The following is a 113,446-nucleotide window of genomic DNA, read 5'->3' on the forward strand; positions in this document are numbered from 1 at the left end:
GTGGTTAGGACTCGGTGCTTTCACCGCCATGGCCCCAGATTAAGTCCCTGGTGGGGGAACTAAGATCGCACAAGCCACATGGCTGGCCAATAAAAAAAAAAGTCTGATGCTCTACCGACTGAGCTATCCAGGCATTCTCCCAACGTGTATTTTTAAGCTGGGCAGAAATGACAAGGAAGCACTTTAGAAGAGGGTTTGGTAAAGGCCAGCGTCTGGAACCCGCTGTCCTTCCTGCTCATCTGGTTCCCCAGGCCCCTCGGTCATCACTTGCCATCACTCCTCTATCCCATCCATTTCTGCCCTGGATATCTTCAGAGGCGGTGCGGGCCCTGTGCACAGTTCTTCAAACCTGAGGCCTAGGAGATGCTAAGGCAGTGGTTCTCAAACTGTCGTCTTTTGTTTTTAGGCCACAGCATGCGGCTTGCGGGATCTTAGTTCCCCCACTAGGGATCGAAGCCGGGCCCCCTGCAGTGGAAGCACAGAGTCCTAACCACTGGACCACCAGGGAATTCCCCCTCAAACTGTTTTTAGAATGTAAAACAGATGAAATGGAAGTTGTTTGGGTTACAGAAGAGCAGTGAGCTGCAGCCGTGCCCAGAAGACCTTCGCCTTCCTTGCTGGTTGGCTTCTGAGGCCCTCAGCTGGCGCCCTGGGACAGCGTTGGAGCCTCGGGCACAGGAGGCACACCGACGGCCACTGGCCCCTCAGGAGGGCTGGCTAGAACAGCTCTGACCCTGAGACCTGGGCCACACGAGTCATCGGCTTTTGAGAAGGGACTCTCAGCCTGTGCCCAGGCAGCATCCCAGCCCCCCACACCATGCCAGCTGTACTTTCTCGTTTGTTTTCCTGGGATATCGACTGCAGCCCAGAGAGGAGACCAAGAAGAAGCATGAGAGCCCCAGCGAGGGCCCCCCCTCCTCTCTGCCCTGAACCTGAAGGCGGCTGCTTCCTTCCAGCCTGCACCCTGGAGGAGGCAGCCTGCTCAGATGTCCAGGCCACACCTCCTGAGCTCTCCCTGCAGCAAACCAGCCCCATCAGAGGGGAGCTGGGAACGTGGTGGATGACCACAGCCGCCAGGAGGAAGTGGACTGGAAGAGTTCTTCACTTCTCCAAAGTTATGCTTACTGGTGGCTTTCGGAGTCTGTATAAAGTGGGGGTGGGAGTGGGGTGAAGACCGTACCAGCCAGGAATGAATCCCAGCTTTGTTACTGACCACTAGTAGCCATGTGACACTGACAGGTCATTTCAATGTTCTGATCCTCACTCTCCATGCTAAAGTGGAGGCAAAAATTAAGCAACTCCTACTGTTGTCACAGGGACCAAATGTCATCTTGCAATGGGGTTTCCAAATCTTAGAATTGGCATGCCACCTGCATGATTTTGGCCATATCTTCATGCCAGTTTTACTATTACTTACCTAATTATCCCCCCAATTGGTTTGCCTTTTAAACATGTCCTGAAGAGATACTGCTCATGAAATTGGGTTTGTTTCACATGTTATATTTTCCTACTCTACCTTAAAATAAGTAGACAATGATTAAAATTTAAAACGTTCCTGTGTGTACCACAGTCGGGTAATGGATGCAGAGCGGTGGCCCTGCTCTCTGCTAACGAACCACCAGCAGTCCCCCTCCCCCACCCTCTCCCCAGAGTCTCCCATTTAACTTCATGGCTTTGTTTGTAGGGAAGTGAAGGAGAACCCAAATCTCTGTGATGATAGGTATTTTAACTCCTTCCCTGTGTTGTTGCAGACACTCAATTGGCCTGAGCAGTGGCTAGGATTGTACAGCCCTTACCTTTGGGTGTGGAAGGAGGACAGATCTGTCAGAAGCAGGATCCCTGCAGCGAAGGCTGTGTCTGTGCTTGCCCTCAGCTGCTCTCAGAAGTGGTCTGTTCTCCACTGAGGCAGGCCAGGTCAGGGGAGCTTTTTGGTGGTGGTGGTGGTGTCCATGCTGCTTTTTGGGCATAACAACAATAGGCTCTCCAGAATGTAAGCCAGAGCCTGGACTTGAGCCACATTTTAGGTGGAATGTGGTTGAATAGTCAGGTTTTTTTTGTTTGTTTTTGTTTTTGTTTTGCGGTACGCGGGCCTCTCACTGTTGTGGCCTCTCCCGTTGCAGAGCACAGGCTCTGGACGCGCAGGCTCAGCAGCCATGGCTCACGGGCCTAGCCGCTCCGCAGCATGTGGGGTCTTCCCGGACCGGGGCATGAACCCGTATCCCCTGCATCGGCAGGCAGACTTTCAGCCACTGCGCCACTAAGGAAGCCCGAATAGTCAGTTTTAACGGCAAGCCTCTGCATTGATCAGAGTTCAGTTAGAGGAAACAAGCCATTCTACCAATTTTAATCAGAAAGGGATTTAATCCAGGGCGTTAGATGCTTACAAAGTCATTGGAGGGCCTCAAGGAATGTCTCTGAGTGGGCCTTCAAGAATGCAGCCAGAACAACACAGCAGAACTGGCCTACCAGGGGAGCTGCAGCCTCTCCCACAATCAGGAAAAGGGGGCGTCACTGGAGGTATGTTCCAGATATAAGGGAGCCTCTGCCATGGCTGCAACTCTCTCAGTCTCTTAGTTCACACAAAGCTGAATTGCTGGGCTTCCCTGGTGGTGCAGTGGCTAAGAACCCACCTGCCAGTGCAGGGGACACAGGTTCGAGCCCTGGTCTGGGAAGATCCCACATGCCACAGAGCAACGAAGCCCATGCGCCACAACTACTGAGCCTGTGCTCTAGAGCCCGCCAGCCACAACTACTGAGCCTGTGTGCCACAACTACTGAAGCCTGCGTGCCTAGAGCCCATGCTCTGCAACATGGGAAGCCACTGCAATGAGAAGCCCACGCACTGCAACGAAGAGTAGCCCCCGCTCACCACAACTAGAGGAAGCCCACGTGCAGCAACAAAGACCCAACACAGCTAAAAATAAAATGAATAAAATAAATTTATTTTTTTTAAAAAGCTGAATTGCTGCTGAAACACAGTGTTTCCCTGGCTGTGCTAGCCAGCAGTAGCAACCGGAGAAGCGAAAAGATAGCCATGACCTCACTCCTAGCTGCATCAGTGCACTTAACTGGTGGAGCTAACTCATCCAGAATTCTAGCTGCAAGGAAGACGGGGAAATGTAGTTTTCAGGTTTCTGGCCTCAGCCTGTGAAGGCACGTGAGGAAGTTGAAATGGATGATGAGAGCCAGTTCACATACCACCACAGTCGGACAAGTGATGCGCCTTCCCCTCCAAGACCTGGGCCCAGCATCATCTCTAGCCACCATCCACCCTGTGTTCAGTTGAGTTGCTGGGGTGCCTCCAGCGTTCAGTGCCTTTGCTCAAGATTTTCCCATTGTCAGGAAGGCTCTTTCTTGTTTTTTTCTGGATGAATTTGGATTTCCTCTTCTTAGAAGCTTTCTCTTTCCTCCTGGGAGAAGTTTGGTTCTCGGCTTCTATAGCTTTTTGTGTTTTCCTTCTGTAATGATTTATTTACATGTTTGTCTCCCACACCAGACCTGGTAGGCAGAGACTAGGTCTCACCTGTCTTTGTTAAAACAGCTGAGCAAGGTCTGGGCCAATTCCTTTTAGCTCTTGGCATATAAAAAGAAGAAGACTGAAACAGGGTAGTACATTTTCTGGTACAGTGTAAAGTTTCAGTTTACCAGCCTAATGCTTTTAACATAAAAATGATGATGCAGTATAACTGGGGCGTTTTTAAAATAAGTACAGAAAAGGGCTTCCCAGGTGGCGCAGTGGTTGAGAGTCCGCCTGCCGATGCAGGGGACACGGGTTCGTGCCCTGGTCCAGGAAGATCCCACATGCCGCGGAGTGGCTGGGTCCGTGAGCCATGGCTGCTGAGCCTGCGCGTCCGGAGCCTGTGCTCCGCAACGGGAGAGGCCACAACAGTGAGAGCCCCGCGTACTGCAAAAAAAAAAAAAAAAAAAAAGTACAGAAAAAAATTAAATAGATAAATCTGTAGAACATAAAAAGTATTAATTCATTTTTAAAAGGTATTGGAAACTGTAGGAGAGAATGCTAATTTTGCCCCAAATCAGTTCTCTACTTTTCATGTTATCATGACCCTCAATTTTTAGCTGGATATATGGTCAGCCAGATCAAATGCTACATTTCCCAGATTCCCTTGCAGCTATGTGAGCCATATGATTAAGCCTGGGCTATGGGGTGTGGGACCAAGTGCTCTGTGCACTTCAGGTCCCCTGAAAGGGAAGAGGCCTTTTCCAGTAGGCAGTCAGCCACATTGGGCCATGCAGACCCAGGCACCCCAGGGACAGTTGAGCAACAGTATGTATATTTGAAGCCTGGCTCCTTGATACTGCAAAGCTGGGCTATTAATAGATGAGAAAGAAACCTGTTAAGTACACAAGTGTTCTGGTTCTATTCGAGCAGCTGAAAGTACATCCTGATTATTCCTGGTTTGCAACTATGCAGTTATATGATGAGCACCACTGTCTTGCAGATATGACTTAATCTGTACACAGTGTACACAGCATTAAAATCCTAAATGTAGTACCTGTTTGTGAATGTGTGGTGCAGGTGTGTTCTTCCTGAGTCCCTGCAATAGGGAGTTGGGCCCAGAAAAGACATTTACTGTGTAAAACAATTAATGATCTAGGAGGTCATATGTGTTTTTTACTCTGTCTCAGGTGTTCTTTTGGCAAGGTAGCCTGTTCCCAGCTTTAAAGGAGTTTCAGCAAGATATAGAAAGCTTATTTCATGGAGATGTTCATCACTGTGAAATACTGGAAATGAAGTAATAATAAATCGACATGGGAGGGATTAAAGAAATATTCATTTAGTCAAAGGAAAATTGCAGGCATTAAAATAATGACAATTATGTGTCAAGTATAATATGCTTTGAAGTTATGCTAAATCAAAGAAGATTATAAAATAAGGTTCAAACTGGGAATCCACCTGTGTCAAGAAGTGTGTACACAAAAAGAACAAAAAAGTCCTGATCACCTACTGTGTGCTAGGCCTCCTGCTGAGTCTTAAGGATACACAAATTAATAAAACATGGTCCTAGGCTTCCTTAGTGGTCCAGTGGTTAAGACTCTGCACTTCCACTGCAGGGCACAAGTTCAGTCCCTGATCAGGGAACTAAGATCCCACATGCCATGCAGCCAAAACAAAAAAAACATATGGTCCTATTATGGCTCTCTGTTATGATACCTGCACCCAGTGATGTGCAGTTAAATGCTTAAAAGCTGCCTGTCATTTGTGGGTGGGGGAAAATATTTTGTAATTTTGCCAGTTTCTGTGGTGTAAGCGTTTCCACCATGGCTGATTTCAAGCTACCAATGGAACTTTACTGAAGGAGGGAATTGGGAAGAGATGTACACAAGTGGCTCTTCAGAGTCAGCACAAGCTGGTTCCTGCATGTCCCTGGAGCCTTCCACCACCTAATGTCTACCAGTCAGGAGATGGCTGTTAAATAAACAATAACGTATTCATAGAATGGAATACTAATCAGTCATGAGAAGATCATACTTTGGAATAATTAGTCATATGTGAAAAATGTCAAGGTTTATTTTCAAGTTTCAACACAAGCAGCTGTGAGTGAAAATGACGGTGTGAGTGAAAATGGCAGTGTGAGGATTACAAAAATTGCTTCCTCCATAAAGTCAACCAGAAGATTGGCAAAAATTGTCAGAATCAACTTTTTGAGAAGTGTGGAAACTAGCCAAGGTCTTGAAACAAGCTGGAAAGCACTTATTCAAGAATAAGGGTGAACACTACAGATTCAGTGCAATGCCTTTCAAATTACCAATGGCATTTTTTACAGAACTAGAAGAAAAAATCTTAAAATTTGTATGGAGACACAAAAGACCCAGAATAGCCAAAGCAGTCTTGAGGGAAAAAAACGGTGCTGGAAGAGTCAGACTCCCTGACTTCAGACTATACTACAAAGCTACAGTAATCAAGACAATATGGTCCTGCCTCAGAAACAGAAATATAGATCAGTGGAACAGGATAGAAAGCTCAGAGATAAACCCACGCACCTATGGTCAACTAATCTATGACAAAGGAGGCAAGGGTATACAATGGAGAAAAGACAGTCTCTTCAATAAGTGGTGCTGGGAAAACTGGACAGCTACATGTAAAAGAATGAAATTAGAACACTCCCTAACACCATATACAAAAATAAACTCATAGTGCTTAGAGACCTAAATGTAAGACTGGACACCATAAAACTCTTAGAGGAAAACATAGGAAAAACACTCTATGACATAAATGACAGCAAGATCTTTTTTGATCCACCTCCTAGATTAATGGAAATAAAAACAAAAATGAGACGTAATGAAACTTAAAAGCTTTTGCACAGCAAAGGAAACTACAAACAATACGAAAAGACAACCCTCAGAATGGGAGAAAATATTTGCAAACGAATCAACGGACAAAGGATTAATCTCCAAAATATATAAACAGCTCATGCAGCTCAATCTTAAAAAAAAAAAAAACCGAAACAAAAAATGGGCAGAAGACCTGAGTAGACATTTCTCCAAAGAAGACATACAGATGGCCAAGAAGCACATGAAAAGCTGCTCAACACCACTAATTATTAGAGAAATGCAAATCAAAACTACAATGAGGTGTATCACCTCACACCAGTTAGAATGGGCATCATCAGAAAATCTACAAACAACAAATGCTGGAGAGGGTGTGGAGAAAAGGGAACCCTCTTGCACTGTTGGTGGCAATGTAAATTGATACAGCCACTATGGAGAACCGTATGTAGGTTCCTTAAAAAACTAAAAATAGAATTACCATATGACCCAGCAATCCCACTACTGGGCATATACGCAGAGAAAACCATAATTCAAAAAGACACGTGGGGCTTCCCTGTTGGCGCAGTGGTTGAGAATCTGCCTGCCAATGCAGGGGACACGGGTTCGAGCCCTGGTCTGGGAAGATCCCACATGCCGTGGAGCAACTAAGCCCGTGTGCCACAACTACTGAGCCTGCGCGTCTGGAGCTTGTGCTCCGCAACGAGAGGCCACGACAGTGAGAGGCCCGCACACCACGATGAAGAGTGGCCCCCGCTCGCCGCAACTGGAGAAAGCCCTTGCACAGAAACGAAGACTCAACACAGCCAAAAATGAATAAAAATTAAGAAAAAAATACAACATACTGAGATTAAAAAAAAAAAGACACATGCACCCCAATGTTCATTGCAGCACTATTTACAATAAATAGCCAGGTCACGGAAGCAACCTAAATGCCCATCGACAGACGAATGGTTAAAGAAGATGTGGTACATATACACAGCCATAAAAAAGAACAAAATTGGGTTATTTTTAGAGACTTGGATGGATCTAGATCTGTCATACAGAGTGAAGTAAGTCAGAAAGAGAAAAACAAATATCATATATTAACGCTTATATGTGGAACCTAGAAAAATGATACAGATGAGCTGGTTTGCAGGACAGAAATAGAGGCACAGATGTAGAGAACAAACGTATGGACACCCAGGGGGAAAGTGGCGGGCAGGTGGTGGTGGGATGAATTGGGAGATTGGGATTGACATGTTTACACTGATATGTATAAAATGGGTAACTAATAAGAACCTGCTGTATAAAAAAATAAATAAAATTCAAAAAAAAAAAAGGGTGAGCAGTGAGCATTATGACATTTTAACTGGCCCTAAACTCATCCTCTGTTCTCCAGGTCCACAGTAGCCTTTAGAAATAACAGCCTGCATTTCTGGTGCCGCATGGCAGCTACCAGAGGAAGAAGAGTGGAGCTAGAACTCATTAAAGACATGTTCTCAAATGGATGCCATTATTTGATCAGTCTGGTGGTTCCCTGGAAGCCCTCAGTTGCAAGGCTACCTTGGAGCTCACTCAGTGTGAACAGTCTTCTCTCTAGAGGACATTTTTAAAAGAACAATTACAGGCAAGTTTTTTTAACTATGTGATTGTTAGAGGCAACAGATAAGAGTTGGGTCAAACAGTAGACCTGAAAAAAAAAAACCTTTAAAGTTTAGGGAATAGAGTTCCATAAGGGCTTTGGAAGCTTTGACGCATTCCGGGAAGTCTGGATGGTCGTGCACACATGTGGGTCTGTGTGCCCAGGGATGTGCGCTTGCTCAGAAAAGAACTGAGAAAACCCTAAGCTCTCACCTTTGTTGACCTTGAAGCATTGCCCACTCAGGAAATGAAGTCTAAGGTGGAGTTGTAAACTGCCCGTCTGCACCCTGAAAGCCTGTCCTAGCCACACTCACAGCCCCTTGGCAAAGAATGGGAGATTTATTTGTTCCAGGCATTTAAAGAAATCTCTGTCCTATCATTAGCTGACCATTAACTGAATAGAAACTTCAGTGACCTTATGTGACAAAGAATACAGACACTATAGAATTAGCTCAGGGTAGTTACTTAACTACTACGACAAGCAGTAATGACAACAGACCTTGGGGACGGAGAAAATCATATTTCTAGAGCTGTACATTCAGTTATTTAAAATGTCCAGTTTTACCAAAAATTATGAGAACACTTCCCAACTCATTTTCTGAAGTCAGAATTACCCTGACACCAAAACCACACAAAGACATCACAAGAAAAGAAAACTACCGGCCAGTATGTTTTGTGATCGTAGATACAGAAGTCCTGAACAAAATACTAGCAAACTGAATCCAGTAGCATCTAAAAAGGATACACCATTACCAACTGGGATTTATCTCAGGATTCAAAGCTGGTTGAACATATGAAAATCAATTAATGTAATATACCATATTAATTGAACAAAATGGAAAAAAAACACATGAGCATCTCAGTAGATGTAGAAAAAGCATTTGACAAAATCCAATACTCTATGATTTTTAAAAAACACTTAACAAAATAAGAACAGAAGAGAACTTCCTCAAATGGATAAAGGGCATCTAAGAAAAATCCATGGCTACCATCATATTTAATGGTGAAAGAATAAGAAGTTTTCCCTGAGATTAGGAATAAGACAAGGATGTCTGCTTTCATTACTTCCTTTCAGCATTGTTCTGGAAGTTCTTGCCAGGGCATTTAGGCAAGAAAATGACATAAAAGGCATTCAGATTGGAAAGAAAGATGACATGATCTTACATATAGAAACTCTTAAGGAATAAATACACAACACACAGTGCTAATAAACAAGCTTAGCAAGGTTACTAGATACAAGATAAATATACAAAAAAGTTCCACATCTGTGCACTAGCAATGAAGAATCTTAAAATGAAATTAAAATACCATTTGTAATAGATTGAAAAGGATAAAATACTTAGGAATAAATTTAGCAAAAATGCAAGATTTATACACTGAAAAGTTCAAGACATTGTTGAAAGAAATAAAGAAGATCTAAATAAATGGAAACACACCTTGCATTCATAGATTGGAAGACATAATATTGTTAAGATGGTAATCCACTCCAAACTGATGTATAGATACAATGCAATTTGTATCAAAACTCAACTGCCTTTTTTTTTTTTTTTTTTTTTTTTGGCAGACACTGACAAGCTGATCCTAATCTCTTGGAAATGCAAGGGACCCAGAAAAGTCAAAACAACCTTGGAAAATAAGGACAAAGTTGGAGGACCTCACACTCCCCAATTTCAGAACGACTTCATAGTAACAGTAATCCAGACAATGTGGTAGTGGCATCAGGATAGACATGTGGATTAACGGAACCGATTAGAGAGTCCAGAAATAAACCCATACATCTACAGGCAATTGATTTCAGTTAGGGTGACAAGCTCATTTAATGGGATCAGAATATTCTTTTCAACAAATGGTACTGGGACCACTGCAAAAGAATGAAGTTGGATCCCTAACGATACCATATACAGAAGTTAACTCAAATTGATCAAAGGCCCAAATGTAACCGCTAAAACTGTAAAACTTTTAGAAGAAAATGTGGGCATTCCCTGGCAGTCCTGTGGTTGGGACTCCACGCTTTCACTGCTGAGGGCCCAGGTTCAGTCCCTGGTCGGGTGGCTGGGATCCTGCAAGCTTCGTGGCCAAGAAAACAAGAAAACGTAGATGTAAATATTTACAACCTTAGAGTACACAATGGTTTCTTAGCTATGACATCTAAACCGCAAGCGACCAAGGAAAAAAATTAATGGGACTTCAAATTTTAAAACTTTCATGTGTCAAAGAACACTGTCAAGAAAGTGAAAAAATCCACAGAATGGAAGAAAATATTTGCAAATTATATATCTGCTAAGGATGTATTACCCAGAATATATAAAAAACACAATAATAAGACAACCCAATTGAAAAATGGACAAAGGATTTGAATGGACGTTTCTCCAGAGAAGGTATACAGAAGTTCAATAAGCACATGAAAATATACAAACTTCATTAGTCAGTAGGAAAACGCAAATCGAATCCACAATGAGAAACCACTTCACACCCACTAGGATGACTACAGGAAGAGAAAAATGGGCAATGACAAGCGTTGTCCAGGATGTCAGGAAATCAGAACTCTCACCCACTGCCGGTGGGAATGTAAAATGATTGGAAAGTACTTTGGCAGTTCCTCAAAAAGTGATACGTAGAGTTACCGTATGACCAGCCAGGTTTATACGCAAGAGAGTTGAAAACATAGGTTCACAAAAATGTGTACGTGAGTATTAATAGCAGCATGATTCCTAGTAGCCAAAAAAGAGAACAAATGTCCATCAGCTGATGAATGGATAAACAAAATGTGTCTCTCCATACAGTGGAATCTTTCTTGGCCATAGAGAGGAATGAGCACTGACGACACACTACAACACGGAAGAACCTTGAAAACGTTAGTGCTCAGAAGCCAAAACACAAGGCCTCATATATATGCAACTCATATGTATCCATATATGTAATATCCAAATACTGCATATATGCATTTATGTGCAGTGTTCCGAATAGGCAAACCCATAGAGACAAACAGTAGGTCACTGGCCTCCTGGGCTGGGAGAGAGGGAATGGGGAGTGGCTACGAATGGCATGGAGTTTCTTTACGGGGTGAAAATGCCCTGGAGTAAGTGGTGCTATTTCCACAACCCTGTGGATATACTAAAACCCACTGAGTTGTACACTTTAAAATTGGTGAATGGCAAGTTCTGTGGAATATGAACTATATCTCAAATAAACAACAAGTAGGTTACAAAATAATGTTTCATCTAAGTGGTAGGAAGGCAGCCTCTAAAATGACCCCCAGTGATTTTCATCCCCTTGTGTATCCCTTGGTCTTTGGTGCGGGCCAGATTTAGGGACTCATAGCAAACAACACAGCAGAAGTGGTGGAATGTCGCTTTTGATACTAAGTTCTAAAAAGATGGATGGAGCCTGTCCATCACCCTTCCTCTCACACGCATCCCTCGCTCTGGGGAAGTGGCTCCAGGCCCCGAGCAGCTCTGTGGAGCTCCCGGGTGGGGAGGAACTGCTGTCTCAGACAAGCCATTGCAGACCTACGCCTGCCAACAGCCGCAAGAGTCAGCATCCAGGTGGGTCCTTCCCCCGTCAAGCCTCGAGATGACTTCAGCCAGCACGTCGACTGCAGCCACGTTAGCCCTGGATTCCCGACCCTCGAAACCATGAGATAATAAAGGCTTGTCGTTTTCAGCTGCTAAGTTTTAAGGTGACTTGGATATTTTCTGAAGGTAACTACTGCAGTGTGTTATGTCAAACATAGACAAAAGACACAAATGACGTATATCACGTATTGTTTTACCAGTTGTCTCTAGGTGGGATGATTGTTGGTGCCTCATTTCCTATTCACAGATGCCTGATTTTTCTAAAATGTTCATTAATGAACATATGTTGTTTACATGATCAGAGAGAAAGTGAAAGTGATAGCTGATTTCAGGATGCTTAGGAACCATTTGGTGACATAAGTGCCTTTGGTATAACATTAGGTAGAATAGGCAGTATAAAAATGGTCCATAGGGAATTTCCTGGCAGTCCAGTGGTTATAACTCCGTGCTCTCATTGCCAACGGCCTGGGTTCCATCCCTGGTCGGGGAACTAAAATCTCAGAAGCCACGCGGTGCAGCCAAAAAAAAAAAAAAAAAAAGTCTGTATACTGATATTATTGCATAAAAATTCCATCTGCATCTGGACAAAGCCTGGAAAGGAAAACTCAAAACAGTTAGTTCTTTGGAGTCTCTGTTTTGAGTATCAAATTAATTGTTATCACGATGTTTAATTATTGAGTTCCATTCAGGGGAAACATTGAAAGTAAAGAAAGATCCCTGAGGCAGAGTGGAGGCCAGGCCCCAGTAGGAGGGTGGAATCGTGGTGCGTGCTGTATGGGATGCAAGGTCAGGCGTTGGAATGGAACAAAGGGTGAACCCAGGAGAGGAATAGGACACCAGATGGGTGGATCCTGGTGCCTGGTTTAATGAAAGGGCAGAGAGAGAGATGATCCAGATAACTGTCCCACACTTGAGATACCTCCAGAGAGCACGGAGAAGGGAAATGAGGCTACTCTCTCAGCATTATTAATAACAGCCTTCCCCCACTATCCGAAAGTAAAGCGTTCCTAGGAAACCTTTCATAAGCCAAATGGCATAAAGCGAAGGAGCAGTTACCTTAGGACACATCTTGCTCACAGATGCACAGAATAAATCTGGGTAAGATGCTTGCAGACACAGTTTAAAGCTTGTGGTGGCTTGACGCGGAGCTGCTGAGTGTGGCTCCTGGGGGAAGGGGCTTGGCGGGGCTGCTCCTGCTGCTGAGAGCGTGCGCTGCCTCTGTGACAGCTTGCGGCAGAACACACGATGAACACTACTTCTGCTTTTCGCCTTTGATCGTAAAAGTGAGAATCCTCTTTAGAGATCTTCTGGTTAGTGAAAACAGGTAGTAACGTAGGTCTTTCGTAAAAGCGAAGGGGCATAAAGCGAACTTCCAAAAAGTGGGGAATACCTGCATTAGGTTATTTTGAAAGCTTGACGTAACAGTTTGTGTTCTGTTTGCCTTGTTTCTGCCAAGAATGGAATATGGTCCTGGCCTTTTAAGTTGCTCACTAGTGCAGTCAGTGGGAGTGGAATGTCTAAACGGTGTGATAGTAGTCATTAATATTCAAATACTGTCCAGATAGTCAATGCTGTTCATTAATACTCAGATTATCCTCCTTTCAGGGTCATAGTAAGATCATGCTTCCCTGCCTCATGGAAGTTGTTGTGACCAGGTGACAGGCTTTGTCTAAGGAAACATGAATGGAGGCATCATGTTTTACATGTGGGCAGGGGCCTTGAAGAGGCAGAGCAGGAGTTTCCACATTTGCGCCCTGGAACAAACACAGCAGCGGCTGGTCTGCAGTGGTGGAGGCTGGCGCCATCGGCCCGCGTTCCTGAGTGAGGACGAAATTAAAAAACAGTCTGGTGGTGGATACACAGACCTACACAGGGGATTCAGTTACGTAGCACATAGCATGCACGCGCATGGGCGCGCGCGCACACACACACACACGCGCAGAAAGGAGTACAAGACTGAGGAGCGCTGAATACGACCAATGTCCGTGTCCTCCGCTGAAGAGCTATAGCTTTGCAAAAATGCCACCCTTGGGGGACATTCAGTAAAGTGCTCAAGCCATCTCTCTGCATTATTTCCTACACCTACATGTGGATCCACAATTAGCTCCAAAAGAGAAAAGTGACAAAATTATTCCTTTTCCGGTTATTTTCCAATCTTTCTGAATACCTCAAGGAGAAATTCTAAGTATGATAGCAGTGCGTATGTTGCATTTCTCTGACACTTGCAAATGCACATTTTGAACAAAGAAAGAGCAGGCTTCCTTCAGCAGACAATATCTAGTTATAATTCAATAATGCTTATTTTCATTATGCTTCTTTTGCCAGTTATTTTCTATATATATCAAGAGAGACTCGTTATCCCCTTATGATGGTGATATAAAGCTTTTCTTAAAAAAAGTTAAAAAAATTTCTAAGTCAACTCCCTTTCCATAAATAGCAGTATTGATGGCATGGGAAGATGGTTTGCAAACAATGGAATTTGAGGGAACACAGACCCCCTGGGAAAAAAATGTAAAATTTAAAAAAAAATTAGTGTTAATTGGTTGAAGAATCTCAATGTCTTGTAATATAAGTATGAAATATGCTCTGGGTAGCAGATTTCTCAATGACATTAAAAATTTTTGAAGTGTAACATACATAGGAAAAAGCATTCAAATAATAAGTAAGTGTATAACTCAGTAAAATTCTCCCCAAGTGGAGTATAAATGCCATGCAATTCCAGTCTATATTCTAGCAGAATTTTTTGGGGTAGAAATTGACAAGTTGATTCTAAAGTTTACATGGAAATGCAAAAGGTCAACGATAGCCAAGGCCATCCAGGAGAGGAGGAAGGAAGTTGGAGGGCTCTCACTGCCAGATGTCAGGATCTATAATGTAAGTATAGTGATTAGTCTAGTGTGGTACTGGCATAAAGATGGGTAAACAGATCATGGAACAGGACGGTCTAGAAATAGACCCGTAAATACCCAGTCATCCGATTTATGGCAAAGGTGACACTGGAGAGCAGTGGGGAATGGGCCATCTTGTGAACAGATCTTTCAGGTCCCAGCTGCTCCGTGAGCACTGCCATCTCTGTGGGGCCTGCATCCCGCACAGGCCGTGTGTGAGTTTTCCGCAGAGCCTTTTGGGGCCGTCCCACAGCTCAGGTCGGTGATGAGGGAGGGCTGACTCAGGTTTGAACTCTTCCTGCCCCTCTGGCTCATCCTCTTCAGGTGCCCCGTCCCTGGCCAGCCCTCCTGGCTGCGGAGCCGGTGAGAGAGCTGTGGTCTCCGGCCTCCACGTTGGCCCCCGTGATTCTTCCCGCCGGGGTTCACGTCCTTCCGTGGTCCCCTCTCCCACCGAATGGGAGCTGACCTGTGTGACCAGCTGAGTTCTGTGGAGGTGATGACAGGACTTCAGAGGCTCGGTCCTATCCGACGTTACAGCGTCTACCTCAGTCCTTCAGATCGTTTTCTCAGGGGGAAGCCAGCTGCCGTGTTGTGTGGACACAAACAGCCCTATGGAAATAAGCTTATTGGTCAGCACCAGTCGGCCAGCGTGTGAGCGAGCCCCAGGCAGGCCTTCAGATCGTCTTTCACGGCTCTCAGCTGAGGCCCCAGACAGCACGGAGTAGAGATAAGTCATGCACATGACCTTCAGTCTGACCTCCTGGCCCACAGGGATCATGAGATAAGAAATGACCCCAAGTTTATGGCCCTCAGGTTTGGGAGTGTTTAGTTTTGTAGTAGTAGATCACTGATACAGAGGCTCAAGCCTGCTGCCCTTTGGACCAACCCCTTGACTCGGAAAGGCCTGCCTAGTGGCTTTACCCACGCAGGTTTGCAGGCAGCCGCCCTGCAGCCTCCTCTTTGAGCCCCTCTCCTGTCCCTGCCGGGAAGGCAGAGGGCAGGATCCACACATCTGCTGCCCACGACGCAGAGGTTCCCTTGGGGAATGAGATGCCAGTCCATCCTGCTTCCCCCACCCCAGCTTTACACCTCACCTTGGCAACGGCGGGGGAGGGGGAGCCCAGTACTGTGGGCTCAGCGGCCCTGTGACTGCAAGAATTCCCTCTGTCCCCTCTGCCCACGATTCTGCTGCTGCTGCTTGTGTGGGTAGGGGAGGAGGGGAGCCGTCGTGGCGGGGCCAGTCCTGCCGCTTCTCTGTGCCTGTGCGCCCCGTCTCAGCCGATGTCCTAGTCATCCGAAGTGTCAGATCCTCCATGCTCTTTGCCCTCAATTTTGTATCTTGGCTGTCAATACGAGGAAAACAGGAAAAGGCCCTGTTGACATCTGGATCAAAGGCATTCACGACCCACCACGACCCAGTCTTTGTGCGTGAGTTTCCTTACTGCTCCTGCTTCCTTCCCTTGAACTCTGTTCTCCAGGAACACTAAGCCGTCAGCAATTTCTGGAATGAGTTATGTCACGCGCTCTCTTTTCTCTAAACGTTCGCACCCAGCTATCCCTCCCAAGCAGTCGCCTTCCTCTTGGCCCAGCAGGTTCTTAATCATCCTTCATGAGTCACCGCAGCACCTCCGGCTCTGGGAAGCCCTCCTTGACTACTCTGTCTCCCAGGCTACTTCAGGTGTTTCTCCTGGGCCGCCCTCGCTCCTTCACTTCCTGTACCCAGCGATCACCACGCTGTATCGGTGGCAGAGGCAGACAGCTCCCCAGCGAGGTTTGCTCTCCCTCTTCTGGAGTACACAGCTGTTGCCTCACCTGGGCCCCTGTTTCGTAGGTCCTCATGCATCCAGGTGTGCAGCATGACTAGCTCTTACCAAAGTAAGACGAGCAGAGGTGGCATGTGTCCCTTGCACACCCAGGCATCAAGAAGAAGATGTACCATCTCCACGAAGTTCTACCCCTGCTACCAGCTCTATCTAGACGATGGCAAGCCCCTTGGGAATGGTGTGGCCACAGGGGAGAACGAGCCCGGTCCCCACGTCAGTGTGTGGAGGAAAGCCACCTGCTTCTGTTTTGTTTGAGATCTGACTCATTTGGAGGCCTATTTGTTATAGCAGGTAGGGTTGCCTTCTGTAACACAGTACCGTGACGGTGTGTTTACCAATATATTCTTTTTTTAAAAAATCTTATTTATTTATTTATCTTTGGCTGCGATGGGTCTTCATTGCTGCGTGTGGGCTTTCTCTAGTTGCAGAGAGCCAGGGCTACTCTTTGTTGCAGTACGAGGGCTTCTCATTGCAGTGGCTTCTCTTGTTGCGGAGCACGGGCTCTAGGCGCGCGGACTTCAGTAGTTGTGACACGCAGGCTCAGCAGTTGTGGCTCGTGGGCTCTAGAGCGCAGGCTCAGTAGTTGTGGTGCATGGGCTTAGTTGCTCCACGGCGTGTGGGATCTTCCCGGACCGGGGCTCAAACCCGTGTCCCCTGCGTTGGCAGGCGGATTCTTAACCAGTGCACCACCAGGGAAGTCCCTACTAATATATTCTTGATGAACTAGCCTTAAAGGAAAGGGGGGAATTCTTTATGTGAAAGGAGAGGATTAGGGGGATGGGAGAGCAATGAATTTGTCAGTCATTCAGTGAATATTCGCTGAGTATCTATCATGTCCCAGGCACTGTTCCAGGCGTTGAAATCACAGCATCAAACCAGCTAGACAAGGTCCCTGCTCTCAGGAAGGGGGAATTCTAGGAGGAGGGAGAATTTCCCCATAAGACAAGGAAACGAATAATTACAGGGGATCCTTGCTCATTGAGGTGCTTTGGAGACAATGTAACAACGTAACAAGGTTATATTGACCCGTGAGGGCCTCCCTGTAGTGTCATTTGAGTTCAGTGGTAAGAAGGATCCAACCCGGAGAAGATGTTGGAAACGGGGGCAGGGGGACTGTCTGGGCCAGGGGAGCTGGATGGGCAGTGGCAGGGGCAAGCTCAGTGTATCTGGGAGCCGGAAGAAGCTGGTGCGGCAGAAGCGGCCTGATCCCAGGAGACAGGGAGGCCGGGGGCCGGGGTCACTCGCCACCCACTGCCCTGCTTTGTTTCTGTTCCCCACACTTATCACCATGTAATATACCGTAATATTTTATTTCTTTATTTGGTTGAGCCGGTTCTTAGTTGCGGCCAGCGGGCTCCTTAGTTGTGGCATGCGAACTCTTAGTTGTGCCATGCATGTGGGATCTAGTTCCCTGACCAGGGATCGAACTTGGGCCCCCTGCATTGGGAGCACAGAGTCTTAGCCACTGGACCACCAGGGAAGTGCCTAATATACTATATATTTTGCTTATTTACATGGTGAAATTCTGTGTCTGCCACTAGAATATAGGTTACATGAAGGCAGGGATTTTTGTCTGTTTTGTTCTCTGCTGTCTCTCCAGTGCCCGCCACGCAGTAAGTGCTCAAGCTACGTTTGTTGAATGAATAAATAGATGAAAGATACAAAGGCCAGATGACGTAGGGCCTTGAAGGCCGTTCCGGGGGGATGGAAGGTGCACACGGGGGGCCCGTGTTGGTCAGGTGAAGGCAGGACGAGACACCCACAGCTTGTCAGGATGGAGCCGCAGGAGGGCTTCAGTGCACAGCATAGGAAGAACGACGGGTGGAGGCGGGCGCCCCCCGTCCCCACAGTGCTTGTTAATCTGAAGCACAGAGTCTGAAAGAGTCAGGTGCAGTGACCCCGAGAAGGGGCACCCGCAGAGACGCGGCCCATGGGAGAGAACGTGGGAGGGCCACAGCTGCTGAGGGCGCAGCGCCTGCCTCCCAGCCCGTTGACTTGGGGTAGTGGGGCAGCTCTCCAGCAGTGGTTGCACTGACCCCTTGCCTCTGGCCTGGCCACCTCGCCCCTCCTAAGGTCGTTGACGTGCTCGTCCATCCTGGGCTGTGAGTGGGGTGGAAGTTGTCATCCTCGTGCCACAGAAGAGGAAACTGAGGCTGAGTTGTCACCAGGGCTCTTTTGGATGCAAGTGACAAACATCTACTTGAACTGCCTTGTCTTACCTCAGCTCCCCGGAAAACAGAGCCTGAGGCCTGGCTTCACGGGCTGCTGCTTTATGCCGGGCTCAGGACCTGGCAAACCAGGCGGGGAGCGGGAGGGAAGTGCGAGGTGAGTGTTATGCTGGCATGATGCTCAGCAAGGACCGCCGCCAGGTTGACACAGGACGCCGCCACGTGGGAATTCCGATGAACACAAACGATGTTCTAGTACCAGTATTTTTATTTGCTAATTCTGACGAACTTATTCGCACACGCGGTCCCCAGGAAGGCCGTTAGGAACAGCCACTGGGGAAGGTGGGAAGGTGAAAGCGGACTCTCCTCTCAGCTCCTCACTTCCGGCGTCCGTCCTGTTGGCCAGTTTCCCAGTGGGGATGCCCACGACCTACGTTTCTGGGCTGCGGCTACTAGGGGAGCCGAGGCCTCTGAGCTTCCAGGCAGGTAGGACCTGGGCCCTGCAGCTGCTCGGCTCCATGGAGACCAGCCCCAGAGCGGCTGGGGCTCCCCAGTAAGCACGTGGCAGAGGCTGGGGGGCAGGGAGGACTCGGGCATCTCTGGATGAAGTGTCCCTGGTTGTGTCCCTCTGACGCGTCCCTGCCGCCCCACTTTAGCTCTGCCGCACGCGGGCTCTGCTCTCCAGGTGACGGGAAGCCCCCAGCAAGTCTAGGCATGGCTGACTCTTTCTCCTGGGAAAAAGGTCTTCTTTCTCCCAACAGGTCTGCTCCCTCCACCCCCCAAAAAAGACTGTGATGCTCTGGAGCTGCTCGAGTGCCCGTCCGTGAAAGGGTCACTGTGGGCAGAGGGCTGCAGTGCAGCTTTGTGGGCAGGAAGGCTCTGGAAAGCAGCCTGTGGCTAGTTGTCGGAGGAGCAGGGTCTAGGGTGATGTGTGGTTGTCTTTTTGTGGGCGTTCGACACACATACAGCCCACTGGCACCTCCTGGAGCTCAGGGACTTGGGCTGGTTCATCTCTGTGTCCCTGTGGTCAACCTGGAAGCTGTGCTGTGCGGCATGTGGGATCTTAGTACCGTGACCAGGGATCAAACCCACACCCCCTGCAGTGGAAGTGCAGAGTCCTAATCACTGGACCTCCAGGGAAGTCCCTAATTACATTTTTTAAAAAATATGTATTTATTTTTGGCTGTGTTGCGTCTTCGTTGCTGCGCATGGGCTTTCTCTAGTTGCGGGGAGCGGGGGCTACTCTTCATTGTGGTGCGCGGGCTTCTCATTGCGGTGGCTTCTCTTGTTGCGGAGCACGGGCTCTAGGCACGCGGGCTTCAGTAGTTGTGGCTCTTGGGCTCTAGAGCACAGGCTCAGTAGTTGTGGCAGTCCCTAATTACTTTTGAATGAATGGATGAGTGATCACATCTTAAACAAAAGTGCCTGAAGCCACCACCCAGAAACCGACATGTAACTCTGGTCTCCCCCACATGTGATGGAGCACCTTGGAAGTCACTTTCACGTGTGAGTCCCACAGTGACCCAGAGAGGCGGGCTCATCAACACCATTTCAGAACGAGGACACTGGGGCCCAGGGAGCTCAGGAGAGTACCTCAAAGGCACAGGGCTCCGGCTGAGTGCTGGGCTCAGGGTGGAGGACCACCCAGCCTAACTCCTGGGCTAGTGAAAACTGCCAGGGGTGGAACCCTTGAGCCAAACCATCTGTGTTTGAATAGAAAATCTCAGAGAACTTTATCAATCATGCAAAGCTGCACCACATAGAAAAATTCAACATTTGACCCTGCGTTGAATTGGTCAGACATGTACCCAGCGGGTGCTGGGCCATTGAGGCAGGCCAGGGCAGGTGCTGGTCCCCAGGCTGGACGAGGAGGGAATGAATCAGCAGACATCAAGCAAGCAGTATCCTGGGGCTGCGGCGGGCCTGGACGGGCCATGGGTTGCCGTGGGAACAGGGGAAGGGCCGCAGTGAAGCAGCCTGTGAAGGGAGACACACCTCACACATAGACACGCACACGCTCTGCTTCAGACCCTCCCCGGACTTCTCCTCACACGCAACACACATGTCAAAGGCCTTCCCACCACCCATGAGATCCTGCGTGAGCCAGCTCTGCCCGTCTCCCCACCCCCTCTCTTCCCTCTCTCCCTTCCTCATTCTGCCCAACCACACTTGAACAGGACACGTTGTCTCTGCACAAAGCTATTGCCTCTGCTGTTCCCTTGTCCCGTAACACCTTCTGCTCAGGTAATCTCAGCAGGGTCGCTCCATCTTGTCAACAGGTCTCTCTGCTCAAATGTCACCTCCTTAGGGAGCCTTTCTCACCACCTGTGTCGAATATCACCTCTCCTCCAACTTCCCTCACTGTCCGAGAAGCCCATCTTATCGCCTGCATCCCATTTATCACTCTGTGGATTTCTTTTTTTAATCTAAATATTTTTTAATTAGAAAATATTTATTTATTTATTTGGCTGCACCGGGTCTTAGTTGCGGCACGCAGCATCTTCGTTGCCGTGTGCAGGATCTTCAGTTGCGGCGTGCGGGGATCTAGTCCCCTGACCAGGGATCGATCGAATGTGGGCTCCCTGCATTGGGAGCGCAGAGTCTTAACCACTGGACCACCAGGGAAGTCCCTAATTTAAATATTTGGTAGTTAATACAGTCCCATAGTTAAAACTTAAAGATAATATAGGGACTTCCCTGGTGGCGCAGTGGTTAAGAATCCGCCTGCCAATGCAGGGGATATGGGTTCGAGCCCTGGTCCGGGAAGATCCCACATGCTGTGGAGCAAGTAAGCCCGTGAGCCACAACTACTGAGCCTGCGCTCTAGAGCCCGTGCTCCGCAACAAGAGAAGCCACCGCAATGAGAAGCCTGCACACCGCAACGAAGAGTAGCTCCCGCTCACCACAACTAGAGAAAGACTGCGCAAAGCAACGAAGACCCAACGCAGCCAAAAATAAATTTATTAGAAAAAAGAAAAAAGTAAGGCCAACCCAAATGCAAAAGGAAGGGAAGTAGATTCCACAACTCAAAGGAAGGAGGAACAAAGAATTTACCACTCTTTAAAATCTACCGTGGTCTACCTTCAGGATACAGATTTTGTCTAGTTCTCCTGTGTGCCAGATATGCTCACCTCCTCCCAGAGGCCCTAAAAATCTCATCCCAGTACATCATTGGCTCATAGTGGATCTTGTGTAAATCAGGTCCTGGTGCAAATGAGGCTCCTCAGAAGATGAAGTTCCTGTGATTCCTCAAGAACAGTTTCTTGAATATGTTTCTCTTGATCTGAAGACCTGTGAGCTACGGACATGTTTTCTACTCTCCACAGCACAGAGCCAACAAACAGAGTTGACAAGCATATGACAACCGGAGCAGACCCTTCTTTTCAAAAGGGGAAAAACAGGAGTGACATAGCTACGACTGGGTCACAGCAATTTTGAAATCCAGTTAGGCACATGTTGTCAGTTTTCTGATAAGGGTCCAATCCTGCTCCTTGGGAATAATTCTCTGCAGCTCCCAACTCCACCTTCTTGGCTGATGGGTTTCTTCGGAGTAGTCCTTTCTTTTTCATGAGAAATAGCCATGTTTGCATTTGAATAGCCATCTTGGTCTGCTTCTTAGAAAGCTGGGGCTTCACAGGTCTCTTTATGTTTGTGCTCTGCCTTTTTCTGTGTTCTCTAGTTGTTTCTTTAAGCCTAGCATTTTGAATGGCTGCAGAGTGGGGTGGAATTACCATAATTCTTGGCTTCGGAGTCCATTTCCAACTTGCATTGCCCTGAATACTCTATAAATGGTACTCACTGAGCATCTACTGTGCCCCAGCACTGTTCTAATCAAGGATATGGCAATGAATGAAACAGACAAAATCCCTACCCTTACGGAACTGCCATTCTAGTGGGGGAGAGGGACAGTAAGCAAACAAGAAAGCAATATGAAGAAACAAGAAAGCAGGAAGGGAGATAGCAAGTGGATGTTTTATGTCTAGTGTGATAGGAAGAGGAACTTCAGTTTTATTTAGGGAAGGCCATTCTCACTGAGAAGATGACATTTAAGTCAAAACATGAAGAAAGTGAGGGAGTGGCCATACAGATATCTGAGGGAAGAACTGTCCGGATCGAAAGAAATACAACTGCAAAGGCTTTAGTTACACGTATGCCTTCTCTTTTCTTAAACTAGTGTAGTCTGAGCAGACTGATCAGAGGGGATGTTAGAAGGAGATGAGGTCCGAGAAGTATCTAAGGGGTCAGGACTTTTTTTTTTTTTTTTTTGGCGGCTTGCAGGATCTTAATTCCCCAACCAGGGATCCAACATGGGCCCTTGGCAATGAAAGCGCAGAGTCCTAACCACTGGACTGCCAGAGAATTCCCAGGATAGGACCTTTTGTTTGTAAAGCCTTTAGTTTTTATTCTGACCTATGGGAATAGTTTGAGCAGGAGAATGACATGGTTTGACATTTTTATAGAATTACTCTGGCTACTGTGTTAAGACTGGATAGGGAATGAGGTGGGAGCAGGAAACCAAGGTTGTTGCCATAATCCAGGTGAGAAATGATGGCGGTTCAGAAAAGGGGGAGTCACATTCCGGATATCTTTTGAAGCTTGTGGATGAGGGGTCCGAGAGAAGGGGAGTTGAGTTAGTTTCCTAGAACTGCTGTCACAAATCATCACAAGTTTGGTAGTTAAAACAACAGAAATGGGCTTCCCTGGTGGCGCAGTGGTTGAGAGTCCTCCTGCCGATGCAGGGGACGCGGATTCGTGCCACGGTCCGGGAGGATCCCACATGCCGCGGAGCGGCTGGGCCCGTGAGCCATGGCCGCCGAGCCTGCGCGTCCGGAGCCTGTGCTCCGCAACGGGAGAGGCCACAACAGTGAGAGGCCCACGTACCGCAAAAAAACGCAAAAACCAAAAAAAACAGAAATACGTTCTCTCAAATACAAAAGTCTAAACTCAACACCGTTTCTCCCCGCTCTTGCTGCTGGCATTCTTTGGGTTGTGGCTACTCACTCTAGCCGCTGACTCCATCTCCACGTGGCCTTCTCTTCTCTGTGTCTCTTATAAGGACACTTGTCATTGGATTTAGGGCCCCCCCCATGGTAATCCAGGATGGTCTCTCTCCAGATCCTTAATTACACCTTCAAATACCCTTTTTCCAAATCAGGTCACACCCACGGGTTCCAGGATGTGTAGGGGGGGTCACTATTCAACCCACTACGGGGATCAAGAATGATTCCAAAGTTTTTGTACCCAGCAACCAAAAGAATGAAGTTTGCATGAACCAGTAAGAAAAGGCTATGAGAGGAGCATGTTTTTGAAGATGGAGCCCAAGTTCTGAGTAGATTCTAATGTGTGCAGGTGGAGCTGGAGCTGGGTAGGGTGCCCCGTCCTTCGCAGAGCTCTAGTGGGTTCAATTTCTTTGCTTCTCTTTTGGTGCTAAGTTCACCAGGGGCTGAGGCATCGGTGGGTGGGTCCAGCATGGCGCCACCCTGCTCCCGGCCGGGCCTCAAAGATGGCCGCAGCCACTGGGGGCAGACATGTTTGGGCCACGTGACCCAGGCCCAGGCCCGAGGCGGCTGAACTTGACGCACGGTAGAGGCGGGGCTCCTCCCCCGCAGCCCTGGCGTCGAGCGTCTCGTGACAGGTACTTCCGCTCGGGGCGGCGGCGGTGGCGGAAGTGGGAGCGGAGCCGGAGTCTTGGCCATAAAGCCCGAGGCGGCGGCGGCGGCGGCGTTGGAAGCTTGGACAGGCCGAGGAGCCCGCCGGAATCGGAGCTTGGACTTTCCTTCGCTCCTGTCGACCCCTCGTCTCCTCCTCGGCGGAGCCCTCGCGACGCGCCCGGCCCGGAGCCCAGCGGAGCGGCCGCGGTAAGTGGCGGCCCGGCCCCATCCCCCTCCCGGCCCTAGGTCGCCGGTGCGCGCCGTCCGCGTCTTGGGCAGGCCCGGCCCGGCCTCTTGGGGAGCTCCGTGTCTTCGGGCCCGACGTCAGGCCGGCCGAGCGTCCGCGGGGGTGTCAGAGGTCGCCGGGTGTGACCCCGGCTGGCGGCGCGCACGCCTGTTTCCCGGGGCGTCCGGCCCGAGACGGCCAGGGCGACCTAGCCTGGGCGGCCCGGCACTGGGGCGGCGGCCGAGGGCGGGGGCCGGCCGACCAGCGGCGGGGGCGCCGCCCACCCTGCTCCGGTGCCAGGCAGAGCCGCGTGCCCGCCGTCCGGTCCTACCGATGCGGATGAGGGTCCCCGACGCCGCGAGTCCGCGGAGACCCGGGTCACGTGTCCCGGGCTCCCTCGGGCGCCTCGGGCTCCCGCGACTGAGAGCTTTTTATCACAAAGACGTTACGGTGAGGCGTGGAAGAAGTTTCCAAACTTGCTGGGGGAGAGAGACGGTGGCTGGGTGCAGAGCTGTGTTTGGTTCGGACCGCGGCGGGGCCCGCTTAGGGCGTTCAGTTCGGGCTTCCCCGAAAGGAATGGTTCGCAAAACTGGGAAAATTGAAAATAACAGTAGCAAATATTGGAGCGGTTACTGCATGTTAGGCAGCGTGGCAATATTTCTGCACCGATTATTGTATTTAATTCTCAGAGTAGACTTTTCAAGTACCATTATTGTGCCCACTTACAGATAGGGAAATGGAAGATCGGAGAGGTTAAGTCATTTGCCCAAGGTCGCAGAAGTAATAAGTTATGGAGCGGAGATTTGAGTCCAGGCGCCCAGACTCCAGAGCACTGTGCTCGGCCTCCGGATTGTACTGCTTTCTGATGCCCCTGAAGCTTGTGAAGTATCTTTTGCCACCTGGTATCTGTCTCTCTCCGCCTCCTTTCTTTCTAGTGATGTCATTTTGGAAGTCTTTTCTGGTGCCATTAGTTCTGCCTTAAAACCAGAACATATTCCATTTGCAGTTGTGAGTTTTAACACAGTTTTTTGTTTTCAAGTAGTGTAGTGCCAGTAAACTGGGAGCTCTAGCATCATAGCAGAGTACTCAATTGAGGTTTGAAAGTTTTTGTTACCTACGTCTTTTGTCAAATGAGTTGGGCTGGCAGTCCTGCCATGTGGTTCTTTCCTGTTGAAAATACTGTATCTTCTCTTTGGATTCCAAAAGAACAGGCTCTTGTCTCTTCCTTGTGACTGAAGCAGCTGATTACCCGCATGACTTCTCATCCATGGATTGATAAAGTCTTCTATTGGTGTGCTTCTCTCTCCAGACTTAGGAGAGTTTGTTCAGATTTGAGTCTAAGAACTGGGAGTTGTGAGTACTTCTCCTGAAGATCTTGTCCAAGCCCTGTTGTAGTCTGATTTCTTTTGTTTTTAAACTTTGTTACCCAGCCTGATATACTTAAGTGGGTATTAAGTGTGGTAGCCTTAAGTATTGTTTGCATTTAGAGGAGTGTAACGATGAGTAGCGTTTCATCCATTCATCAGATGTTTTGAGTATCTACCATGTATCAGGCATTGCCTGTTGACTCAGGGAGCTAGACCTGGTTCCTATCCTCAAGGAACTTAAAGATGGTGAGTGATCACGGCCAGGAATTCTCTTGTGGAATGGCTTGGCGGTAGAATTTGAGATTTTTTGTAAAGAGGAGTTATTTTTCATCTCAGCAAGTGCATTCAAAGTAATCCAGGCAGCACGGTGTTCTGGGTAACTTGAAAGCCTTGTTCATTTTAACAACAGCATTTGATTTGGTTTGCTTCTGAAGAGAGTTCTTAGAAGATAATATCACAGTTTCTAAATGGGTCGTGTTTTTTGAAGGGTAATTTTCATCTCTAAACTTGTTTTACCTTTTGCTCTCCAGCATTTTTTGTTGTTCACTGAAGAGGGGGTTGGTGTCACTGTCATCTTACAGTGCGAATGTCAGCTTCGGGGGCTGTCTGAGCAGAGGTGCACTTGGCAGGCTGGGGCTGCTGCTTTAGCCGACAGTGAAAGTTTCATGTGCTGCCTCCCAGTCTCAGTACTAGTATCATCCTAGATAAAACCCTCCGCCACCCCACGTCCCACAAGTCCTCTGGTTCCCCTTCTTTAAGAGGGGACGTGAGTTTTGCATTTGTGGTAGAATTTCAGGAGTAGACAAACAGAAGGGGGAGTGGAATGTAGAAGATACTCTAAATCAGCTTTATTTGGATATTTTTTTCAGGTAATTGTTAGCACCCTCATGGAGCAAAAATATTTCTTGGTGCCAACCAGGCCTAACCCCTGCCCCAAACCCCATAAACAAAGAGCATTGCTTTATAGTACAGTGTGGCTTTGAAGCCAGTTCCTGACCCCACCACCAAGCGAAGCAGAACGTTTTGGTTGTTTGATTAGCTTTTAATAAATTTCCAAAGGGACCTGCCCTGAGAACATCCTTGCCCTTCGGTTTGGCGTTAGTCTTTCTATGCAAAGGTGTAGCAAACCCAGACCACACACGTGGGAGAGCCCTTTTATGCACTATTTCTCTCTGAGATTTGACGTAGATATTTACCATTATTACTGTCATGAGTTGTCTGGCTCTCGATCTATGTAATTCACATATGGCTAAGGAGAACTCACCAGGCTGTTGGTCTGGGAGTTAGAGTCCGGGTGTTCCGGGGAAGTCTGGAGGAGTCCTCCTGCATGAGGCCCAGACGGTGGTTCACCTGGCACTGATGTCATCCCGGAAGGAGGCTGGAGCTGCGGAATTTAGCTCCCCCCACTTCGCTGCTCCTGGCTTTCTGCTGCTTCCTGTCTCCCCTGTAAGGTGGCGGTTGTATTCCCAGCATTTGTTCCTCTGCGTGATCACACCTGCGTCTGTGACTGCCGTCTGCTAGAGCTGTGTGCTTCTGTCTGCAGTTTGCTGCGATGTGTTGATCTCTTCAGTTATTTGCTCTCGCACCTTCCTTGTATTTTCTGCTTTTTCCTTCCCGCATATGGCATTAAACACAGAAAGATAGTTTGCACTTATATTTTAAAACTTGTTAATGGCGGTTGTGGTTAGTGTGATTTGTGAATCAAAAGTAAAAGTGATGCGGTGCGGGAAATCAGAACAGGTTTTTTAGCACCGTCTCCGACTAGTTTCAATTTTAGTACTCCAGGCTGTGATTTCAAAAACAATTTAAGAATAGCTACTTGCAGAATGTCTCCATGGGGGAGGAAGAGAGCTTGGGAGTTGGTTCCAGTGGTGACATGCAGTATTGGCCTTGTTCATCTCCCTGAAGATGCAGGGCTTAATGCAGGGGATCTCAGGCCTTGCCCGGGGCTCTCTGTTTTGGTGATGTCGTCACTGCCGCGGAGATCAGTCTCACTGATTCTGTTGTCCATATCCTGGTTGTGTAGGACTGCTTGCTGTCCGCACAGAGCACGTTTGAGCAAGCCCATCAAGGGAGTCAGGGACCTTGCTTGGCTCTCAAGTGGCCTTGCGTGCGTGCCCGTCGCCAGGTGCAGGGAAGCGCCTTCTCTGGTCTCCCCACCCTCTCACAGCCAGAGGGCTTGCTCTTACTACTGCCTTTCCTGGACTTAAGCTCAGCTCAGTTAGGGAATACTTTAAAATTTCCATTGTGAAGTAAAAAGTTACATCATTGGTTTCCAATCTTGGTATGCAGTTTTAATTTTAAAAATTTATTACCATTTGAGTTGTTTTGAGAGTACACAACAAAGCTACTATGAATTAACCTTTAAAACACCTGATTGTAACAGCACAGACTTTATGAAAAATAATGCCTTCTTACATGTGCTATTCAGTCAGGCTACCGACAGTTCTCTGTGTACTTACAGGCCAGGGGACCCAGAAATAACTCTGGGTCGTTTGGGCAGCCCACAGGTTAAGAGCCACGTTAAAGTCCTCCAGCCTGTCCTGTTCAGTTGATGGTTGTTAAAGAACGTTCATTTTTTTTTTTTAATTAATTAATTATTTATTTTAGGCTGCATTGGTTCTTCATTGCTGTGTGCGGGCTTTCTCTAGTTGTGGTGAGCTCGGGCTACTCTTTGTTGCAGTGCACGGGCTTCTCATTGCGGTGGCTTCTCTTGTTGCGGAGCACGGGGCTCTAAGCATGCAGGCTTCAGTAGTTGTGGCGCATGGGCTTAGTTGCTCCGCGGCATGTGGGATCTTCCCGGACCAGGGCTCGAACCCGTGCCCCCTGCATTGGCAGGCGGATTCTTAACCACTGCGCCACCAGGGAAGTCTGCATTCATGTTTTGTAGAAACTTTTCCTACATGGTATTTGTCTTTCAGTGTTTTTTAATGTTTGCCTAGTGCTTAACAGTTCACATAGGATTTCAGCTGGTGTTCACAGCAGCCCTGCAGGCTTAAGAGGGTGGCCGAGCCTGGGTGCTCAGGTGGCCCGGCTACTCTAATGCTAGTCTGGGTCTCCTGAAACACAGCTGGGGCTCTTTCTGATGCACCAGCCTGGCTTTTTGATTATTCATGATTGCTGTAAAGCACTCAGCATTTGACTCCTTATAAAAACGTATCTTTCTTCCACTGATTTTTATTTAAAATGACATTTCTCTTTTGCTGATTATTAAATAAGTCATTTATTTAAAAAAAAAAAGGTAGGAAAATTCAGAAGTAAAAAGGAGAAAAATTCAATTCACTACTCTGAGGCAGACCGGAGTGTTAACTGGTTATTTAATTCTTATGAATGTATACTTTAATGAGATTCAATTTTTAAAGTATGGTATGAGAGATTAACTTTGGAGGGCCCTGGATATTCTTTGGATCCTTTGACTTGTGGGACCCCTCTAGATAAACACTCAGTGGTGGGCAGCTGGGATCCGGAGACTAGCTGTATTTTTCAAATGTTTAGTGGCATCAGGTGAAGAACCTGATGCATTCAGTACCATAATGAGGTTTTTTTGCCGTGGTGACGATGGATCAGTAAGTTGTTACAACTTGCCATTTCTACATTTTAGTGAACTGTGACTTTGCAGTAGGGCATATGAAAAGCGTACAGATAAATGAACAACTTCGAGAGTTTTCATAAACTCAGAAATAAGCCCCCTTGTGCCTCCTTCAGGTCATTGTCATCCCCTCCTGCTGCTTTTTAAAAAAATGTTCTAGTTTTCCATTTACCTTTTTTTTTTTAATATTCATTTATTTATTTAGGCTGCACTCAGTCTTAGTTGTGGCATGTGGGCTCTTAGTCATGGCATGCATGCAGGATCTAGTTCCCCAACCAGGGATCGACCCCTGGACCCCTGCATCGGGAACTTGGAGTCTTACCCACTGTACCACCAGGGAAGTCCCTCCTCCTGCTGATTTTTAACACTGTAGTTTAATTTTGTCTGACTCGACTTTGTGTAAATCATAACACTGTGTATCCTTTTGTATCTCTTTCTTTGAGTCATTGTTGCCTGTGAGATTTTCTGTTGGGTGCAGTGGTACCTCCATTTTCATTGCTCAGTAGTATTTGATTATATGATACACCGTAGTGTTTTTATTAACTTATTGATGGGCATTTGGGTAGCTTGTAGTTTGTGGCTGGTAAAAATAATGCTGTATCGGGACTTCCCTGGTGGTTCAGTGGTTAAGATTCCACGATTCCACTGCAGGGGGCACGGGTTCAACCCCTGGTCAGGGAAGTCCCACATGCCACGCGGTGCGGCCAAAAAAAAAAAAAAATGCTGTATGAATATTCTTGGTTTGTCTTTTGATGACTGTATGCACACATTTCCATAAATTAATACTGAGGAGTGGAAAGTTTTAGCGTGTGTATCTGTATATTGCTAGGGCTGCTATAACAAATACCACAGACTGGGTGGCTTAAACAACAGAAATTTATTTTCTCATGACTCTGGAGCCTAGAAGTCCGAGATCGGGTGTTGGCAGGGTTGGTTTCTTTAGAGGCCTCTTTCCTTGGCTTGTAGGTGAACGTCTTCTCCTCGTGACCTCATATGGTCTTTTCTCTATAGGGGTCCGTGTCCTAACCTCCTCTTACAAGGACACCAGTCTGATGAGGGCCCACCCTCATGACCTCGTTTAACTTTAATCACCCCTTTGAGAGCTCCGTCTCCAAATACAGTCATATTTTGACATTTTGAGGTACCAGAGGGTAGGACTTCGTAAATTCTTGGGGGGGTGGGGTGGGGGACAAAATTCAGTCCGTAACGGTATGTGCTGCACCTCGGTAGACACTGCCAGCTTTCCAAAGCTGTATACTGCTTTACACTCCCATCAGCGGTATGTGAGAGTTCCAGATATTCCACATCTTTGCTGACGCTTATTTTCATTTTGCCCTTGTGGTGCTAGCATCGTATCTCCCTCCAGTACCAGCATGGGGAATCCTTGAGGGGGTGGGGAGGTTGTTTCTGGAGCCGTATGTGTCATAACTTGAGACTGCCTCTTGTAAATGCTTTTTAAATCCGTTGGGGATAGAAAAGCAGAATGACTTCAGTCTAGTGAGCAGTTAGCCCCCCTTAGTTGCCCTTATGGGTTAGTTTTTGCGTTTATAATCTGGACTGATTCCTGGGGATGGAATTGGCTTCAAAGTGTCACCTGTAGGGTATAAATCTAGCCATGGTAGAGAGTGCTTTCACTGAAGTTCTTTTTCCGTCTGACACTTGGATTCCCTCATACACGTGCTAGGACTAGGTCTGTTTTGCATGTTCTGACTGACCATTTAGGTATTAGTTGGTGTTTGACCAGCCGCCTTCTGGCTGCGTGATCTTGAGCTTTGTGCATCCACTGTAGGCCTCGGTTTGATTGGAATAATAGTACATGCCCTTGCCCTTCCCCCACTCGAATCTCCTTGAGGGCAGGGATGAATCATTATTCTAGCATGGATCTTGAAATATTACTCAGTAAACTTAAAAATATTTTTCCAGTTCTCACTTTGGACACTGTTTTACTATCTGTAGCATGTAAGTTTTGCTTCTGGGCCGCTGATTAATATGGATAGCCTTCCTGAATGATAAATTATGTGTTCTGTGTTCATTTGACACAGTTTTATTGTCTACTGTAAGAAAATACTGCTGACAGCTGTGGGGAGTATCAAATAAAAAACACTGGAGGTTTAGGAATAATTGTAAAAACAAGACAGGTGAGAGTCACAAAAATGCTGGAAGTGTTCAGTGACTGGGTTAGGTGGTGCTGAGTAGATTCTGGATGAATTGATATGGAGGGGAGACTTGGGAAAGCCATTGTAGTTGGAGGGAATGGCATAGCAAACGAATGGAGGTGGGGGAACGTAGGGCAGATGGAGGGACTATGGTACCTCAAATTGGGGAATGGCAGTATGTATGGGGGCCAGACGGGGGTGGGGAGGGGACGAACTCCAGTGCCATGTTGAAGGATTTATGTTTAACAAAGTGGTACTTCACTGGGTGGTGCTAGGATAGGGCGTAATCCTTTCACTTGATGTCACAATCCTATTGGGTAAGACTGATGCTGTCCCAGTTATGGATTTATAGTTTACCTAAAGAAACACACAGTAAGGGATGAGTGGGGCTAGGACTGAAATACAGGTGGCATGCTTAAACCTTCAGAGAGGTACTTGCTCAGAAATGCATTTAACACAGGTTAAAAGTAAGAGCTGGTTTGGGGGGATGGGCTGGAGAAAGAGAGCAGTTAGCTTGGTTTTCTTCTTGAGCCGGTCAGCCCATGTGGACACTTCTTACCAGTTTATGGGCAATGTTTTATTGGCTAAATGCCTGAGATAATCTAGGGTTCATATCAAACGTTCAAACTATTGAAAAATAGTTGTGTGTAACTCTCGTTTTCCATTCTGTCTTACCAACAAATAAAAAAAAGGCACTGTCGTCGTGGTCTGTTAATACAGACTCTTAGCTCTTGGTTTGGCACCTGCATTTAGAACAGTGGGAGCATCATAGTCAAGAATCTGTTGATCCAGGGGCTGCAAAGTCCTCGTAACAAGAATTGCTTTCCAAGGAACTTGATTCTTTGAGAAGGTGGGCTTAGTTTTCCCCCTCCCCACACATGAATCTGATACCTTGAACAGAGTATATATATACACACAGACAAATAATCTCTTTACTTTTTGTAGAGCTTAATGGTTACCTTGTTTGATGCTTCACTTCCAAGTTCAAACTAAGCAGCAGCATTTGCCTTGTCAGAATCTTTTTTCAGAAGCAAGAGCAGCCTGAAAGAACATGCTCAGTATCCCGACTAGCGCTCCATATTCCAGGTTAGTGGATCCAGGCAGATGTGTCTTTAACCCCAAGAATGCTGAGAAGAATAGCACCTTCTTTTTTTCTTTTCTTTTTTTTTTTGCGGTACACGGGCCTCTCACCTCTCACTGCTGTGGCCTCTCCCATTGCGGAGCACAGGCTCTGGATGTGCAGGCTCAGCGGCCATGGCTCACGGGCCCAGCCGCTCCGCGGCATGTGGGATCCTCCCGGACCGGGGCACGAACCTGTGTCCCCTGCATCGGCAGGCGGACTCTCAACCACTGCGCCACCAGGGAAGCCCTCTTTTTTTTTTTTTTTTAAAAGATAAGTACTTTTTTTATTTTTTAATTAATTTATTTTTAGCTGTGTTGGGTCTTTGGTGCTGTGCGCCGGCTTTCTCTAGTTGCGGTGAGCGGGGGGAGTACTCTTCGTCGCCGTGTGCGGGCTTCTCACTGCCGGGGCTTCTCTTGCGGAGCACGGGTTCTAGGCGCATGAGCTTCAGTAGTTGTGGCTCACGGGCTCTAGAGCGCAGGCTCAGTAGTAGTGGCACACGGACTTAGTTGCTCCACGGCCTGTGGGATCTTCCCGGACCAGGGCTCGAACTCGTGTCCCCTGCATTGGCAGGCAAATTCTTAACCCCTGCGCCACCAGGGAAGCCCAGAATAGCACCTTATGGAAGAGAATAGCCTTTGTAAACTTTAGTGATCTTTTTTAAGTGTTCTTTTAAAGTGTTTTTGAAAAGAGGGATGCTTTGACTATTCTGTTTCTTTTGAAATGTAAATTTCCAGGTAGTGAGTTTTCCAGCAGCATCTGACTGAATTGGCTGGGTTTTTCTGTAGTAACAAGTAATCTCAAAATGGCCAGCGTGGGGGCTTCCCTGGTGGCGCAGTGGTTGAGAGTCTGCCTGCTGATACAGGGGACGCGGGTTCGTGCCCTGGTTCGGGAAGATCCCACATACCACGGAGCGACTGGGCCCATGAGCCATGGCCGCTGAGCCTGCACGTCCGGAGCCTGTGCTCCGCAACGGGAGAGGCCACGGCAGTGAGAGGTGAGAGGCCCGCGTACAGCAAAAAAAAAAAAAAAAAAGAAAGAAAGGCCAGCGTGTCCAGTATGGATTTTCCAGGGGCTCTGTGTCATCCTTACTCCAGCTGAAGAAGCAGCCACAACAGTGTGGGACGCTGTTGGCTGTCTTGGCAAAGTAAAGGAGAACTGTTGGAGGGTCTTGCTCCCGTGATTAAGTGTTCCAGCCCAGAGATGACACGTCACTTCTGCTCACAGCTCACTGGTTAGAGTGAGTCACACTGCACAAGGGATCAAGAGGCGCTTGACTTGGAAAGCACAGAGTTGGAAATATTGGAGAAATGGTGCTAGCTTTACAGTGGCTGGCTTCCGTGGGTAATAGCTGTTGGGGGAAGGTGCCTCATTTGTAGATTCTTGTTCCATTAGCTAGTAATTTAAATGCAAAAAAGAACACCAAGTTGCCCATAAATCTTCTCTCACAAATCAGCTTCCTATCGTAAGAAATTTCTTTCTTTTAAATAAGTGGGATAATCTCAATTCGATTTGCACGAAGTAGGCGTGAAAGGAACGTTTGAGTGTGAGCCCTCCCTTGCCTTCTACATTTTCAGTACCCTCGCCCAGCCCCCCCCCCCCCATCCTTCTTGTGAAGTGCTACCGGATAGTCTTGAAGTGGTCCTTAGGTCCCATTCCTTCCCTGGCGCAGAATCCTATGTTTTTCTACACAAACTGTCTCCAGCTTGTCTTCCTGGCTTTGTCCTTTTGATGCAGACCCTGTGTTGCCCTGACTTGCTGTATTTAACCTTTTCCTGACCACACTTTGTTCCCTGCTTCCTACAGTTGGGTTCCTGCCACTCCCCTTCATCTCTGTGTTCTGTCTGTTGGCGTCCTGCCTTGCTCAGGCACCACCAGCTTCATTTCCTAAGTTTTTCCCATCATATTCCCACCTTTCACTGAATCCCTGGGACCTGTATATGTGTGTCTTAAACACGTGTTACAGATGTTCTACCTGCTCTAGGAGAGGTTCTTAGGGTAAATCCCAGACTTACTTATTTAAACCAATAAGCCTTTTGCGGTGGGCGGGCACCGTGCAGCTTGCAGGATCTCAGTTCCCGGACCAGGGATTGAACCTGGGCCACGGCAGTGAAAGCCCTGAATCCTAACCACGAGGCAACCAGGGAACTCCCGGATCCTAGACTAATTTATGTTTTCCCTCCAAAGGTAACCGTATGAAAGAAAGAACTAAAAATACGTTCCCCGAGTGGCTTTTGATAGATACATACACACACACATCTGTTGTGCTCCCTGCTGAAAATTCCTCACCTTGTTTGAAATTGGTGGACCAGAAGCCGGAGGATTGTAGAGGCTTCCTTAAGCAGGGCCACGGGATGGATCTCAATGGAGTTGCTAAGCTTCAGTTTCCGCTGCTGGAAAATGAGAGTACACTGGTCCCCCCTTATCCCCAGTTTCGCTTTCTGCAGTTTCGGTTACCTGCGGTCAACTGTGGTCCAAAAATCTTAAATGGGGAATTCCAGAAGTAAACAATTCGTAATTTTCAATTGCGTGCTGTTCTGAGTAGCATGATGAAATCTCCCTCCTTCCCACCTGGAATCCCCAACTGTCCACATTCTCCGCTCCAGACGTCCAGGCCTTGACACTGCCATGGCCCCACCGTCTGGGATCGCTCCAAGCGATGGTCCGCCTTTAGATGTGTAGTCAGAAGGCCAGCAGTGGCACAACGCCATTTTATCCTCTCACGTCACAAGAAGAGGTGGGGTGAGTACAGTACAGGAAGATATTTTGAGAGAAACCACATTCATATTTTATTACAGTATATTGTTATAATTGTTCTGTTTTGTTATTAGTTACTGCTGTAAATCTCTTTGCTTGCCTGACTGAAAGTTAAACTTTATCATAGGTGTGTATGTATAGGAAGAACAAAGTGAACGGGGCTGGGTGCTGTGTGTGGTTTCAGGCGTCCACGGGGGTTTGCCCGTGTCTCCCATGGATCGGGGGGACTAAGTGCCCACAGGACCCTTCCTATTCTAATTTTCTTTGGCTCTTGCTCATACTGCAGTGGCGTTTGCAGTATCCCAATTGGCAAGATGACGTCATGGAAACGCAAAGGACCCTTTCACCACGGAGAAGCTGTCACCTATGTGGAGCCCTGCTCATTCGCTTCTTTAGAGGAGCAGGGGGGACCTCACTGCCAGGTGGCTAGATTTTTCCTAGAATGACTTGTTTCTAAATTACAGAAGCAGTGTAGAAGTCTTAAAGTGAATGGTTCTCTGTCATCCTTCCGATAGTTGGTGACCGTACTTCCAGACTTACATTTTTCTGTTTAAAGGGGGTCATACAGTGCACACTCTGTGTCTCTTGCTTGTTAAAGACTTCACTCAGCACCCGTCCGTGTCAGTGCCTGCTGTCGCTCGTGGCTGTGCGCTGCTGCTGCTGGCGTAGGCTAACGGTCCTCTCAATGAACACTTCGGGGACTTCTACCTTTTCTCTGTCACAAAATTATTTACTGTTTATCTTTGTCCACTTACCTGGTAGTTTCCCTGAGATATAGTGGTCATACCTACGTAAAATTTGCTACTCATTACTATAGTACCCCCAGGAAGGTTGTGTACTTAATATTTGTAGTTGGAGAATTCTATTTATGTAGTTGCCAATTGTCAATTTTCTTAGTGTTTGCCAGTTTAACTAGTGGGGAAAATTTAAATGGTGCCTCATTGTTTAACATTTCCATTTCTTTGATAAATGGATTAAACTTAAAAAAAAAGATTAGCCATTTATTTTTCTTTTGTGAATTGGCTTTTGTTCTTGAAAGCTCAGGTGAGGGTTTTTAAAAAACTGTATAGCGGGGCTTCCCTGGTGGCGCAGTGGTTGAGAGTCCGCCTGCCATGCAGGGGACACGGGTTCGTGCCCAGGTCTGGGAAGATCCCACATGCCGTGGAACGGCTGGGCCCGTGAGCCATGGCCGCTGAGCCTGCGCGTCCAGAGCCTGTGCTCCGCAACGAGAGAGGCCACAACAGTGAGAGGCCCACATACCGCAAAAAAAAAAAACCCCAAAAACATATATATGTATCAAGAATATTTCTTATATGGTAAGAATATTTTTCAGATAGGAAGAATATCAACGCTTTTTCATGTCGCAGTGTTCTTGGCTTGTTTCTTTTGGCTTGGTTTGGTTGATGCTGTGTTTTTGTAGTATAAAAACTTTTCTGTAGTCATGTCTGTCAATTTGTTTTGTTTTCTGGGTTTCATATTATACTTAGGCCTTCTCCTTTCCTAGGACAATAAAAACAATGGTTATTTTTTCCCTAGTACTTAGCACGTTTGGAATTCTTCTGTATGATGTGATGTCAGACTCTTTTTTTCCAAATGCATAGTTGCCTCAGTATTTCATTGTATTGTCATCTTTTCCCCACTGACTCGAAATTTTTTTTTATCACACACACTGATTTCCCATCTACATGTGTCTTTTGTGAATGCTTCTGTTCCATTCTTTGTTTCGGGGACAGTGCCGCTGGGTCAAGCAGGGAGATTGAGTCCGCTATCATAGACCTCCTGACAGGGAAAAGCCCTGGGTCAAGCTGGGAGATTGAGTCCGTTATCATAGACCTCCTGACAGGGAAAAGCCCTGGGTCTAATAGCTCCACTGGTGAATTCTAACAGACATTTAAAGACAGCACCAGTTCTTCTCAGATTCTTCCCGAACATTGAAGAGGGGGAAGATTTCTTAGCTCATTCTGTGAGACCAGCATTGCTCTGATACGAAAGCCAGACAAACACTACAAAAAAAAGAAAACCACAGAGTAGTATCTCTTATGAACAGTGATGCAAAAGCCCTTAACAAAATACCAGCAAATCAAATTCAGCAGCATATTAAAAGGATTATATACCGTGACCAAGTGGGATTTATTCCTGGAATGCTAGGATGGTTCCACAACCAAACAGCGATCATGAATACACCACATTAACAGAATGAAAGGGAAAAAAACCATGTCATCTCAGTTGATGCAGAAAAAGCCTTTGACAAATTAAACACCATTTCACAATGAAAACGAAACACCGGGAATAGAAGGAAATTATTTCAACATAATAAAAGCCATGTATGAAAAACCCACAGTGAACATTATACTCAGTGGTAAAAGACTAATACTTTGTCTTCTAAAATCAGGAACGAGGCAAGGATGCCCACTTTTACCACTTCTATTCCAAACACTACTGGAAGTTCTAGCCAGAGCAGTTTGGCAAAAAAAAGAAAGAAAACATCCAAATTGGAAAGCAAAGAGATACATGGTCTTATACGTGGAGTACCTTAAAGATTTCATACCAAAAAATTAAAAAACTGAAACCTGCTAAGAGCTAATAAACTAGTTCAACAAAGTTTCAGGATACAAAGTGAACACACAAAAATCAGCTGCATTTTTTTCTTTTTCTTTTATAATTTATTTATTTTGGGCTGCATTGGGTCTTCGTTGCTGTGCGCAGGCTTTCTCTAGTTATGGCGAGCGGGGTCTACTCTTCGTCCCGGTGCATGGGCTTCTCATTGCTCTGGCTTCTCTTGTTGCAGAGCACGGGCTCTGGGCACGCGGGCTTCTGTAGTTGTGGCTCGTGGGCTCTAGAGTGCAGGCTCAGTAGTTGTGGCGCACAGGCTTAGTTGCTCCATGGCATGTGGGATCTTCCCGGACCAGGGCTCAAACCTGTGTCCCCTGCATTGGCAGGCGGATTCTTTTTTTTTTTTTTTTAGTGAGATATTTTAATATAATTGCCTTATTAATAAAAACATGGAACGCTTTGCGAATTTGCGTGTCATCCTTGCGCAAGGGCCATGCTTATCTTCTCTGTATTGTTCCAATTTTAGTATATGTGCTGCCGAAGCGAGCATGGCAGGAGGATTCTTAACCACTGCACCACCAGGGGAGTTCCCATCAACTGCATTTCTATAGACTAAAAATGAACAATCCAAAGAGGAAATGAAGGAAACAATTCCATGTACAGGAGTATCAAAGAGAATAAAATACCTACAAATAAATTTAACTTGGTAGGTGAGAAAGACTTGTAAAGTAAAAACTATAAACATTGCTGAGAGAAGTTAAAGATGTAAATAAGTGGAAAGACATCTCACATTCATGGATTAGAAAAATTAATATTCTTGGGAAACCATCTACAGATTCAACGCAATCCTTATCAAAATCCCAGTGACGTTTTTTGCAGAAGTAGAAAAACTTATCCTAAAATTCATGTAGAAAATCATGGGACCCTCAATAGTCAAACAATTTTGAAAGCTCAAAGTTGGAGGTCTCTCACTTCCTGATTTTAAAACTTACTACAGGGGACTTCCCTGGTGGTCCAGTGGCTAATACTCCACGCTCCCAATGCAGGGGGCCCAGGTTCGATCCCTAGTCAAGGAACTAGATTCCACATGCCACAACTAAAGACCCTGCATGCCTCAACTAAAGACTCCACATGCTGCAACTAAAAGGTTCCTCATGCCTCAACTAAAATACTCCACATGCCACAACGAAGATCCCGCACGCAGCAACGGAGATCCTGCGTGCCACAACTAAGACCCAGCACAGCTAAATAAATAAATAAACTATAGTAATCAAAACAGTGTGGTACCGGGATAAGGATACACATGTAAACCAGTGGAACAGAATAGCAAGCCCAGAAATTAATCTTCACATTCATGGTGGATTGAATTTTGACAAAGGTTCCAAGTCCATTCAGCGGTGAAAGCACAGTGCCTTCAACAAATCATAATGGTGCTGAGAAAACATCTACCTGCAGAATGATTTGGACCCGGACCTATCATCATATAAAAAAATTAAAACCGGGCTTCCCTCATGGTGCAGTGGCTGAGAGTCCGCCTGCTGATGCAGGGGACATGGGTTCGTGCCCCAGTCCGGGAAGATCCCACATGCCACAGAGCGGCTAGGCCCCTGAGCCATGGCCGCTGAGCCTGCGTGTCCGGAGCCTGTGCTCCGCAACGGGAGAGGCTACAACAGTGAGAGGCCCACATACTGCAAAAAAAATAAAATAAAAAAATAAAACCAATCAAAGACGTAAATATTTTTTTTCTTTTTAAAATTTATTTTATTAATTTTTGGCTGTGTTGGGTCTTTGTTGCTGCGCGCGGACTTTCTCTAGTTGCGGTGAGTGGGGACTACTCTTCGTTGTAGTGCGCAGGCTTCTCATTGCGGTGGCTTCTCTTGTTGTGGAGCACGGGCTCTAGGTGTGCAGGCTTCAGTAGTTGTAGCGCACAGGCCCAGTAGTTGTGGCACATGGGCTCTAGAGCGCAGGCTCAGTAGTTGTGGAGCACGGACTTAGTTGCTCCGTGGCATGTGGGATCTTCCTGGACCAGGGCTTGAACCTGTGTCCCCTGCATTGTCAGGCGGATTCTTAACCACTGTGCCACCAGGGAAGCCCAGACCTAAATCTTTTTTTAAAAAATTTTATTGAAGTATAGTTGATTTACCATGTTGTGTTAATTTCTGCCATACAGCAAAGTGACTTCGTTACGCATATTCTTTTTCATATTCTTTTCCATTATGGCGTATCACAGAATATTGAATATAGTTCCTTGTGCTATACAGTAAGACCTTGTTTATCCATTCTATATATAGTAGTTTGCATCTGCTAATCACAAACTTCCAATCCATCCCTACCCCACCCCTCTCCTCCCTGGCAACCACACATCTGTTCTCTATGTGTGTGAGTCTGTTTCTGTTTCATAGATATGTTCATTTGTGTTGTATTTTAGATTCCACATGTAAGTGATATCATATGGTATTTATCTTTCTGACTGACTTTGCTTAGTATGGTAATCTGTAGGTCCATCTGTGTTGCTGCAAATGGCATTATTTCTTTCCTTTTTATGGCTGAGTAATATTACAGAGCATGTGTGTGTGTGTGTGTGTGTACACACATATATATGTATATACATACACACACCCCACATCTTCTTTATCCATTCATCTGTCAATGGACATTTAGGTTGTTTCCATATCTTGGCTATTGTAAATAATGCTGCAATGAACATAGGGGAATGTATCTTTTTGAATTAAAGTTCTGTCTGGCTATGTGCCCAGCAGTGGGATTGCTGGATCATATGGTAATTCTATTTTTAGTTTTCTGAGGAACCTCCATACTGTTTTCCATAATGGTTGCACCAATTTACATTCCCACTAACAGTTTAGGAGGGTTCCCTTTTCTCCACACCCTCTCCAATATTTATTATTTGTACACTTTAAAAAAATTATGTGGATGCGTCGGGTCTTAGTTGTGGCATGTAGGATCTTAGTTGTGGCATGTATGCTCCAGAGTGCTCAGGCTCAGTAGTTGTGGCATGTGGGCTTAGTTGCCCCACGGCACATGGGATCTTAGTTTCCCGACTGGGGATTGACCCTACATCCCCTGCATTGGAAGGCGGATTCTTAACCACTGGATCACCAGGGAGTCCCTTGTAGCCATTTTTTTTTTTTTTTTTTGGCTGCACTGGGTCTTCGTTGAGGTGTGTGCCGGCTTCTCTTGTTGCAGAGCACAGGCTGTAAGCACGCGGGCTTCAGTAGTTGCAGCACCACAGGCTCAGGAGTTGGCGGCACGTGGGCCCTAGAGCATATGGGCTTCAGTAGTTGTGGTGCATGGGCTCAGTAGTTGTGGCTCACAGGCTCTAGAGCACAGGCTCCCTCCCCTTGTAGACTTTTCTTTTTTCTTTTTTTTTTCTTTTTTTTTTGCAGTACGCGGGCCTCTCACTGTTGTGGCCTCTCCCGTTGCGGAGCACAAGCTCCGGATGCGCAGGCTCAGCGGCCATGGCTCAGGGGCCCAGCTGCTCCGCCGCCTGTGGGATCTTCCCAGACTGGGGCACGAACCCGTGTCCCGTGCATTGGCAGGTGAACTCTCAACCACTGCGCCACCAGGGAAGCCCCCCCCTTGTAGACTTTTTAATGATGGCCATTCTGACCTGTGTGAGGTGGTACCTCATTGTATTTTATTTTATTTTTTTAATTTGGCTGCACCAGGTCTTAGTTGTGGCACGTGAGATCTTTAGTTGCAGCATGTGGGATCTTTAGTTGCGGCATGCAGGATCCTTTAGTTGCAGCATGTAGGATCTAGTTCCCTGACCAGGGATCGGACCCAGGCCTCCTGCATTGAGAGTGCAGAGTCTTAGCCACTGGGCCACCAGGGAAATCCCCCTCCTTGTAATTTTGATTTGCATTTCTCTAATAATTAGCTATGTTGAGCCTCTTTTTATGTGCCCGTTGGCCACCTGTATTTCTTGGGGGGAATGTCTGTTTAGGTCTTTTGCACATTTTTTGATTGGGTGGTTTTTTTGTTATTGAGTAGTGTGAGCTGTTTGTATATTTTGGCAATCAAACCTTTGTCAGTTGCATTGTTTGCAAATATTTTCTCCCAGTCCATAGGTTGTCTTTTCGTTTTGTTTATGGTTTCCTTTGCTGTACAAAAGCTTGTAAGTTTGATTAGGTCCCATCTGTTTATTTTTGGTTTTATTTCTGTTGCTTTGGGAGACTGACCTAAGAAAACATTGGTATGATTTACATCAGAGAATGTTTTGCCTATGTTCTCTTTTAGGAGTTTTATGGTGTCACGTCTTGTGACCTAAATCTAAAGAGTTAAAACTTTGAGGGACTTCTGTGGTGGTCCAGTGGTGTTAGGACCCCGTACTTCCACTGCATGGGGCGTGGGTTTGATGCCTGGTTGGGGAACTAAGATCCCACATGCCACGTGGTGCGGCCAAAAAAAAAAAAAGTTGAAATCGGGGATATTTCAAGAGATGGATTCAGCAGTGATTTTGTGGATATGATACCAAAGGCACAGGCAACAATAGAAAAAAAAGGTAAATTAGACTTTATCACAATTAAAAACTGTTGTGTTTCCAAGGACAGCATTAGGAGAGTAAAAAGCCTACAGAATGGGAGAAGATGTTTATAAATCATACACCTGATGAGACTTAATATTCAGAATACATATTTAAAGCTCCTGCAAGTCAACAACAAACAAGCAGTTTGATTAAAAATGGGTTCAGGACCCAAATAGACAATTCTCCAAAGAAGATATAGAAATGGCTGATCCACACACACAAAATACACAGCATCACTAGTCGATAGGAAATTCAAAACAGTGATATACTACTTCACACGGATTATGATGGCTCTTGTTTTTAAAAATGCAAAAAATTTGTGTTGGTGAGGATGTAGAGAAATGGGAACCCTCGTGTATTGCTGGTAGGAATGTAATATGGTGCTGGAGTTGTGGAAAGCAGTGTGGTGGTTCCTTAGAAGATTAAACAAAAGTACTGTTTGTCCTGGCACTTAGGTGTATATACCCACAAGATTTGAAATCAGGATCTCAAACAGATACTCGTACACTGTTGTTCACAGCAGAATTATTCACAACAGTCAACAGGTAGAGAGTACCTGTGTGCTCATCAAGTGGTAAATGGATAAGTCAAATATGGTATCTAGATACAGCGGTGTATTATTCACCATATAAAGGAATGAAGTTCTGGTGTGGGCTGCAATGTGGACGAATCTTGAAATGAAAGCATGCCAAGTGAGATAAGCCATTACAGGAAAGGAGAAATATTGTATGATCCCGCTTACAAAAGCTATTTAGATAAGGCCAATTCAGAGACAGAAGGTAGAATAGAGATTACCTCTCCCCTGCAGGGGGAGCAGGAAATGGGGTTATTGCTTAATCTGCATAGAGTTTCTGTTTGCCCTGATGAAAAAGTTCTGGAAATAGGTAGTTGTGATGGTTGCACCACAGGGTGATGTTCTTAACACACGCAGAAATTAAGATCAGTATCTTCTCTTCAAACAAGTTCTTTCTCCCAAATAAAAGCCAAACAGCATCTTAACTGACAGATCTCTGACCTTGAAATGTGATTTTGTAGTTACATCAAGGTTGGTAAACAGCAGTAGGGAAACTGAGAACCTCTATTCTAAAGCTGCTGTCCTAAGTCGACCACGCATCACCACCTTGTAGTGTGCTCAGCAGTGCTGCGTGGACCTGTGCAAGAGCACGCAAACCTGACCTAGTTACAGACTGTTCGGCCCTTTGCCTTTGCAGCGTGGTACTGGTGTGTTTCCACCTTGAGTTAGTGTTTGGCAGTGATATTCCTAAATGTTATCCGAGGCAAGCTGTGCATCGGTGATCTTCTGAGGCATGTGGATCTTTATTTTGCCAGAATCTTGCCAGCACAGTTTGAGTCCCTTTAAACCTATACTTCAGTAATAACCTGTGGATAGTAACCTTTGAAATGGAAGCAGAGTGTTTGGAAACTTCTGACATCCTGTTCTTTAGCACTTCCTCCTCAGCCTAAGGAGCTGGACTTTTGCCTGAGCCCTGCAGTCTGCCGGGTTTTCACATCTACCTGGTGTGATGGTTAATTTTGTGTGTCAACCTGACCGGGCAAGGGATGCCCAGGTATTTGCCTGAAGCATCATTCTGGGGGTGTCTTTGCCGTGTTTCTGGATGAGATTCACAGTTGAATGTGTGGACTGAGCAAAGCAGACTGCCCTCATCCAATCCTGGGAGGCCCAACTAGAAAGAAAGGCTGAGGAAGAGAATTCACTTTGTCTGCAGGTTTTCTCCTGTCTTCCATCTCAGACTGGATCTGACACCACCAGCTCGCCTGGTTCTCAGGCCTTCAAACTGCAGATCGTGGGACATCTCGGCCTCCATAATCACGTGAGAACTTCCTTACTAAATCTAAGTACTAAATCTCTTGTATGTATTATATAATCTCATACGGTGTTACATAAACATAAATCTCATATATATGAAGTTTATTTTGTTTTTTTTACAAACAAAAAAATTTTATTGTAGTTGAATTTTGTGTAAATTTCTGCTGTACAGCAAAGTGACAGTGGTACATTTATGTATACATTCTTTTTCTTTTTTTTTAACATCTCTCTTGGAGTATAATTGCTTTACAGTGTTGTTAGTTTCTGCTGTATAACAAAGTGAATCAGCTATACGTACACATATATCCCCACATCCCCTCCCTCTTGTGTCTCCCTCCTACCCTCCCTATCCCACCCCTCTAGGTGGGCACAAAGCACTGAGCTGATCTCCCTGTGCTATGCAGCTGCTTCCCACTAGCTATCTATTTTACATTTGGTAGTATATATATGTCAGTGCCACTCTCTCACTTCGTCCCAGCTTACCCTTCCCCCTCCCCGTGTCCTCAAGTCCATTCTCTGTGTCTGTGTCTTTATTCCTGTCCTGCCTTTACGTTCTTCAGAACCTTTTTTTTTTAAGTTTCCACATATATGTGTTAGCATTCGGTATTTGTTTATCTTTTTCTGACTCAATGAAGTTTATTTTTAACAACAGATTTTAAATATCACTTAAACGTAACTGGTAAAATGTGGGCTTATATATGGTGTCAGCAGAACCATTAGGCTCTGTTCCTTCATCCTAATGGTTCTGTTTCTCTGGAGAACCCTAACTAGTACATCTGGCGTTAATAGAGTTACTCTTCCTGGAGACAGGCCCCAGAGCATCATTATGCTGATCTTTTCCATACCTCTGCTTCACAAGTACTTCTTACAATTCAGGGAACTAGTCTGATTTGAGAATGGCCAGATGTACTCTGACTGGCAAAAAAGTCGTTGCAGTCGCCAAGCCAACAGGCTTTTTTTTTTTTTTCCGTACGCGGGCCTCTCACTGTTGTGGCCTCTCCCGTTGCGGAGCGCAGGCTCAGCGGCCGTGGTTCACGGGCCCAGCCTCTCTGCGGCATGTGGGATCTTCCCGGACCGGGGCTCGAACACGTGTCCCCTGCATTGGCAGGCGGATTCTTAACCACTGCGCCACCAGGGAAGCCCCAAAATGATTTTTTAAATTTCTATTTCAGTCATTCCTTCTGTATTCCTTCTACTCTCTCTTTTAAATTAGTTGATTTACAATGTTGTATTAGTTTCACGTGTACAGCAAAATGATACAGATATTTATCTATTCTATTTCAGATTCTTTTCCATTATAGGTTATTACAAGATACTGAATATAGTTCCCTGTACTATACAGTAGGTCCTTATTTTTTTATCATGTATTCCTTCTACTGGCATTCATGTGTTAAAAATTTTTTCCCACTTGTCAACGGGCAAATTTTTCTCCACTTGTACAGTTCCTTTTTTCCCCCCCCATAAATTTATTTATTTTTGTCTGCGTTGGGTCTTCGTTGCCGTGCGCGGGCTGTCTCTAGTTGGTGGCGATCGGGGGCTGCTCTTCATTGTGGTGCACAGGCTTCTCGTTGCGGTGGCTTCTCGTTGTGGAGCACGGGCTCTAGGTGCGTGAGCTCAGTATTTGTGGCTGTCAGGCACTAGAGTGCAGGCTCAGTAGTTGTGACGCACGGGCTTAGTTGCTCCACAGCATGTGGGATCTTCCTGGACCAGGGCCCAAACCCGTGTCCCCTTCATTGGCAGGCGGATTCTTAACCACTGTGCCACCAGGGAAGTCCTACAATTCCTATTGAAAAGACAGGATACACTAATTGTTTTTCTCTAATCATGGGCTTTCAGAGTGAGGAATTATTATATGAAATAATCTTCATCAGAATTTACACTTTGTAACATTTTTGGTAGCTGATTATAAAGTCATGACTGCAGAAAGGAATCGTATGGTACATTTAGTGCAGTCTTACACTTGCTCTCCTGATGAGTGTCCTGTCTTCTGCTTACCATGACAGTGTTTTCCCAGTGCTTCTTGGTATATCCTGCTTTATTCAGCAACTGGTGGTTATTCCGTTTCCCTGATTCAAAACTCATTTGTTAAACCACTGGTCCGGATCCTGTCCTCTGGAGTAATGCAGTTGGGCACACGTTTATTGTGTATTGAGGCTGCCAGTGTTTGAGTGCCTTTTTTCAGTGGAGCACATCAGAGTTCATGTGATGTTTTTGCGTTTGTGTCTGTATAGGTAGAGGGGCCAGCTGAGAACCTAGAGATTTCTTCACGTTAGAAGGTGTTCCGGTGTTATTTGGGTTGGGTTAGGCAGGATAGGTGAGTAGGTGTGAGAAGCAGTGACGGTGAGGAGAGGCAGGAAGGTCATTCCAGTTAAAAACATGTCATGGCAGAGTCCGAGGTAGATGAGTTGAGGGCGCGGGAAAGGGACTGGATCTGGAGAAGTGGGAAGCTGTGGGCAGGAGCCTGGTGTGCGGTCAGGGCCATCACTGCACTGCTCCTGGTTGCCGTGGACTGGGTGGAGGGTTCCTGGCACCCTCCCAGGAGAACCTGGAAATCCACGTCCCGCCCAGCGTGGTGACGGTGAGACATCTCGTGATTTCACCTCTCTTCTCCGTTTTTGACTTTTTAGTCCTGGGGGCCCAGGTTATTTTGCTTACGTGTAGTTTGTTCTGTGTTCATTGGTTGATGCCCGTTGGGGTGTGTGTGTTGGGAGTTGTACTTCAGCACAGGTGGACTGGCTGGGGCTTACTGGTGTCCCTGAGGGCTGTGTGTGTTTGTAGCAGATGCTTAGTTCTTGATTAGACTCTTGCTGCTGTTCCTTGTATCTTTAAATGTTAAGAAAGAATATATCTTAATTTTAAGTTTTGTATTTGGTGGAAGATTCCCTCAGTCATGGGGCTCATCTCCGGAAGAAGGGTGGAGACTAAAATAGGTTCTGTAATTGAGCTGTCACAGGACAAGGAGCCCCACAGCACACTGAGTTGGAGAACGTTGTACTGGATTAATGTCACCAGGACCCAGTTGTAGCTCCAGGAATTTGAGAAGTAGAGACATGTTGGTCTCTGGCTCCTCTGCCTCTTCATTCTCATATCTTCTCAGGAACACACCCACCTTTTACAGAGTTAGGAATTCAGTGAAGGCCCAAGAAGAGGAAATTACTTACCTCAACTTGCACAGCTCGTAAGTTTCAGAGCCCAGATTTGAACCAGAGCCTTCAGGTCCCAAGCCCTTGGTTGGTCTCTCATCCCCCAAGTTCCTCTTGCATGTGAGTGAGGAGCAGATCTGAGCCCCTCTGGGGGAAAGGAATTGGGAATGCCCCTGCAGCCATAGCCTGCTGACCAGCCTTGTGTGACCAGCTGTAGACCAGTAGGAATCTTGTCGCTCTTCATGTTCTCTTCAGAGTATTGCGTTTTTGCCTCTGAAGATGAACCAAAATGCTTAAAACTTTTTTGGAAATGTTGGCTGTTTAAGTCTAGTTGTTGGGTTTTTGGTTGTTGTTTTTGGTTTGGGGGCGCTGGGGGGGCGAGCGGAATGCAGGATATTAGTTTCCCAACCAGGGATCAAACCTGCGCCCGCTGCAGTGGAAGCACGGAGTCTTAAAAACTGGACCACCATGGAAGCCCCTAGGTGATGGGTACTGTTAAAAGGTAATTTTCAAGAAAATGTAAGATCATGACTGTCATTTAAATACGAAATGAACAAAGAACAGACATACATGGAAGTTGGTAATGTTGCAGGGAACCTGCAGTTGGACACAAAACTGTCTTTTCCATGGTGGAAATTTGTCCAGATAGAATTCATTTGTGTAGACAAGAGCCATTTGTTCTACCATCATTACTACAACCTACAGTTGGTCAAGGGCAGTGAGACCCCAGAGTCTAAGTAGTGCATCATTTCCCATTGGAGGCATCCCATACTTTTTTTTTTTTTTGGCTGTGCTGGGTCTTAGTTGCAGCACGCAGGATCTTTAGTTGCGGCATGTGGGATCTAGTTCCCTGACCAGGGATTGAACCTGGGCCCCCTGCATTGGGAGCGCAGAGTCTTAACCACCGGACCACCAGGGAAGTCCCCCATACTCTTTTTAATTGCAAGTTTCCTTACAGCATATGAGTTGATAATGCTACTCTTTCTACTTCTTTCCTTTCATATAAAAATTTTTAAACACTTGTTTAAAAAATGTTTTTGTTGGGGAGGCTTTGTGAATTGAAGCCCCAGTGGTTACGTATTAGGTTTAATGTACTTTGATGACATGATATGAAATATGGTCTTTATTTTAAAGCTGATGTATTTGGGAACATTTTCTTCTTCAAGTATCTGTTCTGAGAATGATGACCCTTGTGACAAGGTATGGGGCTCCTGGTACTCCTATATTCCTGGTATCTGACTTGGAAGCAATACCCAAGGTTTTGAGCCTGTAGACCCTTAAACTTTGGGCAAGAGTTTGCTGCTGTAACTAGCATTTCCCCTGGGGGTAACTCCACCTGTGCGCTTCAGTGTCGGAGAGGTAAATGCTGTGTAGCCATCGTTTTGTATTCCTTTGATCTTATTCTTTGGAGAGGTGGAGGGGTTTGGGTGTTGTGACAGTGCAGAAGTTGAAATTGAAGTTCACTGTTTGGAAGAAGCAAACCAGTCTTTGGAACTAAAGGGCTCTTGCATCCCTGGACAGCCAGCGGCCATTGAGAGTCCTTATGTCTTCAGTTAAACGTGAGGAGGGTGGGCTGCCCTGCAGGGAGAGTCCTCTTTGGGGGTCTGTTGACTGGAGAATAGCAGGAGTGCGGAGGAGGAGAGGCAGCACTAATGCAACCTTCACATTTGTAGCCTGGCCTTTGGCCACAGCTTGTGTTGACTTGGGGAGGAAGGCTGCTGGCTTAATGATGCTCTCCACCTCGCCCTCCTGGGGACTCTGCTTGAATCTGTCTTCCATTGGTCTCCACCTTTCCTCTCTTAGGAGGGTAAAGGACACATTTGCTTCTCATCTGATAGAGCTCAGCCTGCCTCTCTGACTTCTTTCCCTCTGTCTTGGTGGCATGTTGTATCACGTGACCTGGGCTTCCCTGCCTGAGATTCTAGAACGTGGACCCGTGAGCAGTGGCGTTAACTTGTTGGCGCCTAACGTGACCAGGCGTATTACATTCTGCAATGTTTGCTGTACTTGTTTTGGAGCTGTGGAGACAGATTATCACTTACCTGACTGGATTTTTGTGTTTTGTTTTGGCTTCTTGATTAGGAAGTGGCCAGGAAGAAATTGTTTTGAAATGTAAGTCTAGCTGTGTGAGACACCTCAGTCACCATGGTTCTTCCAAGGGTTCTTGAGAACAAAATACGTGTGACCACCTTCTGCAATCGCATCCAGCTCCTAAGAGGATGTAATGAAACTCTCTACACTGTCAGGAGAAGACTTTCACACCTAATCAAAGGAGGATTTCAAGATTTGGTTGACGTTTTCGTACTTTGACCTTACGCAGGCAGATTGGTCAGCGTGACCTGTGTCTGGTCCTTGATGCTCCTTGTGTGGTTCACAGTACGGTTTGCTTTCAAACAGTTAACTGGACCTCAGTCTCAGTGGGTTACAAAGGACCTAGGGTAGTGTTTGGACACTCCTAGGCTGCTAGGACCAGTGGCTCCAAATATTTTGAAGTGGTTATGATGCAGCCAATATCTTGCTGTAATATTCTAACGAAAAATTCGCATGTTAACTAATACTTTCTAAAGTTTGCTCTTGAGGAGCTAGTATCTTTACTGTGTTTTCAAGAGTGAAAGAAGATGGGCTAGATAATCGGTAATTAATGACCATAAATCGAGATATGAGACGTTTGAGGACTGTCTACTAATGCTAGTAAAATCCTCCAGGGTTGTTTAGGCCAACACCATACGATAAAACTTCCGGTGATGATGGAAATGTTCTCTGTGCTGGCCAGCGCGGTAGGTGCTAGCTGTGTGGCTTGTGAGCACTTAGTGTGGCTGGTGTGGCTGAGGAGCTGTATTTGATTTCATTTAAATGGCTAGTGACTGCTGTGTAGGATAGCACAGGCCTAGACCAGCCTTTCTCAACCTTTTTTTTTTTTTTTTGCGGTACGTGGGCCTCTCACCGTTGTGGCCTCCTCCGTTGTGGAGCACAGGCTCAGGACGCGCAGGCCCAGCGGCCATGGCCCACGGGCACAGCCGCTCCGCGGCATGTGGGACCCTCCCAGACCGGGGCATGAACCCGCGTCCACTGCGCCACCAGGGAAGCCCTGTCAACCATTTTTGATTATTGCACCTCCCTTCTGCTCCGCAGGGCTTTTTAGATTTTTTCCCCCTAATTGTCTCCCCTACCCCAGTAAAGTTTTAATACCATGCATGTACTGTGTCTATCTGTTTTTATATTGCAGCTTCTAGAGGGCCACAAACCATTGTTAATAACATCCCTGCTGGGAATGCATGGCCTGGACTAAGCAAGGGTTGGCATTGTCGAGAAGCTTAGCCCGATGGCAGTACGCTTCCTGAACAGTTAGAATGACTGCTAAGGCTGGTGGTACCTGTGAGTACAATTAAGAACATCAAAGCTGAGTGAGTTTTTAGAGGTTTGTAAAATTCTCCACATCCTTATGGCATCACCATGTGTTAGTAATGGACGGTACTTTTACAAAGAGGCAGGCATTTTAAGAAGTACAGTGAATCTGATCTAGTCAGGGTAAGCAACCAGGAAGTTGAGTGATCTGGAAGCCACGTTGTGTCGACAGGAGTTGAGAAAAGATGTTGGCACTGGTGATGGAGTGTCTGAGTGTCTCTAAATCCCTCTGCAGCCTTTGACAGTGGAACACTGCACAGGAGGGAACACTGCACAGGAGGTACTTCATGGTCACTGTGAGTGTGCAGGCAGGAACTGGGCGAGGTGTCGGTGCCACGGAAGAAGTGTCTCTGCTAATAAAAGCTCAGGATAAAATGACTTCTAAGGACCCATTATGGCCGAGTTTAAGGTGATTTGGCTTTGTTCTACCCTTGGCCTCACTGTTTTTTTTTTCCCTATCTATTTATTTATTTATGGCTGCGTTGGGTCTTCGTTGCTGCGTGCGGGCTTTCTCTAGTTGCGGCGAGCAGGGGCTCCTCTTCATTGCAGTGCACGGGCTTCTCATTGCAGTGGCTTCTCTTGTTGTGGAGCATGGGCTCTAGGCGCAGGCTTTAGTAGTTGTGGCACACGGGCTCAGTTGCTCTGCGGCATGTGGGATATTCCCGGACCAGGGCTCGAACCCGTGTTTCATGCATTGGCAGGTGGATTCTTAACCACTGCGCCACCAGGGAAGCCCCCTCACTGTTTTTAGAATCACAAAGAACCCCTTGTCCAGCAAGGAGTTGTGAAATAGCCAGCTGAATGTGGCCACTGAAGTTTCCAGTTTAACACTTGAAAGCTACAAAACAGAATGCTTTGTTCAGCTTACAGAGAATTATGATGGCCTCCTTTTGAAATAAGAAGTGTTTGTAGTTTTCTGTAGGTAAACCCCAGCCTCCAACCCAGTAACTGACACCTACTGGACCCTCAGCAGGTGTTTGAACTGAACTATGTGTTCTTACCCCTAGGTCATGGTTAGTGACCACTGTTACTGAAAAAAATGGGGATACATGATTGGACATGTTTAAGTCTGAAGCATGGAGGACAGATCGCAGGACATGGGATGTTCTAGTCTGAGGTCGTCCGATGGACGTGGGTCAGGATCTTGGGAGCCACCCTCCTAGGGCGCACATGCCTATAGAGTGAATGCACAACAGTAGAACAGAGGCAGGAATTCAAACTGTAAGTCGCTTAGTGACCCAGTGCCCATTTCTCAGTTCTGCTTTTTCTTCCATGGCATTGGCCATGGATCTTCCTCCAGTGACAGGTCTCATGCCAGATATGACTCCACTCCAGTGTTTGCTGATGTACGGCACAGGGCCTCAGTGCTGGTGTACAGTGTGGTTTTAGGAAGCACGTAAGTGAAGGTGCGATTTGTCTTAGATGAATAACTAGGACCTCAGACACATTTATGTGGGTTAATGCAAATATAGCAAAAGTCAAACAGGTAGTATGAGGCTGTAGTGATGAGATTTGGAAAGTGAAGTAATGCTAGTTGACTAGGTACACGTTTTTATTCACTGTTAGAAAAGCCCTCATGTCATAATAGCCACTTATTGAGTAGATGTAATGAGCCAGATAGAGCTTTCTCTGCGTTATCTCACTTGTAGGGGATGCTCGTTTTTCACATGAAAGCACATTTAAGTTCACACAGCTGGATGTGCGAGATGGGATTTCATCCCATGATTGTGACCCAAAGCCCATAGTCTTTGCATGACCGTTGCACCTCCCCTGTGGAGGGGTGGCCTTTAAATTGCCTTGCTTGGTCAGTTTCTAGCCGTCCTTCTCTCCCTGGTGTTCAGTACAACCATTTATCTGCCTCCCTGAGAGTTCGGGAGCGCCCGCTTCTGACTATCATTCAGTGGGGCTGTGATCGCAGGATCCTTAAGCAAACTGGAATGGGACAGTCAGAGCAGAACTATAAAATAGAACCTGGCCTGGTGCCTTGCACTTAGATACCCCGTGAAAATTTCAATGTTGGAGAAGCCAGTGATTCTTGTTGGAAGAACTCTGGAGCTGGGCTGCCTCATTTCAAATCCTGGCTCCAGGGACTTTCCCTAGTGGTCCAATGGTTAAGAATCCGCCTTCCAATGCAGAGGACGTGGGTTTGATCCCTGGTCGGGGAACTGAGATCCCGCATGCCGCGGAGCAACTAAGCCCATGCACCGCAACTGCTGAGCTCTTGCGCTCTAGAGCCTGTGCACCGCAACGAAAGATCCCTCATGCCGCAACGAAGATCCTGCATGCCACAACTATGTTATTTAACATAGATAAATAAATATAAAAAAAAAATCCTGGCTCCAAGATGACTAGCTGTGTGGCCTTGGACAAGTTACCTTACTTTTCTGTGTGTGTACGTTTTGAGTTCTAGGGAGAGGCTGCCATTTGAGCCCGAGCTGAATGGAAAAACATTGCAAATGCCAGGACAGTTCTCCCTGTGGCAGAGGCTGGTGCCCAAGGGGTGGGGACGCTTGCTCTGTGCCTCCTCCTTTTACCTGCCTGATGGTTGGACATAATCTACCTGGGCTAGAGCTGAGGAGCAGCACCGAGGGCTGCGGAGGCCTCTAACGGAGCAGCGCTGTGCGCGAGCGGCCACCGAGTCCCCTCTTGGCCCAGGCAGACCTTAGTGAGAGGCGGGGCTAGCCGCGAAAATGATCCAGGCCTGGGACTTGCCTGGTGGTCCAGGAGGTAAGACTCAGCGTTTCCAGTGCAGGGGGCCCAGGTTCGATCCCTGGTCGTGGAGGTAGATCCCGTGTGCCGCAGCTAAGAAGCCTACATGCCACAGCTAAGAAGCCCGCATGCCGCAACTAAGAGTGCGCATGCTGCAACTAAATAAAAAAGAAAGAAAAACAACATCCTGCATGCCACAACGAAGATTGAGCATTCTGCAACTAAGAGCTGGTGTAGCAATAAATAAATATTTTTTAAAAGAAAATGATCCAGGCCTGGGGAGGAAACGGAGCTGCCAAGGCATTTCTTTATGTCTTGTGTAATCCGTCTAGATTTTTGCCTACTCCCTTAAACCTTTACTGCTGAAGGATCACAGATCACTGCACACAAGAAAGTAATGTCTCCACCTTTTAAGCAAGAGCACAGACGACAGTTAATACTGTGGTGGATCCAGAGAATGTGCCCTGGTGAGAATGGTCAGCCAGGCTTTTCCTGCTGAGTGATGGGCAGGAGGCTTAAAGTCTTCATGTGAATAAGCGCTAGCCTTGTGCTCGGAAGCTTGGCATCATCCGTGTGGGCCGAGCCTAGCAGAAGGTGCTCGCGGGGGCAGCCCCTGGACCCGTGTCTCCACCAGGGAAGGCTGTGCTCTCCAGGCCCGTGTGGGGCCCCGTGGGAGTTGTCCCCAAGCCCTCACGTGCGGGGCCCCGTGGGGAGTGGCAGGTGCACCTGAGACGGAGCATCTGGGGGGAGATGAGGCCTGTTGGGAGCAGTGTTGCCAGATGAGACGAGGCGGCTCCCTCGAAAGGTTGCCTGGAGCAGCGAGGTGGCTGTCTTGGGCTTTGCGTGCAGCGCAGGCCTCCCACCTTGGTGACGTTGTACTCCTGTGTCCCGCCTGTCTTGGCCCCAGGCCTGACGCTCCAGCGTCCTGCTTTCTCATCTCAGTCCCCTAGCACTTTCCCCTGGGCTTCCTGGGACTGTCTCTGAAGCTTATGAGGAGTTGACAACACTGCAGCTTCCTGACAGTTTGGACACGCTGAGCACTCCTTCTGAGGCATCGCTGTGCAGCTGTTTAGTCTTGCTTTGGAAAATGTTCGGTGTTTCTGCCGGTTGGGTTCTCTCTTCTACACCACTCTTGTCTAGAAGTCCATATTTGTCCTGCCCTGCGTATTGTTTGTCTTCTTGCCACCAGGCAGCAGCCTCTAGGAGGCAAGGCCCCACCAGCATCGTCCTTCGCACTCTCGTCCAGGGAGTGTTGCTGTTCCCGTGTTCGCACAGTGGTGCAGACTGAAGTCATAAATCCAGCACAGTTAACACTGAAACTTAAGATGTAACTAAGTACAACCATATCTTTTAAAAATAGGTTTGATTGCAAGATTACCCCAGGCCCTCTAGTATTGGAGGAGAGGTGAGTATGATAAAATTCAACTGAGTTCATGTTTTTCATAGTCTTGGAAATCTCTGTGAACTGTAACATGGAAGTAGGTGAATGTGAATCTCAGAATACCTGTTCCTTACCAGATCCTTGAGTCAGTTAAAGCAGTGGCTCTTGAACTTTGCAGAGTACAAACTGATTCAGCAAGGCAGGAAATTCCACACGTCCTGCGCACCGCCCCCAGCCATTTACGACCCTTGTGTGGGCACCCTCTTCGGGCATATTCCATTCTGGGTTGGTCAGAGATACTGGCAGTATCTCTGCTTTTAGTGGGATTTTCCTACAGTGAAAGGTAACTACTACTCAGATTCTTTATCACATCTGTATTTTGATCCATGTCTGTCCTCCACTCAGTTAATATATTTGCCACTTAAAGACATTTTGAGCATTAACCAAGCAAACCATATGCTTAATGGAGTGAAGACCTTCTCTTTTTTATGTCAGGGTCACTTCAAACTTAGCATGTCTAAATCAAACATAATTCCCTTCCAGAAAACACCTGGCTCTTTTTCAGGGTTCCCTGTCCGAGGATGCTTTTGGTTGCATTGCGTATGAACCTGGGCGCCTCGTGGCACGCCCCTCGTGTCCTGCCTCTTCTGAGTCCAGTTCACTGCTTGGTGCTGCCCCGCTCTTCTTGGCCCTGGGAGCACCTCCGTTCCCCTCAGTCTCACCGTGGCTCTGGTGCAGTCCCCTTGCCTGGAGGTTACAGCAGCCTCTTCACGTCTGCTGTAGGCTCTCCTGCTGCTGAACACGTCCCCCTCCCCCCGCGGCAGGCAGGTTGATGGCTTCACAGTATGAACACTGCTGTGTAAGAATCGCACACGGTGGGCTTCTCAGTGCTCTGGTTTCAGGGCCCCGCCGTGGCCTGCTAGGTCCCCTGTGGTCTGGCCGTCAACCCCCAGGTGTTCGTTTCTCCCTGCAACAAGGCGTTTGCATGCTGCATGCGCTGGTTTTCCTGCCAGGGAAATTTTGGCGTGCTTTTCCACCTTCAGATCCAGATTCAGTCAGATCTTCCTGGAGGAATCCTTCCCTGACTCCCCCAGCTAAGGTAATTACCCTTAAAATTAATTTAATATGTCTCAATCACGGTAGTCTTTTAAAGTAGTAACATCTTCCTGCTGACTTCCCACGTGGAGGTGGTGGTTCTAAATGGAACATCAGACCAGCAGCCTATTTGCTAGTATCATTACAGTAGTAAGTCTTACTTGGAGCGTACAGGTTATGCATTATCTGCAGACCACGTATTTCAAGCTGTATAACCCTAGTATCTCACAACAAACGGCACCCCTGCATGGATGGCAGCGGCGCTCGGTTAGAGGACCGCAGTCCAGGGCGGAGAGCCTTTCGAGGATGGCGGCAGAGGTGAAGATGGTCTTGCAGGTGACTGTCGTCGTGTCCTGCACTGCCCGCAGGCTTCCACATGGTCAGAGAGCCATGCCCTGAAGGTTGACCTCTTCCACCCAGAGGGCCCTGTAGAGCCCCATCCTCCCCTGGCAGTGCAGGAGAGTGTAGCGGACACAGTGGAGGGAGGGTGAGTCCGTCCTGGGCTCTTGGGAGGTCAGAGGGAGCTTCTCAATGAAGGTGGCATTTGACCTTAAGGGAGTGAGGAACAGCTCACCACAGACAAAACCTGGTGCCCTCGGAGTTTATAACCAAGATTTAAGGGTTTAAGGTTATTCTGAAACAGTTGTGTTGAATGAAGGGAAATTGGGAACTGGACAGTGGAAGGGCACAGAAGGTGTGCTAGGCCAGGCTGATGACTCAGGGGAGAGGAGAATAGTGCAAACAAGGCAAAGGCCGGTCACAAGTCAAAAGGAGGCCTAACTGCCTAGATGCCTGTTGTACATTCAGAGGTACTGATTGTCGTGCCCAGTTGCTAAGTTCTGTGTTCCAGTCTAATCACGTCTGCATTCCTAGAACACCAGCACTGTCCTGAGTGCCCTGGAAATGACTGGATGATTCCACAGAAATGGCTTTTGGCCTCCTACATTTTTCTCTCCTTCACTTCCTTGTACCTGCTTTTGGTCCCTGTACCACCTGATCGTGGAGTTTCAAAACATCTCCAGTTTCCATCTTTCTTTGTTGGTGGGACATTTTTGCTACTGTTTGAAGTTATGACTTCAGTTTTAGTTCTGTAGCTTTTAAAACGTTACTCAGTGATGCTTTCTTTTGCCTCTCCCCTGGGCTTAGAACTTGGAAGCCATTTTCATTTTTAACCCAAGCCAGTCTGTCACACCCCGTCCTTTTTCCTCTTTCTTGTAGTAGAATATTTCCTAGATTTGCTAATAACCCTTGGGTTGTTAAAGTGGCCACGCTTCAACTCCCATCCCCAAGGACACGCTGGCCACCCTTAACACTAAGTTGTCTCAACCTTCCTGCTTCCCCAGGTGAGATGAGCGGTTAAAATGCTTATTAGCCTGGAGACAGTCAGTAGTGAGCTTGCAAGGGAAGCAGTTGGTGATGAGAGCTTACTACATACATCAGAATGGTCTCTTTGAGCTCAGGCCTCTGGGTAACTAGTCCTCCTTCACGCATTTGTGACCTGTGTTCCCCAGGCCCGTCAGGCAGACCTCCCTTCTGTACCCAGCATGACTTCCTTCCTTCGTTCCACCTCCTGGCTGGGAGGTGCTGTTGAGAAACGCTTTTTTTATTTATTTATTTATTTATTTTAACATCTTTATTGGGGTATAATTGCTTTACAATGGTGTGTTAGTTTCTGCTTTATAACAAAGTGAACCAGTTATACATGTACATATGTTCCCATATCTCTTCCCTCTTGTATCTTCCTCCCTCCCACCCTCCCTACCCACCCCTCCAGGCGGTCACAAAGCACTGAGCTGATATCCCTGTGCTATGTGGCTGCTTCCCACTAGCTATCTACCTTACGTTTTGTAGTGTATATATGTCCATGCTTCTCTCTCGCTTTGTCACAGCTCACCCTTCCCCCTCCCCATATCCTCAAGTCCGTTCTCCAGTAGGTCTGTGTCTTTATTCCTGTCTTACCCCTAGGTTCTTCATGAGAGACATTTTTTATTCACTTTACAAACATTTTATGGCTGTTTCCTGATACTTCAGAACCCTTGCACAGTGCCTTTTAGCCACTGGAATGAAGTTGTCTTGGTGGTATTATTGGCTGAAAATTCTGATCTCATTCTGACTTTTCTCTTTCCTTCTTAAGCTCCTCTGGGATTGGAATCCAAATTCATATTTGTGTCACCTTTTTCTCTCTCAAACTGATATTAAAAGAAGTTACCTGTGGGACTTCCCTGGTGGCCCAGTGGTAAAGAATCCGCCTTACAATGCAGGGGACACAGATTCGATCCCTGGTCAGGGAAATAAGATCCCACATGCCCTGGGGCAGCTAAGCCTGCGCACCACAACTACTGAGCTCCTGTGCCTAACTAGAGCCCGTGTGCTGCAAACTACAGAGCCCACGCGCCCTGGAGCCCATGCACCACAAGAGAAGAGAAAACCCGCGCACCACGAGAGAAGAGAAAACCCGCACCCCACAACGAGAGAAGAGAAAACCCGCATGACACAACTAGAGAGAAGGCCGCACACCACAACGAAGAGCCCACGTGCCACAGCAAAAGATCCTGTGTGCCACCACTAAGACCCAGTGCAGCCAAAAATGAATAAAATAAATAAATAATAAATCTTTAAAAAAAAAGTTACCTGTTCTTATCAAAACCCTAACATAATTTTTTGCTAGACATTTCTAACCTCAGACGTCTGCGGTGGCAAAAGTAACACTCCTGCTTGCCCCGCAGCCAGAGGCTGATGATCACAGATGGCCAGAGAGGATTACCAAGCCTTAATCTGGGATACATCTGCCAGAAAAGTTTGTCAAATGTTTTTGTTAATGAAAACGAATGTATAAAGTCTTGATGGCTCTTCCAGATATTCCTTGTGTATTAAAAGTGTGAATTGCATTTACAGTTTTTACTACAGGAAATCTCAGGTGTTATGAACCTCCCTGCCTCCCACCAGTGACTCAGCCTCAGTTATCATCTCACCCCGTCTTTGGTGGCTGTGCACGTGGTCTCACCCTGTAGGTTATTTGAAGCATGAAATGCCGTTACGATCTTGGTGATCACCCCAGTGTAGTGGCTGAGATGAAGGCCTTTGTAATCAGTCCTGGGCTCCAATCTTATGTCTGAATATTTTTAGAAATGCAGTGATCACTTATGAGCTTCTGTGTCCTCATCTGTTAACTGGGAATTCAACCCTCTGGGCTTGTCCTGAGGATTAAGTAGACGACCTCACGGAGGCCTGGGGTGCAGTTCACTAGCTGGAATTTGCTTCTTGCTGTTTCATGAGCTGTGCCCTTCCACTCTTTAGGTCCTAGTCTGCTTCCTCAGTTTGGAAAGTTAAAAAAAAGAGTCTGCCTACAACAGACGCTACTGTTCAGCTTGACGACCAACACGGTAATATTATGTGAGCTCAGATGCCTTCCCTGTCTCTCCACGTAACCTTCTTCAAAACTTTATCAGCAGACATCGCTTGCCTCCCTCTCTCGAGCCTTGAAGTCCGTCAGTTTGGAGAGCGAGAAGACGGCTGGGTTTCTCTAATGGTCAGGAACAGAGCCCAGACTCTCGGAGGCAGTGGGATGCTGGGTAAAGTTTAGAATGGTACTTCTTTTCTGCTCAGAAGCCTACAGCTTGCGAAGTCTGTGTCCCAGTGTTGCTTCCTTCGCGGTGTTATATTTAGACCGTGTGTGCAGTAAATCACAGTCTAGTAGGTAAAATAGGCAGAGACCATCAGACAACTGAGAAGTACATGGTGGAAATGTTTGACTCTCCTAATGTAAGGAGTACAGATAGAACCCGCTGACCCTCATTTGTAGCTAGCTATCTGATTAACAGTGGTTTGTGCCAATGATAGCTGGGGGTGGTGAAATTGAAATACTAGTTCATTGCTGGCACGGGTGGAAATAGTTATTCTGGAAACTAATTTGTCAGTGTATTTCAAGGGCCTTTCAAATACTTATACTATTTAGCTGAGTAATAACTCATTTGTGAGTCTGATCAGATTGTATACATGGGTTCATCTCATAACTAAAAGCAGCCAGTTAATAACAAAGGAGTGGGATTATCCATATGCTGATGTATTACCAGCCTTAATAACGTGGGAAGATATTTAATGTAGAACAAAATGGGATGCAAAGTTATGAACAGCATGATCTCAGCCGTTCGAAGGAAAACTGGAAAGACTTATATACCCTGATGCTAATAGTGATTGCTTCTAAGAGGTGGAACTGTGTTTGGCCTTTGTCTTTGCTTCATTCTTTTGTACTTTTCTGAACGTTGTACAGTTCAGTACTTTAATGGGGGCAGAAAAGTCAACTGTCTGGTTAGGCTGTAGCTGTTAAAGGCAGGCAGCTTGGAAACACAGACCAAGTAAAAATGTTAATGGACTATAGAAAATCAATTGGTTTAACTGTCCCAGCTTTGTTGAACCTTTAGCGCTTGTTCAGATATTTCGTGCCATCGTTAGTTTTGTATCAGACACACATGCAAACCAGAACAGCAGTTTTTGACCTCACGTCACTGATTTTCCAAACCTTGTGTGTGCGCCTCAGTCCCCAGAGGGAGCTTTTTTAAATGCCTACTTCCTGGAGAACCAGGGGAAAGCTGGTATTGCTGAGTGGCAGGGCAGTCCGGTGTTGGGTCTGGGCTTACACACCTGTTAACTCCAGCTCTGCCACTTGATTGCTGTGTGACCTTGGACGTGATGACACCTCGTTCAGTTTCATCCCCTGCGTTTTACACTGTTGTCTTGACGGCTTTGCAGACACTTTGCTCTCACCTCCTTGGCCCTGCATCTCCCTACAGAGCCTCACCTCCACTCGAGCATAGTCAGCGTGTTTCTGATCACCAGGCAAAGTCGTTCCACCTCCACGAATTCAGACTTTGCAGTGGCCTGCTGACCCCCAGCTTCCTCTCTTCCCCTCTCCAGCCCTTTATCCTCGTTGCCCTCCGCTGACCCCTCTCCGTCAGTCCCTTTCTGTCCTCACTGACCCTGCCTAGCCCAGAGCTGGGGACGGTATTTTCCTGATATTTTTACCTGCTTGGGGCTTCCTTGTTTTGTCTGCCTTTATGGCCAGCTGGCTGCTGTGCTTCAGCAGTGAGGAAGGCGGCAGCTCCAGCTGATGGGGGGAAGTTCTGGTTTTTGATTCATTACACGGGAAACACTGTACGTGAGGGAAAGAATCGATTCAGCGTATGGAATAGTTAGTGTTCTAAAAAAATGCTTGTTCTTCCAAGGAAGAACGCACCCCAGAGCACACTGATCAAGTTTGGTTTGATAGCAGAAGGAAGGAAGTGTGTTCGGAATATATCTTATTCTAGAAAGGCTTTTAGAGAGCTTCCTGGATTAATGGATGCTATCTAAAATGTTCATTTCCAGGCAACAGGGGTTAGGGACCTCATATAGCTCCTTCCGTTCTCTCTGCCTGCTTCCCTTTCTCCTGTAAAAGTGTAAAAGGGAAGTGGTCTGTGCGTTGAAGAATGGTTTTCCACTTAGAAATTTCTAACTTGGTAGGATTTTTAAAAGTAATTTCAGTCTTCAAAAATTCGTGAAGATGGTGGTGGAAATGGATAACAGAAAGCAGAGACTGCCAGTGAAGGTTCTAAAGCCACTGCTTCTTGTGGCAAAAGTTGTGTTCAAGGTTTCGTTTGGTTTTATTTTTTTCTTAGCTCTTTTCTAGAAACAAGTGCCCCATTCTTGGTCCTGGAGAACATTAAGTACAAAAACATAGCTCTTAGCTTCTGCCAGTTTGAAGCCGTCAGCGTCCTAGTGAAGCCAGCCGGGGGTTTCCTCCGGGCTGGCGCCCTGTTTGCAAAAGCCCGACTGTTCACAGGCACGGGGCGAAGAGGAAAGTCTGCCTTTAGGTGCACCTCATGGCGAACAGGAATATTCTTGCAAGCAGAAAATTTACCTGAAAAATCAACAGGTGAACATTGTCCTCCAAAATGGAAATACCTTTTTGAGTTTAAAAGAAATGCGCTCTTCACATGAATATAAAGAAAACGAAATCATTTGGAATCCCACCACCCAGGAAAAACCTGCTAATCTTGTATGTATTCCTTTCAGCTTCATACGTAGCCATTCTTACATTTACATCTTTACTCCTGTGGGAATCTGTTGTGGAAGATGAGGTTTAAGGATGTTAATTCTGGCTCTCACCACTTGGTAAATTGTTCATCCTTTTGCTGCTAAATTTTGTAACGCTGGACCTGCCGAAATTGTTCCTTTCTGGACCCTCTTCCGTTTATTCCAGCCCATGGTGTTCATACTGTATTTTTGTAACATACTTTCCAAGACTGTTAGGCAAATCCCTGTCATTACTCTTTTTCTGAGAGGAATGGGAGGGACTCTTGTGCATTTATTTTTATGAATAAAGTTATAATTACTTCATCAAATTCCAAAAGAAACCCCTTGGAATTGTTTAAATAGGGAAGAATTCGTATCTTTACATTAAGGCTTCCTATTGGAGGTATCTCTTCATTTATTCAGATTTTCTTTGTCTCAGTAAAATTGTCATTTTTCTCATTTAGATGCTATATGCTGTTAATCACTGCAACAGTGGTTGCAGTGTAAATTTGGAAAACCCTTCAGGAAAGTGAATTAGCAAAGGTTATGAAAGTGTTTATACTTTTGACTCAGTTACCGCATTCCTAAACAGTACCCGTGGGTTAAGGTGGACAAAACCCTTTCCCGTGAGTGAGAATTTGCCCTTTGTTTAACTTTCTAGCTGTTTCCCTGGGAACCCCACTAAAGGCAGCGCGGTTTGTGATAAAATGTCTCCTGGTTGGTGATTGCATCTGACAGATGGGGAGTGGCTGTGAGTACCTGATGGGCCCCAGGCCCACCGGAGCACAGTGGCTCTCGCGCTGGACGTGTCCCTCGTGGGGAGCCCCCCAGGAATGAGGGCTCAGAGTCAGGGTGGTGAGTCCAGGCCGCCTCCCTATGCCTGAGCTGTCTGCGGTGTGGGCTGTCGCGAGGACAGCCAGCGATCTGTGTTCCTCAGGGCCGGCGTGGCCTGTGATAGTCACGTGAGTTTGAGCCTAAGAGACCCCCCCAGGGGCATTGCTGCGGCCCAGGAAAATGATCCCACAAATGGAAGTTCAGAGCTGTTTCTTATGGCGTTGTTTTCCCCAGATTTTTGATATATTAAACAAAAGGTAGGAATGGCTTTTTAAATGCTTAATTCACTCAAAGAAATATTAGACACTGAGACTCATGGAAGCAAGTACTGGAAAACAAGGCTAAATAGTAACATGGGAGAGACAGAATACCGGGTTGTGTGTGGGGCTGGGTGAGCTCTGATGGGGACTTGGGACTTCCTAGCTGTGCCCTCCGCTGGGTTCTGGGGGTTCTGTGACTGGGTGTGCAGGTTAGGAAAGATGCTCAGGCGTCGTGCTCTGCTGCCCAGGAGGGTCAAGGTGGCCGCACGGGCCCACCTGCCACCGCTGTGAGCAGAAGCCTGAGAGGACACAAACGTGAGGTCTGTCGTGTGGGAACAGGATGGGTGAAGTGTGTTTCTTATTTCCTTCTAATATTATGAAATAATACTGGATGCACCGTGAGCCTTACTAAACCAGGTCCTGGAAATCCCTTTTCCCATTCTCAAAATCAGTGACTTAAACATTCTTTAAGAATTTCTTTGCAAAGCTCACCTTCTTTTCATACCTTTCCTTAATTTGTCCTTTGGTTTTGAAACTTGTCCCAACTGTCATAATCTGATCTCTAGCCCAAAATATGGTACCAGACCTTGGGGTGAGACTCTTAGGTTAAACTTTGGTCAAGGTAGTCCCTAGGGAGGAAGGTAGGGCTGTGGGTCTCGTGGGTGATCATGGGTGATTGGGGGTGTGTACCTCTAACTGCAGAGAGAAAAAACCAACACCAACCCTAGATCTGGTGGATGACTACAGGAAGCAGGCAGAACTCGGGCTTGTCTTATGCCGCCCCCAGCTAGCACTGGTGGGCGCCTCATAGACAGAAGCTATGTCTGTGTCTCCAGAGACTGCACAGACACGAGGCTTTGGGCTGAGACAGCTTGCCCCAGGCTAGGTCGTGGTGCCTGCTAACTGCCTCTGCTTTGACTCCCGTCCCCACACCATTTCTGAAGCTGTGGAAGACACCACTTTCAGGCGCGTAGGGCTCGCCACCTAATCCTGCCCTGTGGGCACTAGCTCGTTCTGATACTTCCCTTCAGTTTCCTTGTGATGTCACCAGCTGAAAGGGAACAGTTGACAGCCAGGCATCTGGAAGCCGAGGCGGGGAGCTGAGTTACCGCCTGGGCTCTGCGACTTACTACTTCTCTCGCCTGGGCCTGCGACTTACTGCTTCTCTTGCTGCCTTCTGGGCTCTGTTCTGCTGTTTATTCATCTCGGTATTTGGCACACATGAAAATCATAGCACCAACATTTACTAACCACTTACTACATCCTAGTCAGTGTCCTGAGCATTTTTCTCATCCAGGCCTCACATCACCCATGGGATGTATGCCAACAGGTTAAATGACTTGCCCCGGGTTACACAGCTGGAAAGTGGCAATGCCAGAGGAGCATGGGATCGGGATTTGCATGCTTAAGTCACCCCCACCGTAGGTAGGCAGTGCGGTCATCCTCACCTTCAGGAAGCCAGGTGGATAAAGGTGAAACTAAAGGTAGCTTTTTTCAGACCCAGTCTTGACTGTCTTGTCTTCCCAAACTATGGAAAAATAACAGGCTTTATTTAACCCACATCCTTACCTACTTTGCTTAAGTATAAACACTTAATTTCCCCCAGCTCCAGTGAAGGTAGGAGTCGGATATTGCCCTGTGACTGTTAGTGGTAGTCTCCTGCCGTGGCTGTTTCAGCGTCTCCCGAGGACAATGGCCAAGGCTAGAGGTTCTCAGAAGGCATGGGTATCATTTCTGAGGCTCACGTGCAATCATAAATTCCTGATTCTAGAGACGGTTGCAGCTCTCCTGGGGATCAGCTGCCTGAGGAGTGCTCCTCTGGTAGTTTCAGTTAAGTCACTGACATCGGGGGCCAGAATTTAGGACTCCTGCTTTCTTGAAAGTTGTTCATCTTCTGAAAGTTACTGGGTCAGGCCCTGAGGACTGAGGGGCAATTAAGACAGGAGGTCGGTCTCAATAAGTAAATTGACCACGTGGTCACGTGGTGGCAGAGAGTTGAGCACAGATCGTATTGTCTGGTCGAGGCTGTGGAAGGCTACCCGAAAGGCTTTCTGGGGAAAGGTGGTCTCAAGCTGCAAAGTCAAATATTAATTTGTGCACTAAGCCGATATTTGATAATTCTCTCCTTGGCACTGGAGAATAAAACCGTGGGGAATAAAACTGTTTTCACAGAAATTATTAGGAAAGGGAGAAGAGAAATGAATATAATACATTAAAATGTCAAGTACAGTTTATCCTCGAACAGCACGAATGACGCGACCCTGCTCGGTTGATACTGTGGCTGCAGGACCGCGGATGCGGCGCCGCGGATGCGGAGGGCCGACTGTTAAGTTATAAGCGATTTCCAACTGAGTGGAGGGTCAGTGCCCCTAACCCTTGAGATGTTCAAGAGTCAACTGTAGTGGTAAGTACTCTGAAGAAAAAATAAGGCAGAGTAAAGGATAGACGGCAAACGGGGAGAGGGTGTTCCGCTTTCCTTCAGATCAAGTGGTCGCCTCCGAGGAGTGATGTTTGAGCAGAGACCTGCCTGAAGCAGGACCCAGCTGTTGAGTAAATGGAGCATTGGTCCAGCATCCAAGTGGGAGAATCATTCCTTCAGACTCCTCCCAGGGGCGGGATGGCCCTGACACACTGTGTGGCCGAGCTCTTGGGTCCAGAGTTCCAGTACTGATACTGTGTTCCGTCGAAGGCCCTGGACGGCGGGGAGCCACCTGCAGAAGGGCTCAGGCGCAGTGCTCTTGGGGCTGCCGAGGAGTTTTGTGCCCAGGGAGGTGGTCCCCCTGGGTGTTCCCATCCTACTTAACGTGCGTTCTCCTCTCTTCCAGCTTGAAGGATGACCTCGAGGAAGAAAGTGCTACTGAAGGTTATCATCCTGGGAGATTCTGGGTAAGTGTCCCTCCTAAATTTGAGCCAGCACACTGACCTGGGTTTAAATTTCACCCGCTTGGAGCTCATGCCCTCTGTGCTGACATTTGCTGCTTCCGTCTCTAATAGCCGTGGCATTAGGGCCCTACGTTTCCGTGCTCTTGGGAGCACAGCAAAAATCGGAATGACCCCTAGTCAGGTAGTCCTTTGTTCCCCAATTTGGGGCATGATTTAGGGAAAAGGGTGGCTGTTTGAACTCAATTAATGATAGTTTCATGGGGGCTTCCCTGGTGGCGCAGTGGTTAAGAGCCCGCCTGCCAGTGTAGGGGACACGGGTTCGAGCCCTCCCTGTGGCTCCGGGAAGATCCCACATGCCGCGGAGCAACTAAGCCCACGAGCCACAACTTCTGAAGCCTGCGTGCCTAGAGCCTGTGCTCCGCAACAAGAGAAGCCACTGCAATGAGAAGCCTGTGCACCATGAGGAAGAGTAGCCCCCACTTGCCACAACTAGAGAAAGCCCGCGCGCAGCAGTGAAGGCCCAATGTGGCCATAAAGAAACAAGCAAACAAACAAATTTATTTAAAAAAAAAGAATCCGCTGCCAGTGCAGGGGACACGGGTTCGATCCCTGGTCTGGGAGGATCCCACATGCCGCGGAGCAACTAAGCCCGTGTGTCACAACTACTGAGCCTGCGCTCTAGAGCCCGCGAGCCACAGCTACTGAAGCCCATGTGCCTAGAGCCCGTGCTCCACAGCAAGAGAAGCCACCGCAATGAGAAGCCCCCGCAATGAGAAGCCCGCGCGCTGCAACGAAGAGCAGCCTCTGCTCACCGCAACTAGAGAAAGCCTGCGTGCAGCAAAGAAGACCCAACGCAGCCAAAAACAAAGAAAGAAAATATATTTAAAAAAAATTCATGGAATCCCTTTCCCAAGCTGGTTAGACTAGGGAGCGCTGTTTATGTAGGCTTGTTGCCGTTGGCGCCGTGTCCACGAGATGGAGGTTTGGGGTGCACTGTGCAGCACACGCAGACCCCCGAGACACTGCGGGCTTGGTTCTGGACTGCCGCGACGAAGTGCATATCGAAGTGAAGGGAGTCACGTGAACTTTTTGGTTTCTCAGGGCATCTAAAAGTTAATGTTTGAACTGTACTGTACAATTAAGTGTACAATAGTCTTATGTCTAAAAACAGTGTACAAACCTCAATTTAAATGCTTTTATGGCTAGAAAATGCCAACCATCATCTTTGCCTTCAGGGAGTCGTAATATTTTTGCAGTAGTCACATCAAAATCACTGATCGTCATAACAAATATACTAATGAAGAAGTTTGAACTATTGCGAGAACTAACAAAATGTGACACAGACATGAAGTGAGCAAATGCCATTGGAAAAATGGCACCGATAGACTAGCTTGACACAGGGCTGCCACAGACCTTCAGTCTGTGAGAAGCGTAGTTTGCACAGAGCGCATTCAAGTGGGGTATGCCTGCATCCTCCTCCTGCTGTGCCTGAGTCAGTAGAGCCTGGGACTGGAGAACTGTGTTCGGGTCTTAGATCTGCCGCTACTGCGTAACTAGCTAGTTCTTTCATCACTGTGAAGATTCAGGGGGTTACGGGGGGAGCTTTTCAGACTTGGCATCTGAAGTGACCCATGAAAACTTAGACCAGAGGCTACGTATTTTTTTTTTTTTTTTTTTTTTTTAGTGAAACAAGTATTTATTGAGGCTACGTATTTTTAAAGACAATATGATAATAAATTGCAGGTGCACGTCCTTCTTCCAAAGTTCTTTTCAAAAGGCAGTGATTTTTCTACCGTGGCTGGCTTTTTTAATCACCCGAGGAGCCTTTTAACAATTAGCATTTGCCCAGACCAGTGGGTAGGACCTGGTTGGCAGTGCTTAAATACACACGCACTCATCTCTCCCCCCTCCTCTCTCCCTGTCCCTGCTTCCGCTCACATACATTCTCCTGGTGCCTCTGGTATGCTGTCAGGATTGAAAGTACTGCTTTTAGCCTGTGTTACCCAAACTTGCCTGATTACACATTTCCTGTCTTTTCCCCCTGGAAATTCTGGTGCACGTGACCAGGTGAACACTGCCTTGGGCTGTTTGTATTTCCAGGTCCCCTCTGCATGTGAAATGCATGTGTTCCTTTGTGAAAAGGAAGGTATTACTGGCTGTGAGGAAGGCTTGCGTTGTCTTTGGCCTGTCCTAACTACCTCATCACCAAAAAAAAATCACACATTGTCTCTTGCTGAGTTTTCTTACTGGAAAATACCTCTGGAGGAGCATACTTTGAGGTGGATTCTGGTTTGGTGGAATACTGGTGCTTTTTTCCGCTTCAGATTTTAAACTTGGAAGCGGCAGATTGGTTAACTGGCGTAAATGTCTGCTCGGAGGCAGTGGCTTCCTCTGGCTATTTGCTTGGACTGAACAGCAACCACTAAATGGAGACACACCCAAGGCGGCAGAGATATTTTTGGACTAGTGGAGCGATCTTATTGCTGGGGCTTCTTTTAGAAGGAGAGAAATAACACTAGGCTCTACCAACTACACCAGAACCTAGAAGCAGCTTTTCCAGATCTGGCCTGCATCTGTACCCTGTGTTTTTGTCCCAGGAGAAAGCATGTCGTCAGGCGAGTGAACTGGGAAGTTTTCCTCCTCTGATGGGGGTGGGCAGGTTCCTTCCGAGCTGCAGGCGTCAGAGTCAGTTTTCAGTGCCTTCCTAGTTGACTTACACTTGTGGTTTTTCTCCAATTGCAGAGTCGGTAAGACATCACTCATGAACCAGTATGTGAACAAGAAATTCAGTAATCAGTACAAAGCCACAATAGGAGCAGACTTCCTGACAAAGGAGGTGATGGTGGATGACAGACTAGTTACGATGCAGGTAAGCGCACGCCTCACCTTGGCCAGCCAAGCCTTGGTCATTCCGTCTTCACCCGTCTTTCATGCCCAGGCATCTTCCCCTCCCTGTTCTTTAGATCTCACTATTATATTCATGGATAATTGGCTTATAGGTAGGATTGCCATATAAAATGCAAGACATCAAGTATGTCCCAAGTACTGTGTGAGACGTACTAAAAATTTTTCATTTTTTTCCAGAGTTCAAATTTAACTGGACTTCCTGGTTTTCATTGTCTTTTTGCTGTAAATTTGGTAACCTACAGGTTCTTGTCTTATGTCTCCAAAATGTGTAACTTGTCTCTTTCCTAATACCCTCGCCTAGTTCTTCAGGCCAAAAAAATCGTCGTGTCTCTCCTAGGTTCTTACAGCAGCTGTTAAATTAGTTTTCCTGTTTTTCTGGCTTCTTATAATCTGTCCTATCTGTAGCCCTTAAAGTTGTGTTTCTATTAAGCCAATCTGGTTTTTCACGTATCAGCTTAATCTGATTTCAAGGGCTTCCCTTTCAACAGTTAGGATAAAAACAGATTCCTTCACAGGGCTCTTTAAAAGCCTTCACATTCTGGCTACAAACTATTCTTCACTTTTTCATCTCCTGCCAGTCCTTCCGAATCATGTGCTGCTCTTACAAAGCTGTAGTTGAATGTGTCTCTGCTTGCTAGGCCCTTTGGTCACAGCTGCACCCATCCTGAAGTCGCCAACTTTCAGCCCAGATGTTGTCTTTGGAAGCTCCCACCTCCACACCAGTTGTTCCTTACTTTCTCTGCTAAATGATGTCCTGGGGAGACTGAGACATGGGGGTCCTAGCGAGCACCGGGCTCGCTGAAATGTTTGGATGGTACAGGTTGCAGATAGTTTTTACATGTGTTGACCTCAAGCTGTCACATGCTCCCAGGGGAACTCAGACCTCCAGGATGGGGCTAATGTGGCTCCCCCATACCGCAAGCATACACACAGAGGGGCTCAGTGGACAGCTGGAGGTGGGCGAAATAGGTCAAGGGGATTAAGAGGTACAAACATCCAGTCATACAATAAATAAGTCCTGGGGAGGTAATGTATCGTCGGCAGGATCGTAGTAACTGTGTGTGATGACAGATGGTAGCTAGACATCGTGGTGGTCCTTTTGTAACTTACAAAAATAAAAAAAAAAACACAGTGTCCGTACACCTGAAACTAATATAATACTGTACGTCAGTTATACTTTAATATTAAGTGTGTGTGTGTATAAAACTAAAGTTTGAATAGGCCAAGCTTGAGAGAAAAGGAAATTACCAGATAACAGGAAAGAAGAGAGAACTGAAAGCTCATCATAAGCTCAGGGGCTCCTGCCATGGTGATCTGTGAATTTATAACGGGGACTTGAGTCCTGTCTGTCATCAAGGACAAGAGGCGTGAACTGCACAAGATGCGGGCCCAGAACCCCCCTGCACACATAGACACACACTCATTAGGACCTTGGAAAGATGGGAAAACAGGACCCAAAACCTCAGCCCACGCAAGTGGCAAAGCTGGCATGTGCGGTGCAGGCTGGGGCTTTGCTGCTTGCTTCCTGGTTGCAGACTCCCAGTCCCACTGTGCCCGTGTGTGGATTCTCAGTTTCTGCTCTGCCAGGCGCAGAGAGTTTAGTCTGGAGGATCTGACATTAACCCTCTGTCACTCCTGGCAAATACAAAGATAAGACCACCCTATAGGGACAGAGGATGAGCTCAAGGGGGAATAATGGCCTGCAGAAAATGCTCACAGTGACTAGAGATTTCTTGGAATGGAAACCGTAAATGAAAAGGGGCACTATAAAAAACGAGGATATGGGAAGCTTAGAACTTCAAGAAGTGAAAAAACAGTCACTGAAATCAACTGAGCAGTTAAACCTCAGATTAAACATAGCTGAAGAAAACAGTAAACTTCAAGATTAAGCTGAGCAAATTACCTCAAGAGTAAACTCGGAACTGGAGTGCCAAAAATCAGAATCCTAAGAGCAACTGGAGAGAGAAGACAGCTTACAGATAAAGGAACAGCAGTTAGATAAGTTCTTGGCTGCAACAGAAAGCAGAAGGGAAATGGGATGTCTTCAGGGTGCCGGGTCAAACGCCACCTGAAGATTTCCCGTGTCGCGTAGCAGGAGAAGCAGATGGAGAGCCACGCTGTGGTTCTGACAGCCGGGTGGGCTGATGAGAAGCGAGACTCTGTCCCTCCTGGCTCAGGGGCCATTCTGATAGAGCCCCACAGGTACCACGAGCTCAGATCTTGGAGTTTCCCGGAGTCGACCCCATCTGGAGAACCCAGGGCACCAAAGCAGAGTCTGGAAAGGGTGGGAGGAAAGAACATGGTCCTCAGGTTGAAACAAAAGGCTGGCCCTTGTGCTCCTGCAGCCAGTTTAAAAGACTAGAATTAAATGAAAACCATCGTCTCCGGACAAAGGCGTCATCATGTTGGATCTTGAGGAATCCTCCCCTGTTTTTTCGGGCCTTCAGCACTTGCAAAAATAGATAATTCAGATTAAGACAGCAAGGCAAGAACCATTGGAAACCCCCCTGGCCATTCAGAGTGGTCTTTGTATTTAAAGAAACCAGGCAATCTTGTGTATCTGTGGAGAAGAAACTAAGCAGGTGGTGTAGGTCAGTAGAACTTCTAAAAATGAAATGCAATCACCACAGTTTGGAAATATAGAGAGTGTTTTTAGCAACAGATAGGATACACCACAAGAGGGCTGAAAGGAAGAAAAATGGTGGGAAATGGGGAAAAGAGGTAAAAACAGGATTCAGTGAGTAGGTCGCTCGCACTTAATTTTAATTAGTCTCAGCCGAGCGAATAGGTGAAAGTTACTTGCTGAGGATTTCTCAGAACTGATGTGGCACCAGATCCACAGATTCAGGAGGAACACAGAAGTCTAGAGGAACCATATGGGAAAAAATTCCTTTAAGACAAACTTGAAGGCAGCCAGAGGAAACAGAACGACCTGGAGGAGCAGTGAGGCTGCCAGTGGGACTGGCAGGCTGTGGAATGTGAGCCGGGGCTGTCAGCAGGGTGTTCTGAGCCCTGGAAACGCCCGCCTGCCTCCAAGAAGGAAAGCAGCGCCTCCTTAGGCTCGGGCAGAAATCCTAAGAGACGCACTTCAGGCGGAAGTGGAAAGGTCTGAGATAAGATAAACTGAGATAAACTTAATTGTATGCATGCATCTGTTTTTAGAATTATGACCCTAATAGTAAGAGTATGTAGCTTCAAACCAGTACAAGGAAACCGGGATTGGAACTGTGTAATTTAATGTGTGGGGAAAGATGAGTGACTGTGTGCATTTTTAAAATTTCTTACGTTGTTCAGGAAGAAGCTAGAAATCAGTCGGTATTAAACATTAGATGGAGTCAAGTGTGCGTGAAAAACCTAAAGGTAACTTATGAAGCCATAGTAATGTAAACAGTATGACACTGTCACAGAGATCCACAGATCAAGGGGACGGAGGGCACAGAAACAGGCACACCTAGCTGACACTGGGTAGGCAGAGGAGGCTTTGCAGAATGGGGAAAGGACAAGTCAGAGGACAAGTCGTACTGTAAACAGGCCTCTGGGCCGGCGGCTTTCCATTTGCTGAGGAGTAGCCAGAGTGTTCAAGACCTGAATGGAAAAAGCACGAAATGAAAACCTGTAAAATGAAAATACAGGTTCTTTCGGGTTTTCTTAACTTTAGGCATTTAAAATAGAGAAAGCACAAATCATAAAAGGTTAAAGATTGATAGTAGACCACAGTAAACATCTGAATAACAAGATTCTAAGTAACAAACTACAGACTGGGAGAAACTGTTAATAATGCCTAATAGTATCCATTCGGCAGAATGACCTAGTGGGTAACAGGCAACTCTTAGAAGAAACCACGTCCTGTGGCCTGACGTCAGGGAATTGCAAATTTAAAAGGCTGACAAAATCGAGTTTGGGCTAGAAGTAGAATATTCTCAAACCGATGGTGGGAACATATCCGTGCAGCCTTTCAAATGGAGACTTTTGTTGGCTCTCCAACGTCACACACACACACATCCCTGACAAGCAGCCAGTCTGCATCTGGGTTCAGAGCCTAGGAAACTGTGGGCCCGACGACAAGTGAGGAAGAATGCTCACTGTAGCCTCTGTGCAGTCACGAAAAACTACGGATAATGTAGAGGACCAGGGAGTCAATGATCGTGTTTTAAGGCACCGGGATACTGTACAGCTGTTAACATCTGGAGGAAAAAACAAAAGATGCAGAGGATCTTGTACATAATATATGGAATTATGTTACAGACACTGTCTGTGTGACACAGGTCTCGGGCTGCTTACTTCTAAGGGGGGAAGGGAATGGAAGGAAGGCTGTGAGGAAGGGCTGACTCTCTTCCTGAAGAACTGATGTAGAAACAGCAGTGTTAATAGTTGTCACCTTGGAGTTCTGGGTAGATAGATATATTGGGTGTATTTTGAAGGTAGAAAATAAAGTATTTCAGTTAAAATACTACAAATTTTGAAAGATCATAGCCACAAGACTGTACTTTTGTTAAGTGTTAAGTTAAATTAATTTTGGAAACTTGCTGAGAATAACCCCCAGTTTTTCAACTTTTCTTTTTAATTCCTTACCTTGCCTTCTCAGTATCTGAGTTCCAAATACCCATTTGGTTCCGCCAAGAGTCATAAAGTTCCTATGTAATTCTGCTCTTGGGATCCTGTCCTAAAGAAGCAATCTGAAACACAGGAAAGACTCTCTGTGTTAAAGCTCATTCCTGAGTTACTTATAATTATGGGAAACTGGCAGCAATATATTTTTTTTAAGCAATATTTTTTTAAAATGAGTGAAGTGGTTTGCTGAGTCTGTTGGGCAGAGTAAGGATGTGCGCTCTCGCCGGGGAGGGTGCTGTGTGTTTTGTGGGGCGGAGAGGAGTGGCCTGTGCACTGAGGTTCCAGCTGCGTGAGTGACCCTGCAACGCGGGCACCTAGAGAAAGATGTGTGCTCGTGAAGACCTCTGGGTGGGAGGACACCAAGGGTTTCGGGGCATTTTTTGGCTTTTGCTTTACTTATCCAGATATTTACATAGTGACAATGTTATTTCTCTAATGGGAATTTTGTTGTTGTTGTCCAAGCCTATATTTGTTTATAATTTTTTTTCCTGTTTCTCTTTATAGAAGTAGTTGTCAGTTTTTACCTGCTGTGACAGAGTTCTTGATTCTCCCTCCACCTTGGTCTTCTTTTATGGGAAAAGGCTCTTTTCTCCACTCAGGGACACGCATTCAGGGTACGACGTCAGACAGCAGGAGAGCACAGAGGTGACCCTCACAGGGTCCGGCTGCTGCCGCGCTGTCCACAGAGCCCGTTTGTCCGCACGTGTGCTCTGCTGCTCGCGTGGGGCAGGGCGGCGCTCTTCCCCGCCCACTGAGAGCAGCCACAGTCTTCGGCTTTGTCTCTTTCATTGCCCTTCAGCCTTACCATCACTTCTTCTGGCTCCCAGTGGCTGCTTCCTTCCGCGTAGTGTGAGCACTGCTAGGCCCCGCGTGGACATTACCACAGCCTCCTGACTCCACGCCTGCAGGCACGCTGAACCCCCGTGGCCACTAGGACGTGTCCTTTTCAGGAAGGTTCTTCCCAGAGTGCTTGGAGCACGCGTGGGCTCGAGGTTCCCGGGGGGTGGGGGGTGGGCAGGGGTAGGCTGCCGTGGTCGGGCCCCTTGTGGCCAGAGCTGTGACCCGGAGTCTGTGTGCTGGTTGTGGAGGGCCCCATACGTCGCAAGAGAGGGCTGCGTGGGCCCTGCAGAGCTGCCTTCCTTGGAGGGTAACCTCTGGGCTGGGGTGGGCACTCTTTGCCCCGCACTGATGGGCGACCACAACAGCCCCCTTCCGCATGCACTGTCCTTGGCCTGTCTGTGAGCCAGAGTTTAGCCTGTGTAGTTGCACTGCTTTATGGGAACTTCTTTAAGGGGTTCTAATGCTGCCGTTTCCAGCTTTAGATATTTCCAGACAATATTTAAGTCCTGGCCCTGCTCCTGTCTGCCATGATGTTGTTTGAGCCCGTCCCCAAGGGAAAACCAACCTTCAGCATTTGCATGTTACGTTTCAGGGCTCCTTTTGGAGAACGTTCTCGGCGGTTCTGTGGGGTTTAGAACATCATGAGTTGGGTAGTATTAAAGAAATGCAAATCCCACGATACTGCTCTGTTCTGCTGCGTCATCCTTCTGCGTATTCACTCACTGCGCAAGCATCCTGTGCGCTTCCTGTGCAGTGAGGCTCTTCCTACCTGAACTGGAAGCTGTCTGTGGCCGCGCTGGAGTTGGCGTGTCCCCGAGTGCTGTGGGCTGCCTGGGAGGAGCTTCGGGGAGGAGCTCAGCCCTGCTTCTGCAGAAGCCGCTTCTGGAGATGAAACTGTCGTGGCTCAGTCCACACTCCGTGTTGGCCTAAGTCGCAGGCCTTCAGTTCACTGGCTGGTGGTTTGGACATAAGGTTGAAATTTTTGGGGGTTATGAGGATTTTCCAGATTCTCATGTTGCTCTGAAGCTAAGTGGTTTCCTGCAGACAGTGGAGCCAAGAGGTGAAGACTCCTGTCAGCTGGAAGTAACTGCGAACCGCTTTGGACCCCGGCACCGTGGCTCGCTGCGGGTGTGCGGCCATTCTGGAGAACACTAGTCCTCTCCAGGCAAACCGGGGGCCCTGTTGGGATCTGGGGCGTTGAGGAAATGCATCCTTGCTCTTGGACCTGCTGTGGCAGTGAATGGTGGGAAGTTCTTTGAGCTGAGCGCCTGGTGGTCCATTGATGAGAAGCGACTTGGATCTGTCTTCCTTGGTGTATTCTCGCATTGCTTGTCCCTTTATTCCTCTCCCCCTGTCTCCTTCCCACCCCTCCCCCTTTTCTGGTACTTTTGTTTCCTTTGTCTCTTAATTAAGGTATAATATAACTAAAACATACCGGGGTTTTTTTAGGTCAACTTTATATATACAGTAAAATGCATACATTTAAATGTACAGTTTGGGAGTTCCCTGGTGGTGCCGTGGTTAGGACTCGGTGCTTTCACACTGCCGTGGCCTGGGTTCAGTCCCTGGTTGAGGAACTGAGATCCCGCAAGCCGCACGGCACGGCCAAAAGTAAAAATAAATGTACAGTTCGATGAATAATCACCTCCCTAGATTTCCATCACCCCTAGAAAGTCCCCAGGGTACAGAAATCTTATGTTTACATTCAGATTTTCCATAAATATCTACCCACGTGGCCACCACCTCGATCAAGATTAACGTTTCTCTAGCATCCTCCAGACGCATGGGACACGTCCACTTACACTGCTGTCTGTCGGTGTGCTCTGGACACTCGGGTGCTGAATTCTGTTCCTGATGAGTCCTGAAGTGATTGTCTCTGGGGGGCCCCTGGCATCCTCCACACACCCCACTCCTGGCACTCCGCCCCAAGGAACAACCGTTTTGTCTCTCGCAGATCTGGGACACGGCCGGACAGGAGAGGTTCCAGTCTCTGGGTGTGGCCTTCTACAGAGGCGCAGACTGCTGCGTCCTGGTGTTTGACGTGACTGCCCCCAACACGTTCAAAACTCTCGACAGCTGGAGAGACGAATTCCTCATCCAGGCCAGTCCCCGGGATCCTGAGAACTTCCCCTTCGTTGTGCTGGGAAACAAGATTGACCTCGAAAACAGACAAGTAAGTGCCAACGATGCCGGGGGTCATCACTATGGGGCTTGAGAACCTGAGAACCTGCCCTCGCTTGGGTAAGGGCTACTGAGTCACAGGAAGGGCCTTCTTGTAAAGGGGCAGCTAAGTTTTGGATGACAGGTGCTGTTTTTAGATTTGACTGGTAAGAAACTGTATGCCGCAGGGATCTACACCCCATGTCTCTGGCTGCGTGTGCCCCATGCGGGGGTGGATGTGGGAGACAACTAACTAGCCACCTGCCCAGCCCTTGGAATGGGGCCTTGCTCCCTAACCTGTAAAGACCTACCATCCTGGCTTCCCCGTGGACAGACGGGCAGTGAAACTCTGCAGAGGTTGGTATTCCCTTGGGAATGACGGCAGCAAAGCAGGAAGCCCAGCGAGTGGGGCTGCCTGCACCGGCAGCTCTCTCGGTCCCGGTGACGGGATTTCCCTTGAGGCCGGGTGATAGTTTGGTCTTTGGGACGCAAAGGCAGACTTGCACTTAGTCTGGCTCATGCACTCTTAGATCGGGGATGCTTCCTGAGTCTGATGCTGTGTTCATCTGACGAGGACACTCAGATGCCAGATGACGGTGTGTCTGGGGCTGTGGTGCCCAGGAGGAGCTTTCTAGCATTTTCCTCTCCTGTGAGAGCCCCCTGCTTCTGGGGTACTGCGTGAATTTGGAGGGTTCTGTGCTGAGCCCAGGACGACTCGGGGGGGTGCACTACCTCCTGGCCAGCTGCCTTTGGGGACCAGGGCCCAGGAGGCAAGTTCACATCCCCATGCTGCCCCTGCAGCTGTGACTTTAGGTCATTATTACCTTTGCCTCTGAGCCTCGTTCCCTTTCTGTGCTGGGAAGGAGGGGATTCGAGTGTGACCTTCTCAAGTGCTCTCTCAGCGCCTCAGGGGCCTCCCTTGATCCTCGTGTGTACAGGAGATGCTTTGGGCTTTGAGCAAAATTGCTCTAGGTTCCTTTCAAATAGCATTTGTCTGGGGAACGTAGGCTCTTAAGTGGAGCTAGGTGTATTTCTGACCACTCATCTCTTTTTCTCCCTTTCCTAAGTGACCTGGTCCTTCTCATGCCTGAAAATGGGCTAGGGTGGGGAGAGGTCAGGACATGCGAGGTAGGGTGAGGGCCTCGGGGCTCTGGTGCCTAGGTGTGTGGTCAGGTGAGGTGCCGTGAGCAGTCACACAAGGGGCTGCAGAGCTTAAGACCAAGCTGCCAGGCCTGTCCTGTGCTGAGGGCTGCCTCTGAGGTCCCAGGAGGGACGGTTACTTCTTCCTGGGCTGGCGTCTTACTCCCTTCAGAAGCTGCTTCTAATCTTAGTGCGGCTGAGGGTCCGAAGGTGTGGGTGGTAGGCGGGGTGCTTTGGCTCCTGGCTCTACTGTGTGTAGGGGTGACCGGGGCGGCGGGGGGGACAGTCCTTCCCTGGTGGGATTCCCGCTGTTCCCTGCACACACGTGCCCTGCCTCTTCTTCCAGGTGGCCACAAAGCGGGCACAGGCCTGGTGCTACAGCAAAAACAACATTCCCTACTTCGAGACCAGTGCCAAGGAGGCCATCAACGTGGAGCAGGCCTTCCAGACGATTGCCCGGAACGCGCTGAAGCAGGTGGGTGTCCAGTGGTGGTCTGGCTACCTCTGGTGATGGGCCGCTGAGCCAGCCCCGGCCTGGCTGCCTTGTCCTTAACCTTCTTTCCTCGCTGACTCTTTTCCATGTAGCCAGAAACCCCTGTGTTTATCCAGGAAGGTAATGGCACGGTCTGCTGAGGCTTCCAGAAATTCCGCTCACTTGTGAATAACCTCAACCGTGTGGGGCAGCAAAGACCTCAGCCAAGGTCTCCCTGGTCTGACCAGCTGCATTGTTCTTTCCTTCTGCAGCTGTCAGGTGGCCAGGCCACTAGATGGCCCTGGTCAGACTGGTCCTTCTGTTTGAGGAGGGGATAAACTGGAATTTGAAACCCATCATTGGATCCAGTTTTTTTGTTTTTTTTTTAAACAAATTAAATACATAATAATTTATTTATGTATGTACGTATGGTTGTGTTGGGTCTTTGCTGCTGCGCTCGGGCCCTGTCTAATTGCAGCAAGTGGGGGCCACTCCTTGCCGTGATGCGTGAGCTCCTCACTGCAGTAGCTTCTGTTGTGGAGTGCGGGCTCTAGAGTGCAGGCTCAGTAGTTGTGGCACACAGACCTAGCTGCACCGCGGTATGTGGGATCTTCCCGGACTAGGCTCGAACCCGTGTCTACTGCATTGGCAGGTGGATTCCCAACCACTGCACCCCCAGGGAAGTCCTGTTTGGTTTTTTTAATCATATCTGAGCTGTAAGAGATTGCGGGCTCTAGGAATTGTGTTCCTTGGATAAAGTTTTCCTACATTTTTTCTTTCCTACTTTATTTATTCAACTGTTCCCCCGAAATAACAGTGGCAAAGACTTTGTGACTCAGCAGCTCTGTTGGGGCCAGTGCGTTGAGGCAGGTTCCAGCATTGTCAGTCGTCTGTAGTGGGCAGGTGAGGGGTGCGGTCGGAGGCAAGGGGCCCGTGGCAGCTGCAGAGGGCAGGGTGGTTCTGCAGCTCCTGGGAGCGGGTTTACAGAAGGCGTGCTTCTCAGCAGTTGGGGCACCTGGCCTGCAGGCTGTACAGGAGTCGTTTTTCACCAGTTCCCTGTTGGCTGGCATCACTGTTGGAGTTTTCCTCTCTGAATATTGCTGTCCCTAGAGCCTCATTACAGTGGCGAGCTGGCATCTTGGGAGTGAGATTGTTAGATTGCAAGGTGTGTGTATTTTTGCGGGCAAGCGCCACCTGGCTTCCCAGGGACAGTAGTAATCCTTCAGTTCCTGCCAGCGCGCTGCGGGCCTCCCCCTGGAGCTCTGCTGACACTCTCCACGGCAGAGCCCGTAGGCAGCCCTCCCGCGGGACCCCGCAGTGCTCAGGAGCGCTTTTGAATTGAACCTCACTTCACCTGTTACTGCAGTGGATTTTTTCAATTCCTTTGGCCATAGAGCATTTTTTAGTTGAGTATGCAGTATTCACAGACGTTGGGGTCTGTCCTGGCCGTCTGCCTGCTCCTTGCCTGGACCATCTTGATTTCACTGCCTCTGCTTCTGACCCCTGATCAGGCAGGTCTCCCCTCACTAATTTTATCTTTTTTCTTGGCTATTTTTGGTTCATTTTATTCATTTTTTCTTTTTTCACCCTCCCTCCAAATAAGACCTTATTGAGATTCTGATTGGAATTGCATTACAGCCGTTGTGTTAGTCTCTCTGGGTGCCTTAACAAATACCACAGACTGGGTGGCTAAAGCAATAGACTTTTATTTTCTGTCAGTTCTGGAGGCAGAAGCCCATAATCAGGGTGCCAGCAGATCCGATCTCCGGTGAGGACTCTATTACGACAAGAAGTAGCTAAGTGTGTGGGAAGGGCTGAGGGCATCAGATAGGGCCCGGGGTGGCCACCCATGGTGCACACTTTCTTTTGGGGATGACGGAAGTGTCCTGGAATCACGGCGTGGTGGCGGCTGGCAACTTTTGAATATACTCAACAACACGGCACACGCATACTGCTGTGTTCTGCAGAGCTTTTTTTAAAATATGTTGTCCTAGAGGTTGTTACTTTTATAGCAATTGTGAATGGAATGATTTTTCCTAGAGAACTTCTGATGGATAGTTCCCGAATCCTTGAACAGTTCCTGCTGCACAGGTGCTCAGTGTTTAAGTGACAAATTACTTCTCTACATCAGGAAGTAGAAGGCTGCTCCTCCCTGGAGACATGCTCATCAGCGCAAGGCCCGCTGAACTGACCCCAGTCTGTATCCCCACCAGACAAAGGGATCCGTCCTCGGCTGGGCTCTGCGTGTGCAGATCTGGAGATACAAAAAGGAAGCTAGACCCTGAGTCCAGAAAGATGAGAGCAGGTAGGGGGCCGGAGGAGCGCCCAGGAACCTTGAGGAAATGCTGGCTCAGCGGCCAAATCCAGGCCACGGGAGCGTCTGCCTTCTTGTCAGACGTTGGTAGAAGCCTCGGAGCAGGCGGCGGCCCCCAGGCTGACGTCACACGGAGGGCGCGTCGGCCCTGTCCTGCCTGCCTACTCAGTGTTACCTTGCCCCATCTTCCGCTCACTTGGCTTCGAGCACCTCTGCCAGGGCCCTCACTGCACTGCTGGGCCTGCTCCGTGCCCATGCCCCCCATCTGCCCGGGCTGAGCTCGGGAGTCTCCCCGAGCCTGGACTAACCAGCCTGTCGCTCTCTCCCTGCCCAGGAAACGGAGGTGGAGCTGTACAATGAATTCCCCGAGCCCATCAAACTGGACAAGAACGACCGGGCCAAGGCCTCGGCAGAAAGCTGTAGCTGCTGAAGCGGCAGAGAGAGCAGAGCACAGAGCCCTTCGCGCACCAAGAACACAAGTAGGCCTTCCACCATGAGCCCCTCTCCTCTCCACACAGTCAGTCATCTCTCACATCCAGCTGCCAAAAGAACCCCCAGACACAGTCTCCCCTGCACACACACACCCGACAGCCCAGGCCTGTGACGGCTCCATCGGGGTCCCTGCGTCAGCCCTCAGATGGCAGCAGGACGGGGGCCGGCTGTAGAAATCGTTCCGGTTTGGAGTCGGCCTCGGAGACGACTTCTTTTTGTCCACTGGAGAGAGAGAACTGTTTACAGTCAACCTGTGTCTAATTAGTTCTGGTTTTTTTAACTTGTCTTGTGGTCTTTTTACCCCCCACCCCCGTGAAGGCTACCCCTTGGGAAGGCGGGTGCCCTGCGCTTCATTACAGGCTCACACCCAGTCTGATCAGGCTGAGTTTTGTATGTATCTGTTAATGCTTGTTACTTTTAACTAATCAGATCTTTTTACAGTATCCATTTATTATGTAATGCTTCTTAGAAAAGAATCTTATAGTACATGTTAATATATGCAACCAATTAAAAATGTATAAATTAGTGTAAGAAATTCTTGGATTACGTGTTTAAGTCCTGAGATGCAGGCGTAGAGATGGAGGGTGAAGTCTGTCTGGATCGCAGAGTGTTTAGCCACTCAGATTTCGGAAATCCAGCTGGAGGCAGTATTCTGTACAGTAGACACGAGAATCATGTACGCCTTTTAATCAAAGACTTAGGAGCCAAAAAGCTTTTCATCTCTCCAGGGGGAAAACTGTCTAGTTCCCTTCTGTATCTAAATTTTTCCAAGAGGTTGATTTGCATAATACCATGGTGTGTGCAATGGAGAAACGGCTGTTTCAGAAATATAAAACTCTCATTTTTCTTTTTCTTCTCTGCTCCACACTTTGAAACTCCCTTATTAGATCAGCATCCACGTACAAGAGAGAAAGGAAAAGGAAAATCCTACCAGACCTGCCCTAGGGACTTTACCTTTGTTCTGGAAGGTGCTCCTTTCGGGGCTGTGGCATCCTTAGGTGAGCAGACCTTCTCTCCTTCTTCCCAGTACAACCCGCCATGCCTTCCCCGTGTCCTGGGTGTGGAGCCAGGCAGCTGTGCCCCAGGACCTGCCCCGCATTGTAGCTTGCTTCTCAGAGCACCTCCCTCTCTCCAGAGGCCTGCATTCTAGGGTGTGGGCCAAGTTCTTCTGTAAAGAGATGAACGTGATGCCAATAAAATGTAACAAGAACAAAGACCATCTGTCTTCGCCCTGTCTTTTTTCCCTCTTCCAGACTCGGGCTCAGGAGAGACCCTGTTAGCTAATCACTGCCGTTGCTTTTTCTGGGCCCGTAGGACTCTGAGGCAGAAAGGCCTTCTCCTCTCCAGCCCTGCATACCTGCCCCTGGCTTTTGTCTTTTGCATTTTTAATCACAGTATTGGGGGGGGGGACCCTGCATGGAGAGAGCACTGTCCCTTTAGAGGAGCAACCACGAGCTGCTGGGGACCCATGGACCACCACGCACAGCCTGTGAGTGTCACTCGGTCTTGTTTTTAACTGGTGTGGTTGCTAATGCTGTGATGGTCGACCGTCACATAGTTCTGGATCAGGACAGGAAGACCTGGCAGCACCAGCCCCATATTCCAACATAGATAAGCAACAGCCGGGACTGAGTAGATGCCGCCCAGAGCCAACTGTACGAACTAGTCGTGTTTCCCGCAGCAGGACAGTGTAGGTTTTGCAGACGTAGCCTTTGGATTCTACTTGGGTCCACTTCTCAAGCCCCTCAGTCGTGTCTTTCCCCCGCTGCTCTTGGCCCGGACTTCACGTGTTAAGTAGCGTCCTCAGGAGCTCACAGCCACAGTGCCGCCGCGGCCAGCGGGGCTTACCCCTGCTGCGGCCCCGCACCCTGGGCTGGGCTTGGTGGGTGTGCTGTTTGGCCTCAAGAGGAGCACAGTCCTTCCCAGCTGGCGGCCTCGTGCTGGGCCGTGCTGTGTGGACCAGGCTGCCGTTCTCAGAGCGGGTCCCTCTCGCCCTAACCCTGAACATGATGTGGAAATGGACTTTGACCTCTGACCTCAGCCATGCCCTAAAACTGGTGACCATCCTTACACTGACCTGCCTGCTTTATTTTTGAAATGAGCCCGAACATAACCTTGTGGCCCTGATCGCAGCCGTAGCTGGCTGATTCGAAATTTGACTTTTAACCGACCTTGACTCTGTGCTCAGCTTCGTCTTGTCACTGACAATCATCCTAAACATGGTCCCCCTTGAAATGACCTTGAATCTGACCCTCCTCCTGACCCTGTCATATTCAAACTTTGAAGTTAACACTGAACCCTACCTCCCATGACAGCCTTCCTCTCCAGCCTGAGACTAGTCCACACCATGTCCCGTCCATGGCTGGCTGACCTTGATCTCACCTTATCTACCTAAACTCCGTACGTACAGCTACACTTACCTAGATTTGGTTTCTCCACAGTAAGAAGTAAGGCTGAGACTGAACTCTGCACTAATACGGCATCTCTTCCCACATTCCTACTAAGAGTCAGCATCAGCACGTGCTTTTGAGAGAAGCAGGTTTGCTCCAGCAAGCTACTAGTAAGGTTTGCTTTTGAGGAGAATGGGATTTGGAGTGTTTGCACTAATGCAAATTCTTTTCAGTGACACAGTTAAGTTCGTTTGAATTTGCTGTGCCTCCCGGTAAGAATGTGAATCGAGACGAATGTGTGCTGCTGTGTCTACATTCATCTCAGTTTGTTCTAACAAGAGGAAGTTACTTTTGAGAAGAACGGGAATGATTTGTTGCACGGATACAGATTCACCTCAGTAGTACTCCTCAGCTTGATGCAAACCCAGTCGCCCTGTGACTGTGCATCGCTGCGCTTGCGTTCAGTTCACTCCAGCAAGCTGTAGGAGTCTGGGACTGACGTTGTTGCACTGATGGGGAGTTCTTATCAAAACCTCTATTCAGATTGGTCCTAATTCCTCCTACCTCGCAGTAAGAAAGTGCCTTTAGATGAAGGTGTGTTTTTTTGCATTGCTTCCGTTCATGTTAGTTAACACTAACCAGCAATAAGGTTTATCTTTGAGAAGAATGCCTGAGGCCGAGCTTGTCTGCACATATCTAGTAGCACTAGTTAGAGCTGAACGTAGGTCCAGCACGGTTTACGCTGACCTGCAGTGGCTGAGACTAAGCTGCTTACACTAATACGGATTCTCCCCATTACCACTGATTACACTCATCCTAATTGGCTCAGGCTCTCAGCAAGAGCTTGCTGTTGGGGTGAAAGTATACTGCTGAGTATATTCACCTTGTTTCATTAATCCTGACCCAGACCCTGCTTCTCAGCCAGATACACTCAGGTTGAACCTCTTGCCTTGTCACGACCCTAAAGATCTTCCTGGACCTCACGCTGGTGTTGGCACGTCTTTGCCTTCCGAATGACCTGGCCACATGATGTCCTAATTTTACGTTGACTTCCTGCTTCACCTCACACCAGATGTTTACCTTGAAACTGACCCTGAGCCTGACCCTGATCCAGTCTCTCACCCTATGGATATGTGTTCCTTGTGAATTGCCCTGATTTTTACCTTATCCTGAACTTGACCCTGTGTCACACTTACGTTACAACCTTGGAATGACCCTCCTGATGCTGCACGTTAACCAAAGTCAGTGCTGAACTGGGCCTTGAATTTGATCATCTTGAAGTTGACCTTGAAACTGACCCTCACCCCTGGCCCAGATCATGCTGCCAGTGTCTCACACTGAGAAACTGACTTTAACCTTGAACTTCTCCACTCCAGTCTTGTCCTTCACACCGGGATGCTCCTGACCGTAATCCCCGTGAAGCAGCCTTGGTAAGCTTTCAGACTAACCTGGACCTGACCTTGAGCCAGTGTTCTGCGCCTCGCTCTTCAGCTTGATCCTGAACTGCACCTTGAACCTTTGCCCTGAAAATCACCTGGCCTCAATCCTCCTTGAAGTTCACATAAGCAAGAACTTGACCTCACATTTGAAAGTGGCCCTGTACAACTCAACAACAAAAAATCAACCCAGTAGAAAAATGGGCAGAAGACCTTAATAGACATTTCTCCAAAGAAGACATACAGATGGCCTACAAGCACATGAAAAGATGCTCAATATCACTAATTATTAGAGAAATGCAAATCAAAACTACTCATACCAGTCAGAATGGCCATCATTAAGAAGTCCACAGGAATTCCCTGGTGGTCCAGTGGTTAGGAAGGCATGCTTTAACTGCAAGGGGAACGGGGGATTCAATCCCTGGTCGGGGAACTAAGATCCTGCATGTGTGGGGGCAAAAAAAAAAAGAGCTGTTCTTAAAAAAAAAAAAAAAAAGTCTAGGGCTTCCCTCCCTGGTGGCGCAGCGGTTGAGAGTCCGCCTGCCAATGCGGGGGACACGAGTTCGTGCCCCAGTCCATGAGGATCCCGCATGCCACGGAGCGGCTGGGCCCGTGAGCCATGGCTGCTGAGCCTGCGCGTCCGGAGCCTGTGCTCTGCGGCGGGACAGGCCACAGCAGTGAGAGGCCCGCGTACCGCAAAAAAAACACACACAAACACACACACAAAAAGTCTACAGGTAACAAATGCTGGAGAGGGTGCAGAGAAAAGGGGACTCTCCTGCACTGTTCGTGGGAATGTAAGTTGGTGCAGCCACTATGAAGAACAGTATGGAGGTTCCTCAGAAAACTAAAAATCGAACTACCATATGAGCTGGCAGTCCCACTCATGGGTGTATGTCCAGAGAAAACTCTAATTCAAAAAGACACACGCACCCCAGTGTTCACTGCAGCACTGTCAACAATAGCCAAGACATGGAAACAACCTAAATGTCCGTCAACAGATAAATAGATAAAGAAGGCGTGGTACATAAACACACTGGAATACTACTCAGCCATAAAAAGAACATTACGGGCCAGGATCTTTAAATATAGGTGCAAAAATCCCAAACAAAATATTAGCAAGCTGAATCCAGTAACACATAAAAAAACATCATACACCACAATCCCAAGTCTGAATCCAAGTGGGATTTAACCCAAGTTCACAAGGATGGTTATCAACATCTGCAAAATCAATGTGATACATACCACATTAACAAAAGAAAACTCAAAAACCAAATGATCATCCCAATAGATGCAGAAAAAGCAAAAACAAAATTCAGCATCCATTCGTGATAAAACCTCTTACCAAATTAGAATAGAGGGAACACATCTCAACATAATAAAAGCCATTTATGACAAACCCACAGCCAATATAATGTGAAAACCTGAAAGCCTTCCCGCTAAAATCTGAAACAAGACAAGGATGCTCACTCTCACCACTTCAATTCAACATAGTATTGGAAGTCCTAGCCACAGCAATCAGACAAGGAAAAGAAAGGTTATGCAGACTGGAAGGGAAGAGGTAAAGCTCATCATATACAGATGCTATGATACTATATATAGAAAACCCTGAAAACACACAAAAATTACTAGATCTAGTAAATGAATTCAGCAAAGTAGCAGGATACAAGATTAATATTCAAAAATCAGTTGCAGGGACTTTCCTGGTGGTCCAGTGGTTAAGACTCAACCCTTCGACTGCAGGGGCCATGGGTTCCATCCTTGATTGGGGAAGTTATGCATGCCACGAGGTGAGGCCAAACAAAACAAGACTGAAAAATCGGTTGCATTTCTTTATGAAATATCAGAAAGGGAATGGAAAAAACAAGTAACTTCTAAAATAGAACCAAAATCCTAGGAATAAACCTGACCAAGGAGGTGAAAGACTTACACCCTGAGAACTACGAAACATTAATAAAGGAAATTAAAAAGGATTCAAAGAAATGGAAAGATATCCCATGCGCTTAGATTGGAAGAATATTGCTAAGATGGCGATACTACCGAAAGTAATCTACAGATTTAATGCCATCCCTCTCAAAATTCCCAAGATACTTTTCACAGAAATGGAATAAATAATCCAAAACTTTATATGAAACCATAAAAGACCCAGAATTGCCAAACCAATCCTGAGGGAAAAAACAAAGCAGGAGGCATAACTCTCCTATACTTCAAACAATACTAGAGAGCTACAGTAATCAAAACAGTGTTGTGGGGCTTCCCTGGTGGCGCAGTGGTTGAGAGTCCACCTGCCAATGCAGGGGACACGGGTTCGTGCCCCGGTCGGGGAAGATCCCACATGCCGCGGAGCGGCTGGGCCCGTGAGCCATGGCCGCTGAGCCTGCGCGTCCGGAGCCTGCGCTCCGCAACGGGAGAGGCCACAACAGTGAGAGGCCCGCGTACCGCAAAAAAAAAAAAAAAAAAAAAAATGTTTTATGGGTACAAAAACAGACATACAGATCAATGGAACAGAAAAGAGAGGCCAGAAATAAACCCACATACCTATGCTCAATTAATCTCTGACAAAGGAGACAAGAATATACAATGGAAAAACGACAGTCTCTTCAGCAAGTAGAGTTGGGAAAGTTGGACAGCTGCATGTAAATCAATTAAGTTAGACCACTCCCTCACACTACACACAAAAATAAACTCAAGATGGCTTAAAGACTTAAGACATGACACCATAAAACTCCTAGAAGAGATCATACACAAAACATTCTCTGATGGGACTTCCCTGGTGGCTCAGTGGTTAAGAATCCGCCTGCCAATGCAGGGGACATGGGTTCGAGCCCTGGTCTGGGAAGACCCCTCATGCCCTGGAGGACCCACCGCGTTGCACACTTGCCTTCTCCCTGTGTCACTTGCACGTGCTGGCCAAGAAGCGTGTGACTGCCACCTGCTGCTGCCGGAGCCCTGGTGTGTGGCAAAACGAGGCGATGGAGGCGCTGCTCCACCAGGCGGGCTCAGTCTCCCGAGTTTCCTGACGTCTGGGGAGAAGCGAGCTCGCTGGCGGGAGTCCTGCCTCAGTTGGCACTGCAGGGCTAGAACCGCCCCTGTCGCTGGGCACTCGCCATTTTGCCGGAGCTCCAGGGAAAGGAGCCAGCGCTGGAAGTACGTTACCACTTAGGGTCTAGTCTAGCTCATGGGCGAACCTTGAGTCCCTACTTTAGGCCAGAGGGGAGGAAGGGTAAGGGCTGTAATAAACCCCTCGCTTTAGAGGAGGAAAGCCAACTGGCTGAACTGGGGTCTGCACGTGTATCTGTATCTGTTGCTTCTACTTGGAGAAGCCAGCACGGCTGTTAGTTCAGAGAAGCACGCTGGGGCCTTCCCTGGCAGTCCAGTGGTTAAGACTTCCTCTTCCAATGCAGGGGGTGTAGGTTCGATCCCTGGTGGGGGAGCTAAGATCCCACATGCCACACAGCCACAAAACCAAAACATGAAACAGAAGCAGTATTGTACCAGATTCAAAAAAGACTTTTAAAAAATGGTCCACATCAAAAAAAAAAAGACCCTGGTTCTCTCTCCAGTCAGCCCTCCACGCCTGGAAAGGACTGTTTGGGGGCTGTCTTGTCCAGGGGTTGTGGAAGGACAGGCAAACTGCCTGTCCTCCCCCATTTCTGGCGCTGGGATAGGATCCTCCAACTCTGAGATCAACTCAGGTTACCCTGGGGATCATGAGAATCCTGTCAGGTCACTGATTCTCTGGCTATTCTCGCTGTAAAAACGGAAACTGCTAAAGCATATGAAAAGGATTATACACTATGTCCAAGTGGAATTTATGCCTAGAATTCAAGGATGATTCAACATACTCAAGTCTATCGATACACGACATTTACAGGATGAAGACAAAAAAACATGATCTCAACTGATGCAGAAAAAGCATTTGAAAAAATTCAACTAGAAAGTTTCTGCAAAGGAAGCCATGAACACAATGAAAAGACAGCCTACTGAATGGGATAAAATATTTGCAAATCATACAGCTGATAAGCGCTTAATATCCAAAATATATTTAAAAACTCATACAATTCAAAAGCAAAAGAACAAACAATCCAATTTAAAAATGGTCAAAGGGGCTTCCCTGGTGGCGCAGTGGTTGAGAGCCCGCCTGCCGATGCAGGGGACACGGGTTCGTGCCCCGGTCCAGGACGATCCCACATGCCGCGGTGCGGCTGGGCCTATGAGCCATGGCCACTGAGCCTGTGCGTCTGGAGACTGTGCTCTGCAACGGGAGAGGCCACAAGAGTGAGAAGCCCGCGTACCGCAAAAAAAAAAAATAAAAACAGGCAAAGGATCTGAAGAGACATTTTTCCAGAGGACACACACAGATGGCCAACGGGTACCTGAAAAGATGCTCAACGTCACTACATCGGGGAAACGAGGCAAGACCACGATGAGATACCACCTCACACCTGTCAGAATGGCTGTTTATCAAAGACAAGAAATAACAAGTGTTGCTGATGATGTGGAGAAAAGGGAACCCTTGTGCACTGTTGGTGGGAGTGGAAGAGAGTATGCAGGTTCCTCAAAAATTAATAACAGAATCATGCACCGCACGTTTGTGGGGAACCTGGAGCTGAACAGTCTGTAGACGAGCTGCTTCTGGGTCGGGCCTCGAACGCAGCAGAGCGGCTCCCTCGCCGCGGTCTACTGAAAATCGGCCCTCGACACAGGGGTTTGTGAAAAAGTAAAACAAACAAGTAAATTAAAAAAATAGAACTATCAACCCATCCAGCAATTCCACTGCTCAGTATTTATCTGAAGGAAGTGAAAACACAACTCGAAAGACAGCTGCACCCTCATGTTCACCGCAGCACTATTCACAACAGTCAAGACATGGAAACAACCTGAGTGTCCATCAACAGATAAACGGATAAAGATGTGGTCCACGGATGCAATGGACTCTTAGCCGTAAGAAACGAAGGAAATCCCGACATTTATGTCATCCTGGATGGACTTTAGGGCATCAGGCTAAGCGAAGTAAGAGAAAGACAAATACTGTATGATCTCCTTGATATGTGGCATCTAAAAATAAGTAAATACGCCAAACCCACGGACACAGAGAACAGACTGGAGGTTGCCAGAGCTGGCGGGGGTGGGGGGTGGGCGGTGGGGCTCGGGGGTGGGGGGTGAAATGGGTCAAGAGGGCCAGGCTTCCGGTTACAACGTTGGTCCTGGGAATGTAACGTCCTGGATGGCGACCAGGGTTAGTCATATTCGACTGCATATTTCAAAGTTGCTGAAACAAGCTGTCTTACCTGACGCGCGGCAAGCCACAAGCTGAGATGCCGAGGTCGGCACGCAGAGCGAGGAGACAGGAGAACAGACGCCACGGCAGGCAGGGGGCCCGGGTGGTTTCGGGATAAGGAATGAGGAAGCAGGGCGGGGTCCGCGCACGGGGGGCGCGGAGAAAAGTGATGGAAGAAGGGTGTGAGCCGGTGGAACTAGGGCCCCGGCCTCTGCAGGTTCAAAAGGCCGCCGCGGGGACAGCTGCGCAGGCCCAGTTGGAGGGCCGGCGGTCCTAACCGGTTTCAACCGGCTCAGCTCTAACCGGGTACAGCTGACTCTGGGCTTTTCCGGACACTGTTAGGCTGCGTGGAGGACACGCAGGTCTTTTTGTAGCAACAATTAAAACCGCCTTGATGAGTCAAGGCAGGTTACAGGTGAAATGGATTTAACTAAGCAGTCCCTGCAGTTTCACTAAGAGACTAGACCTTACAAGTTCTCATGAGAAGAAAAAGAAAATTTGTAACGATGTATGGTGACGGATTTGACTACACTTACTGTGGTGATCACTTCACAGTATATACAAATAGCGGTACACCTGAAACTAATGTCATGGTAGGTGTCAGTTACCAGTGTTTAAAACTTCAACCCCTTTTTGTGAAACAAACACTGAGTAAACTAGCAATAGAAGGAAACTGCCTCAACATAATAAAACCCACATATGAAAACCCCACAGTCAACATCATACTCAGCGGTTAAAGACTGAAAGCCTTTTGCCTAAGGTCAGGAACAAGACAAGGGTGCCCCCTTCCATCACCACATTCCGCAGAGCACCGGCAGTTCTACCCAGAACACTTAGGGCAAAAAAGAAATAAAAGGCCTCCAAATTGGAAAGGAAGACGTAACAGTATCTTTGTTCACAGATGGCACAGTCTTACATGTAGAAAACCCTGAAGAGTCCACGATATAACTAGAGATGATAAACTACTTCAGCAACATCGCAGAATACAAAAATCAACACGCAAATCAGCTGCATTTCTATATGCTAACAATAAACAATCCAAAAAAATTAAAATAATTCCATTTACGATAGCGTCAAAATTAATAAAATAGGGCTTCTTTGGTGGCGCAGCAGTTGAGAGTGCGCCTGCCGATGCAGGGGACGCGGGTTCGTGCCCCGGTCCGGGAAGATCCCACATGCCGCGGAGCGGCTGGGCCCGTGAGCCATGGCCGCTGAGCCTGCGCGTCTGGAGCCTGTGCTCCGCAACCAGACAGGCCACAGCGGTACCGCAAAAATAAATAAATAAATAAATAAATAAAAATGGTCAAAAGACTTGGATATCTGTCCAAAGAAGATACACAGGTGGCCAATAAGAACATGAAAAGATGCTCAATGTCACTAGGCGTTTGGGAAATGCAAATCAAAGCCACCTTACACCCAGTAGTATGCCTATTACTCAAAACAAAACAAAAGGGACTTCCCTGGTGGTGCAGTGGTTAAGAATCCGCCTGCCAATGCAGGGGACACGGGTTCAAGTCCTGGTCCCGGAAGATCCCACATGCCCTGGAGCAACTAAGCCCGTGTGCCACAACTGCTGAGCCTGTACTCTAGAGCCCGCGAGCCACAACAACTGAAGCCCGCGCGCCTAGAGCCCGTGCTCTGCAACAAGAGAAGCCTCCGCAATGAGAAGCCCGCGCACCGCAACCAAGAGTAGCCCCCGCTCGCCACAACTAGAGAAAGCCCGCGCGCAGCAACGAAGACCCAACGCAACCAAAACAAAAGAAACAAACCAAAAAAACCAGAAAATGAGTGTTCCCAAGGATGTGGAGAAATTGGAAACTTTGTGCACATGGAAATAATGTAAAATGGTGTGCCTGCGTGGAAAATAGTTTGGTCATTCCTCAAAAATTTAAACATAGAGTTACCATATGAGCCAGCAATTCCACTCCTATGTATTTACCCAAAAGAATTGAAAGCTGGGACTCAGAGAGATGGTCGTATAGCAAGTTCATAGCAGCATTATTTGCAATAGCTATAAGGTGGAAACAACCCAAGTGTCCATCAACAGATGATGAGTAAACAAAATGTGGTTTATATATGTATAACGGAATACTATTCAGCCACAAAAATAGAACAAATTCTGAATAATGCTGCAACATGGACGAACCTTGAAGCCACTTTGCTAAGTAAAATAAGCCTGACATAGAAAAATAAATATTGTATGACTTCACTTAGATGAAGGCGCTAGAACAGGAAAAATCCTATCAACCGAAAATAGAATAGATGTTGTGGGCAGTGGGGGAATGGAGAGTTACTCTTCAGTTGGTACAGAGTTTCTGTTAGCAATGACGGAAAAGTTCTGGAAATAAACGGTGGTGATGGTTGCACAACATTGTGAATAGATGTCATGACACTGAACTGTATACTTAAAAACGGTTAAAATGGTAAGAAGTTTGTTACGTGCATTTCATTTTTGTTTTTAAAAAAGGGGAAAAAGGAAACTGCTGAGCTAAAGAAGTCAAAGGCAGTGTCTGCAGCTCACGAAACCTGAAAAGAGGCCTCAGCCTCACAGAACCCCAGGGACCCCTGCCTCTGCCCGCAAACATCCTCCATCCTCTGTGATGTCCCTGCGCGGGGTGCCCTTTCGGCAGAAGCGCCCTGTGTGGGCAAAGCCACACCGCACACGAGACAGCTCGGCCAGCTCGACTTCTGCTGCCACTCCCCCGTGTATATAGAGAACACGAGCTTCTTCCAAGGTGTGCGAGGCCGCAGTGGTGTGGGGCTAATTTCTTTCACCATCAAGCCCTAAAAGAGCCAGTGGGCAAGGCCTGCCAGCCTCACTACCTGAAGGAGGTGGAAGCGGAGGGGGCCAAAGAACACCCCCTCAGGCACCCCTCCCTCCCCCGAGAAAGGCCCCAGACTCAGATTGCCGCCCCCCCCCCCTTGGAGTGGCTCTCACCCACCCGGCATCCCGGAAGCTGGGAAGCCTGCCCCCCTGGACACACAGGAAGCCCCAGGGCTCACCTCCTCCCACTGGGGGCAGGACAGCGTTTCCACTGCCCCGAGGCAGGCATTCTTTCTCTGGTAATGCCCCCATCCCCCCCCCCAAATCCTAGTACCCGTCAATCATATCCCAATAAAACTGGAAGAAAAAATCCTCATGCCTGGGCTCTACCTGTGGCACTGTGGATTTCACTGTCCTGGGAGAAGGCACTGGGAGTTTTTAAAGCTCACCAGGTGATCTGAGTGTGCAGCCAGGTTGAGAACCACTCTTCTGGATTGTGACCGATCAGAAGAGGCCGTGGCCCAAGGCTCCTTAGGGAACTAGGAAAGGAGCCGGCGTCACCGTGGTCATCGTGTTCCAGTGTCCGTGGTCCTGCAAGATGACGGGTTGGCAGCAGACAAGTATTAGAGGGCACAGCAGTTGGTTTCTACTTCTGTTTTGTACGTTTCTGGAAAGGGGAAGAGAGAAGCCCCCTTCCCTTCTCAGTCAAGGCCTGAAGCCCGAGGAACTACCGTCACACGCCCCTCACTGTGCGCAGGAACCGTCCCCCTGGGAAGTCACACCTGGACCTGGAGGCGCCCAGGGCTCCCCGGAGCAACAGGGCCCCTGAGCTGCCCGCTGGGGCCCCAGGGCAGGGCGCTGGCTTATGCACAAGTGCACGTCACTGGGTAGCACATAAACCATCCGGAAAGGGGCCAGGAACGAGGTGCAGATTTTCAGGGCTGAGTGTGGGAATCTCAGTACTGCGCGGATGCTGCCAGAAGCTGCCTTGGAAGCCAAGCTGCTGTGCTGCTCTTTCCACGCTGACCTCTAGGTCCAGGGGGTGGGAGGGGCTTTTGAGAAAGTCGGCTCACAAGTCTGGGGCCAATCTCAAAGCGGGAAGAGTGCACCCTGCGGCTGGCCTGGCACCTGGTGCTGAGGCCCAGAGACCCCCACCTCCCTCTCCATCTCCTTCTAGACTGGTTGCAGGATCAGTTTGGTAAAGAATCTTTGGGCAGCCCTTGCTCCTCAGGGAGAAGCAGGTGAGGGAGCTGGGCCAGGCACAGGGTCCCACCCTGAGGAGCCCCCAGCCGGCCAGTAACACGGAGGGATCTCCGGGGCTCAGGCACATGCAAAGAACAGTGTCCAGGGGGTCTGCACACAGCAGGCTTAAGTGGAGTTTTCATAAGATCACGGGCAGACAGGGCTAAATCTGCGCTGAAGTCCAGGCTAGCAAGCCAGGCAGGCCAACCCTGAGCTGCAGACGTGCCTTGTCTTACTTCTTACAATTTTTTCTTTAATCTAAATTTTTTTTTAATTTTATTTATTGATTTTTGGTCGTGTTGGGTCTTCGTTGCTGCGCATGGGCTTTCTTGGAGTTGCGGCGAGCGGGGGCTACTCTTCGTTGTGGTGCGCGGGATTCTCATTGCAGTGGCTTCTCTCATGGCAGAGCACGGGCTCTAGGCGTGTGGGCTTCAGTAGTTGCAGCACGTGGGCTCGGTAGTTGTGGCTCGCGGGCTCTAGAACGCTGGCTCAATAGTGGTGGCGCACGGGCTCAGCTGTTCCACGGCATGTGGGATCTTCCTGGGCCAGGGCTCGAACCCGTGTCCCCTGCACTGGCTGGCGGATTCTTAACCACTGTGCCACCAGGGAAGTCTTTTAATGTGAACTTTGAATAATGTTGAGAGAAGAAGAGATTATAGACTAAAAAATGTCGTTTTGCCACTTGTCTTCAGAGTGTTCTGCAGCCCGGGGCCTGCCTTCTACCTGGCATAGCAGCGGGGGCTGGGCTCATTGCCCCCTTATGGGCGCACCGTGCCCCTCAGATCACCAGTCCCTCGCAAACCATCTCATTCACTGATATTTTCTACCTGGCCAGGTAGGCCTGTAAGTCTGTGAACACCGGGACAGATAAAATTAATGCTTTTGTTGTCTTCTGTTTTGGTTTGGACTTTTGTTTTTTTGTTTCCTGGGACAAAATTGGAATAGAAAAGCATCCCAGACAGGTGGACAAGAAAGGCACAGAGGTGTGCAGTGTGGTGGTTCCACACGAGGACAGATCTCTGGTGGTTTACCATCAGGCAAATCTGCAAAGCTCTGGTCCCCAGTGTCCGGTGTCACCACAGGGGCTGGTGGCGTGGATTCCTGACATACAAAGGCCAGCAGGTGCCGACTGTACAGGCCTTGAAGGCAGCATCGGGAGTGGCCAGTGAGGACCAGTTAAAAGGGTACTCTGGAAGCCAGCTCTAGTGGTTGGTGCAGTGACAGGTCAGGTGTGCACCAGCGGTCACTTGGCCATATCCCGGGAGAAGTCAGCTTTCAGGTTAGCCAGTCCTCTACTGGGGCTGTGGACATCTAAAAATCTGTGCAGGGTGCGGGTCTTGGGAGGAAACCAGCAGTTGGTCTCCTTGGCGGGCGTAGATGTGGCCTAGGCTGTTCTCTGAGTCTACCAGGCAGAGGTCAAAGACCAAGGTCAGCTTTGCAGAGCTTCTGCCATAGCCTGGCTGGGATCTATGGGGGCAAGCGGTCCCCACAGCGGGACGCCTTCCCTGGTGGCTGCCCGGCGGCGTCGGGGGGAGTCTTGCAGCGTCCTTCACAGAACCTCATCTCAGAGCCTCGTCCAGTGCAGCCCCGTGGGGAGTGACCAGAGGGATCTGTGCCCAGGGGCCGAAGTCCTGGGGTCTGGCCTCGGTGCCACCCCAGGGAAACCTTGGCAAGGCCTCAGGAGGACCTGTGGCAGGAAAGCTCCAGCGCAGGTCCTGGACCAGCAACAGTACCCAGGGGTCCAAGCTCTCCAGGCTTTGGGTCAATTCCTTTTCCCAAACCTGCCCCAGCATCAACCCTTTGTTAAACGAGAGACTCCCCCCCGCCCCTTCCTGGGCCTGTCGAGAAAGGGGTCTGGGGGTCCCCGTGCTGACATGCGTCTCCGGTGCTTGAGGATCCGCGCGTCTGGTCCCCGGGGCCGCGCAGCCGGTGGGCTGTTGGGAGGGAGGCTGGCAAGCGGTCTCCATGGAGACGGGGCGGGGCGCGCGCCCAACGCCCGCCGGCCGAGCGCAGTTACCCGCCGGACAGTCCAGCCGCACGGGCGGGGCGGGAAGGAGGCGAGCGCGGAAGGGCCGGGGACGCGGGTGAGACCACGCGGCGCGCCCCTTAAACCCGGAGGGGACTTGGGCAGCCGAAAACGCAGAAGCTGGGCGCCGGCTCCCGCTCCCCCTGACGCAGAGACGAGCATCCTTCCCGAGCATCCCGGGGACCCTTTCCGCTCAGTCCCCTCCACAGCGATTGACCCCGGCCGTGGTCGTTACTCACCCTAAGGGTGAAGACTGTCCTTCCCGAGAACTGTCCCCGCTCCCCACACAGAAAGCTGCCCCAAGGCCCCAACCTCTCTCCCGTTTGAAATGCTAGTTCCTCCACTGGAGCCAACTGCTCACTTGTTGAAGGCCTAGGGTCTGGGGGAGGGCAGGGGAAGGTGCTTTCTTGGACCTAACCCCCAGGCTCTCCAGGCGCGCAGTTTAATACCTTGGGCAGAAAAAAACGGGCCGAATCTCTGTACTCCCTGTGAGGGCCCTTTCTCTGTCACTCATTCAAATGTTTATTGAGCATCTACTGTATGCTAAGTACAGAGAATTCGGTGACCCACACACCAGACAAGCTGACTCCAGGTGGGGAGGAGAGACTAGGCTATAAATGCAAAAGCTCAAGTAGTGATAAGCGCTTTAAAGAAAAACTTGTCAAAGTGATGGGGAAAGATGGGGGTGGGTGGCCCTACTTCAGACGGGGTGTTTAGGGAAGGCTTCCCTGAGGTGTTATTCACCTGACTGGCAGGAAGGAATAGGGCCTGAGAGTCCAAGGAGGAGGGAACAGCAGCACAAAGACACCGCGTGGGGTGGGCCGGCTGTCCAGGGCAGGGACAGGAAGGCAAGCCGCAGAAGGCCGTGGGGAGATGCCTGTATTTTATCTTAAGTGTGATGGGAAGCCGCCCGCGTGTTTGAGGGGTGGGCAGGATCTGATGGAGTCCAATGGGGGCTTTGAGAAAACCTTGGCCTCTGTGAAGATGTGGCAACAGGGAGATCCACTCTGAGGCTTTCTCAGTCTTCTGGGGCAGATGGCGCCTAACAGGCAGGTCCAGAGTGAGCTTAGATGCCTCAAGACTGCTTGGCCCTCCTCTGGCTGCCCTTCCGCCGTTCCCTGGCTCCGGGGCCTGGCCCGGATGGAAAGACTTCTGCACCCAAACCAGGCTGGAGCTTGGCGAACACCTGTCCTCATCCTGGGACCTAGCCTTGGCCTTGCTGCCCCTCCCCCGGCCCTGGCTAACTGGACAGATGAAGTGTCAGGAAGGGCAAGAGCCCTGCACTAGGAATCAGACTCGGAGCGCAATCCAGTGGCACCGTGCGAGCCCTGAGTCTTCTCTGGACCTCAGCTTCTGCATGTAAGGTGGGGACAGGGCAGACAGGACTCAAGACGGGGTCGAAGGGTCCTTCCCACTGGATCCATCGACGGCCCCAAAGCGTTCAGGAATTAATGTCTGATTAGAGGGAAATAAAGTAAGGGAACTCCTTTTTGGAGAGCGTTTATGTTGAGCTCTAGACTAGGTGTTGGTTTGGTGGCTTGTTTCCGCCTTTCACAAATACAATTCTGAGTCCTGACGGACCTAACTCCTGAGTTTGGAGTTAGATTCCTTTCTAGATTCTCATCATTCAATGCTACACAAGACAGACAAGCTCTTGGGGGTGGGGGACAGATGCTAAAACAAAAGATACTTTAGCTACAGAAAACTTATGAGAAAAGGAATGAGGATGACAGGACTGAAGGAGCGAATGGAAGTCAAACCAGGGGTGGTAAGTGGGCTCTGGGAGGGAGGCCGCGGGGAGGGCAGGGGCGCCAGGACATAAAGTCTGAAGAGGTCAGCAGGCCCGAGTGCTGCAGGACGGTCGGGGAGCCCTGGAGGGTCCTGAGCGGGGAGGGCGGGGGCCCGGGCTGGGGGGTGGCAGCCCCCCCGGACAACGGCAGTTAGGGAGTGGAGTCCCAGCCTCTCAGGGCAGCTGTGAGTTGTTCTTGACCAGGAGAGAACGTCGGGATCGCCAGTCACACTGACATGAGCATCTGCGAGCCTCGCAGGCCCCTCGGGCTCTCAGCTCGGCCCTGGGACCGCGCAGACTCGCACTGGGACGGGAAGCCCGCCAGAGTTGGACTCCCATCTCATTCGTTCAACGAATATTTATTGAGGACCTACTACGTGCCAGGCCTCGTGCAGCATGGGTTGATCGGGTCCCTGCTCTCCTGGGGGTGGCAGGCATGAGAAAGCGAGAGGTGGTGTAAGACCAAGTGCTAGAAAGTGGGGTGGGGGGGCCGCCTTGAAATGAGGTGAACAGCAAATGCTCTGCCATCTCTTCCTGGCCAGGGGTCACCGGGGACCTTACCCAGTCTCTCCTGGGTCCCGGTTTTCCACCGCAGGCAGAAACGCAGCCCCGGCCGCACGGGATGGGTGGATGCCCGGCGCCTGGGCCCAGGCTGCTCTCGCCCCCTGTAGGGCTTTGCGCGTCCCCCCCTCCCCGCCCCGGCCCCCACGGGAGCGTCTCCACAGCTGAGGCTGCTTGTAAGAAAGGAGATAAAGCCAAGATTCCCTTGTCGGCGCCTCCGCCCCGCAGGGCGACGATGGAAGATGGTTTCTCTCTTTGTAGCATTTTGTCCTGGTCGCCGGGGCCCCTCCCCAAATGGTCTCTCCATCGCAAACCCGCCCGCCCGGGCTCCTCGGGCCTCAAACCCCGGGCCTTCCGGAGAAGGGATGTCAAGCTCTACCACAGCCCCAGGCTGGAAGACAAGTCTGGCCTCGCCCACTGGGCCGGCTCCCTCGCCGGGGGCACTGGAGCAGGCAGCCTGGGTCCCAGGAGACCCCTGCCCCACAGACAGGGGGGCCGGGAGCCCGCATCTCCTGGGCCAGGAGAGTCGCCGGCTCCCCTGTCCTTGAAACAAGGGCCCAAACGCCATCCAACTCCACTGCTCCCCCCAGACCTGGCCCAGCCAGGCAGAAACCCCCGCAGGGGAGGCCCCTGGGGAGGCTGGGCTGGGCAGAGGCCGAAAGGAAGGGCAGGGGAAGGTGGGGACGGCAGGGCCAGGCTGTGAGGGGGGCAGGATGCCACGTCCCTTCACACCCCCAAAGGCTGGTGGCCGCGGCCCAGAAGAGATGGGGGGTCGGGAAGCCCTGAGGAGGCGGCCAGGTCACGGGGGCGGGGGGATGGTGGTGCCTGAAATGGGGCGGGGAGGTGGGGACACACACAGGCCAGGCTGGGTGGAGTCACAGAAGCCGGGATGGGCGTTCATGGGGGCCGCGGGTGCGGGGAGGAGGGGGCGCTCGGAGGGCTGCACGGTCGCGGGGCAGCAAGGCTTAACCCGATTTATAACAGTGAATCTGGCGGCTATTTCTGGGCTCGTGAACAAAGGACAGTCAAGGAAACACCTTAGTAACAGCCCCGCCTGCCCCGCAGGAGGACACGACCAGACGGCTGGCGCTGCAGCCGTCAGGACAGGCGACCTGGACGCGGACCCGGTGTCCAGAGTCAGCGACACGCAGCCCTGTGCGCGCACAGCTCGCGAGCTGGGGCCAAGGGCGGGGGCTTTGTTTTCACTTCACATCCTTCTACTCCCGTTGGGTTTTATACCACAAATAACTTCACCAAGAAAAAACTACCCAGCACTTAAAGAAATGAAAGGAAAGAAAAGTCAAAGTCCTGGAGAAGGTCCCCAGCTCGGGCACAAGCGGAAGAGGGAGGTGGTAGGACCCCTCCTGGAGCCGAGCCACTGTTCACGTCCCAGGGTACGGGCTCCACCCTCCACGCCGCGCCTCTGATCAGCACTGCAGGCCCGTCTCTAGGATGGGGTCCTTACTCGGCACCCACGGTCCTCAGTCCCCCGGAGTGGGGGCCTCCCTCACTCTGACCCTGACACACAGCGCCAGGGGTTAGCGGGTCCTGCCGAGGTCTGGCTCCTTCCACACTGAGAAGCACCTAAGTCCCTTCTTGACAACCTGCACGTTAAGGACAGCAGCACTTTGGGGGTGTCTGCAGAGGTGGTGGGCAGCCGGGGCCCCGGGGACAGGACAGGACGCGGTGGCAGCTCAGTCCCCCGTTACACCTCCTCTAACCGTCAGCATCTACTCGTCCGCTCCTTTGATCTCAGCCTCCCGCCTGGCGGTCCCGCCCCCGCCCCACCGCCGGCCCTGGGGGTGAGGGGCCAGAGGCCCTCACCACGTCCCCATTCAGGGCTTCACAATACACATTTGCATCTTAAAGGCAACCTCCCCACAGCCTCGTCTGGTGAATTCCCCTTTGTCTCCCCTTAAATACTGAAAAGCACTTAATGCCTCTTATTTACATTTCAAACCCCAAACTGGGCCCAGCCCAGGCTAAGGCTGGAGCCAACCTCTCGGTTTAAAACACCTTCTGGGGAGACAAACCCTTTGGCCTCTTAACTGTTACCCCAGCAGCCCAGCCACAGCCGACTGGGCCTTTCCTACAGCAGGCTGGCGACCCCACAGCCCTCTGGGCCTCCCCGCCCGGGGCTCCTGCCCAGGCTGTCAGAAACACTCCGAGGTGGAGGTGCCTCTGTTTGCCCTTTTGTGCATGCACCCCTTATACAGATGGCAACACTGAGACCACCCGGGGCCCAGGCAGGTGGGTCACACAGGGAGTTTGGGGGAGGGGAGCTCCTGACTCCCAGAGTCCACCTTCCTGCTGCTGCGTCGCCAAGCAGGGTGTGCCCGGGGCTGGGGGCCGGCAAGGAGCAAGGCAGACCCAGCTACGCTCTTGGAGCCCCCCCAGCAATAGGCAAAACAGGGTCAGATGATCGTTAAGTGCTATGAAGAAAATAAAGCAGGGTAATGAGACAGGAATCCCAGAGAGGCGTCTTGGCCCGGCTGGCCTGGAGGCTGCACTGAATGGGTTCTGGGTGAAAGGAGCTAGCCACACAGCAGGTGCGAAGGGCCCAAGGTGGGAGCCCCTGGTGTGTGGGAGGAACAAAAAGCCTGGAGAGGGAGGGCGGCAAGCGCGGCGGCTGGGGGAGAAGTGCACGCAGGCACCTATGGGTGGGGGGAGAGGGAAGAAGAGATGAGGAGGGGCCCATGCTTTCTGCACGTTTGGGGAGAAGCAGGATTGCAAGAGAAAATGGGGAGTTTTTGTTTCAGCGAGGACACAGAAGAGATGCTTTTTAGACATCCCAGGGGAAGCGGCGGGCAGTTCGCGGCGTCTGTTACTCGGAAGAGACAGAAATGGGCGTCACCAGTGTACGGATGGTGTTTAGAGCCCAGGACTGGAGGAGCCTGCCTAGGGAGAATATGCAACCCCGGCCCTGGGGAAGGGGTGGCCCTCTCCACCAGGCCCTGGCCAATTCCACGTGCTCCTTTTCCCATATTTTGGCATTTTCCCATTGGCCACGTGAGGCCTTCCCCACCTGTGACGTCCTTAGAAGGATGGCAGGGGGCTACCCAGGCGCGTTCGGTTCAAGAGGCATCCCTGAAGGCCTAGCGTCCTGGAGAACTGGGTAAAGCTGCTAACTGCCACCCAGGCCTCCGTGTCCTCACTTGTATAATGAGGTCACTGGGAGGAAATCGCCTCCCTGCCCACTCCCAAAGCCTAGAATTAGTCTCCCTGAGCCCTGGGCCCCAGGCAGCAACCCGCCTCCGGGCAGGCCAAGGAGCCCAGCAGGGCCAGTGTGTCCTCCCTGTGGACTGCCCTGCCTGCATGTGTCCATTTCCTGCTTTGATTCCTTCTCTCCTCCAGTTACGGCCAGGCCTCCCCCAGGGCAAGGGAGCCTCCCGGCACCCTTCACTGAACTGTTACTCAGGCCCTGCACCCTCTGCCCACTCCCCCCAACCCACCCCGGTCAAATCTTCAGATTTTTAAAAGGGAAATCTGAAATCTGGACTGCATTTTTACTGAAATCGCCTGATTTTTAAATCCTGGAAGTAATTTAGGTCTTAGTAAAACACCAGGCGCAACAGGCAGGGTCCAGGCAGAGGGTCTCAGAAGCCGGCTCTGAGGGAGCTGCACTGGACAGACCGGCCCTTCCTTCTTGAAACTCTCTCCTCCTCGGCTTCCAGGACACCAGCCACGCCTGGCCGTCCCTTCCCCTCTGACCGTTCTTTCTCTGTCTCCAACGGGCAGCCTCCCTCTCCAGCCAGCCCCACGTCCTTCCTTCCCCTCCGATGACCCGGGGAGACAGCCCTCACCCCGCCTGCTGCTGCAACCAGCTCGATTCACATTTCCAGCGACCTGGCCCCCTCCACGGCGATGGCTGGGCAGGTTTCAGTCGGGGGTCCTTCTGGGCTATCACCCTCTGCTCTCCCTTTGACCTTTCAGAGACCCAAGCTGGAGCCCCTCGTGCCAGTCGCCCGGGGGCCCTGGGCCAGCTCTCTCGTGGGCGCCCCTGCTCCCACTCGACCTCAGTGCGCCCAGGTCCTCCTGGGAGGGCCGCCACGCCCAACCCCAGCACACCCACCCTCTGCTCACTCCCAGGGCTTCTGCTCCCAGGCAGACCCCTCGGGGGCACGGGGTCTACACCTCGCTGCTTCTCATCCTGCACACACCCTGCATCTTCGGAACCCGAGGTCTTTGCTCAAGCCATGCAGTATCTGCAAGCCCCTTGCCACTGCTGCCCATTCCTCCCAAGGCTCAGCTCTCACAGACCCGTGTGTCCCACCTCATCCCGCCACGTTAGGAACTTCGGATGGTCTTTCGTCACCTGGGCTGGGCTCGCTAAGCGGCCCTCCTCCCTGGGAGAGGGTCTTGGCCTTCTCTGCAGGAGCCCGGGCTGAGATCCATCTTCCCTCTCCTACACGCTGTACTCTCTGCCCCCTTTTGTGGCTCAAGCCCCTCACCCCCGCAAACACCCCACCAGCCTCAATTTCCTTCTCCCCTGGGGCTTATTCCCCAGCTTGTCGGAAAGCAAATGGGGGCCGGACAAGCGCTGTGACAGGGGGAAGCACAGACCGCTCAGGGGGCCTGCTGGGTCAGAAGGCCCGAAACGCACCCCGCTTTTTTGGCTTTCACGGCCTGCACCTCTTCTCACCCCTGGAGCTCCAGTCCAACCCCCACCCCGTCCCACCCCCTCTCCTCCATGCTCGGGCCTCAGGGAACTGTTTATCCTGCCGTGGCCGTGGCCGCGGCCGCGGGATCCGGGCCTAAATCACTCACCCCTAAGGGATCCGCCCTCCTCCCGGAGCGTCTCCCCGTGGCCTCAGCTCCCCAAGTGGGGGCTCCTTTGGCTTCGAGAAAGATGGTCCAGCGCCTCCTCCGCACCCCCAATACTGGACTCAGCGGCAGGGCCACCAGATTTGCACAAGCCTCCGCGTGGTACCCGGAGAGAGAGCCCCCGCTCTCAACTGCGCTCCCCACACGGGAGGGGGAGGGGTGTGGCCCGGAACGAGGAGCAACTCCCCTCCCCCATCCTCTCCGGGAAACCGTCCGGAGTCCGCGGCCTTTCCCTCTCTCCCAGCCGGAGCCGCCATTTGGCTTTGGGGGGAATGATGGAGGCTGCTCACCCACCATAAAATGGGGCACTTGTAGCATCTGCGGCGGGGGCGGGGGCGGGGGCGAGGGCGGGGGAGGGTACGGCGGCTAGGAAATGTCCCCAGAGAAGCACCTGCGGTCTTCTCCGCCGCCTCCCGCGTCCTGCCCAGGCCCCCGAGGCAAAAGGAGACCCCGGGCGCGCAGGGGAGGGCGCCAGCATCCGCTCTCCTCTTGCACTCTGGCAGAGACCCCCCTCGAAGCCGTCCCGGCTCCCTCCACACTGCCCTAGCCGACCGCGTGAGGGCGTGCCCTGTGTTAGTTCGGACAAATTAAAGCGCGTCTAGCGGGCAGGCCAGGGCCCCCCCGGACGCGGTCTGGCCTTGGGGGCCCGTGGACCACTCTTGGCTGACTGCCGCCGAGCTCCGGGCCGCGGGGCCTCCCCGGGGGCCCGCGCTATTCGGCCCTAAACGGGGTGCCCCCCTCCTCTCGCGCTCCCGCAGCCTAGGGTGCGCCCCTCCGTTCCCCTCTGCCGAGCCCTCCCTGGGCGCGGGCCGCCTCTCCGCCACGCCGCAGGCTCGGGCCCTGTCCGGGGCGCACGGCGGCGGGCGCGGCGGCGCCGGGGAGGCGCGGTCTGGGAAGCCAGCGGCCGGGGAAGGGGCTCCAAGAAGCACAAGTTGGCGCTGGCCCCGGACCAGGCTGTTGTTGTTCTCAACGTGGTCCGCCGTAGAGCCATAAAAGCAGAGCGGGGCGCCCTCCTCGCCAGAACCCAGCGCGCACGCCCAAGGAGCTCTGGCGGAGGCGGCGACGCTCGCGAGGCCGACTAAACCCGCTCCGAGACGGTCCCCGCTTCGGCTACCTCGCGTCGGACTCCTGCGCTCCGGCCGACCCCGCGCCGGCCCCGGCTCGGGACCCCCGCTCCGGCCGGCCCGGCCCCCACCCCAGCCCTGCCGCCCGGCCCCAGGCACGGCCGCGGCCGCTCCCGCCTGGAGCCGCCGCGCGCCCCCAGCCCCCCGGCGCCCCCGCGGCCCCTCGCCTTTCTCTTCCCGGCGCGGCCCCCGGGCTTCCGCGCCCCGCCCGCCACCAACCCGCTCGCCACCATGTCTGTGGAGCTGGAGGAGGCCCTGCCGCTAACGACCGCCGAGGGGGCGGCCAAGAAGGCGGCCAAGGCCGGCGGCTCGACCTCGCTGTCCCCGTCCAAGAAAAGGAAGAATAGCAAGAAGAAGAACCAACCAGGAAAATACAGTCAGCTGGTGGTGGAGACCATCCGCCGACTGGGCGAGCGCAACGGCTCGTCGCTGGCCAAGATCTACGCGGAAGCCAAGAAGGTGGCATGGTTCGACCAGCAAAACGGGCGCACCTACCTCAAGTATTCCATCAAGGCGCTGGTGCAGAACGATACGCTGCTGCAGGTGAAAGGCACTGGCGCCAACGGTTCCTTCAAGCTCAACCGCAAGAAGCTGGAGGGCGGCGGGGAGCGGCGCGGAACCCCAGCGCCCGCCTCCGCCCCGGCGCCTGCTGCGCATAAGGCCAAGAAAGCGGCCCCGAGCGCGGCCCCTGCGCGGCGCGCGGACAAGAAGCCCGCCAAGGGCCCGCAGCCCGAGAAGCGCTCACACAAGAAGGGTGCCGCCTCCAAGAAGGACAAAGGCAGCAAGGCCAAGAAGGCGGCAGCCGCGGGCGGCAAGAAGGTGAAGAAGGCGGCCAAGCCCAGCGTGCCCAAAGTGCCCAAGGGCCGCAAGTGAACGCGGGGCCCCGGCGCCCGCTTTTCCACCCCGACTGCACGTAGGTTTTGCGCGGGGCACCGGCCCGGGCCGCCGTGCGCGCTCCGACTTCAGGGGACCCGGGCCCGCACCGGCCTGCCCATCCCCCGCGTGGGAGCGTTTTTTTGTTTGCTTTAGATTTTTGAAACGGCCCTGGCGATGCTCCTATTGGCTCTCGCCCTTGGCAACGGGTGTCGCCTTGGTTACCGGGCCCCGAAGGCCGCGCCGCGCCTGCGCGCGAGGACGCGAGGCCGCTCAGTCCTTCCCGACCCCGCCCTGCCTGTTTCCGGGCGCGCGCCGAGCAATCGCGCGGGGCGCGGGGCCGCGCGGCGCTCTTTCTTCTCGTCGCCGTTTTTGGGGCACAATAAATTGGGCACAATAAATTGTTTAAACCTTTGAACCGCTCTTGTTTTCTTCCGAGTGGAGTAGGGTTGGGCGTGGCCGCCTCGGGGCTTGGGCTGGACGGGGGGCGGGTCCCCAGCATCCCGGGTCCGTTAGAGGTGCAGGCCCGGAGCCCGGCATGAGAGGGGGCCGGTTGGTCCCCGAAGGAGGTGCGGAGTTTACCTTGGTAGATAGGCAGTTGGGTCCACCGCCTGGGGGGCGGGGGAGCGGGGGCTTTGCGGGGTCTGCAGGTTAGAGACCTTCACGTCTCACAAGGTCACCGCACGCTGGGCCCTCACAGAGCTTACCGCGAATTCAGTGAGACTTCGTGTTACTCTGACAGGGACAGTGGAGCCAGGTTTTGGTTCACTCACCGCTAACAGGTGTGGTCTGAGCAAGGCTCTGACCCTCCTGGAGCTTGTAAGTTACTCTGGAGTGCACATGGGACCCAGGGTTACAGACAAATTGGCAGGAATGACCCTCAACCCTGGGACACCCTCCCACCCTTCGTGTCCATCTTATGGAATAGTTGTGCCTCTAGTTGGGCACTAGACTTGAGGCCTATTCTGACAGATGCTCCTATGAAAGGACAACCCTCCAAAACAGGGAGAGCCCTGGAGCAGTGGAAAGCCACACACAGCATTCTAGGGTAGTGCATATGCACAGACCAGGCTGAGCAGGTAGGTGAGAGAGCTGCAGGGGATCTCGCCTAGAGAAGAGGCCCTGGCCGGCAAGTGACCCAGACCATGGCCTGGCAGCCACTACCCTCCTCTGGCACACAGGCTGGGTAACAGGGCAGACCCTTCCCACGTTGAGCAAGTGGCCAGCCAGTCCCACTTCAAGTCTCTCTCCACCCTGCTGCAGGTTCTCCCCACTGCTTCCTGCCGCAGGGAACTGCAGGGCCAACTGCCAATGTGTTATTGCCCTGCCCTGGCCTGGGCCCAGGGCACACAGCAGCGGGCCAAACCAGCACAGGTGCCTGCCCTGCCCACGCTTCCAGTGTAGAAGAAGTGGGGAGACAGAAGTCACAGGGGTACCACATCATTGCCCTCAAGGCAGAAGCTCGGAGAGAGAGACGTGAGAGCCAGGTGGGGCCCTGATCCGGCTGGCATTAGGGCAAAGGCTGTTTTCAGTTCTTGGGAACTCCACCCACCTTGTCAGCCCCCGTCCTGGCCACTTACTGATCAGTAACAGCTTCATCTACTTTGCAGTTTTGATTCTGGGGGAGTGTGCCCAGTGCCCTGCTGCAGGGCCACCGTGCCAGCCTCGGCCGGTCCCAAGCTGCCTGCAGAGCCAAGCAATAGGCCACCAGCAGCTAGCAGCAGTGAGAGGCCGCAGCCTCCCCAGGGTTCTGGGGGATGGCGCTCCTGACCAGCTAAACGGGAGCCCTCCCATTCCACACCCTCTTTCCCTAAACCAGAAACCCAAGCCCAGATGCCACCTGGGCTCACCCCAGTTGTCCAAGTCAGCATCTGAGGCTGGGGCCTGGGGCTTGGGTTTCTGACACTCTCCTAGGTTGCCCTGAGGTTCAGAGAGGGTTGGAAGGGCTGCAGGGACCTGGGCACGTGGACACTACTCCTTCCTGCCCAACCCTTCACACTGAGCCACCTCCCCTTCCCAGAGTCCTCCCTGACCAAAGCTCCACCCCTACTGACTCTCTATCCTTTGAAGACATCCCGTGAGCTCCAAGGCCCGAAAGTGCCCTTCATGTTGGCCTTATGCCACACTGTCCTTCCAGATTTCCCACTGAAATCCGCCCTTCACTGCTCATACCACCTGGCTCTTCCAGCAGCCTCTGGCCCTGATGCTGCCCCCCACACCCTTGTCACCACTGCCCCCCTCCATACTTTGAAGTCTTAGCCTCTGGCTTGTTGTCCATGCCAAGGCCTATCTTCTCCAGGTAGCATGGCTCATTCTTCTGATAATAAAAAGCACTTTAATTTTCTTCTGGAGACAAACCGCTCCCCTACTCTCAGGCCACATGGCTCTGGGGGGGTCTGACCCTACCAGTCCCAGGGATGGTTGCGTGACCAAAGACCTGGCTGTTGGGTGTTTCGTCTGTTCCTTGGCCACAATGATTGGAGAAACTGGTTCTTGACCCCAGTGAGTTCAATGAGTCAATCCTGAGACTTCCTGGAACTAGTGAGAAAGAGGTGCTCTCTCACCCAGGATCACTAAGGGTAGGGACACTGGGGCCAGAGCTGCCAGTGGCCATCTTTGTCAACACATAGGGAAAACCCACCTGAAAAAAGAGCCAAGACATAAAGGTGGAGCCAAGAACAAAGGACATTAATGCAGCGTCTGGATCCAGCCATGCCTGAAGCTACATAGACCTGGCTATTCTGTGAGCTGATACTTGCTTTTCACATAAGCTGGTTGAAATTGGGTTTATGTCCCTTGCAATCTGGTCTCTCATTCCTTTAACTCACTTTATCCTCCCATGCCCATATCCTGGACCTTGTCATCTATTCAAATTGCTCTTCCTCAAAACCACTCTCCTAGGGTCCCACTGTCCTCCACCCACAGGTCCCCCACCTTCCCAGCTTGCTCACTCAGACCCTTCGGCTGAGCTGCATCTCTGTAGGTGGGTCCCACATCCTGAAGTTGAACCAACACTCGGCGTGTGCCAGGCACTCTGAGGAAGGGCAGAGACCTCAGCCTCAAGACAGCCCAGCGAGGGAGGTGTTCCAACACTCACCTTACTGGTGCTGAAGGTGTATTTTCTGCCCTGACACCACACTCAGCTCCTGCACAGAGTGGGGGAGCTCATTTACTTACCGTCTCTTGGATTTGGCTTCAAGGGGCCTCAATTCCAGGTGAACACTGAAGGCACGTGACACTGAGGCCCTGGAGGAGGTATCCATTGTGCAGCAAAGGAGACAAAGGACTAGGTGGTTTTCTTGTCTGTAAGATAGGGCACAGCAACAGCCCACGCCCGCACCCACCGATGGAGGGGACTTGGGTGGGGGGCCCGCAGAGGATGAGGTCAGGGTTCTGAGCCTGGGTCCACCATGGTCTTTCCTCTGGGGCAAGACTGTTTTCTCCAAGCCTCAGTGCCCTCACCTATAAACAGAGCCAAAAAAGATTTCTCTTACTCACCTGCTGACCAGGGCAGTCTGAACACACCACCCCTGGCCAGGGTCTCAGGTTTCGGTCTCTTGCACCCCTTGGGTAGCGCTCTCTCCTCCTGTGAAGCCGCTTCCTTCCTCTCACAGGGCTGGGACCCTGCCTCCCTGTGAACCTCCTCAGGATCTCGGGTCTACCCTCTGCACTCCTGGGTTCTACTTCTCCCTGGGCCCCGGACAGCTCTGCACACACTGCAAAGGCCCCTTTCCAGGTCGAGCAGCCTGAGCGACCCAAAGGATGGGGTCTCCACCCATTCAACTGCTGGGGACCAACCCAGCTAAAGCTGTCCTCTGCCAGGGCAGGGCCTGGCACTTAGCACAGGACTGAAACCCATGTCCATGTTGCCTCTGACCTTGGCGATGAGGGTATCCTGCAGAAGCTGAGACCTTTCATCCAGAGCTCAACATGTCCACACCTGGCCCAGTAGTCAGAAAAACTGAAGCAGAGTCCAGGAAAAGTAGAGTAATTGCAGGCCCAGGTGCCACTTCCCAGCAAGGAGGTAAACCAGCAGCTCACCAACCAAAATGGTTGCTCCCTTCCAAATCTGGCAAGAATCTGCCTGTGGCCCACCCTACCGGGAAACCTAGCAGCGAGGGTGCTCTGGGAGAGGTAGTGCAGTGCAGCCAAACTGACACAGTACGAAGCCATCATGGTTCCCCACTACAGAATGGGTGCGTGTGAACTGCACCAGGGTCTCAGACACAGAGGTGCACAGGCCCCAGGCCGGGCAGGACAGCCTGCCCAACTGGAGGACACAGACCCCCCCCTGAAGAGGGGCAGTGACCACCCAGTCCTGCTGATGGTCTCCAGGCAGCAATGCAGCGGAATGTGGACAGAGCTTCCCACCTTCTCAGACCTATTAGGAGCACCTCCTGAAAGTTTCTGATTTGCCCTCCCGAGGCATGGAGGGGCGTGGGCCATCCAGGGAGGCCTGGCAGGAGGGTGCCCCGGCCGGCAGCGGTCCCACACGGGGCTCAGTCATCAGAGCCACTTCCTGAGAATTTTTTTTTTTAATTATTTCTTTTGGCTGCGTTGGGTCTTTGTTGCTGCACGCGGGCTTTCTCTAGTTGCGGTGAGCAGGGCCACTCTTCGTTGCGGTACGTGGGCTTCTCATTGTGGTGGCTTCTCTTGTTGCAGAGCACGGGCTCTAGGCATGCAGGCTTCAGTAGTTGTGGCGTGCAGGCTCAGCAGTTGTGGCTCGAGGGCTCTGGAGCGCAGGCTCAGTAGTTGTGGCGCACGGGCTTAGTTGCTCCGCAGCATGTGGGATCTTCCCGGACCAGGGCTTGAACCCGTGTCCCCTGCATTGGCAGGTAGATTCTTAACCAGTGTGCCAGCATGGAAGTCCTTCCTGAGAATATTTTATGTGGAAACTATAAACTTCTTTTTGTGAAACCTCCCACTTTTAAAATGTGGGCTTAAAAAAAGAAATACTCCACCTCACACCCATTAGGATGGCTACCATTAAAAAAAACAAGTGTCGGTGAAGGTGTGGAGAAACTGGAACTTTGTGCCCTGTTGGTGGGAATGTAAGATGTTGCAGCTGCTGGAAAACGGTATAGAGGTTCCTCAATCAAACGTAGAATTGATCCAGCAATTTTACCTCTGGGGACACACCCAAAAGCACTGAAAACAGTGACTCAAAGAGAGATTCGCACACCCATGTTCATAGCAACGCTATTCACAACAGCCAAAAGGCGGAAGCAACCCAGGTGTCTGTCAGTGGATGATGGACGAACAAAGTGTGGTCTCTACACACAATGGAATATTATTCAGTCTTAAAAGGAAGTTCTGACACTTGAGACAACACGGATGAACCTGGAAGACAGCGTGCTCAGTGAAATAAGCCAGTCACAAAGGGACAAGTATGATCCCACTTATATGAGGTTCTTAGAGGAGTCAGCTTCACAGAGACAGGAAGTAGGATGGTGGGTGCCAGGGGCTGGCAGGGGATGGAGAGTTAGTGTTTAATGGGCTCAGAATTTCAGTTTTGCAAGATGAAAAGAGTTCTGCGGATGGATGGTGGTGATGGTCGCACAATAATGTGAATGTATTGTATTTATACCACTGAACCGGACACTTAAAAATGGTTGAGATGGTAAATCTTACGTCCTGTGTATTTTACCACAACTAAAAATAAACAAACACTGTATGGCCCAAGCAAAATCACGTGTGACTCCATGTGGCCTTTGGTCCCCACCTCTGCGATCACTCAACTGGATCTTCTGTGTGGGCTGTTCCGGCTGCGTCACGAGACAAGAAGCTTCGAATGGTGGTGTCCTAATGGAGCCGGAGCCAAAGGACGCCACACAGTGGTGACAGCAGAGACCAGGCTGCCCGTGCTGAGGGCCTGCACCAGGGTGACCACCTCCTCCCACAGGGCTGCTCCTAGGACCCCAGAGCCTCGCACAGTGCACCCTGCACATATGTGCTTCCCTGTTCTCACTCACCTCCTCTTGCCTCTCCCAGCTCCTGGCTTTCTTCCGGCTGCCTCCATCAGGGGCAAAAAGTGTGGCACTGGGGCCCTGCCCCAGCCTGGCTGCCCTATAAAACTTTTTGTGTTATTCAGTGTGATTATCCAACCCCTTTCACTGAAGCCCCAGCTCCTCCAAACAGTCCTTCAGCTTCCGCTGCCTGCTGGGAGTGTTGCCTGCGGAGCCTGCAGCATGCCTCTCTTCCCTGGAGCCCCGGGACGCAAGGGGGACCCTCACCCATCACCACATGAGGGACACCATGACAAGAGGTAGGTTCTCGGTCTCCAACAACCAGCGCCTGTGGCTGCGGGATCCTGGGAGTTCAACTGTGAGCACCTACTCTCCTGATTCAGAGACGGGCAAACCAAGTCTCAGAGAGAGCCAAGGACTTGGTCAGTTTTGTATGTACTAGGGACCCTTCCATACAGCCCGAGCCAAAGCTCCTTTCCCCAGGGAATGAGGTTCCACACCTCCCATCGCGGACTGCTCCTCATTCTGGCTAAGAAGAGGTAGAGAGTCTGAGTCCACGCATTACCCTCTCTGGTTCCCACCACCGACCTACCCTCTGGGCTCTCCTGGCAGCAAGCAGGGTCTTGTCTAAACTCTGCAAACTGAGACACCGTTCCCAGGCCAGGAGCCCCTCAGATCTGCCCTCAACTTACCTATGCCAAGCTGTGCGCTGTGGGCCAAGCCCCTCCCTTGCCTCCGTCTGTTCTGCTTGCTTCTGTACAAAGCAGGACCGTGCTTCAGGTACACAAGCTTTGCAGGAAGAGATGGATCCAGAGGGACCGCAGACAGCAGCGGGGGAAGACACCCGTCTACTAGAATCTGGAGTCTAGGGGACCCTCTGCCTGCTCTAAGGCTTCAGAGCAGGAAAGGGTCCCCTACGGCCTGGAGCAAGCCTGGTCATCGTGCAGGTAGGGTGGGGTGAGGAGGGCCTGCCAGCTGGGAGCCCAGCTGAGATGCCAGACAGCCTCATTCAAGAGCTGTACCTCCTGCCCTGAGAACAGTTGGGGTCCTGGTCTACTAGATCACACCATGAAAGGAGACCCAGCGCAGCCAAAAATAAAAAATGAATAATTAAAAAAAAAGGAAGAGCAGGGCAGGACAGGATGCTATGCTGCTCTAACAAGCAGGAGTATTGGCAAAAGGTGGGAAAGTGGTAATCACATGCCCCTGAAACCAGTGAAAATTTGGAGGGCAACTTGGCAATACCTAGTAAAGCCGATGACTCAGACAGGGGGAAGAAACTGCCGAAGGAAATGGCCAAGATGATACCATTTATGTAAACCTGAATGTCACAAAACAATGTTTTGATACAAGAATGTGCTTTTAACATCACATTTATGTCAAAGTATAAAAACCTGAATGAAAAGGACACAGGCTCCTGAGAACACTCTATTCTGCCTGGTAAACGACCCCACCAAACTGAACCCTGAAAAAGAGTGGGGAAACGCGAGGAGAAACAAAGGGAATTTTACTTTTGTCGCTCATTAAACTTGAAGCAAATACGACAAAAGTCGTTGACAGTCAACATTCTGGTAGTAAGGTATCTGTAAGATCTCTTACTACAACCCCGTGCCAAAGAGCCCAGAGAAAACTGCAGGCCCGGGGAAAGCGCCCCGCGCCCCTCCCGCCGAGGTTGCTCTCCAAACCCCACCCGCCACTCCGTCGCCGCCGCCGCCCCCCGGAAGAAGAGTTTGGAGGCCTAGGGTCTGGGGCGGGGATCCCGCCCGCCGGCGTCGCTCGCCCCCATTGGCAGGAACAGCGCCGGCGCCCCGCTCTGATTGGTGAGGTTGCGATCCCTGATTTGCATAGGCCCGGCGGCGGCGTGCGCGCGTCAGCCTGCGCGCGGAGGCGCCACATCCATCCCGCCGCCAGGGCCGCGTTTGACGGGTTCTGTCTCCCGGACGCCCGGATGCGGGGGGGAGGGGGCGTGCCCGGCGCGGCCCTCCTGGAGGCTGTCCCCGGATCCCTGGGAAGGCCCCTCGGCCTCGGCGTCCCCACCGTGGGCGGCCCGCTCCTCGCCCCCCGAGGCGTGGCATCCGGTTAAGCCTGGAGGGCTGCGCGCGCATCAGTGCGCAGCTACATTATAGGAGCCTTGGCAGGCCTCCTGTTCACGTGGGCCGACAGCGGTCCGTGCCTTCACGGACCCAGTCATCTGGGTGGGGAGGCGTACAGTCACAACTACCCAAACATCTAATTACAGAGTGGTGCCTGGGACGAGCCTGCAGAACAAACCGCGGGGGCGCTGACCAGGCTGGGGCGGATGGCCCCCAAACCCG

The 113,446-nt window shown here is 49.8% G+C and overlaps 2 protein-coding genes across 3 annotated transcripts; both read left to right on the top strand.

Annotated features, from left to right (window-relative positions):
* The first annotated feature begins 24,029 nt into the window (after positions 1–24,029).
* RAB7A (RAB7A, member RAS oncogene family) lies at positions 24,030–82,057 on the top strand. Of its 2 annotated transcripts, none has more exons than XM_082848939.1 (6): positions 24,030–24,223; positions 65,862–65,922; positions 68,662–68,788; positions 76,232–76,450; positions 77,924–78,052; positions 80,698–82,057. In XM_082848939.1, exons 2-6 carry the CDS (start codon positions 65,870–65,872, stop codon positions 80,791–80,793), a joined length of 624 nt encoding a protein of 207 aa, XP_082705065.1. In that variant the 5' UTR covers positions 24,030–24,223; positions 65,862–65,869; the 3' UTR covers positions 80,794–82,057. The 2 variants fall into 2 exon arrangements, with proteins under 2 accessions (XP_082705065.1, XP_082705066.1); XM_082848940.1 differs by lacking the exon at positions 24,030–24,223 and adding an exon at positions 43,998–44,162.
* A 22,149-nt stretch (positions 82,058–104,206) lies between these two features.
* Positions 104,207–105,575, top strand: H1-10 (H1.10 linker histone). The gene has a single exon (XM_082848144.1). It carries the CDS (start codon positions 104,524–104,526, stop codon positions 105,163–105,165), a length of 642 nt encoding a protein of 213 aa, XP_082704270.1. The 5' UTR covers positions 104,207–104,523; the 3' UTR covers positions 105,166–105,575.
* Positions 105,576–113,446: the final 7,871 nt, after the last annotated feature.

Source organism: Leucopleurus acutus (assembly GCF_964270905.1).
Source record: "Leucopleurus acutus genome assembly, chromosome: 10".
Classification (NCBI taxonomy): domain Eukaryota; kingdom Metazoa; phylum Chordata; class Mammalia; order Artiodactyla; family Delphinidae; genus Leucopleurus; species Leucopleurus acutus.

Bases quoted from the DNA above. Each gene is read 5' to 3' on its own strand.
- RAB7A (XM_082848939.1), top strand. From the start codon at position 65,870: ATGACCTCGAGGAAGAAAGTGCTACTGAAGGTTATCATCCTGGGAGAT. The intron at 76,451-77,923 runs GTAAGTGCCAAC...CTCTTCTTCCAG, and splicing joins TTGACCTCGAAAACAGACAA to GTGGCCACAAAGCGGGCACA. The intron at 78,053-80,697 runs GTGGGTGTCCAG...CTCCCTGCCCAG, and splicing joins CCCGGAACGCGCTGAAGCAG to GAAACGGAGGTGGAGCTGTA.
- H1-10 (XM_082848144.1), top strand. From the start codon at position 104,524: ATGTCTGTGGAGCTGGAGGAGGCCCTGCCGCTAACGACCGCCGAGGGG.